Raw genomic sequence first — 144,179 nt, 5'->3', positions numbered from 1 at the left:
GTGGAGGGCTAGTATTTCAATGGGGAAAATAAAGTGGTTTGTTTGGACATTTTATGCATAATAATTTGCTACTTAATATAATTTTTATAGCCCCTCTTTCAGAATAATAATGTTCTCAAGCTCCCTTTTATAGGAATTAAAGAATTGTAAATAAAAATACAATAACTATTACTGAAAAACAAATAAAAGATCTTTCCAATAAGGATTTTGATGACAGTGCCCTCTCTGCTCAAGAAGAGTTGTTTTGGGTGATGTTTATTGATCCAAATTCCTTCTCTTTTTAGAGTTATTTTCTACAGGGAAAATGGTGGCAACAGTTCTGTAGGGTAGATGTTGGGGAGAAGGATCCAACTGAGAAAACCTTTATGATGGTTATTGCTCATCTTCATTCCTGAGTTTATGGCAATTGCTCTGGCAAGGAAGTAGAGAAAAAGCTTATCTGAGCTGTTTGAGGAATGCTTGTTACTTGTCCAAAGTACTTTGAAGTTCAAGTGTTGTCATTCAAATTGTTGTGATTTCCCCCCTTTTCTAGGCTAACTGATAAACACCCTTCTGCGATTGGAAGCAATTAGTTTTCTCCCCGCTGTTACCCTTGGAACATTTAACACATTCTAATTCAATAGGTTAGATCAAAGGAATTATCCACAGTGTCCCTACCTATTTGAAAACTTACTTGCTCATACACCTTGATAACTTTATTTTAATTAATGCTGTCAATTAACTCAGTTAATAAATGCAACTCCAACAGCTAATATAAAGATTAAAATGTGAAAATTTTTAACATCAGTTGCTGTTATTAAAAACATTCAAGTATGTTAGCAAAAATATCTGCTGTTTGATTGACCTTAGCACCAGAGTCAAATAATAATGATGGAGTGTTGCATACATTAATCAAAGGCAATAATGTGTTCCAGAATCATGCATGTATTCCTCAATAAGCCTATTAATTATACAAAAAGGCCTAATTAATAAACAAATCTACTCATCTAGGAAAATGTTATTAAAGTTTGCTAGCTTGCTATTCTCCCTTAAATGAAATTTTCATTAATTAAAGTTTGAGCAGTGTATTCATTTAATACTGAATTAATGCTACTATGTTTATGTTAAATTATTCTCAGTTGATGTACAGTTGCTGATATTTCAAATTGCCCACCCTTATATGGTCTTCTCTTTATTCTTAAACAATTGCATAAACTATGAGGTAAAATCTAGGATGTTCCTCTTTTGCAGCTAATTTTGCTGTATGTGTAGGGATATGAACCAGTTCAAAAACTATTCTTATTCTAAAGGCAAGTCCATTCTAAAGCAGTTGCTGTTGATTGTTTAATTTTCATACTGGCATATTTATGCCATAGAAGCAAATAGACCCCTCTCAGTTTTAGTTGCTGAAGAGTGCTGATATCCTGGTAAAATGAAAGGTACTCTAACTTCTCTAATTAAAGTAGGCTGCATCACTTGATGGAAATGTCTTCTGCATATGTTTCTCCATGTAAGCAACACCATCACCACCTCAACACTGGAATGTCATTTCACTTTGCAGAGCTGCATCAAATGGCCTTTTGACTGAAAGCTCAACTGCTTCCTAAGCAACCTAGTTGCAATTAACAAATCTGAAAGAACATAAACTGGTCTAATCAGCATATCTATTTGATATCAACACTTACTGATTATGTTTAGTTAAACTTATATCCATTTATCTTTCTCCATTGGGGTATAAAGCTGTTAGTCATAAAATTTCAGCACCGGCCTAACTTCATATGGTCATTGATTGAGGCAGTGGGTAAGTGAAGACTTAGTTTCATTTACCCTTTATTAGTGAGATTATACCCTCACTTATACTATTTGGACAGGGAGTCTCTTCTCACAGTCACTTATGGCCTCATCACCTTGAGGTTCAATTACTGCAATGCTCTCTACATGGGGCTACCTTTGAAGAATGTTCAGAGACTGCAGCCGCAAGAGCTGTCATGGGCCTTCCAAGATATGCCCATGCCTCATCATCACTCCGTGAGCTGCACTGGCTGCCGATTGGTCTCTGAAAGCAATTCAAAATGTTGGTTATGACCTATAAAGCCCTACAAGGCTTAGGACCATATTACTCACAGGACGCTTCTGTCTCATGTATCCCAGCAGCTGGTTAGTCCCACAGAGTTGGCCTTCTCCAGTTCCTGTCAGCTAGGCAATGCTGCTTGGCAGGTCCTAGCAGAAGAGCCTTCTCTGTGGTGGCTCTGGCCCTCTGGAATCAACTCTCTCTAGGGATTCGTACTGCCCCCACCCTCCTGGGCTTCCGCAAAGGTTTAAAAACTCCCGTTTGCCAGCAGGCTTAGGGTGTTGAGTGTTACACCTAACTTTAATCAGTGACTAGAATGTATATGGGATGATTGTGGATGATTGTTTTTAATGTATTGGGGTTTTAGATCTAATTTTAAATTTAGATTTCTTATATATTGTATTGTTATATTTATTTTGTTGTGAGCCGCCCTGAATCTGTGGAGAAGGGCAGCATAGTAATCTAACAAACAAACAAACGAACAAACAAACAAACAAACAAACAAACAAACAAACAATATACCGTTTGTAAGTATCTGCTTTTGACCAGATTTTTTTCTGTAGAATTTATGTAAACATTGACTGCGGTGTTATCAAATTGATTTCTGAGATCATAAGAACAGCAGCCTCCTCCTCTGTTGACTAGGGGAATAGCGATTAGACAGAGAAATCTAAAACTATTAAATATTATGGATTGTCCTCTTTTAAGTGTACAGTGTCAGAACAACTTAGAAAATCAGTTTATATCATATGTATTTCCATATATCAGGATCAAATTAAAGGCCTGCATCCTTCAGTTATTTGGTCAGGAGCCTAATATTCTAGGAAACTTTTTTGGTCAAAGAGGCACTTTAGAATAGAATATAATTCCTTCTGTGCGAAATCACATTTGGCCAATAAAGAATTCTATTCTATTCTATTCTATTCCATTAGAGATTGTGATTGCACACACAATTGTGATTGGACACACAAGGAATTTGTCTTTGGTGCATATGCTCTCAATGTACATAAAAGAAAAAGATACATTTGTCAAGAATCATGAGGTATAACACTTAATGATTGTCATAGGGGTCAAATAAGCAATGATGAAATAATCAATATTAATAAAAATCTTAAGGATACAAGCAACAAGTTACAGTCATACAGTCAGTAATGGGCAGCCAAATTTTTTACTGCCACACTGTGGGTGTGGCTTATTTCATGGGTTTAGCTTAATGGTCATATGACTGGGTAGGAGTGATTGCCGGCCATGTGATCTGGTGGGAATGACTTGAACGATCATTATCGTTCAAGTGAACTGTTAAGTCCTTGACTTACAACCTTACCAGTGTTGCTCGCTGAGGTGTCAATTTGCTTCACGTTTCCCATGCTCTCCTTCCTGGGTTGCCCACCCTCCTCAGGCTGAGTAGCTAGGGGAACGAGTGCTGCCAGGAGCATAAATGCTGCCAGCACCGCTTCCACCCACGCCTTCTGCTTGCACCTCAGGTGGAGGCGGCCACGTGAGGCTGGAGGGGAGCTGGGTAGGAGAGAGGGAAACTCATCCGAGGCTAGGAAGGAGGAAAGAGGAAAAAAGCAAGGAGCGCAGACGCAGCAGCAGGGGGAAAAAGGAGAGCTGAGCTGAGCCCAGTAATCCAGGAAGTGCACATGCACCTTCATTTCCGCCAGTGGAACTGCATTCCACCCCGCCTGCCTGCTGCCCACCCCTGCATACAGTCATAAGTTGGAAGAAATGGATGATAGGAATGATGAGAAATTAGTAGTAATAGTAGTGCAGACTTAGTAAATAGTTTGATGGTGTTGAGGGAATTATTTGTTTAGCAGAGTGATGACGTTCGGGAAAAAACTGTTTTGTGTCTAGTTGTTTTGGTGTGCAGTGCTCTGTAGCGATGCTTTGAAGGTAGGAGTTGTGATTTTGCCTAGCTTCACCTGTGACTCGTTCTTGTAAAGAAATTCTTAATAAATTATCCAAAAAGAAATCCTCTTAATGGATTTTGAATCTGGATTACTTCACAATTTATCTGACAATAATCTCCGTGAAACTACAGAAGCCCAGTTGTGAAAGTCTGTTCATGTTTATAATATGTTTTAAAACAAGGCCGTCATTTCAATTTTACTTTTATAATAACCTGAAGATACGTTTTCACAAATTATTATTGCAAAGATTGAGTGCAATCTAGAAATCTGTTAAAGTAAGAAGCATCAAAAGATTTGAAACCCAAATCCTCTTATATTATGATTAAGGTACAATGAACAGCCATAAGGAATCCAGTGTCTTTTATTTATTGGTGGATATGCACAATCAGAATAGATGTGGCAGGCAGGATGTGAAGAGCTAAACTTCTGGCATAGAATGAAGATCTTTCATTATGCTTTAATGAGGCAGCTTGGAATATAATACATGAAACTAATAATTATTGCACATTTTTTCAGGTAGTTAATAAGCATGGTAAAAGTTGCAATTCATTTTAACAGAATATTTAATGAGTACTGAAAAATCCTGACAAAGAATTCGTCAATTGCAAAAATTTTTAAAAAGACAAAATACCATAATCAGATATTATTCGCTCTCTTCCTGATCAATAGCAAAGCAGAGGGATATTCAAAGTGTTGGTTATCACCTATAAAGCCCTTCATGGCATCAGACCAGAATATCTCCGAGACCGCCTTCTGCCGCACGAATCCCAGCGACTGGTTAGGTCCCACAGAGTTGGCCTTCTCCGGGTCCCGTCAACTAAACAATGTCGTCTGGCATGACCCAGGGGAAGAGACTTCTCTGTGGCGGCCCCGACTCTCTGGAACTAGCTCCCCCTAGAGATTAGGATTGCCCCCTCCCTCCTTGTCTTTCGCAAACTTCTTAAAACCCACCTCTGCCGTCAGGCATGGGGGAATTGAAACATCTCCCCCAGGTCTATATAGTTTTATATATGTTTGTGTTGTATGTTTTTTATTGTGAGCCGCCCTGAATCTGCGTAGAGGGGCGGCATACAAATCTAATAAATAATAATCTAATAAATAATAATTTCTTTGCTGTTGCAAACTGAAACCTTCACCAAGGAAGGCCCCTGTCCAGATTTCTCTGGAAAGGAATTTGATGGGCATATACTGTAAATGTAGTAAATAGAAAATTAGACAAATATTTTATAAATGTAACTTGAAGTTAGACCTATCAAAAAGCAATGGGGATTACTACTGTGTAGCTCAGCCAAGTTGGGGACTTTGCAGTTGAAAGAGAAGAATCCAATGCATTGATGTTGACTTCAATGAGCCATCTCTTGAAGATAAGCCTTATGCCGTCATTACTTTGGACAAATATAACTGGTATGCTAAGAATAGCACAATCTCCCAGTTACTTTTTAAACAATTAAATCAAGTTAAATTTCATCAGCTGTCTTCACTTGCTAATCAGTTGTACTTTCTTTGAACTCTTTGCTTAAAGTATGTGAGATTAACACTATACACACCCTCCAGTTAGAAAAAAAAGATGCTAGTGTTGGTGACCAAGAAAATTTTCCATGCCAAGGAAATTTAGTGAGCCACAGTTCTTGATGATGAAGATAATTGTCCTTACTGGCAGGTATCCTCAATGTTTTGCAGCTAGGAGAATTTTATATTATAGGAAAAAAGGGGCAAGATTAACATCACAGTTTAAGGCTGGGATGGGATACAGCCAGTGTCTGGGATAGGGGATATTTTGAATATATTCAAATAAAACTGTCATTTGGATAAAAATGAGGTTTGCACAGTAGAAGATACACAAGTTGTAATTCCAGTTGTAAGTCACTGCTGTGTGGTAAACTTAATATTATTTGTATTTTGTATTTATTACATTTGTATGCCACCCCTCTCCAAAGACTCAGGGCGGCTAACAACAATAAAAAAGACAATGTGAACAAATCTAATATTAAAAATAATCTAAAAATCCCAGTTTAAAGAACCAATCATACATACAAACATACCATGTATAAATTCTATAAGCCTAGGGGGAAGGGAAAATTTCAATTCCCCCATGCCTGACGACAGAGGTGGGTTTTAAGGAGCTTGCGAAAGGCAATGAGGGTGGGGGCAACTCTGATATCTGGGGGGAGCTGGTTCCAGAGAGTCGGGGCCGCCACAGAGAAGGCTCTTCTCCTGGGTCCCGCCAAATGGCATTGTTTAGTTGATGGGACCCAGAGAAGGCCAACTCTGTGGGACCTAACTGGTCGCTGGGATTCATGCGGCAGAAGGCGGTCCCGGAGATATTCTGGTCCGATGCCATGAAGGGCTTTATAGGTCATAATCGACACTTTGAATTGTGCAATGGATATGTAAGAGGAACAATGACAAAAACTTGTCACTTCTAAAACTTCAGCACTCACACGAAAGAGAACCAGATGTACGGGGAATGGAGAACAGGTTTTTCCAAGCTTACTTGATACTTCTTATGCAGGGGAAAAATGAAGCAAAGTTAATGCACGCATGTATTGAACCATCCAAGAATAAATTATGAAGCTTGAAAACAGATGCTGGTGCTTTGCATATAAAGAAAGATACTTTGGATATAGCACTGTGTATAAGAAAGCACAACTTTACTAATATACCCAGAAGCATTGGAAATCTCCCTCTATGTGCATGGGTATGTGTGACCAACTAAGTAAAAGTGTAAAAATTAAATAAGCTATAAAAAAATGATGTTGAGCTAAATTTATTAAAAGGTGCTAGCACCAATACTGGAACTGTAGAGTCCTTGGAGAGGGGTGGCATACAGATCCAATTAATAAAATAAGTAAAATAAATTATCTAACAGACATGTCTCAGAATGAGGTAGAAATAGTAGGAATAGCCTACTGTAGGATCCAGTCTGATTCAGTCACTGGAACCAAAGATTTGTTCTTCCAAGCTTTCAGACTTGTGCTGGAGTCCATCCTCAGGGAATTTCTCCATTGCCATGATGTTCTGTTCTATATATAGTACATATGAGTTGTCTGGTTGTGTGTGATTCTCTGAATTGTTGATTGGAGCGTTGATAACTGGCTATTAAATTATAGATTGTTGATTTGCATTGGATGGGAAATGAACACTCGGACACCAAGCTGGGTAAAATGGGCCACTTTATTAAATATTAACAGAAAGACCTGCAGGGGGCGCTAAATGGGGTGGAGTTTCATGAACACAACATGCTTGGGCAACTAATGGGGGTAACTCCATGCTTGGTCAGGGTGAGGCATGCCCCACCTGCACCCAGCCCGGAAAGCCATGCCCAGCATGTGGGAGGGCTCACCCCCCCCCCATGACCCAGAACCGGAAATGATGTAGGTGAGCCCCAAGGGCACCCCCTTCACACCACTCTGTCCAGTTAGGCAGCATGAGTTGTGCAACGGGGGTGCCAATCATCTTACAAAAGATGCCTAAAGGAGAACACACTGATATCCTTTCCGCCACAGCAGGGGGTCAGATCTCTATCTTGGCCCCCTACTCCCCCCCTAAGCCTGCTCCAGCTAAAGCAGGCACCTCTGCAGGTCTATGAAAATAAATGTCACTCCCGACATCGGAACTACATCGACCCAGAGAAGGCCAGGGGAGTTTAAACAGATATCAGGATGTCTAATCCTTGTGCCACCCACTGCCAAGATAACGCATACCCTTGTCCTGTCCACTGCCATTGGTGTGATGGTGTCTCTTCACCCCCTCCACGGAAGGGTCTCAAACCACACAAATTGTGTACTGAGCCATAGGCTCCACAAGACCAGAAGGTCAACCATGACTAGACATCCCTGTGCCAAATCCATCAAACAAGCAGGTCATTGCTACCGCTGTGCATCACCAACATCTGATCCAGCCCGTCCATGGCTCCAAACTTTCCACAATGGTAGAGGCCTGTCTCGAAGCCCCTCAACTGAAGCCCAGTGACTCAACAACATCCACGTTCCCGAAGATAATGTTGCAGCTCAACATCCAGCCACCATGTCATGCTGTGGCCGCAGATCAATACTGTGGGCAAGCAGAAGGTCAACTGCTTTGTCCTTTGCACATAACAATGTGGAGCAGGGCCAGGACCTGGAGAAATGTTAAGAACAAAAACAGTGTTAGCCGCCCGGGACCAAAACAGCCTCTCCTCAGGAGTGCCAAATGCACTCACTGAAAGCCAAATGCTTCTCTCTGTCACTGTATTTTATTGCTTCGCTGAGAAACCTGCTGAAACCTGCATCCCATATTGTGTGTGCTATATAGTTTCTTTCTTTCTTTCTTTCTTTCTTTCTTTCTTTCCTTCCTTCCTTCTTTCTTTCCTTCCTTCCTTCCTTCCTTCCTCCCTCCCTCCCTCATTTCTTTCTTTCTTTCTTTCTTTCTTTCTTTCTTTCTTTCTTTCTTTCTTTCTTTCTTTCTTTCTTTCTGACTTGCAACAAGCTCCATTTTATCTTCTTATACTAAAGTGGTGAATGAGGAAAAGTAGTATCATAAGCTGTTCCTTGGTAGCTGAGACTAGCACATTTTGACTACTAATTCCATCATTTGTGGAGAGTATGGTTTGATGTGCTTGCTTGGGAAACTATAAACCCTTTCATGTTTAGAAGCCTTTAATAAATGATGACTGATTAAATGTCATTTCAAATTCTGTTAATATCGGTTTTAATAGATACATGTTCAGAATCCTATTGTATCTTAGCTGTCCTTCAATTCCTCCAGCTACTGATGAAAATTGGCTTAATGATCATTATAATTCAATACATCTGTTTGGAAATGGCTGTTTCACAGAATCACCAAGACCCTTGGTATGTGGTTTTTTATTTGTGGCAATTGGAAGTGCTTTGAAAATATGATAGAATGGATTTAATTTTAATTCATTCTTGGCTTTGGTTAGATAATTACTAGGCTATTAGTTTCTTGAGTAGGGATAAAACACAGTTACCTAGTACTTGACACCTGATGCCCATACTTTCTGAGACGAGGCTGTATTAAGAATTGTCTCTCATTGCTTTAAAAACTCCAATGAAAAGCTGTTTTTCAGAGAGCTTATGCCACCTGCTGCAGCTTTTATTTTAACACATTGGAACATTTTGCTAGGGGCAGCAAATGGAACATTAAGTATCATCCATGCATGATGTATTGGTTTAAAAGCCCCCATTAATGTGTCAAAAGTGCAGGAAATGATTTCACACATATGGCTGACACACTGTGTCTAGAAACCTTCTGCTTATTTAGTGTCTTGGAAGCCTCAATGTCTATGTGCTTGTGTTAGTTTTCTACATCTATGTAAATGGAAACCCTAGTCCAGTGATGGTGAACCTATGACATGGGTGTCACAAGTGGCACGCGGAGCCATATCTGCTGGCACATAAGCCATTGCCCTAGCTGAGCTCCAACATGCATGTCTGTGCTGGCCAGCTGATTTTTGGCTCACGCAGAGGCTCTGGGAAGACGTTTTTGGCTTTCTAACAGCCTCCGGGGGGAGTGTTTTTACCCTGCCCTGGCTCTGGGAAGCATTTGGAGCCTGGGGAGGGCAAAACATGAGCCCACTGGGCCCACCAGAAGTTTGGAAACAGGCCGTTTCTGGTCTCCAGAGGATCTCCAGGGGGCAAAGAAAGCTGTTTTCGCCCTCCCCAGGTATTGAATTATGGGTGTGGGCACTTACAGAAGCGCCCACGCTCTTTTGGCACCCGAGGAAAGAAAGGTTCTCCATCACTGCCCTAGTCTTTAGATTTTGAATAGAGAATTGGAAATGCCTACATTTACCAGGTGAGTTCTCAACTAAAATAAAGCAAATTGTTTATTAGCAAATATGTCCTCTGAATGTACTGAGTTTCTGAGCAAGCCATCCTTCCATGAAGTCAATTGTACGATATGTCTCAAGTACAGAACCACATTTTGGTAAAACATTTGAATTCCTCTATCCCTTCTGCCCATCTATTGAAATATATTATGTAATAATTTTTGAATTGTAGCCTGCCTGTTTATTTAGATGACCAGACACTCCAGCCTAGATCTGTTGGGACTACAGGTTTCCAAATTCCTAGTTATAGAAATTTGTGAAGATTGGCCTATACTAGGGTTGTCAAACTTATGGCCTGAGGGCCAGATCCAGCCCACGGGGGTGCTTAGATCTGGCCCTTGGGGCTGTCCTGGAGTGAAGAAACAGTGAAGAACCAGCTTGCAGTGCCTCTGCCAGCAAAAAGAGAGCTTGTGAGGGTTGTGTGTGGCCCTCCCGAGCTCCGTTTTACTGTAGAGGGTTGCAGGAGGCCATTGCAGCCAAAAATGAGCTTGGAAGGGCTGCAGGTGACACTCCCCACCTCCCTTTTCTCTGGCAGAGAGTTGCAGGAGTCTTTTCTTTTGCAGCCAAAAAGGATCTTGGGAGCCCGTTTTCGCTGGCATAACATTCAGGCCATCACAGGCACCCCCGACATGAGTGATGTCGAGCTGGCCAAGCTCACCCTGGTCCCGCCCATCACATCCTCCCAAGGGTCAAACACAACCTGATGCAGCCCTCAATGAAATTAAGTTTGACCTTGGCCTATACTATAAATGAATAGCTGGTCATCAGAATTGCATCTATCATTGGTGATAGGGTCCCTTACATAGGTATGGAGGGAACTATTTGTTCAGCTGCTGTCATCCTTTATTTCTCAAGATTGTCACATTGTATCAACATTGACTCCATATTTAAGATTCCTAAGACATATCTACCTTGTTTTCTGATAAAAATCCCCAATTGTTCTTATTCTTTGTTGGGGCTGCCTTTTGTTTATTACCACATATGTTCCATTTGGTGGATTTAGTTATTTATATAAAATTCACCTTGTTCTATGCAATGACTGTTTGTATGCTTTATAAGCTCTGGTTAGCAGTGTAATATTGCCAGAGAAGAAGCTATGTAAGATTAGATTAACAACTCTTAGTGCCTTTTTAGCAATGTTGTTACAATGGGCGCTAGCACTTAGGTCATGAGTACTCTAAGGTCTTTGACAGAGTGAGGGTCATCTACGAGTTCATTTCCTCCAAGTTTGCATTTTGTCTTCTGATTCTTTTTGCCAATGTGTAAGAGAGAGCATTGGTTGAGATTTGAAGTTGCTAGTTGTTTGACCATTCTGCTACATGATCAAGGTATTTTTGAAGGGTAGCAGCATTGTCGGTGGTGTTAAATAGTTTAACATCATCAGCAAAGAGAACACAGTTGCTTATAATATGATCACAAAGATTGTTTATGTAGATTATGAAAAGTGTTGGTCCTGGAACACCACTGTTGACAGGACCAGGATTTCATTAGTCACTTCCTATTTTGACCATTTGTTGTCTGTTAGACAGGAACAGGGTTATGCAATCATGTAGGGGTCCAGAGATGCCATGGGATTTTAATTTCAGAAGTAATTTGTCATGTACTACTGAATCAAAGACTTTACAAAAGTCTATGTAAATTGGGTCTATTGCATCTATCATTGGTGATAGAGTCCTTTACATAGGTATGGAGAGAACTATTTGTTCAGCTGCTGTCATCCTTTCTTTCTCAAGATTGTCACATTCTATCAACATTGACTCCATATTTAAGATTCCTAAGACATAACTACCTTGTTTTCTGATAAAAATCCCCAATTGTTCTTATTTTTTGTTGGCAGCTGCCTTTTGTTTATTACCACATATGTTCCATTTGGTGGATTTAGTTATTTATATAAAATTCACCTTGTTCTATGCAATGACTGTTTGTAGTCCTGAAAACATAGCCATCCTTTTATTGAAAACCTATGCCTTGCATATGTAAAAATTAATTCCTGCAATTATTCACAAACCTAGCCCGTAGTCCCCTAAATCCCATAGATGTTTGCAAAACTGGTTCAGTATCATTTGTGCCATGTCTATGCAGTATGTTATTCAGTGATGTTCCATATAAGGAATAATACTTTATCATTATCCATAATGGACAAGATTGCTTGCTTGCATAAGGAAACTGAGAACAATCTAAAAACTTGCTCTGGGCCCCAATTTTCTCTGGGCAAAATTGCTGTGACTTGACAATGCTCCAGTTTGTGATTGCAAAGATTGTTCATACACAGTGGAAACAGTATTCAGAGTCACTCCAGATTTTGCCTGAAGCATGTTACCGGAGTCATGACCCACATTTTAAGATTCACTAATCTATTTCATTAGGGGCCTTAGCAGAAAACTGGTGGAGAGATTGCTGTGCATGTTGAATAAAAAACTAATCATATAGATCTTTATTCAAGGAGTAACTTTGAATGAATAGTAAAAGGGAATATGAGAAAAACAATTCTTCACCAGAACTTTGTTTCTTGTTTTAACCTTTTTTATATATTACTAGTAAAAATAAATACATATGAATCAATTCCTCATTTGATAATCCTTAAACATTGGAATGTTTGAATGTTTGAAAAACAAGCCACCTTTGAAACAGAACTGGATGAATTTTTATTTATTTATTTATTGGATTTATATGCCGCCCCTCTCCGAAGACTCTATAAGATAGCTGTTTGAGTAAAATAACATTCTGATCTAAAACAAAGAAATACCCAATGTATCAGAACTTTTGTAATGGAGAATGTTGTAGATCACATCTGTTGTTGAACATAATGTTGTCGGTGAGTTCGGGTTTTATAGCTTCCAGTAATAGCAGATAATTGTGATAAATGATTCATATCAACTACGAGCGACACTTTTTAAAATTTCCATATCTGGCAACCATAAAGCATTTATGAATGCTTCAATAGACCTCCATGACCGAAAACAGCTTTATGATTAATTTCATCTCAGTGTGGTAATTAGCAGGGTTTGAAGCGATTCCTGGAAAACAGGCCGATAGAGGCAGAAGATTAACTTTTTTTTCAGAGCAAATGACAATGTATGTATACCCAATAATGCATGAGTTTCTTCTCGAAACTGCTAGGCTTTTTATTAACTCAGATGAAAGACAAGGGTCTTTAAAAAATGGCACATGAGTCTTAAAGAGCAGAAATCAGAGCAAGGGGTCCCAAAGAGACAAGTAAAAGGAAACAATTTAGTGGGGAAAACTGTACATATTTAAATGAAAGCTGGCCTTGAAAACTGCTAGAAGGTGTTTTGTCTGAAAAGCTGTCATTGCCTTTTATTCTAGTTTACCTCAGAAGGACAAAAATGTAAATACTTCAAAGTAAAGTTTTATCGAGAGTCGGTTTGGTCTAGTGGTTAAATCACTATTTATAAAAATGATAATGACAGGATAATGAATAAATTGTTTCATATCCCACTGTTGCATTCTGGCACTCAAATTAGAGCCTAACATTGAAACACCCATTGTTCAGAACATCCACAGAAGTTACGAATGCTCTAACACTGAAAGTTTAAAAAAATATATTGAATAATCATTTGTCTGAAGTGGTGTAGGGTTTCCTGCCCAAGCAGGGGGCTGTTGTTGTTGTTGTTGTTGTTGTTATTATTATTATTATTATTATTATTATTATTATTATATTTTATTTTATTTGTCAAACATGTATGGGATAGTAGCAGTTTGTATAAACATAAGTAAAATGTAACGATAAAAGAGGACAATAAGACAGTAGGACAGGGATGGTAGGCACAGTGGTATGCTTATGCACACCCCTACAGACCTCTTAGAAATAAGGGGAGGTCAACTGTAGAGAGTCTAAGGTTAAAGTTTTTGGGGTTTGGGGAAGAAACCACAGAGTCAAGTAGTGCACTCCAGGCATTGATCACTCTATTGCTGAAGTTGTATTTTCTGTAGTCGAGTTTGGAGCAGTTTACATTTAGTTTGAATCTATTATATGCTCATGTATTACTGCAGTAGAAGGTGAAATTAACAGGAAAGACATTTTGGTATATGATTTTATGAACTACATTTAGATCAGATTGGAGATGACATAGTTGTAAATTGTCTAATCCCAGTATTTCAAGTCTGGGGGAATAAGGTATTTTGTTGCGAGCAGAGAAGTGAAAGACTCTTGTGAAATATTTCTGGACTCTCTCGATTGTATTAATGTCTGATATGCAATACACGTTCCAGACAGGTGAGCTGTGTTCCAGAATTGATCTAACAAATGCTTTATAAGCTCTGGTTAGCAGTGTAATATTGCCAGAGAAGAAGCTATGTAAGATTAGATTAAGAACTCTTAGTGCCTTTTTAGCAATGTTGTTACAATGGGCACTAGCACTTAGGTCATGAGTACTCTAAGGTCTTTGACAGAGTGAGGGTCATCTACGAATTAATTTCCTCCAAGTTTGTATTTTGTATTCTGATTCTTTTTGCCAATGTGTAAGAGAGAGCATTGGTTGAGATTTGAAGTTGCTAGTTGTTTGACCATTCTGCTACATGATCAAGGTATTTTTGAAGGGTAGCAGCATTGTCGGTGGTGTTAAATAGTTTAACATCATCAGCAAAGAGAACGCAGTTGCTTATAATATGATCACAAAAATTGTTTATGTAGATTATGAAAAGTGTTGGTCCTGGAACACTGCCTTGAGGGACATCACTGTTGACAGGACCAGGATTTCATAAGTCACTTCCTATTTTGACCATTTGTTGTCTGTTAGACAGGAATAGGGTTATGCAATCATGTAGGGGTCCAGAGATGCCATGGGATTTTAATTTCAAAAGTAATTTGTCATGTACTACTGAATCAAAGACTTTACAAAAGTCTATGTAAATTGGGTCTATTGTTTTACCCTGGTCAAGTTGAGTGGTCCATATGTTTTTGCAGTGTAAGAGTTGCAAATTACAGGGTATTTTTTTCCTGAAACCAAATTGTTTATTGGAGAGTAAGTTATTAGGTTCTAAGTGGAGTGTAATGGATTGGTTTATGATTGATTCCATGACTTTGCAGGTGATGCAATCCAAAGAGATTGGTCTCCAATTTTCAATGTTACTTGGATCTCATTTTTTTGAAGATAGGGATGACTATTGCGAGTGACCATAGGTTCAGTAAGAAGCTAGGATTTTTAAAAAATGCTTAGAGGTTCAGCCAAGATTGTAGAGAGCATTTTTAGGAAGTATGCACATAGTCCATCAAGTCCAGAGATGGTTTTAGGTTGCATAATGCCTTTCTAACATTATCTTCTGTAAAAATCACCCACACCCACACCCTGATACATTCATGGTACTGCTGCTACAGTAATCAAAGCAATAGGGAACATGTGTTAGATTTGTATTAGATCGTTGAAATTGATTGCAGTAGAACGAGGAAATATTGGGCATGATCCATTGCTGTTCACAAAGACTGAGCTGAAGAATGTGTTCAAGAGGTTGGGTTTAACTGTTTCATCATTATAGTCTTTACCGTTCGGTCCTTTAAGGGGTAGGATAGATCTTGAGTCTTTGAGTTGATTGTTTACAAAGTTATAAAAGGGGCATGTAGACTTTGTGCATAGAAAGTTTATTTCTTGATTGATGTGATAATTGGTGCATTCAGTTTTTATTTGGTGACATAGATTTTTGTAGCTTTTAAAGTTTGCAACGTAGACTGTTTTATTTTTTCGCCAAAGAGAACTTTTTTGGGATTGGAGCTTCCTTATTTTTATGGGTAATTTATTTTTCTTGGTTTTGGTGATTATTAGTGGTACGGTACATATAATTTAATGACTCTTTGGATTTTGAGCAAAAAATATATTGTAGTAGTCTTCGGCAGTATTACAGCCAGAGAATAGTGTATGCCAATCAAGAAGTGCAAGGTCGGTGTCTATGATATCATAGTTGGCTTTTTTAAAGTTGTAATTGGTTATCCTATCATTGAAGTGGTTTCTGTAAGGACATATATTGAGACAAAAGTCAATCATGCTATAGTAACTGTTGGAAAAATGTTCTTTTATTTTTAGTGCATGGATTGAGTGTAAACTGTTGCAAAAGAGGAGATCAAGACAATTGCTGAGTCAAGTATTGTCTGTTACTAGTTGACCTAGCCCTAGATTGGTAATTGCATTGTAAAGGGTTGAATGTATGGATTCATTCGTTTAGGGTCCAGTTTATATGAGACAATTCTATTATTCTGTATTATATAAAGCTTAGAGTGCAGCTTCCTTGAAAAATACATTTTTTATCTTTTCTGATGATGAAATAAATGGTTGGCTTGTGGTGCATATGTGAGCACTTTTAGCAGTGCTAGCTGCTAATAAGTAACATTACACTTATTACCTTTTATAATATATTCTTACAGAGACAAAAGAAGCCATTTCCACCAAAGACCTAAAAAGTGAGTCTTATTTTTCTAATTGTGGTCTTACCCTTGTTTATTTCCCCCCCACTGTTTTTAGTGTTTGCTTTGATACAGCCAATTATGTGTAATGAAGTATATCATTTTATACATTCTTTTTGGGGTGAAAGTTGTCTTGTACTCAATAGGATTTACATCTGGGTAGATCCGCAGAGAATTGTGCTGTAAAATTGTATGAAAATGCAAATATGGAAAGAGTGACACCATTTATAATTTTAAAGAGACATGTTTAGACCTAGCAGTTTCTTCTATTCTGAAATAATTCACACTCCATTTTCAGTTCCCCATTCCCATTTGTGACTGACAGTTATTTCTTCCCTTCTCCATTTTCTTTTTCTTTTTTAAAAAAAATACGGGATTGAAATGTCAACTATGATCTCAGCTGAGTATTTCTTAGTGGCCATGAGCTGGATAGAAGACTTCACATATGTGGTTCCTATATAATAAGGTCTGAAGACTCTTAGTCCTTGAATAATGAATACAAATCCCTGGCATGAAAAATGAAACTCATCAAGCATTTGCTGCTTTTGTTTCTGGGAAAGTGATGCAGGAAACAAAGAATCCTGAATTCTTTAAATTCAGGATTTAAATAATAGGCAAAATGTGACCTAAAATTGTCCCATGCCACCTTATAAAATGAAAGTTGAAGAGCTTTCAGCTGTGCATAGGAAATCCTTCAACCTATGACTACCACTGAGTCATAATTTCCATTGAACTGTTGTTAAGTGAACTTCACCCCATTTGACAACTTCATTTTAGCCATAATTGTTAAGTGAATCAGTCATTAAACAAATCCAGCTTCCCTCATTGGCTTTGGTTATGGGAAGCCTGCTGGGAAGGTCACAAATAGTTTCCACGATTAGCATTGCCAGTGTTGTGGCCCGTAAAACAATTCCACGATTTATGTTGATAAATACATGCCAATTGTCAAGTGTCCAAATTGTTATCACATGGCTAATGGGATAATGCAATGAAAATGTGAGGACCAGTCTTAGGTAACTGGTTTTTTTTTCCAGTTAAAAAAAAGTCTCAGCCCTGTAATTTTGAACAATCCCTAAACAAATGGATGTAAATCAAGGATCCCCTGTATTATTCTGCTGAATATAAGCCAGTATCCTATAATAATGGTTACTAAGACATTCCGGTTCAACCAGCACACCTACCTATCTGTCTCATATTCTGGGTCGTTCCATGCACGGCACGTCTGGGGACGTGACTAGTTATTCATAATTACTCACGAATATCCTGTTCCAACTGGTGTCCCATGATGTAGTCCCTCCCGAGAAATCCTCTATTCTTCAGTGTAAAACATGCAGAAGGCATCCAGGTGCTTACAGTAGAAAGAAAAAGGACAAACGCATCTGAAATGTGGGCTACTTGTTTCAGATCTTTTCCAGCATATTGCAGTGATGTTATTCACACTGTGCTTCTATAGCACCGTTATTCTTCCGGGCTCTCTGGTAGGAGCCTCACGAAAGTTCATGGGTACAAATTGCAGACACACAGATGTTTGAAAATTCAAAACAATGTTCTTTATCACAAAATTCAAAATAAACTAAGCAATCTTTTTGTATTGCAAAGAGCACTCGTCCCAAAACAACCGGGTAGTCTGTACAATTTCCCTTAATCAGTCATTAAGTACTTAGCTAGCAGCTGTGAAGAAACTTCACACCCCTTCTTCTTCCAACAAAGTGAGACACACACACACAGACACACACACACACACACACACGTTGCTCTGCTGTGGTTTCAAAGGTGTGAAAAATCAACAAAGTCCAGAAAACAGCAACACAGGATTCCTGAAGAACTGCGATCAGATACTCTTTCACAATGGTCAAACCCACACGCTGCTATTTATAGCAGCAGCCCTAATTACTGGAGCCCCACCCAACCACAGGTGGCCTCATTTTCTCTTGTAATAATCCTTCAGTTGTTGTCTCGTATACATCACTCTATGCATGCGTGGATGTGTCATTAATTCTTGTTCAGAATCCAAAGATGATACAGATGATTGATCTCCTCCTGGGCTGTCTGCCAAACTCCCCTCTTCCCTGTCACTCATGCTTCCTTGGTCAGAGGAGGCTTCATCGGCAGATTCCATCGGGAGCAAAACAGGCCTGCGGCATGTGGATGTCTCCCCCACATCGACCTGCACATTCCTTGGGGCAGGAGCTGGGCCAGAGCTAACCACAACAACCGCTAAAATCTGCATGCAACTTAGTATCACAACAATTCTCATTTGGGGATCTAGAGGAATCATGCTTCTTCCACAATCCATAGGTCTAAGTATTGCATTTGTGGCATTAGGTTCCCTGGAAGTAGATGCATGAATAAAGGGAAAACTTTGGATCAGTGGTAACATCCGGGTTTTTTTTACTACCGGCTTGGTGGATGGTGTGGCTTGGTGGGCGTGGCAGGGGAAGGATACTGCAAAATCTCCAGCCTCTCCCCACTCCTGGGGGAATGATATTGCAAAATCTCCATTCCCACTCCATTCTAGGGGAAGGATACCTCAAAAGTATCCATCCTCTCCCAACTCCTGGGGGAATGATATTTATTTATTAGATTTGCATGCCACCCCTCTCCATAGACTTGGGGCAGCTCACAACAACAATAAAACAATATATAACAAATCTAATAATTTAAAAGTCACTAAAAAAAACCTTATTAAAAAGCAAAAACATATACACAAACATAACCATGCATATACTGTATAGGCCTGGGGGAGATGTCTCAATTCCCCCATGCCTGACGGCAGAGATGGATTTTAAGGAGCTTATGAAAGGCAAGGAGGGTGGGGGCAATTCTAATCTCTGGGCGGAACTGGTTCCAGAGGGTCGGGGCCGCCACAGAGAAGGCTCTTGCCCTGGGTCCCGCTGAACAACATTGTTTAGTCGATGGGACCCGGAGAAGGCCAAGTCTGTGGGACCTAACCGGTCGCTGAGATTCGTGCGTGGAGATTGCAAAATCTCCATTCCCACCCCACTCTAGGGGAAGGATACTGCAAAAGTATCCATCCTCTCCCAACTCCTGGGGGAATGATATTGCAAAATCTCCATTCCCACCCCACTCTGGGGCCAGACAGAGGTGGTATTTGCCAATTCTCCCAACTATTCAACATTTCTGCTACTGGTTGTCCAGAACCTGTCAGAATCTGCTTTTGATTTCACCCCTGCTTTGGATCATCAAAACCGGGGGGAAATATGAATAGTTGAGAACCCCCAGAACAAAAGATCATCACAGAAAAGATAAAATACAAATTTAATTGCTACTTTGTTGCTGTTGATTTCAATTGTTCAGTTTGGGGTTTAACAGGTGCTGAAATGTACAGCTTTGATGGACAGTTCTGATCCTTCGGTATAGCATCTTCCACTCTCTGGGAAAATGGATGCTGCAGTCAAACATGTTCCTGACATGAACGATCATAGTTCAATATTCTCTTCTGAGTAGCACTTATCTTTTGCATTACAGAAGGAGTGCCTGACTATTTTCTTGTCAAACAGGCATGTTTTGCACAGAGACAAGCTGTGAACTGACTCTAATCGCACCTAGCCCCGTTGACCTGAAGTGAGGATGGGTATACCCACTTATCATAAAAGATGGATCAAACACAAACCATATTGTTCATTGTTTGCACATGTACATGTATATCAAAGCTGAGCTGGTGTCACTGATCTGTGCTACAACTTGAGAATAACCTGTTTTGTTTTATTTTGGAGGGGGAGAACACAACCGTAGAGACTTTAGTTTCCTTCAGGGAGAATGTTATTCCAGCTGTGCCTTTTTTATGCAAATGATGTGTGTGGTTTGTGGAATGACCATTAAATTGTGATGCAGAGTTGTATTATACAAAAATCTACTTTTGTTAATATTAGTAATGATCACTTGATTTTAAATCAAGCTTTCTCCTCCTGTTTTTGACTACTATTCCAAGAAACAACAACTTTTAATTATCTTCTTTTTTTCCTTATGAAAAGGATACTAAGGACAATGTTTTTCCTTTGTTGTTTCCCCATCTTATTTATTTATTTTCTAATGGCATTCCTTGTTATGATTGCTTTAATTTGTTCTCATTTCAAGAGCCAGCAAAAAGCCCTGCATCCCCCCAGCCAGTTTCCGTAAAAGTGGCAACACCAGGTAAATAATTGAATTATTTTCTCTTGCTTTGTTTTCAGGATTATTTAATCGCCCTTTTGGCCAGCATGTATTTCTTTTTTTAATCATTATTATTATTTTATTTCATTGCACCATAGCGCCATCTATTGGTTCAGATGAGTAGCAACTCTTTTTGTTCTCTGAAAATAAACATAATGTAGTGGGTTCTGCCTTGCCAATTGACAAAAGCATACATAATCATTTACAAGCCACAATAATTGGATTCACTCATTGTGTTAAATCAAAGCTAAGCACAATACACTACACTGTAGCTTAGCCACGAGGAGCAAACTCTGCAAATCTTGGAAAGAAAGCTTTTCCTCACAGAATATGATCAGCATCTAATTGCTGAGGGTGGAATTTCTTGAAACAAGGGCCATGCACAAGTAAGGCTGCTTTTGGAAGGCAAGCTCTGTGGATAATTCTGTAAAATACTTGGCCACGTTTGCAAATATAGACAGAGATGTAAGCCTTCCTGCAAAGGAATACGTTATTTTTTGGGAGGGGGGGGGAGCAATTTTTTTTTTTACTGGTTTAGCTCAGGTTTGTTCCATTTTACAGAAGACCACCCCATATTTAATGAGTTGTTATATAGCTACCCTTTTCCTGTTTTTGTGGAAAACCCAATACATGGATTGCCTAGTTACAATTTTTTTACTATAATAAGACATTTGGTATTTCTACTACGAATACTTAACTATGATAAAAATATTTCCACAGCTGAATCTATAGGCACGAATTCGCTTCTGCAAATCAGCGTCCTTCTGAAACCACTTTTTTTTAGAAAAGAGGAGGGATATGACAGAAAGTAAAAAGAAAAATATTTTTCTTCAATAGTTTTTGGTTTGATTCTGTGCCCCATAACTGTGGGCCCCAAATAGATGACTCCAATTGAATGGAAAATCTTATCCTTTAAAAAAAAAATCTGTATAGAGCAAGTGAAAGGAGGAAACAGATGCTGAAGGTATATAATATAATTATCCTAAAGCAACAGATTATTCAAAGAGTCCCAAAAGGAAATAATTTTGCAAATTGTTCCTCTGATAACAGTGACTCAGGTCATTGCAGATGACTTCAAATATACTCTTCACAATGTATAAATCCTCATTTATCAATTTTGAATAGTATTATTCCTTTTTAAAGACTAGCAAGATTAAAGTGCATACATGATAGTGCATTCATTGCTCTGCAGAATAATGACCTACACTAACAAAAAGGACATTATAAAGTAACTGCTAGTTATTAAAAACAAACCCACTCCCCCCTCCAGATATTTTTAACATCCAGTCTGCCCAGCTCCCTCAAATATTCAAGTAATAACCAAGCCAAGTTTTGCTTGTTTCTCTGAGAAGTAAGCCACATGCCGCCCTCTGCTGAAACAAACTTGTAATATTCATCAGAAAAAATATTTTGATCCCCCCACCCCCACCCCCACACACAAATTGTTTATGTCAAGATTGCAACCATCACTGAAAATGTTTACCGGGATGAATTATTGTAAAAATAATTTATTGCCTGAAAAAATATTTTAATAAAACACAGAGCTTTTGTTGAAATAATATAACTGAACAGCTTCAAATGTGAAAGGATTAAATATTTAGGTGAATTCCAGCATTAATTCAAACAAAAGTCAGAGTGACCATAAAAAAAAATTTGCCAGTAGGATTTAAGTTTGACTGAAATCCATGGGGAATTAAAAATTCTGCACAATAAAATGTTTGCAGTTCAATTGCAGATATATTTATTCAGAAGCAATTCCTACAGAGTTAGCGAGGCTGACTTTTACTTATTTATATATTTTATCATTAAAATCCCATTTATTTATTTTCTTTGAATTTGGTTAAACATGCACCCCCCCTCAAAAATTGAGTTTCTCAGGATGACTTACAAAATATTAAAATCATAGTGTATATTTAAATTAAAATATTTAAAATGCACTATATAAACAATAAAAGTCTAGTTGCACATTGATTAAAACACTTCTGTAGTGTAGTGTATTGCATGTGTATTTGCTGAATTAGCAAGGTAAAAAGATAGGGCAAAAATATGTACAGTAAACATTTGTAGTATAGTAGTATATACTGTAATTTTTATTGAAAAAATGTTTAACAAAGTAAAAACCACAAAACATGATAAAGATAACAAGTAAGAGTGAAAAAAATAGAAAAGGGAGAAAAGAAAAATAAAGATTATAAAGAAGCAGTTTTATTTTATTATTTTATTTTATTTCTTAAATTTCTATGTTGCCCAACCCCCTAAGGACTCTAGACGGTTCATAGTGAAAATATAAAACATCAATAATAGTACTAAAACTTCTAAAAACAGTTTAAAAACAATTTACAATACAATTAAACCCTTGCATACTGTTCATGGCTAGATCTCGCTGGTTACCACCATAGGATCAACGGCCCCAGGCCTGTTGGAAAAGCCAGGTTTTTACCATTTTCTGAAAAGCCAATTGGGTGGGGGTAATCCAGATCTCAAGGGGTAACTGGTTCCAGAGACCCAGGGTAGCCACAGAGGAGGCCCTCTCCCATGGACCCCCCAGCCGACACTGTTTAACTGATGGGGCCCAGAGAAGATCAGTTCTGTAGGCTCTTATTCATCGCTGGGAGCTATGTGATAGAAGGTGGTCTCAAAGATAATCTTGGCCATAAAGGGCTTTAAAGGTAATGACCAACACCTTGAATTGCGTCTGGAGACCAATCGGGAGCCAGTGTAGTTTGCGGAGGATTGGTATAATGTGGGTGTGCCTAGGAGCACTCACAACAACTCACGCAGATGCATTCTGGACCAACTGTAGTCTCCGAACAATCTTCAAGTACTAGCCCCATAAAGACCGTGTTGTAGTAATCTAACTGTCAGGTGACAAAGGCATGAGTGACTGTGAGAAGAGCCTCCTGATCCAAGTAGGGTCGCAATTGGTGTACTAGGCGAATCTGTGCAAAGGTCCCCCTAGCTACAGCTGTCAAATATTGGTCTAATCTTAGAGTCAAAGAGGACACCCAAATTGCAAACCCATTCTGAGGGGGGCAATTTCTCTCCCCCCCCCCCAACCAAATATGGACAGTCAATATAGTCATTTGGAGGCAATACCCACAGCCATTCAGTCTTGTCAGGGTTAAGTCTGAGCCTGTTAACTCCCATCCAGACCCTCATAGCCTCCAGGCCCTGGCACATCAGCTTCCAATCTTCCTTACAGTAGCTATAAATAGACTTTAATTCTTTCCATTCACTAGATTGTGCACACATGCATCAAAAACAATTTTCTGAATGTGTTGACGCTTATAAATGGTCTGGATGATCCTGGAGCCTCTGGATGTCACTATTTATATGACAATATCTAAAGTCCATTAAATGTCTTTTTATAATACTGTACTTCTAATATAGTTGTTTCTAAAAAAGCAAAAGGTGCATCAATTCATGTTTGGATCATTAATGTACTTGAAAATTTGGGTGCAACTGCTCAGATATAATCTCAAACTTGCTTTCTCAATTCTTACCTCTAACTACTCTTCTCCAACTGTGGTTCTACTTATGAGAATTAGCCATTTGGGTAAACAAATGAACTGAAATCATCTATTGTGATTACAAGTTTCAAACTTTACAAGTCCAGTACTGAGTATAGTAAAATTGATCCACATATATTGAGACTTCCGCATGAATCAGGCAGGGGGAGCAAGAGAGCTACAGGAAGACATCTGCAGGCTGATGAGAAAACCTCTTAATATAGAAGCAATGATGAGATTTTGACTTTAAACAGTGTGTGATTTCATAGTCTTGACAACAATTTTTCTTTAAAGGAAACATTAAATATGTTTATTCTGTCAGTTTCCAGCAAAGCTACTTTAGAGACAATGTTGTGCTTTAGAAAACCTTTTCACAAGTTGCCTTGCTGTCATTTGATAGGAAGCCAAGGCCTTTTACAAGGAAGGCTTGATGCCTTCCTGATTGTATCACCATCTGTTTGTGATTTGGGAAGCTGATCTTCCTCCTGTGTTAGAATCTCCTCCATATTTGTAAAGACAGGTGGGGGTGAGGTTACAGAGAGCTGCTCCTTAAAGAAACACTCCTTAATGCTCAGCAGATGGTCTCGTGGGTATGAAATCTGTAGAGAATCACAGGGAATAGTAGAAAATAAAGAAACCATTTGAGAGCATTTCACTGAGGTAGCCTTCATCGGCGCCATCTTGGATCCAGCTTAGTGCCAAATTCACCACATCACGTTGCCATCATGTGACATTTTGTAACATGTTTTCCCATTTGTAGAGCTGGGGTGAGCGTGGTTTGCATGTGACGTATCCGGCCTGCGGGCCACCAGTTTAACACCACTGCCTTAGATAGTCGTTGCTGAGTAAATCATTGAGAAAATTTTAATTATTAATACAGCAGCAATCAAATATAATAAAATACTTAATGCATTCTATCACATGCAGCCATGTAATGATGTTAATGTATTATTTATAATGTTAATCCAAACACTTAAACATATGATTACTGTATTAATCTAATATTGAATTGAGTTTTGAGCTGTGTTGCAATCATAGCAAGGCTTCAATGTACATTAAGACATTATTTATATGGACAAATATTTTTCTGTCTATAGTCTGATGGAAGACTACAGGGATAGGGCAGTGGCTGTTCTGTCCTAGCAGCGAGCCCACGAAGAAATATGTACACACAAACTGATTTAAACACTAATCATTTACTCCTAATATTTTCTTAGCAATTGGGTCTTTTATAAAGTTTAGAAAATCATAAATAAGTCTTTTCGGTGAGCAGGCTGCTAATTAATGTCTTAACAAATGGCCAGAGTCCAAGCAGATATCCTTCCCTGAAACTTACAAAAAGTTGGCAGAAAGCACAGAGGTCATTAGCAGAAGTAGGAAAGCAGATTTTTAAATCACAAGCTGAACAAGAATGTCAGCGAGACAGAGCAGAACAAAATAAATCTGGAACAGAACAATGTTGATTTCTGCACTGAATCGTGAGGTGGCTAAGCCTTAAATAGTCTAAGGGCATGACCAATTAGCTTGCAGATCTATTCATGAGGAGACCTCCTCTTGCATAAGCAGGGGAAGTAATGTGTTGGTGTCTGGAGGCTGTTAGGGACTAGATGGTGTTAACAGGCTCAGACTCAACACCGAGAAGATGGAATGGCTGTGGGTTCTGCCTCCCAAGGACACTTTCATCTGTCCATGCATTACTTGGGGGGGAGGCTCTTGACCTCCTCAGAGAGGGTCTGCAACTTGGGCGTCCTCCTTGATCCACAGCTGACCTTGGAACATCATCTTTCGGCTGTGGCAACGTTTTGCCCAGGTTCGCCTGATGCATCCGTTGTGGCCCTATTTGGACAGGGAGTTTCTACTCACAGTCTTTCATGCCCTTATCACCTTGGTTTTCAACTACTGCAATGATCTCTAAATGGGGCTACCTTTGAAGAGTATTCAGAAACTGCAAATTGTGCAGAAGATAGCTGCGCAAGCAGTTATTGGCCTTCCAAGGTATGCACATGTCTCTCCAGCACTCCGTGAACTACATTGGCTGCCAATTGGTTTCCAGACATGATTCAAAGTGTTGGTTATGACCTATAAAGCCTTACATGGCTTTGGACCAGATTACTTGCGGGACTGCCTCCTGCTGCATGAGTCCCAGTGACTGGTCAGATCCCACAGAGTCGGTGTTCTCCAGGTCCCGTCAATTAGACAATGTTGCTTGGCAGGGCCTAGGGGAAGAGCTAGGGGAAGAGCCTTCTCTGTGGGGCCACTGGCCCTCTGGAATCAGCTCCCCCCAGAGTTTTATACTACTGCCACCCTCCTCGCCTTCCATAAGAACTTGAAAACTCATCTCTGTTGCCAGGCTTGGGGTCACAAGACCTTAGCCTTTGGCCGACAAGTGTGATGTATGCTTTTTATGTAGGATTTTTAATGTTCCAAGGTTTTTAGAATAGTTAGTTATATTAATTGGATTTTAAATGTTTATATTATACACTGTTCTTCGATATGTTGTGAGCCGCACCAAGTCCATGGAGAGGGGCAGCATACAAGTCCAATAAACAAAGAAACAAACAAACAAATAACCACTCCTGCCTCCTAACAGCCCTGCATGCTCTAACATCAAGAAGAGGCTCCTCCTCTTCTCCTGAGTCACTGATGTGCACCTTAGGAGGTGCAGAAGACCCAGGTTGGCTTTCAGCCTCTGATACCAAATTCTCTCCGATCTCCTCAACATTGGACTTGGGTGCCAGGTGCATGGGCCGATGCTACTGCACCACAACCCTATCTTAATCCTCGGGATCTGTGACCAGCTTCTTGGAACATAGATGGACCACAACACTGGCAATGCTAAATTGAATTGAGCAACCCATTGCTAGGGATTTAAATGCCAACATGCTCAATCCTGTTTCCCCAACTACTTACCAATCCCTGTTTCTGATCCTATTTCTAACACCAAGTTGTTGTGAAATAATAATTCTATGCTTAATGAATAAAGGAAACCAACAGGTAATAGAAAAGTTTATCCAGCAATGATTATTGGCTCTATATCAGATATCAATATTTATTTATTTATTTATTTATTTTATTATTTGGATTTGTATGCCGCCCCTCTCCGAAAACTCGGGGCGGCATACATATTGGGGTAGTTACAATACTTAGAAACATACATAGCTCCATATGTCCATGTCTCATTGATTCAATGCATGATTTTGCCATATATGGTTAAACTATAGAAAGTTTATAATGGTATTTTGCTCCCTACATGATCTTTTGTAATGCCGATTAGTCATTTCTCCCATTTTAGAATATTTTGACATGCATATTATTAATTGGCCATTGTGAGTTGCACAGAGTTGCCTATATGCATATTTTAAATAAGCAAATAAACACTAATTTATTAGCATGGGTTTCTTGCACATGACTTGTCTGTTTAGATCTACTGGAGAAGGATTTTTATATCTCTCTATAGATGATTTGCCTCTATAGCAATAAGTTTTTACTTTATTTTTATTTTATTTTTTTCCTGTGGGAGTTTCTTGTAAGAAAGTGAGTGGGTTGGACAAGACATTTCTTGTTTGCTGGCAGACAAACAATAGTTAGCTGTCATTGCTGCAAAACTAAGTTGTCTATGAGCACTGTAAATTTATAAAAAAGCAAAACATGCCCTTACTTCTTCTCTCTTGGAATAAAACAAATTAATTGCCCCAGCGAAGGCTTCGCGTTTTTGGTGCTACCGGTGCGCCATCTTTGGCCCTCGTGGGTAACTGCATGCATGTCGGCACAATATTTCACTTTTGCGCACTCTGTGGGACCTAACTGGTCGCTGGGATTCGTGCGGCAGAAGGCGGTCACTTGCATGACCTTCTTCATGCAATATTTCGCTTGCTGCGCATACACAGAAGCAAAAATCTCATGCAGGTGTGCATATGCACAGATCGGAAGCACGCAGCTGCGCACGCATCAAAAAAATTGCTACCAGAACATAGCACCTTACTGTTCCGGCAGCAGGCCATCACTAAATTGTCCCCCTTAAAGTCTTAATTGAGGAATGAGTAAGCTCATTGTCTTCAAGCTCACAGTCTATCGTTTCATCTTTTATTCAGTGTAGAAATACTACACTGCTTACCAAAAGCTCTGTAGGGAAGAAACAATATCCTTGTTTTCCTCTTACTTTCCAAGAAAGAAAAGCTGATAGAAGTAGGAAACTACACCCCATTTTCTCAACTCTGCCTTCCCAGAAACATATTGTTATAGAATGCCATTGAAAATTTATCATAATTATTTTATTCTTTTATTTTAGCAGACAGGCCCAAGAAGGCTGCACATGTGAAAGAATCTGGTAAGACCTAGGTGTTTTATTTTCCAAATTACATTTTCTATTTTGAATACTTTGTATTAATTCATACAAAGTTGTTGATGTGAGCATGCCGTAGAAAAATATATTGCACAATAAAATAGAATGACATAAATATAGACTACATCTTGTTTCTATGAGTTACTTAGGACTAAGCCCTACAGCCTCCTATTTTGTGCCTCAAAATCATCCATATTCTGGTTTTCTCTGAATAATTCTTGCTTCAATCCATTCACCGAGTCATGAACGAACCATGTCTGCATATGTAATTACATTTTTCTTATTGTAATTATCTCCAGTATGAAACACATTTAAAGGACAGACTAATAAGTCTATCTAATGGGTTTATTATTTTCCTTATAGAATCCCATACTTCTAACAAAGTTTGTTTGATAATATGCCCATTTAAATGTTTATTCTCCTTTGTGTCTCACAATTATCTGTGAAGTCTATTAGTAGTATTAACATTCTACTAATCAAGAATTGTATTCATTCTGTTACCCATGATAAGCAACTCGCTTTCTCATTTAATATAAATTTTGAAGAACAGAACCACAATTTACTTAGATACATCCTCATGGCACTGAGAATAAATTTTCCACGGAATTGGAAGAAAAAATAATTCTGTTGACATCCGATTAGCTACTTAAATTTGGAGAATATGTGGCAATAATAATAACAAAAACAAACAGCATATATACAACAGGAAGAAAATAAGAGCCATTTAATCCCTGCTTTATTTTAATAATGAAATCACAAGACTAATTAACTGTGGTCTTGGTTTCTCATTTCACTAATTATATGTAAGATATGGAATAAGCACACCCTTATAGACTATGAATCATGTCTTGTTCTTCTTCTTACTTCCCAGAAACACATAAAAAAGCAAAGCCAACAGAAATAGGTTAGTATGTTAATATTTTCTTTCTTTTACAACCGCAAAACATGATGTTGGACGTGGATATGGATTATATATGTTCAAATTGTAGAATAACCGAAATCCTTATATCTTCTTCTTTTAGCGAAAGTGCCAAAGAAACATGTACATGTAAAGAAATCTGGTAAGACTGGGGTAAAAAACATATCTCAGAAATGGTACTATTCCCTTTGAACACTTAGTGTAAATTAAGAGAAGATTATGGAAATGGATGTTCCACATTCTAAGTGATTACCTAGTGAAATAAAACCCAAAATTTGCATAATAAATTACTAGGCCTCATCCAGGCAGCCTTATAGTTTTCACTCCAACACGCTTGCCTTTTCTTGAGGATGTCCTCACATTGGATCTTAGTATTGAAGCCAGATTACTGGAAGAAGGGGTAGAGACGGCTTAATCTCAATTCAGAAGACATGGAAGCCTTAAGAAGAAAACCACAGAAACAAAAAAGATTAGATAACAGAGTGCATTCTGCCAACTGAATCCAGAATCTATTCAATCCCAGATTAGTTATGTTTATGGAATTAAAGTGTTCTTAATCTGTCATTTACTCGTTACTTTTTAAAGTACAGTGATACCTCTTCTTACAAACCCCTCGTCATATAAACTTTTCGAGATACAAACCCGGGGTTTAAGATTTTTTTGCCTTTTCTTCCAAACTATTTTTACCTTACAAACCCAAGCCGTCACCACTGGGATGCTCCGCCTCTGGACTTCTGTAGCCAGCAAAGCACCTGTTTTTGCGCTGCTGGGATTCCCCTGAGGCTCCCCTCCATGGGAAACATCACCTCTGGACTTCCATGTTTTTGCGATGCTGCAGGGGAATCCCAGCAGTGCAAAAATGGGCGCTTCGCTGGCAACGGAAGTCTGGAGGTGGAGTTTCCCAGCGAGGGGAGCCTCAGCAAAATTGCAGCATCACAAAAACACGGAAGTCCGGAGGTGGGGTTTCGAGGACTTCCATGTTTCTGCAATGCTGCAATTTCGCTGAGGCTCCCCTCGCTGGGAAACTCCACCTCCGGACTTCCGTTGCCAGCGAAGCACCCATTTTTGTGCTGCCGGGATTCCCCTGCTGGGATTCCCCTGCAGCATCACAAAAACATGGAAGTCCAGAGGTGGGGTTTCCCATGGAGGCCTCAGGGGAATCCCAGCAGCGCAAAAACGGGCGCTTCGGCTGGCAAAAGGGGTGAGTTTTGGGCTTGCATGCATTAATCGCTTTTCCATTGATTCCTATGGGAAACATTGTTTCGTCTTACAAACCTTTAACCTTACAAACCTCGTTCCGGAACCAATTAAGTTCGTAAGACAAGGTATCACTGTATTAAAGTATACACTGTTTATTTTGAACATTTACAGATAAATGCAAAAATCATTTTCTGGTCATATAAACCTTAAGTTATTTTTTTTTTTAAATCAACAAAAATGAATACATGTGAGTTCTCTAGTCAGAAGAGTCTCCTGAATTCTTCCTTAATTTTAGTTGAGTAATTAAAACATTACATGTCTAAGTGCCCTCAATTTATTACTTCCTTCTTTGTATGGAATATTCAGTTTATTTTGAATACCCGAATGCAGAAATCAAGTTCAAACCTTTTTCTTATTTTCTAGAACCAGACAAGAAAGAAAAGTCAATAGAAATAGGTAGGAGTGCTCTTATTTTCCTACATTTACTTACCTAAAAGTTGTTTTAAACCTAAACATTCGACATGTGTGATAATCAATACATTTAAATCTTTTCATTTCAGCCAAGCTGTCAAAGAAGGCTGTGTATGCAAACAAAACTGGTAAGGCTAAGGATAAAAAAATCTGGGACATTCAACTTTCTACCTTGAAAATTAATCAAAGACTACAGAAATGAGTGTATTGAACTAAAATATCAAACATTGATGGGAGATGATTTAATTTTTTGTCAACCATGCTAAATTGACTTAATGGGAAATCCAATATTAAAAATCTGGAGGGAAATGTTGATATGGAAAAATTGGATGGAAGTGGGAATATTGATTTTGGATCAATTGATAGATGATGGTGACATATTTTAACATATGATATGCTAAGCATGCTATGCATTTATTAGATGTAACCTCAGTGGCAATATTTACAGCTACAATAATTGTGAACAGCATTGTTTGTACCAGCAACGTTTTCACTTTTTGAGACACTGGAGATACGAGAACAACTAGTTAAGTCTTTTAAAACAAAAAAACCAACTATTCATTTCAACAGATATTATCAATAAATCAATTCAATATGCAAAAGATAAATGGTTAGTGGAATAAAGAATTAGAGGTTCCTATACTGTATTGCCCTACACAATGCGACTGTGTCAATGATACATCTATACCAAGAATATCAATAGATCTCAATTTACCACTTATAAAAGCAAAAATAATATTTAGAATTTATTGGGCTCCATTGTGTTTGTATAAAAAAGAATTGTGTAGGACAGCATTTTGTTGGGATGCAATAATGGCAATGCTTCTTTAAAAGCATTAAATTTTGAAACAAAATAATGGACTACATAAATGTTGGCTGTGTAACAAAAGCTGAGAATTTTTGAGGATAATATCTTAAATTACGTACCTAGTAGATGGGATTTGACAACTGAACATGGATTCTCCATACCTTTATTGTAGCTAAAAGACTGGTGCAACATTGAAAAGATAAATGTGTGGCTTTACTGGATTGAAGATCTGATTACAGTTGCTACCTATGAGTCGATTGCCTATAGAATATATATTTGGTGTGGATATAAATATAAGAAAATATGAGACTTATTTATATAAAGTACTGAAGGTTAAAAAAAGAATGAAAGTCAAATGAATGTACTAGAAATATATGTGTACCTGAATAATGTTTGTATTAGATATAGAATTGTATTTGTTTATTATTCTAACAACCTATTATACTCTGTATCCTATTTTTCTGTTGTACTTTTTCACTTATTTTTAAGCACTTCTTATACATTGTTTTGATAATGTATGTATCCTTTTGCTTTTTCCTGTTATTGTTTTAAAATCAATAAAATTATTTTTAAAATGTAGATAGGAGACTGCATTCTGTCCAGTATGATTAATCAGGGGATTAAAAAATTATATATTTAAGTGTCCTCACTCTATCACGTTTTCTTTTAAGCATGGAGTCATCCATTGTTTATTTTGTGCACTTAAATGCAGAAATCATGTTCAAATTTCCTCTTACTTTCTAGAACCAGACAAGAAAGAAAAGCCAATAGATATAGGTAGGTAATGGTCTAATTTCCCTACTTTTGCTCTTTGAAAGATGTGGTATGTATATTGATTATACGTGTTCAATATTTATAATAATCAATATTCTTCAATATTTTTCTTTTAGCCAAGCTGCTAAAAAAGGCTGTCCATGCAAACAAAACTGGTAAGATCTAAGTAAAAGTAATTCTAGAAAATTCCATTTTCCACTTTGAAAGGCTACAGAAATGAGAGTTCCAAGAGAAGCGACTGATTGCTAAAAATAACAACAGCAAATGTTTTGATTGCCTTCATTGTGCCCCATCCCTCTATGGGAAGCGACGGCCTGTTCTATTGGCTCTCTCTAGATGACTGAGGAACTATATGGAGTTCTGGGGAGCTTATGGTTTACTCTATGGATCTGGTGGATGGTTTAGGTGAGGTCTCTATTGTTGCCAGGCATGGTTTTTTGACCAACACCCCCACCCCCCTAGGTTGCCTGTCTCTGTGCACCAATTCCAAGCACACTTTAGATTATTGTGAAACCCTAGGAGATGGTGCAACAAAGAAATGCAAGTCTGGTTGAATATGGGGAATTGCCGATATTTCCTTGTAGTAATAAGGGCAGCAAAATGTAAGCTTTATAATTGTTGATAGCTGTCAAGTGGCCTTATGGTGACCCAGCCTCTCCTAGATTCTCTCAAGGATGGCCACAGGATCACGTGAACTGCTGTGATGGGGAATATTCTAGATATCTGGCAGATAATATTGCTCAGATTGACATTAAGTTGGATTCTGGCTGGGTGGGTCTGGTTTGATTTGGGTGCCGAGTGCCGAGTGTCCAGTCTTGTAGTACAATATGATGAGTCCTGAAAAATAGATAGGGTTCTCTATGCTGTTGCTTTGGCTACTTGTTTGTTGGACCCAGGTCTCTCCTGAATTGGGTGTTTGCCACTGTACTGAACTCTCTCAGGGAAGGGTAGTGCCTAGAGAAGAAGGTGGTGGTATTCCTTCTCTTCAAGACCCAATAATTTTATATAACTACTGACCTGTCTCTAATTTTCCCTTTTCACAGAAGGTAGCTGAGAAAGTGATCAGACTACAATTAACCCTGCTGTTCTGTTTAAGAAAAGTAACAAATCTTCTGTTCCCGGGTCACCCTGACCCGGACCGAAAACTCTTCATTTGCAGTGCTTATGTTTGGTCTTTTTGAAAGCTTTTTTCACTTGGAAAGTAGTCTGAACATTTCTGCACACAATGATATGAAAATTGAAATGAAAAAAGTAAATCTTATTGGTTTATTTTGCGGATATAATGCACGCCCCCCCCATTTTTGTGAAATTTTTTTCAATTTATGGATAGTTTTGCTTGCAAAATGCATTCTATTTTACTAAAGTTGGTATGGGATTGGTAGCTTGAACATTTCTGAACATAATGATATGAAAATTGAACTTGAAAAATTGATGCATATTGGTTTATTTTGTTGATGAAATGCATGCCCCCCCGTTTTTTTTAAATAGTCTTCACTTTATGGATAGTTTTGCTAGCAAAATACATTCTATTTTACTAAAGTTTGTGTGGGATTGGTAGCTTGAACATTTCTGAACATAATGATATGAAAATTGAACTGGAAAAATTGATGCATATTGGTTTATTTTGCACATAAATGTATGCCTCCCCCCGTGTTCAATTATTTCAATTTATATAAAAATTATGCTGTTAATTTCAAACTTACATACTTTTTTTTAGTAAAATGGATTTGTTTCATAAAATTAGTCCTCTGGCTACAATGTGGTTGATTTTCAAAAGGATATTCCAAATATTTCTAGACAAATATGTATAAACAGTGACAATAATGGCACATAGCAAGGCCGGGGGTGGGGGGTGGCCTTTTTGTGGCAAAAATAAACCAATAAGAACCATTTTTTTCAGTTCATTTATATTTTTCTTATATTCAGAAATGTTCAATTTAGTATATCAAACCTTTTGGGGGGAAATTCCTTAGGGATTTGTAGCCTTAAAAAAATAGAAATTGACACGAAATTAAAAAAGGATGGGGGGGGAGGGGCTTTTTGATCAAAATAAAAATATAAGTCTCAATTTTTCCAGTTCAATTTTCATATCATTATGTTCATAAATGTTCAAACTAGTTTTCCAGTTGAAAAAGTTTTCAAAAAGATCAAATTCAAGTACCTAAAAAAATTATTTTTGGTCCGGTCATATACGAACAGAAACAGACTCGAAGTTATGATTTTTTTTTGCCCAGAAAACAATTAGCCACCACCCCAAAAATATTTTTTGATGATCAGCATTGTTAAATTGAGTAAATGAATGCCTAAGATTTTAAAGAATATTTCGGATTTGGAGGATAAAAAAATAAAAAGTGAAAATGGTTGCAAGCAGCCGAGGGGGGGGGGGAGGCCTTATTTCTGATATTAAAAAACCAATAAGAATCATTTTTTTCAGTTCCTTTATATTTTTCTTATATTCAGAAATGTTCAAGCTACCAATCCCACACCAACTTTAGTAAAATAGAATGCATTTTGCAAGCAAAACTATCCATAAATTGAAAAAAAAAATCACAAAAACGGGGGGGCGTGCATTATATCCGCAAAATAAACCAATAAGATTTACTTTTTTCATTTCAATTTTCATATCATTGTGTGCAGAAATGTTCAGACTACTTTCCAAGTGAAAAAAGTTTTCAAATTGACCAAACATAAGCACTTCAAATGAAGAGTTTTCGGTCCGGGTCGTATGTGACCCGAACAGAAGATTTGTAACTTTTTTTGCCCAGCAAAAACTAAGCCCCCCACCCCCCAAAAAAAATTCTCATAGAGAGAACCCTTGAAGTGATGGATAGTCATGAAATTTCAAGTTTCAGATATGCAGGGAAAATTTTTTACAGGGACTCAAACTTGGCTTCGGGTCACATACGACCCGAACAGAACAGCAGAATAACAGATTGGTTGTAGGTTATCTTGTCCAATGCCCTGCCCAAACAGGAAACCCTACACCATTTCTGAGAGATGGCAGTCCAGTCTCTTCTGAGAACCCTATAGGACAGTCGTTCTCAACCTTTCTAATGCCGCAACCCCTTAATACAGGAAACCCTACACCATTTCTGAGAGATGGCAGTCCAGTCTCTTCTGAGAACCCTCTAGGACAGTCATTCTCAACCTTTCTAATGCCACAACCCCTTAATACAGTTTCTCATGTTGTGGTGACCCCCAGCCACAAGTCTAGCATCAATTCTCCCAACAGAGCTTTAAGCTGATTGGCAGGAAAGCTCAGAGGGATACCCCCACTGTAAACACCTGATTGGTCGGATTGTAAAAATACATTCTAAGGCATTAGAATAGAAGCTTTAGTTCCTAACACCATGGGAAATTTTGTCTTTTCCCTTGGTCTTAGGCGACCCCTGTGAAACGGTTGTTTGACCCCCAAAGGGGTCCCGACCCCCAGATTGAGAACCACTGCTCTAGGAACTAGATTATCTAGGCCAGGAGTGTCAAACTCAAAGCCTGCAAGCGGGATTCAGCGTAAATCTGGTCTGTGGGCCCCCCTTGGAAACAGTGAAGGAAAGAACTGTGGTGCCTCTACCAGTGAAAACAGACTCCTGAGCTCAATTTTTGGCTGCGACAGCCTGCTACAATCCTCTGCCTATGAAAATGTTTTCTCTGATAGAGGGTTGCAGGAGGCCATCACAGCTAAAAAGAGGGCTTGGTGGAGCGCTTAGTCAGTACAGACACCCTGACACGAGTCACGTGGAGTTGGCCACATACCCAGGCCTCGCCTCCCTCCAAGGTTAAACACAATCCTGATGCAACTTTCAATGAAATCGGGTTTGACACCCCTGATCTAGGCCTATTCCAGTTGGATTTCATGTCAGGATTTAATACAGACAGTCTCAGTAATCTGATGTCTGTAGATGACACAAAATGGCCAAGAAAATAAATCTAATGTGAATAAATCTTAAAGTCCATTCTGCCAGGTGTGAGATATCTAGTAAGAACAATCCCTTTAATCCCAACTTAGATTTACTAGTCAAACTAAAAGGCTGGCTTTAAATGATTAATATTATTTAATATCATTTAATATTAAAATTAATATCATTTAATTATGTAAGAGAGTACCAGACTGAGCATGAGAGAGGTGTCAAATGTGCCACCAGCCTCATGTCCCTTTGTAGCTACAAGAGATCTAAATACAGCCCACCTTGAATTCTGTTGACTCTAATCAACTGCCAATTTGCTTTAACAACTGCCAATTTGAATTAGTAGTTCAGATTTTTGCAGAGAATGTTAGCACGAAATAAATCCGTAGTCATTTGTATCACATTGCTTCCTGATTTCTTGCACATGACAATTCTGTATAAAGTAGAGAATCACCCAACATTTTTAGAAGTAGCCAAATACAGAAATAATGTTTTGGTCTTTTTCTTACTGCCTAGAATCTCACAAGAAAGAAAAGCCACTAAAAACAGGTAAACATGAATTATTGTTCCATCTTTGCTTATGTAAAACATATTAATATAGTACAGCTGCTCAACATTTATTGAAACTGAGTACTTTTAAATTTAATTAACTTTAATTCAATTAACTTCAATTGGTCATTTGTGTTCAATCTATGTCACAGTCAAAATGTTTGAAATTTTTAAAAATCAAAGTGACAAAGGAAGATATGCAAGAAAACAAAACTGATAAGTGCCATGTAAAAATAAATTGAGAAAAGAGCAGCTTTTTTTTGAAGAATTGTTATTAATTAACACAACTCTATGAAGACGAGAGAAATAATGTTCTGGTCTTTCTCTTATTGTCTAGAACCCCACAAGAAAGAAAAGCCATTAGAAACAGGTAAACACTAATTACTGTTTATACAAAATATATATAACATAATGCAATACAACTGTACAATATTTATTAAAACTCAGTATTTTTAACTTCTCATTTTAGCTGGGCTACCAATGAAGGATATTATTATTATTATTATTATTATTATTATTATTATTATTATTATTTATTCGATTTGTATGCCGCCCCTCTCCGAAGACTCGGGGCGGCTCACAACATGTAACAACAAATCATAAATAATCTAACAATTTTTAAAATGTTTAAAGATTTAAAAGACCCCATATACTAACAGACATACACACACGCATGCCATATATAAATTAAACATGCCCAGGGGGAGATGTTTCAATTCCCCCATGCCTGACGACAAAGGTGGGTTTTAAGGAGTTTACGGAAGGCAGGAAGAGTAGGGGCAATCCTAATCTCCGGGGGGAGTTGGTTCCAGAGGGCCGGTGCCGCCACAGAGAAGGCTCTTCCCCTGGGGCCCGCCAACCGACATTGTTTAGTTGACGGGACCCGGAGAAGGCCCACTCTGTGGGACCTAATCGGTCGCTGGGATTCGTGCGGCAGGAGGCGGTCTCGGAGATATTCTGGTCCAGTGCCATGAAGGGCTTTAAAGGTCATAACCAACACTTTGAATTGTGACCGGAAATTGATCAGCAGCCAATGCAGACTGCGGAGTGATGGAGAAACATGGGCATACCTGGGTAAGCCCATGACTGCTCTCGCAGCTGCATTCTGCACGATCTGAAGTTTCCGAACACTTTTCAAGGGTAGCCCCATGTAGAGAGCATTACAGTAGTCGAACCTCGAGGTGATGAGGGCATGAGTGACTGTGAGCAGTGAGTCCCGGTCCAGATAGGGCCGCAACTGGTGCACCAGGCGAACCTGGGCAAACGCCCCCCTCGCCACAGAATCTGCTAAAATCTGAATCAAAATAGATCCAACAATTTACACTTCCCATCAGTTAACACAAAAATATTATGATGAGTTGCTTGAAAAAGATATTGACAAGAAAAATCAAATAATGATGAATAACAGAATGCTTCTGTCAATACTTGGTTTGCTAGGGCTTTTCTCTTTCCCTATTTCCTAGATTATTTGCTTATCACTTGTTGAAGATATATCCTTGTATGGGATCCTCTTTCTCAGGGCTAGCTAGCTGCCAGAGGGAGGGGCCCTTTAGTATTAATGCTGGTATCATGTTCTGGTTTTCCTCTTACTTTCTAGAACCCCGCAAGAAAGAAAAGATAAGAGAAATGGGTAAGAGCTCTCTTCTTTTATAAGATCCTCTGCATTTATCTGGAACATATGTGCATACTGCATCCCATCAACCAGTTAAGTCCCACAGAGTCAGTCTTCTCCAGGTCCCGTCAACTAGACATTGCCGCTTGGCAGGGTCTAAGGGAACAGACTTCTCTGTGTAGGCCCCGGCCCTCTGGAATTAGCTCCCCCCAGAGATTTGCACTGCCCACATCCTCCTTGCCTTCCCCAAGAGGCTTAAGATTCATTTATGCCCCCAAGCTTGGGGCAATTAGACCTTAGCCCCGTGACCAATGAATGTTATGAATGGTTGTTGTCTGGATACAATTGATATTTAATATAATAATGATAATGATGACGATGATAATAATAATAATAATAATAATAATAATAAAAATAATAATAATAATAATAACAATATATAAAATTTGTATGCTGCCCCTCTCTGAAGACTCGGGGCAGCTCACAATATAACAGCAATACAATATAAATACAAATCTAAAGTTAAAATATTTTAAAAACTAATTTAAAAATACATTAAAAAACGTATCCGTTACACAATCATACACACTCAGTCCGACTGAACATAAACATAATAAAGGTCAATGAAAAAATGAGGGGGGGATTAATCCCCCCACGCCTGGTGACAAAGATGAGTCTTCAACATTTTACGGAAGGCAAGGAGGGTAGGGGAGTTGATTCCAGAGGGCTGGGGCCACCACAGAGAAGGCTCTTCCCTTGGGTCCTGCCAGATGGCATTGTTTTGTCGACGGGACCCAGAGAAGGCCAACTCTGTGGGACATAATCGGCCGCTGGGATTCATGCAGTAGAAGGCAGTCTTGTAGGTACTCTGGTCCGATGCCCTGTAGGGCTTTATAGGTCATTACCAACACTTTGAATTGTGACCGGAAATTGATCAGCAGCCAGTGCAAGCCGCGGAGTGTTGATGAAACATGGGCATATCTGGGAAAGCCCATGATAGCCCTCACAGCCGCATTCTGCACCACCTGAAGTTTCTGAACACTTTTCAGAGGTAGCCCCATGTAGAGAGTGTTGCATAGTCGAACTTTGAGGTGATGAGAGCATAAGCGACTGTGAGCAGAGACTCCCTGTCCAAATAGGGCTGCAACTGGTGCACCAGGCGAACCTGGGCAAATGCACTCCTCGCCACAGCTGAATGATGGTACTCTAATGTTAGCTGTGGATCGAGGAGGACGCCCAAGTTGCGGACCCTCTCTGCAGGAGTCAATAATTCACCACCACCACCAGGGTAATGGACGGACAGATGGAATTGCCCTTGGGAGGCAAAACCCACAGCCACTCCGTCTTGTCAGGGTTGAGTTTGAGATTTTGGACTAGTTTACTTAGTTTTAATTAATTGGATTTAGCCTACTGTATTCTATTGTTTCTTTTTGTATGTTATAAGCCACCCCGAGTCCTCGGAGAGGGGAGGCATATAAATCCATTAAATAAACAAGTAAATAAATTAAAGGGATGTTGATCATTTGGATTCAATCTATGTCATAGTTGAAATGTCTGATTTTTTTTTCCAGTCGAAGTGCCAAAGAAAGACATGCATGTAAACAAAACCAGTAAGTGCCATGTAAAAATCAATCAAGAAAATTTCATCTTTCCATTGAAAAATTGTTGTAAATTAACACAACTCTATGAAAACAAGAGAAATAATGTTCTGGCCTTTCTCTTATCGTCTAGAACCCCACAAGAAAGAAAAGTCATTGGAAAGAGGTAAGCATGAATTACTGCTCAATCTTTGCTTATGTGAAAGTTATTACAGTGGTACCTTGACATACGAGTTTAATTCGTTCCAGACCCGAGCTCGTAAGTCGATCAACTCGCATCTCGAACGAATGCCTTTAGACTTTGTTTTTTGCGCCGAGATAACCAGAAGCAAGGATTCTTGCGCCACCTAGTGGAAGCTCGGCTTGTATCCCGAATTTGAGTTCGGGTGTCGAACAGAAATTTCGCTTGCGTCGTGGCTCGTAACTTGGAATACTCGCATGTGGAGCAGCTCGTATCTAGAGGTACTACTGTAATGTGTTATAATTGTGCAACATTTATTAAAACTCCATTCTTTTAACTTTTCATTTTAGCCAGGCTACCAATGAAGGCTGAAGAATCTGGTAAGATCTGGATAAAATAGATCCAGCAATTTACACTTCCCATCAGTTAACACAAAATAATGCCTTGAAAAAGAGACAGAGAATTTGAAAAAAAAAAAGGGGGGGGAATAATAGACACGCTTCTGCCCATTCTTGGTTTCCTAGGACTTATCTCTTGTCCTGCTTCTTAGATCATTTGCTTATCATTTGTTGAAGATACATCCTTGTATGAGATCCTCCTTCTTAGAGCTAGCTTGCTGGCAGGATGCTTGAAGCTACTCTAGCTTATCGAACTAGAAAATGGTGTTTTCTATGAGAGAGCAGAGACACATTTCTTCCATGTCTGTTCTATGTTGCATGGAGAATGAATCTTTAACCAGCATTCTATGCTTGAAAACCTATAGCAGGACCATATCAATTGGTTATAAATGCCCCCATGGGCATTCATTTAATTTTGACAATCAGAGATATTAGAGCTTTCACACTGAACGTTTATCCCTTTCTTTTTAGGGAAAGTTGGTGAACCCAATACCAAAACCCAAAACTAAGTGTTAGAATAGAAAAATAGAATAAAGTTGGAAGGGATGTTGGAGGTCTTCTAGTTCAGCCCTCTGATCAAGCAAGAGACCTTATACCAGGGGTGTCAAACTGGCGGCCTGTAGGTCAGAGGTGTCACATGCAGGCCACTTTCACCCACCTCCACAAATGGGAAAAACATCACAAAACTTTCACGTGATGGCAATGTGAAGCAGCGTGTTTGACACCCATGCCCTCTACCAGTGATGTCAAACCTTTTTTCCCATTGAGTGCCAAAAGAGCATGCACACACGCTAACGTGCTTGCGCAAGTGTCCACATCCATAATTCAATGCCTGGGGAGAGTGAAAACAGCTTCCCCTACCCCCCGGAGGCCCTCTGGAGGCTGGAAACAGCCTGTTTCCCAACTTCTGGTGGGCTCAGTAGGCTCGTGTTTCACCCTACCCAGGCTGCAAAGACTTCCCTGGAGTTGGGGGAGAGTAAAAATGTCCTACCCCCCCAGAGACTCTCTAGATGCCAAAAATGCCCTCCCAGAGCCTCTGTGCAAACCAAAAATCAGCTGGCCGGCACACATATGCATGTTGAAACTGAACTAGGGCAATGGCTCACAAGCCAGCTTATCAAACTAGAAAATGGTATTTTGTTTGAGAAAACAGAAAGACAGACTTCCCCCACTTCTATTTCTATTCTGTGTTGCCTGGAGAATGAATATTTAGTGTTGCAAGCATTCTGGGCTCTAAACTTAGAGAAGGACCATATCAATTGGTTATAAATGCCCTACATGATTAGTTTAATTTTGACAATCAGAGATATTGGAACTTTCACACTTTAAAGTTTATCCTTTCCTTTTAGGGAGAGTTGGCCTACCCAATACTGAAAACCAAAACTGAGTGTTATAAGGGAAGAACAGAATATAGCTGAAAGGGTTCTTGGAGATGTTCTAGCCCAGCCCCCTAGTCAAGAAGGAGACCCTATAAAGTTACAGTGCTCCCATCAATAATCACTAGCCCTTAAATATTGTGAGATTGGAAATATTTCTCTCCTCCTCTTTCTAGTCTTTTAGAGGAAGGGTCCCTTTAGTATGAAGGCCCAAATGTTGACATCATCTTCTGTTTTTTCCCTTCCTTTTTAGAATCCCACAAGAAAGAAACGCCAAGAGAAATGGGTAAGAGCTCTCTTGTTTTGTCTTCTGCGCTTCTCTGGAACATATGGGAATTAAAGGGATGTTGATCATTGGGATTCAATCTATTTCATTTTCAAAATGTTTGAATCTTTTTCTTTTTAGGCAAAGTGCCAAAAAAAGATGTGCATGTAAACAAAGCTGGTAAGCGCCACGTAAAAATAAATCTAGAAAATTGCATCTTTCCATTTGAAAAATTGTTATAAGTTAAGACAACTTTATGAAGATTAGAGAAATTATGTTCTGGTCTTTCTCTTACTGTCTAGAACCCCACAAGAAAGAAAAGCAATTAGAAACAGGTAAGCATGAATTACTGCCCTATCTTTGCTTAAGCGAAAGTTATTAATATATTACAACTGTACAACTTTTATTAAAACTCAGTACTTTAACTTTTCATTTTAGCCAAGTTACCGATGAAGGATATCCATGTAAGAGAATCTGGTAAGATGTGAATCAAAATAGATCCAACAATTTACACTTCCCATCAGTTAACACATAATTATTATAAGTTGCCTTGAAAAAGAGACTGACAAGAAAAATGAAATAATGATGAATAATGCAGTACCTTTGCCCACTCTTGGTTTCCTAGGGATTTTCTCTTGCCCTGCTTCCTAGAATATTTGCTTATCAGTTGTTGAAGATATATCCTTTTACGGGATCCTCTTTCTCAGGGTTGGTTTGCTGCCAGAGGAAGGGGCCCTTTAGCATTAAGGCCCAAATGTTGATATGTTCTGGTTTTCCATTTATTTTCTAGAACCCCCCAAAAAAGAAAAGCCAAAAGAAATGGGTAAGAGCTCTTTTGCTTTATAATATCCTTTGTGCTTCTCTGGAACATATGGGCATTAAAGGGATGTTGATTGAAGTAAATGAGGCTTTGAGTTTGGTTGCTACTTTTCTTTATACACGGAAAGGCAGGAATAACATTGTCTCTCTAGCCGCTAGAGTAACCATAGGCGTGAATAGAGAATAGGGTGTTGGGTTACAGTTTTTATACCTTTCCCCCCCCTCCTTAGAGCAACTGACGGTAACTTAAATTTCCTGCTCAACAAAACAACCAATCAACTTCAGACATTCTTAATCCAACTATTTACATATAGTCAATGAGTATTCAACATTGATCATTTAGATTCAATCTATGCCTTAGCCCTGATGTTTGGATCTTTTTCTTTTAGCCAAAGTGCCAAAGAAAGATGTGCATGTAAACAAAACTGGTAAGTGCTGTGTAAAGATAAATGGAGAAAAATTGTTATAGGTTAAAACACAACTCTGTGAAGATGAGAGAAATAATGTCCTGGTCTTTCTCTTATTGTCTAGCATTCCACAAGAAAGCCAAGCCATTAGAAATAGCTAAACATGAATTGCTACTCCACCTTTGTTTATGCAAAACATATATAATATAGTACAACTGTGCAACGTTTATTAAAACTCAGTACTTTTAACTTTTCATTTTTGCCAAGTTATTGGATATCTATGTAAAAGAATCTGGTGAGATCTGGATCAAAAGAGATCTATTTCCCATCAGTTAACACAACATTATTATGATGAGTTGCCTTGAAAAAGAGACTGACAAAAATAAAATAAAATAATGATAAATAATGGAGTGCCTTCTGCCCATTCTTGGTTTCCTAGGACCAGATCATTTCCTTATCATTTGTTGAAGATATATTCTCATGTAGGATCCTCTTTCTCAGGGTTGGCTTGCTCTAGAGACCGGTTTAAGCTACTACAGCTTATCCAACTAGATAATTTTCTATGAGAGAGCATAAAAAGACCTCTTCCATGTGTGTAATGTTTTGCCTCTAGTGTTGTCAGCATTCTAAACCTAAACCTATAGTTCTAAACCTATAGAAGGAGCATATCAATTGGTTATGGATTCCCTCCATGGTTAATTTAATTTTGACAATCACAGATATTGGAACTTTCACAGTTAAAGTTTACTCTTTGTTTTTGGTGAGAGTTGGTCTACCCAATACAGTGGTACCTCGAGATACGAGTTTAATTCGTTCCGGACCTGGGCTCTTAAGTCGAGCAGCTCTTATCTCGAACGACTTTTCCCCATAGGAATTAATGTAAATAATTTTAATTGGTTCCAGCCCTCAAAAAACTCACAAAGTTAGTCTAAATTATGCAGAAAGACATGTTTTTAATGAAGAAATGTACATGTACATATAAATGAATAATGAAGTTTCTTTCACTTAACTTGTAAACTTTCTTAAACTTTTAAATTTACATATGTTCAACTTCTCTGCCACCCAATCCTGTAGGACAGAGGTCCCCAACCCTTTTTGCACCAGGGACCGGCTTTAAGCGATCAAGAGAGGAATGGGTGAATGAATGGACGGAGGGTGGGAAGGAAGGAAGGAAAGAGGGAAGGGACAGGAACAGAGGAAGGAAGCAAGGAAACTTATGAAAGGGGAGAGTAAGAGAGGAATGAGTGAAGGGAGGGAGGGAGGGAAGAAGGTGGGAAGGAGAAAGAAAAGAAGAAATAGAGGAAGGGAAGGTAAAAGAGAGAAAGAAAAAGAGCAAGAAAGAAAGAAAGAAAGAAAGAAAGGGGGAAGGGACAGGAACAGAGGAAGGAAGCAAGGAAACTTATGAAAGGGGAGAGTAAGAGAGGAATGAGTGAAGGGAGGGAGGGAGGGAAGAAGGTGGGAAGGAGAAAGAAAAGAAGAAATAGAGGAATGGAAGGTAAAAGAGAGAAAGAAAGAAAGAAAGAAAGAAAGAAAGAAAGAAAGGGGGAAGGGACAGAAACAGAGGAAGGAAGCAAGGAAACTTATGAAAGGGGAGAGTAAGAGAGGAATGAGTGAAGGGAGGGAGGGAGGGAAGAAGGTGGGAAGGAGAAAGAAAAGAAGAAATAGAGGAAGGGAAGGTAAAAGAGAGAAAGAAAAAGAGCAAGAAAGAAAGCTGCAAGCACCCCCCCGAGCCCCCCAGGCCGGCTGCAACCTTTTAAACCACGCGCGCCGCTTCGCAGCTGTCTCCTGAAGCCGAACACGGAAGTTAGCGTTTGGCTTCAGGAGACAGCTCCTTGGCGCTTGTATCTCGAATTTGGGCTTGTAAGTAGAACAAAAATATCTCTCCCCTCCCAGCTCTTATCTCGAGTTGCTCTTAAGTAGAGCAGCTCTTATGTCGGGGTTCCACTGTACTTGAAACCAAATCTGAGTATTCTCTAAGTACAGTATTCCTGTCTGTAAACCACCTCTATGTTGGTTGAGGCAGGCAGGATTCTCTTGAGTACCATTTGTTGGGGGTCAAGGGAAAGAGAGGGTTTTGCCTTCTCTTTCTGCTGAAGGTCCCCATGGACAATTGGTGGGCCACTGTGTGACACAGAATGCCCGACTCGATGGGCTTTGGCCCGATTCAGCATGGCTCTTCTTATGTTCTTATATTGTTATCATTAGTCTTTAAATAGAATATTGCAACACTGAAAATATTTCTATCCTTTTTAAAAAAATTCTTTAGATAGAGGAAGTGTCCCTTCTGAAATGCTAAAAAGAATCCCCCTCCCCCACTGGCACACTAAGCTACCTTTTATCAGACCAATGACAAGGTTGCTTCTGTCTCCTAAGGTCATTTCCACAAACCATCGCAGTACCTCACAGCTTTACCAAATATTGTTTAATCCAGGACATAGCTGCCTCTCCCCTCTGTTCTTGTTCATGTAGTGGTCTTCCTCTGCCTTCATCTACCTGTCTGATTCCATTCTCCATTAGAAGTCTCCAACCAAGGATGACTTCTTTCCTACATCATGTTCATCTTCCGTCTGCTACTCCTTCCTTTAACTTTGAACTTGGCAGAAAACATTGCTGTGACCCCTGACCCAAAGCAGCAGGAGAAGGAACAAATTACTGTCTTTGTGCTAGGAGAAGAATCTTTCCCTTTAATATGAACACCCAATGTTGACATCAAATTCTGATTTTCCTCTTATTTTCTAGAACCCCACAAGAAAGAACAGCCAAGAGAAAAGGGTAAGTGCTTTCTTATTTTGTCTTCTGTGCTCCTGTGGAATATATGAGCATTAAAGGAGTACTGATCATTTGGATTCAATCTATGCCATAGTCCAAATGTTTGAATCTTTTTCTTTTAGCTAAAGTGTCAAAGAAAGATGTAAACAAAGCTGATAAGTGCCATGTAAAAATAAATCTTTAAAAATTGCACCTTTCTTTTTGAAGAATTGCTATAAGTTAACACAACTCTAGAAAGATGAGTGTTCTGTAAACCAATGAATTAAAATGACCAACTTAGATGAAAGACTACATTGTGACCATTTCTGAATTTCCTATTCAGAAGAACCTGCTCAATTTGGCTTCCTTTTGAATATCAAATTAAAAGTTTCACTGACTTCACTGGACATTCCAATGCAGAAATGTTTTTGTCTCCCTCTTATTTATAGAGCTGCATAAGAAAGAAAAAACAGTAGAAATAGGTAAACATTTTAATTTGCCTCCCTGCAGCACTGCCATGGTGTACTGTTCAAAATTTATTGTAATCTAAAACAACAATTTTAGCCAACCTTTCAGAGAATGATAAATTTATCAAAGAATCTATTATGCAAAGTACACTTTCTGTAAAAGTGGTATGGTTATGTGAGCTTGAATTTGACCTAAGTTACTATTAGATGTACTGGTTTAATATCTGTAAAAGAAAGGATAATTGCTCATAGACAATACATTATAGAAATTGGTAAAGCTAGCTACGTCCTAGCAGGGGAAAAGTAAAAGAAAATACATTGCATGCATAGACTGTATTTCTGCAGAAGGAAGTGAATTCAGATTAGCAAGCCTATAAAACAAACAGCAGGCAGAATTAAAGAGATAAAAGAGGAAACCAAAACAAATCCTGAATTATCTATGTGTATCCAGCTTCCCCCTCGTGGTCAGTGAGTTGAGAGATGCTGAATAATCATTACCATGGATTCATATATCCCTTTCCACTAAGCAAATTTTACTTTTAGCACTTGATATAAATTAACAGGAGACAGTGGAAATAGATGTGCTATAGGAAAAATGTAGAGAGTAAGGAAAATGACCTTGATAGTGGTAGGCAAACTCCATTGACAAGATGACAAGGGATTAAACATTTTTTAAGTCCAGAATATCTAGATAATATTTGCAGGTGGCTCAAGCACATGCTTTCTTAATTTATTAAGGGGGAAGATGATGAGGTACAGCACAATCTGATTTGCAAGAATTTGATATTATAACTAAATTAGGTAAAAGTAATTTTAGCCTCCTTTTGAAATTGATTTTCTTCTTGGGTCTACTTGGAAGCGATGAGAAAAAAGTGGATAAGTTCTGAAGTAAAATAGTAAATGACAATCGAGTGGGTGTAGTGCTTAAGAGATTGAAGTGGCAACAGGGAGACCTAGGTTCAAGTCTATAATTAGCCACAGAGCCTGAGTAAATGACTTTGGGCCAGTCTGTCTGTCTGAGCCCAACCAACCCCACAAAGTAGTTGTGGGAAGAAATAATACTATTTATTGTAATTTAATGCAGAAATAATGTTCTGGTCTTCTTAATTTCTAGAAACACATAAGAAAGAAAAGCCAATAGACATAGGTAAGAATATTTATGCTATCTAACCTTGCCCTTAGTGAAGCATATTGAAATGCTATAACAGTGATGGCGAACCTTTTTTTCCTTGGGTTCTGAAAGAGCGTGGGTGAGCGCTATTTCAATGCCTGGGGAAGGCGAAAACAGCTTCCCCCTCCCCTCGGAGGCCGGAAATGGCCTTTCCCCCCACCTTCTGGTGGGCCCAATAGGCTAGTGTTTTGCTCTCCCCAGGATCCAAAAGCTTCCCTGGAGCCGAAGGAGGGTAAAATGCTCTCCCCCAGCCCTCTGGAGGCTCTCTGGAAGCCAAAAACGCCCTCCCAGAACCTCTGTGATCCAAAAATCAGCTGCCCAGTACACACATGCACATTGGATGCTGAGCTAGGGCTTGGGTGCCAGCAGACATGACCCGTGCCATAGGTTCACCATCACTGTGCTATAATGTTAAACATCATCATATCCCAATATTTACACTTTTTTATTTCAGCAAAGCTGCCAAAAAAGGAGGCACATGTGAAAGAAACTGGTAAGTACAATGGAAAAAAATGAATCTAAAAAATTAGAGGAGAGGGAGGGAGGGCTTTTTTCTTTTGTTTCTTTTTTCTTTTCAAATTTTATGTTACAAACAACAATAAACCATGACAAAGTGTCAGAACAATAATTACACAATTATAGAATAAATTATTTTTGGTTCCCGGGTCATTGGATTCATAAATTATACAGTTCCCTAAGTCCTTGTGAAGAATTCCTTTCATCAGAAATAAAGATTCATATATTTCTGCAAACATACAAAATATATCATATACTTGAACTATAGTCCTACCCTTTGAAACAAACATATTGTTTTTCCTTCCTTCATTATCCGCTCTATTTGGAGTATCCCTAAGGAACCTTTTAACCTTTCTTGTAAATACCATTCTGTCAGAGTGAATGGACGTATCACTACGTCCAACTCTGTTTGTGTAAAGTGTATACTCAGAAAGCACCTCAAGTTTCTAAAAAATGGGACTGTGAACTTGCTTTTGGATTTTTCTGTTTCTAAGCATTCTACATGAAAGAGTCGTTTCATTTGATCTATCACCATGCCCACCGTAGGGACTGCGGGTTTCAACCAGCATTTTAGTAAACATTTTTTGCTAACCAGCAATAGAATATGCATTGCAGCGGAAGCGGAGTAACAACACGGATACAGAGCTGGATTTAAACTGGGTCATTTTTATTAATTAAATAAACTTATTTAATTCAAAACTAAAATGGCACCCGCAGAGGTCAACTAACAACATTTGGGGCAGAAATGACGTAACAACAACTTTCTGGGCATCTCAGGGCGTAGATCCATGCTGATCCAGGTGAAGGGGACCATGCCCTCACCTGGATCCAAGCCATGCAACGCATGTGGGAGGTCTCGCCGTCCAATCCCTGAAAGGCAATTGAAATGGGTGAGACCCAGAGGCAACTACTCCCCAATTGATCAGGCCGGTTTAAAAGCCAACATGAGCCCTTGGAGAGAGTCTGCCAATCACCCCCAAAGATGCCCAACGGAGAACACACAATTGCTAGCACCTCCCAATTTCCGCCCCTAACCTGCCAACTCAAATGACCAAAGGTAAGCCAATTAGAACTAATCAACTAACGAAACACACCCCTAACCATCCATGCCACACTGCAGTGTGGAATAGGCGAAAAAACGGTCGCAGGTAAAATGTCTAGACCACCAAAAATTCCTATTCGGCCCCCTAAGGGCGACCCCTGTAGCACACTGAAAGATAGGGAGGGAGGGCGGTGTTCGCCTGCTCATCATCGGGGCGAAAAGGAAGCCCCAAGCCAGCACAGCCCTTTATAAAGGGCTGGCTGGCCATGCCCCGAACGATGTCATCGACCAGCGCCGATGACAGGTCTGGCCGGGATATCGCGAAATATCACTAGATCCCGGCCAACAAGATGGCAGCTATGCTGAGGACCGCGTTTCCCCAGCACCGCAGCAAATCCTGCCGGCGGTAAGTCACTGGCTTGGCATTAGTTTAAGTTTACTCAGGGAATTGTCATGTCCACAATGGAATAAACACAACTTAGAAGAAAGATTATTTTCTTTTGGCCAAATCTTTTCGAGGGAGGGTTGTTAACATTTAGTATAATTAGTAAAATTGAGCTTATTTTCTGTTATCATGTCTTGGCTTCCATGAAATATATTGATGGAGCAGTCCAGAACTTATGTAAACCCAATATGTTTGTTTTTCAGTACCCCAGCCCAAGAAGGATATCCATATTGAAGGATCTGGTAAGACCTGGATTAAAAATTAAGTTTAAACACTGTATAAATCAATAGAAGACGATGGATATGTATAAGATTTGACAAGTGATCAGTGAAATAAAATGGCAGATGTAAAGAATATAATGATTATGGTATTGGGCAGGCATCAGAGACATGCATATTTAGCCATAGAACCATAAGGGAATTTCAGGCAGTTTCTCTCAGTCCACTCAAGGAAACAGGACAGTCATTATGGCAGAAATGGGAGGAGTAGACACTTTGCATTCTACGGCAAGAAAAAGCGAAATATGAACTTAAGAAATAAAATAAAGTTATGCATCTGTAAGATAGCCTTCATCAGTTGGAATCTGCCCATTCTCCACTTGTGGAGAAAATTACTTTCAAAGTGCATTGTTGCTCTCCCTCCTTTAAAAGGGGCACGAGAAATGAGATTGTCCCCCTCCTTGCTGCAATTCTGGAAAGTTATTAAAAAGTGGCTATTCCGGAGAGCCTTTGTTTGGTGGATGTGGTTGGCCAAAAAGGTTGACCAAAAAGAAAGTTCAGCAATTGTGGATTATTTGTGGTTCTTTTGTGTATTATGTATATGGAAATGTAGTGCATTTCCTATTAATGGAAAGGGATAGCTTAGTCAGTATAAATTGGAGAGGGGGGGAGGGAAGGAAGGAAGGAAGGAAGGAAGGAAGGATGGAAGGAAGGAAGGAAGGAAGGATGGAAGGAAGGAAGGATGGAAGGAAGGAAGGATCATTCAATCCCAGTTTTATTTTGATTGGTAACTCATAGAATTGTTATATGTGTGTGATCTTGCTCTATCATTTCACTCTTTGTAATATATGAAATAAACACACTCTTTGCTATATAGACTCTGATGGAGAATCATGTTTTGTTCTTCTTCCTACTTCTTAGAATCACATAAAAAAGAAAAGCCAATAGAAATAGGTTAGTATGTTAATATTTTCTTTCATTTAAAAGCACAAAACATAATATTGGACATGAATATGGGTTATACATGTTCAAAACGTGGAATAACTGAAATATTTATATCTTTTTTTAGGCAAAATGCCAAAGATACGTGTGCATGTAAAGGAATCTGGTAAGTCTGGGATAAAAATATATTTCAGAAATCTCTGTTCCCTTTAAAGGCTTAGTATAAATTAACAGAAGACTATGAAAATGGATGTCTCTTTGTTTGTTTGTTTGTTTGTTTGTTTGTACAAGATAGTAGGTATTGGTATAAACATAATCATTAGCAAAGTAGGTACAGGTAAATTAGGCAATAGGATAGGGAAAGCAGGCACAATGGTGCGCTTATACATGCCCCTTACAGACCTCTTATGAATGGGATGAGGTCGACTGTAGATAGTCTAAGTTTAAACTTTCTGGAGTTTTGGAGGATGAAACCGCATAGTCATGTAGTGCATTCCAGGCATTGATCATTTTGCTGCAGTAAAATTTGGAGTGGTTTACATTAAGTTTGATTCGATTGTGTGCTCATGTATTGTTGCAGTTGAAGCTGAAGAAATCATTGATAGGTAGATGATACTTAGGATCAGTGGCGGCTACCATTCCCAGCCCTACCAGAACGGACCGGGAGCACTCCCACGCCTGCTGCATGTGCAGAAGCCGAATCTTGCGTGAAAACATGCATGCGATTTCCAGGTTTTTGCTTCCGTGCATGCATGGAAGTAAAAAGACCCGGAAAATGAAGAGAAGAGCTGCTGGTCGCTCTGTCGTGACCGGCAAAACAAGGTATGGATTGCTCATGGCGGCGCCAGGGAGGTGGCAGGGGCTCCCAGTGCGGTGGAGGGGCAAGCTGATGGAGCTTCCGCTCACAACAGAGCTGAAAGACTGCTAGTGGCAGTGGCAGGGCTCTGTCGGCTCACCCCTCCACTGCACCGTGAGCCCCCGCCATTGCCACTAGCGGCCCGTCAGCTCTGCTGGGAGCGGCAACTCTTGGCTCCCCCCTCCACCACCCTGCGAGCCCCTGCGAGCCCCCACCATGCCACCCCTGCTTTGCTGCCCCCACCGTGCCGCCCCTACCATGCCATCCCCATTGCCCCCTAGAGATACCGCGAGCGCATGCACACCCAGCAACAATGGAGCAAGCCTATGTGCTCCATTTTCGCCAACAGAACGGTGTTCCTGCTGTTCCGGATAGTAGCCCATCTCTGCTTAGGATGTTACACATCGCGAGTGACTACCTAGCAAAATAAAGCACAAAATATCAATAACATACTATATTCTTTAAACTGTGGGTTACCTAGGCCTCATCCACACAGTCCTGTTCCTTTGGCTCCAAGATGGTCTCTTTGACACTTTTAAGAAGATGTCCTCAGAATGGATCTTGGTATTGGCACCAGATTGTGGGTGATCTAGAAGAAATATTTCCTTTTTGCTGGCAGATAAACACTACCATGAAAACATGAATATTTTGCATTTCAGTCCTATTACTGGAAGAAAGGATGGCAACTGCTCAGTCTTATTCTCAATTTGGAAGACATGTAAGCCTTAAGAAGTAAAACCCAGAAACAAACAAAGATAATAGATAATAAAGTGCATTCTACCAACTGAATCCAGAACCTATTCAATCCTAGTTTAGTTTTGCTTGTGGAATTGAAGTGCTGTCGGTCTGTCACTTGATTCTTTGTTAAGTATTAAATTATAGACAGTTTATTTTGAAATTTGGAATGTAAAAATCAGGGTCTCCCTCTTACTTTCTAGAAGCAGACAAGAAAGGAAAACCAGGAGAAATGGGTAAGCTATTTTCTCACCTATGCTTACCTGAAAGTTGTGTTACAGGTACTGATTATCCAGATTCAACATTTATCATAATTGTTTCATTTTAACCAAGCTGCCAAAGAAGGCTGTGCATGCAAATAAAACTGGTAAGACCTAAGGGAAAAAAATTATAAAATATTCCATTTGATGACCTTAAAAATTAATAAAAACTACAGAAATTAGTGTTCCATAAGTAAAGTGAAATAAAATATCAAGCTTAGATAGGAGTCCATGTTCTGTCCAACGATATTATCTGGCTAGCAGTTCCTTTTCTACCTGTTGTTTTAAATGTGGACTTAAAAGACTTGCTGACGTAAAATGATCTCTCTCTATGGTTTTGTACCCTGAAATGCATAAATCACATTCTGATTTTCTTCCTATTTTCTAGAAATACATAAGAAAGATAAGCCAACAGAAACTGGTAAGCATGTTGTCATTGTAGCTTCTTTAGTTCCCTGGAACTAATGGTTTAAAACAAGTTGTTAATGTTTATAATAACTTAATACTTATATCCCTTTATAATAGCCAAGCTGCCAAAAAGTGATGTGCACTTAAAAGAAACTGGTAAGGGCTGAGTAAAACAATTCTAGCATATTTTACTTACAACCTTCAATTCCTTCTATAAATTAACCAAAGACTATCAACATGAGTTTGCCTTGAAAATGTGCTTAACTAAAAAAAAATTAAATAGTAAGTCTGGATAATAGAGTGCCTTCTGCCCATACTTGGCTTTCTAGCACTCATCCCTTAACCTGCTCCAATATTATTTGCTTACTATTGCTTGAAGATATCACCTCACAGGAGATGCTTTAGCTTAGGGTTTGTTTGCTGCTGGAATTTTTCAAGTGATTCACCCATAGAATGGAATGGAATAGAATAGAATAGAATAGAATAGAATTCTTTATTGGGCCAAGTGTGATTGGACACACAAGGAATTTGTCTTTGTCAAGAATCATGAGGTACAACAATTAATTATTATCATAGGGGTTAAATAAGCAATGAGGAAACAATCAATATTAATAAAAATCTTAAGGATACAAGCATCAAGTTACAGTCATAAGTGGAAGGAAAAAACTACTAGTAATAGTACTGCAGACCTAGTAAATAGTTTGACAGCGTTGAGGGAATTATTATTTGGCAGAGTGATCGCGTTTGGGAAAAAACTGTTGTTATGTCTAGTTGTCTTGATGTGCAGGGCTCTGTAGTGATGTTTTGAGGGTAGGAGTTGAAACAGTTTATGTCCAGGATGCGAAGGGTCAGTAAATATTTTTACAGCCCTATACGGTAATGTTTTCCAGACCGCCTGTATCACAGAGTTGTCCAAAGAAATAATCTTTAGAATTGATAAACTATTGGATTCCATTTATCCCACAAGAGGACAAACCATTCCTGGCCATGAATCAATGTCATGCTAACTGTGGCTACTAGAAAACTAGTATCTCCTGTTTGGAAGTAGTCCTTGCTTCTGTATGGCTTGGATTGTTTGCAATATTGAACTCATTAATAATCAACACTGGGTTTTCCCTAAGTTTATTATTCCTATCTAAAACCTCCAAAGCAACTGTAGCAAGACTGCATGACACCTTCCTCCTTTTGATCTGAGCTTCTCTTCCATAACCCACCTTTTACCTCTTCTTTGCCTGTATCCTTCTCATATCCCAGCCAGGAGTGGGTTCCAAATTACCTCACTGCCAGCGGCATGCCTCGTAATGAAAAATTTGGAAAAAATCCCCCTAAGCCTAAAAAAAAGATGGTGACCACACGCACAGTGCTGGAACTTGGCTTCTACGCATGCTCAGAAATGGTTTTTTTAAAAAAAATTTTTTTTAAAAAAAATAAAAAATATGATAGTGCCCATAGACGGGCACCGATTGATCTGGTTCAGTGACATCATCATGACATCACCACCAGGTTGTTACCAGTTCAGGCGAACTGGTCTGAACCGGGAAGAACCCACCTCAGCCAAGTATGGACCCTTCCTTATATTTAGTCCTCTTCCCTTAAATTCCATTTCTCTTACATCTCTGTTAATGGGAGAACTTTACTCTCACTTCTGAGAGTAGATCAGGAAGAGGAAGTAACTACTGTACTTATGCAAAATAGGGAACCTTTTCTTTTTATATCTCTGCTCCAGATGTTTGTAATATATGGAATAACCCCACACAATGCAATGAACACTAAAATACAGAAATCATGTTCTTGTCTTCCTTTTTCTTAGAATCACACAAGAAAGGAAAGTTGACCAAAACAGGTAAGTATGCACCTGTGTTTAATCTTTGCATCCCTGAAACATATGAATATGGATAACCTAGACACCAGATTTTATCATAATTAAAATGCATATTCTTTTTATTTTAGCCAAGCTGCCAAAGAAGGACATTCATGGTAAAGAATCTGGTAAGACCTGGGTAAAAATCTATGCATGAAATTACATTTCACTTTGAATATTTACTGTAAATTAAGATTTACAGTATTAAATTAAGTTTCTTATTAAGTGACTAAGAAAAGTGATTAAGGGATGAATAATAGGGAAATAATATAAAAGATAATTAATATACTGCATTCTGCCCAGTGGTGGGGTTTCAAACCCTTAACTACCGGTTCATGTGCGTGTTCATTCGTGGAGGCTCCCAATGTCGACACCACTACTGGTTCTAGCAAACAGGCTGAACCCGGAGCAACCCACACAGTCTAGTACAGAAATAATGTTCTGGTCTCTGATTTTCTAGAAGCAGTTAACTATGTCCTTATTCTTTCCCCTTTGCTTCTATGGAACATGTGGATGTAATATGCTGTTTGAACTTTATAATAAACCAATATTTAAAAGCATTTATTTTAGTCAAGCTGACAAAGAAGGATATGCATGTTAAAAAATCCAATAAGACATGAGTAAGATCAAATGTAAAAATTACTTTGAAAATTTGTTATAGCGTCACACAAGATTATGGGAATGAATGTGCAATAAAAAAACAAGTAAGAAGAAAAATAAAATAACTCCATTCCATCCTCCTGTTCCTCTTCTCTTTGCTACCATTTTCTTTAATTGGCAGAGGAGAAGAAACAAACCACTGTCTTTGTGCCAGGGTAGAACCTTTTCCTCCCAATCCCCAAATGTTGACATCATTGTCTGGTTTTCCTCTTACTTTCTAGAATCCCACCAGAAAGAAAAGCAAAGAGAAATGGGTAAGCATTCCTTTATTGTGTCTTCTCTGAAATATATTAAATGGATATTGATTATCTGTGTTCAATCTATGTCATAGTGGGGTTTTTTTTTAGCCAAAGTGCCAAAGAAAGATGTGCATGTAAATAAGTGCTACGTAAGAAAGACTATGTCTAGAAAATTCCATTTTCCACTCTGTACAATTACTATATAAACACATGCTGTGGAAATGAATGTGCCATAAAACCAGTGAATTATACTGAATTAAAGTTGCAAAATTGGATGATAGACTACATTCTGCCCCCCTTGGGTTTTCTAGTCAAAAGACCCTACTCAATTTAACTTCAAGGCATATCAGTATGATTTAATTCTATGTAGAGTGTCATTCACTGCTTGCTATAAACAACCAAGTGTAGAAGTAATTTTTTGGTCTTCTTACTTTCTAGAAGCACCTAAGAAAGGGAAACCAATAGGAACAGGTAAGCATGCTCCTATTTTCCCACCTATGCTTACTTGAAAGATTTTTCCAAAAACTCCTTATCCATACTCAACATTTATAATAATATATTTATACCTTTTCATTTTAGCCAAGCTGCCAAAGAAGGCTGTGTATGCAAACCAAACAGGTAAGACCTCAAAGGGAAAAACCTGTGAAATTCAACTTCCCATTTTGAAAATTAACAAAAGATTATCTGACCAGAAGGGTCTGGTCAACTCTGCTTTCTTTTAATTGTGGAATTAAGTCAGATCAATGACTTAAAATGATCTCACTCTATGATTTTAACATGGTTAATGTATGGTATTAATATTTATTTTGTAGTCTGATATGCAGAAATCATATTTTGATCTTTTCTATTTTCTAGTAACACATAAGAAAGAAAAGCCAATAGAAATAGGTATGTATATTGTCATTGTAACTTTTTTATTTTCTTGAAGCCAATGATGTAGTAGAGTTGTTCAATATTTATGGTAACTCAGTATGTATATACTTTTATTTTAGTCAAACTGCTAATGAAAGATATCTATGTCAAAGAATATGGTAAGATTAGGGTAAAAACAAATTTAGCAAGTTATAGTTCCCATCAATTAATTCAAAATTATGAAGATGTCTTTGCTGAAACAAAATGTGAAAAAGTATCTGACTGAAGAAATCAAATGATGAGAATGGATAATAGAGTGCCTTCACTCTTGGTTTCTTAACAGTCATTCCTTGCCCTACTCCAACATAATTTTAACACACGAGCACATAATAGATTCAAATAAAATTTATACCACTCCAAACTAGACTGTAGAAAATATGACTTCAGCAACAGAGTGATCAACGCCTGGAATTCACTACCTGACTGTTGTTTCTTCCTCCAATCCCAAAATCTTCAACCTTAGATTGTCTACAGTTGACATCTCCCCTTTTCTAAAAGGTCTGTAAGGGGCATGCATAAGTGCACCATTGTGCTTACCGTCCCTGTCCTCCTGTCCTATTGTCTTTTTTATCATTCCTTTCTATGTTATGTTTATATGTTTATATAAACTATTAGCCTATACTTGATTGACCGACCAACCAACCAAAAAACAAACCAGCCAGCCAGCCAGCCAGCCAGCCAACCAACCAACCAACCAACCAACCAACCAACCAACCAACCAACCAACCAACCAACCAACCAACCAACAAACAAACAAACAAACAAACAAATTTCTTGCTGTTGCTTGAATATATGTGTTCACATGAGCTACTTCATGTTAGGGCTTGCTTGCTGCTGAGGCAGGCTGGAAAAACCTTCCAGATGATCACAAAAAATCATACAGCAGATCTTATGTATGACTAAATTGATAAATTGTAAATTTCAGTTACCCCCGCAATAGGGCCAAACCATCCCATCTGGCCATGAATCCTTGTGAATCCAATATCATTATAACTGTGGCTAATGGAAAACTGGATCTTTCCTATTTGCAGGTTGTCTTTGCTTCTGTCTAACTGGTAGGCTTTGCTTGGAATAATGAACTCATAAATCACCCATACTGGTGAATAATCCATACGTTTATTATTTTTATCTATTACCTTCGTGTTAGCAAAACATGCACGACCCCTCCACTATTGATCTGAGTCTCTCTTCCATCACCCACCTTTTACTTCTTCTTTGATTGTATCCTTCCCACATCCTAGCCAAGTTTGGACCCTTCTTTATACTTCTTCTTCCCCCAGATGCCATTTCTCTTAATTCTCTCTTTGCTAGAGAACTTTACTTGCACATCTGACAGCAGCAAAAGTAGGAGGAGAGGCCACCACTGTGTTTGCACCAGAGAGGAAATCTGTGAATGAATAAATAATTACGTACAGTCTGCCAAAGCTGAGTTATCTAGTCAGGGCAGTTCCTTCAATCCTAATTAAGTTTCAATTTGGGAATTACAACTTTTTGCCTCTAAGTACCTTTACTCCATCATTCGCTTCTCTGTTATGCATTAAACTAAACACTGTTTATTTTAAATACCCAAATGCAGAATTCATATTTTAGTCCTTCCTCTTAGTTTTTAGAAGCAGAAAAGAAAGAAAAGCCAATTGAAATAGATAAGCACACTTTTATTTTAATGAAATAACCTTACCTGAAAGATGTGTTATACCTAGTGATAATCCATATTCAGTATTTACAATATTTGATCTATTTAAATCTTTTTATTTTAGCCAAGCTGTCCAAAAAGCCTGTGCAAGCAAGCAAAACTGGTAAGACTTGAGAAATAATAAATTTGGAAAATTCCACTTTCCTTCTTGAAAATTAAGAAAAGACTACAGGAATGTTTCATAAGAGCAGTGGCTAATTGAGGAAAATAAACCATGAAATATAGAAAGGATCATTCAATGAAAAATCATTTTTTTGACTCCTGTTTTCTAGAAACACACAAGAAGGAAAAGCCAGTAGAAATTGGTAAGTATGCTGTCCATGTTCCCTGTTTAAAATTTATAATATCCCTAAATTTGTATTATATAATTTTAGCCAAGCTACCAAAGACAGATATTCATGTAAAAGAATCTGGTAAGATCTTAGCAAAATATAAAAAAGTAAAAACAACCAAGTTATCTAGGATCATCATCTTCAGGTCTTTCTCTTACTTTCTAGAACCAGATAAGAAAGAAAAGTCAGTACAAATAGGTATGCACTCTTTTATTTACTAACCTTTGCTTCCTGAAATAGATATCTATGATATGAATATTGATTATCTAAGGCAGTGTTTCCCAACCTTGGCCACTTGAAGATATCTGGACTTCAACTCCCAGAATTCCCCAGCCAGCAAATGCTGGCTGGGGAATTCTGGGAGTTGAAGTCCAGATATCTTCAAGTGGCCAAGGTTGGGAAACACTGATCTAAGGTATGTATAAAATTTATTACAGTATAACCAAAATACTTATTTTTTTTTTTTAGCCAAGCTGCCTAAGAAGGATGTGCATATAAAGGAATCTGGTAGGATGTGGGCAAAAACTCACCTATGTATGAATTTGCATTTTCCATTTTTAAGCACTTAGTTTTAAGTGAAATAAAATTAAAGACCCATAAGTAGTACAGTGGTACCTCATCTTACGAACGCCTCTTCTAACGAACTTTTCAAGATACGAACCCGGTGTTTAAGATTTTTTTGCCTCTTCTTCCGGACTATTTTCACCTTACAAACCCAAGCAGCTGCTGCTGGGATGAAGGGGTTTCTATCCCCCCCCTTTTTTGAAGAAAGAAAAGGGAGGGGCAGCTTGGAGGAGTAAAGATTTTGCATGCTTGCAAAGGCACTGAAATGGTGTCTTTTTAAGAAAGAAAAGGGAAGGGCAGCTTGGAGGAGTAAAGATTTTGCATGCTTGCAAAGGCACTGAAACGGTGTCTTTTGAAGAAAGAAAAGGGAGGGGCGCCCCCCCTTGCCTTTCTTCCTTCCCACTCACCCTTTAGCCTAGCCTTGCTTCTTCCACCTGCCCCCTTTAGCTGCTCCTCCCTGCCCTCTGTTCGCCTCCCTTCTAAAGTTTGGGATTTTCCTGAAGGATTTGCACGCATTATTTGCTTTTACATTGATTCCTATGGGAAACATTGTTTCATCTTACGAACTTTTCACCTTACGAACCTCCTCCTGGAACCAATTAAGTTCGTATGATGAGGTACCACTGTATACATTTTGACCACTGTGGCCTCAATCACATAGCCCCATTGCTGTAGATTCAAGATAGTCTATTTACTGTTTGTAGAGTACATATTTTCACTTAAGGTTCCTCCATCTCAGGGCCAACTTGCTACTGAGAAACAGTGAATTTGTTACAGGCGACCTAGCCAGACCCTTTTCCAACAGAAAGCATAAGTAGACCTCCTCCATAATCATTCTGCGTTGCCTAGACATAGATTCTCTAAGGTTGGCAAGCCATTGGGTTTCATTATTCCACAAATGGACTGAACTATTCCATCCATCATGAATTGTGACTATCAAGGAAATTAAATCCCTCCAATTTGCAGCTTGCCTTTCTTTTTGGGGGGTGAGAGTGGGATCAGTTTAAGGAGATCTGGAATTTGTGGAGGACCACAACTGGTCCTTCCCAATTGGTGCTGTTCCCACCAATAAGCCCTACAAAACTTAATAGATACTGTGCAGCTGATGACATCTCTCATCATGTCATCTTAACTTCTCTGCCCTCTTTCACTTCATAATTCTCCTTCTTTACCCTTCCAGCCATGGGCAGATCCTTATGTTTCTTCCATGGCCACTTCTGTTACCTCTGCCTTAGCTATGGCAACTGATAGCAGTAGTAGGTAACCACAAGGGAACGAGAGGTAACTATAACCATTCAAATGGAGAAATAACACTCTGCTTTTCTTCTTTTAGAGCTGCATAAGAAAGAAAAGGCAATGGAAACAGGTGAAAATTCTTTTATTTTCTTACCCTTCCCTGAAACACATGGTTATGATAAAAGAGATTGATTATCCAGCTTCAAAATTTACAGTAACAAAAATATTTCACTATGAGTATTTTACTCGTATTTTAGTCAAAGAAGGATGTGTATGTAAATAAAACTGGCAAGTCCTTTGTAAAACTCAGAAAAAAACTCAGAAAATTGTACTTTTTACTTCTCCGGTAATATCACACTACTAACCAGAGTATACAAAACGTTCGGCAGACCAATCCTTGAATACAGTTCATATGTCTGGAACCCATAACACATTTCATAAATACATAAATACATTAGAAAGTTTCCAAAGATACTTTATGAGATGAACCCTCCACTCCTCTACTCGCAACAGAATATCTTACGCAACCAGACTTGAAATTCTAGGCTTAGAAAGTTTAGGACTATATCGCCTTTGACACGACCTAAGCACAGCTCATAAAATCATCTGCTACAATGTCCTTCCTGTCAACGACTACTTCAGCTTCAACCACAATAATACATGAGCACACAACAGATACAGACTCAAAGTAAACCACACAGAACATGACTATAGAAAATATGATTTCAGCAACCGAGTAGATAATGCCTGACTCTGTAGTTTCATCACCAAACCTCCAAAACTTTATCCTTAGATTATCCACTGTTGACCTCACCCAATTCCTAAGAGGTCAGTAAGAAGCATGCATAAGTGCGCCAGTGTACCTACTGTCCCTGTCCTAATGTTACCCTCTTATTAGTACCCATCTCATGTATATAAACAGCAGAACCTCATTGGTGCAGTAGTTAGAGAGCAGTACTGCAAGCTACTTCGACTGATCACCAGCTGCCAGCAATTTGGCAGATTGAATCTCAGTAGGCTCAAGGTTGACTCAGCCTTCCGTCCTTCCAAGGTCGGTAAAATGAGGACCCAGATTGTTGGGGGCAATATGCTTCTCTCTGTAAACTGTTTAGAGAGGGCTGTAAAGGCACTAGGAAGTGGTACATAAACCTAAATGCTATTGCTATTGTTATATATATTTATACTACCAATATACAGTGGTACCTCTATTAAAGAACTTAATTCATTCCATGACCAGGTTCTTAAGTAGAAAAGTAGAAGCAATTTTTCCCATAAAAATCAATGTAAAAGCAAATAATGCATACAAACCCATTAGGAAAGAAATAAAAGCTCAGAATTTGGGTGGGAGGAGGAGGAGAAAGAAGAGGAGGAGGACAGTTGCTGCCGAAGGAAGAAGGTGAGGTGAAGGTAATGAAAAAAATCCAAAACTTTAAGGCTTAAAAAAAAAGAGGGACTCTGAGATGGCGAGGAGGAGCACGCGTCTCCCATACACCCGGCGTGAGGCTGCCTCCATACACTGTGCCAGAGAGAGAAACCCAGGTAGGCGAGAGGGGCAGCGCCACCAAAAGGCTCCTTTGGAAGGCCAGAAAAGCCCAAGATGGCCGGGATAAAAGGAGAAATGGTAGGAAACTGGCGGGGCCTTCGTGCCGCTCTCAAATTTCCTGGGAAATTTTTCCTGGCTCGGGTTCTTAAGTAGAAAATGGTTCTTAAGAAGAAGCAAAAAATATCTTGAACACCCGGTTCTTATCTAGAAAAGTTCTTAAGTAGAGGTACCACTGTATACTTGACAAAATGAATGAATGAATGAATAAACAAACAAACAAACAAACAAACAAACAAATAAATAATTTGGATAACAGATTATACTCTGCTCCCTGCAAGGTATCTCTGAAATTACATTGCACATCTATGTAAAAAAACCTCACTATAGATTTTTTTAAATATATATCTGGCAATCTGGTATTCTTCAGTTAGGATAGATCTAGTAAATCAACTTTTATAAGACTTATTAATTATTTTTCATGCAAATTATCCAAATGCAATATGATATTTGATATCATATCGGAGAGTCTTCGGAGAGGGGCAGCATACAAATCGAATAAATAATAATAATAATAATAATAATAATAATAATAATAATAATACTGAATATCTTGACTCTCTCCAATTTTAATCAGCCATTTGAAATGAAATATTTACCTTTTGCTCAAGTGTGTGTGTGTGAGAGAGAGAGAAAGAGAGGGGGAGAGTGAGAGAGAGAGAGAGGGAGAGACAGAGACGCACAGAGAGAGAGACAGAGATAAAAAGAGACAGAGGAGACAAAGATACACCATTGACAGAAGAATTTTTTTTTTGATGCTACAAGTTATGATTGTCTGTTGGAGGGAGAGAGAACTTTGCTCATGAATACTACTATAGACCTGATAACATCCAATGAAGTACAGCTGTCTTATTGAAGCAAACATTTCTCAAACTCAGATAAGCAGATGGAAATGCATAACACAACATACTATTTTATTAGTAATTCTGTTCCTGTATATGAAATGTGTAAACTGCTCAGGGGATGTAATTCCTTTATCACTAAAATAAATACCAGGTGTTCTTCAAACATTTTTCCAAAGTGCTGCTATATTTTTAAAGCATTATCAATTAGAATGCTCATTATGTATTTCCTTGTGCTTCAGATACCCACTAAAAAGTCTTCAAGTAATTAGATCATGTTCTGTTGGGTAAATCCACTTTTGTTAAATTAAGTTCTTTCTGGAAAATCTTAAAAACATTTTTTCAACCTTCTGTAGGAAAGAAAAAGGTGTTTGGAAGTAACAAAAATATACTTTTGTTTTTGTTTTACACCATGGGGATCATTGATTCAAAAACATCTTTCTCCTGTCCTACCAGATTCATCCCTAGTTGCTTTTTTAATAAGAGTTGAAAATATTGCTTCGTTCTACATCACTAAATATTGGATTTCTCATGAGGATTTTATTATTTCTTAGGCTTTTAAAAGCTTTTATGGTGCTTTTAGATTGGATAGCTACCACTTGGGATATCAGTGGTAATGTATACAAATAATTGTGTGTTTTAAGAATTTTAAGGTTTTATATAGTGTTCAGAATATTTTCTTATTGTATTTGCAGCTGTTGGAGGAACCCATAAACCAAAAGGTCAGGAACGTTATTTGCTTTTTAAAATTTATACACTTATATCGAGAATGCTGTGCAGTCTGATCCCTAGCCAATTTTCAGAGAAGGGTTGTAGAGCCCTTTATTCAGTTCAATAATTCTGAGAACTGGATTTGTAGCAGCTGTGGATTGCTACCGGTATGGTCTGGTTCTATGAACTGGTAGTGACGATGGCAGGAGCAGTGATGGGTTTCAAAAAAATTTACTGCAAGTTCTGTGGGCATGGCTTGGTGGGCATGGTGTGGTTTGGTGGGCATGGTGTGGTTTGGTGGGCATGGCTTGGTGGATGTGGCAGGGGAAGGATACTGTAAAATCTCCATTCCCACCGCATTCCAGGGGAAGGATCCTGCAAAATCCCCATTTCCTCCTGATCAGCTGGAACTCGGAAGGCAGAGAATAGATGGGGACAGGGCCAGTCAAAGGTGGTATTTACTGGTTCTCTGAACTAGTAAAAATTTCCACTACCGGTTCTCCCATCTACTCAAAATTTCTGCACTGGTTCTTTAGAACTGGTCAGAACCTGCTGAAACCCACCTCTGGGCAGGAGGCTTCACCCACCTGCCCTGGATGCTTCTGTACATGCGCAGAAGCAACACACACAAATGTGCGCACGGACCAGTAGCAATGGGATTCAGAACTCATCACAAGTTTGTAGTGTCTTATAAGATCATACACTTCTCTTTTGCATCATAACAGTTAGTCGGTACTGCCTCACTCTCTTATTTTCCCCTTAGCAACAACCCTGCGAGGGGTTTTGAGCTTAGAGTGACTGATCATCCAACTGGCTTTCATGACTAGAATTCAGAGTCTACTGGTTTCCAGCCTGTGGTGCCTTCCAGTCTGTGCTTCATTAGCTTATACAGCAGTACCTTGATATCCGTCAACAATTCATTTCAGAAGACATACCCAATACCAAAACTGATAAGTACTAAGAAAACCACGTGACTTACCACGTGGCCCACTATTTTGGCCAAAAGAAATAGTGAGTCACAAAGCAGTCTTCAACTACTGGCAGAAAGGCGATTCTTGGGACATGATTTCTGCTTCAAAACGTGTTGAATACCAAATTTGATGAGTTTTGAAGTAGTCGAGTGCCGAGGTAGACTGTATCTTAAATTTGTCGAAGCTTTCCTCAGAAATTGCACACTCTTCTCCTTTGCCTTGGTGCAGGGGGAATTTAAAAAAAAAACCATGTGGTTATCTTTAAGATAAACTTCAGCTTACAAATCAGATGCACAGTGATTACAATCGATAGGTAAAACAGTGGGTAACTTAGGAGTCAGGTAACAAGCCAAATGCAATTAAGAACAGCAACAGATGTTTCTAGTTTATTTCTCGCAGCCATTTCAAGGAAGATAACCTCTCAATTTATGTGTCATGTCTACTGATGCACAATGCTCTTCTCCCACTAACTCTACGGATGATATCCAGGTTAATGCACTCAGATTTATTTATTTATTTATTTATTTATTTATTTGTTTGTTTGTTTGTTTGTTTGTTTGTTTGTATGCCGCCCCTTTCCGTAGACTGTAGAATTTTATATTATTTTAATTATAGGCTACTTGCAACACAGATTGTAAGCTCTGGCAGCCGCACCCTCCCCATGTCATGTGATCACATTTTGAGTGCTCTCCAACCAGTCCATATTTATGGCTATTTGCAGCATTTGACAGACACATGGTTATGATTTACAATCTTTTATTGGTCTGGAAAGTGGCGTTTACTTCAGGTTTCCAGCAAAAAAAAAAAAAAGTCACTGCAGACAATAAATTCTCTTAAGGACTGCCAGGGGGGGGGAAAGATTGTAAAATTGATCATGGCCCACTTAACCATCAGCATGATTTATGAACATAACTCTGAACTCAATTCTGGTGGTCATAAATTGAGGACTACCTCTATCGTGTTCTTTATCTCTCTGTAATTCTGCAAGATTTAGATTTCTTCGAAGTTGTAAATGTAATGTTATTGCATACTTTTTAAAATTATCTGTTACGATCTAATCGATATGCAAAAATGTTACTTCAAATAAGCGGTAGAGATGTAATGCTTTTTCAAAAGGCCTTTGTTTGCATAAGCCATTCTCTTTGAGTCTAGCTGTGTCACACTGTCCCTTATCTTTGTTTTGCAGCTTTACAAGAAAAGAAAGAAGAAAAACCTCGCAAGGCAACAGAACAAGGTAAAAAAAAAAGAAACTCAGTGAAACAGATATTATCTGAAGCAAGTGTCAGAGCTGTTTTGTAAAAAAGCACGTTTCATATTTCAAGAAACGGACAACCTTGAATTTGTCTCTTTTAACTATCTCGATGAGTAGTCTCTTCAATCTGTCTGGGAAGCATCATTCTGACAGAACTCAGTTTCTATGTTCCCAAGTGCAGAGACAAAATGTAAACATTTATCTAGACATGTCATCTTTTGTGGCCTAAATTCTTTTAACCGACCTGATTTGTGGCAGAAAGACTTTAAGGAGAGAGGAACACTTTATGGCATAGGCACTATTCTTTTATGTTTTAACAATATCTGACTGTCTACGTGTATCTTTAAAGGAACTGCATTGTTTACAGGTGGTCTTTGACTTCCAACCATTCATTTAATGGTCATTTGAAGTTGCAGGTTTTCCAGATGTCTTCCAACAAGCCAGGCCATTGAGGGAAATGCCAGAATTGCATAATAAACACATGGTTTGCTTGACAGCCTTGGCAAAAAAGATCATAAAATTGAGCCCAACTCACTTAATAATCACTTTGCTTAACAATGGAATTCTGTTTCCAATTGTGGTCATAAGTTGAGGACGATCTGTAAGGTTAAAGGTAAAGATAAAGGTTCTACTCATACATATGTGCTAGTCATTCCCAACTCTAGGGAGTGGTGCCAACTCATGTGACCGGCATGACTAAACACCAAAGGCACACGGAATGCTGTTACCTTCCCATCAAAGATGGTCCCTATTTTTCTACTTGTGCTTTTGAATTGTATCGTCTTTCCATTTGTTGTGATTCAGCCTGAGGCTGCTCAGGGACCAGCTGTGTCTCTGCTGGCTCCATGCCCGGAGGAGGATGACAGCGCAGAGGAGGGGGCTGAACAGTCGGACGGGGGAGAGGAAAATCAGGAATGGGATGAAGGAGAACAGCATGAGAGCCCCGGGGGGGGGGGGGCTCTCCCCAGCCAGTAGCTTGGAGTCATTAGGTGATGACACACAAGCTGTCATTGACATGAGACAGCGACGTTCAGAGCAATGAAAGGAGCAGTTAAAGAGATATTATCACCATTGAAGTAGAAACAGCTGGGTTTGGGTGTGGTACTCATCAGCAAGGTTTAAAAGGCAGGCAAGCCCTTTAAGCCATGTGGAGTGTTATCAGCTTGGCGTGGCGTTATCCTGTCTTGTTTCTCGGCTTGTGTTCCTGGCTTGTGGCCCAGCAGCTTTGGAAGATCCGTGGGAGGTATAGGTCTGCTATCTACAGCCTTGGCTTGGCAGCAAGAATTCTGTATTGCTGCATGGACTTTTGGCCTTCGTGAATATATCTGAAGATACAGCATTTTCCTGTTTGTAAGGACATTTTCTGTTACCTGTGTTTTTCTTGAATTTTATAAAACTGCCTTTGCCTTTTACCAGTGTGTCTGGCTTCTCTTTTTGGGTTGGTATTGGCTTCTGGAGTGACCCAGACAGAACACCATTTAAATGGTCAAATCAGAATACGGTTAAATACAGAATACACATAGTTTATGTAGGGTATGATTGTGTTGTATGGTTTTAATTAAGAGTTTTTAGATGTCTTTTTATTATTGGATTTGTTATATTGCTGTATTTGTTGTGAGCCACTCCAAATCTCCGGAGAGGGGCGGCATACAAATCTAATAAATTATTAGATACAGAATTAAATACAGAAAAAGTTATATAATTGATATAAAGGAAAATGCTACATAAATTGAAGTTTAAAATAATTTAAATAAATTTCAACATCCGGCAATCCGAAATCCTTTTTAGACTGTCCATGGTCTCCATGGTAGAGTCAATGAAAAGGCATGAAACTGGGCATTGATCATGCATAGATGTCCTCCTCATAAACGCAAGAAGAAATCCATCTGTAAACATTTTTAATTTACACCTTTAGGGCAGTAGGTAAACCTAATGCAATTGTCCTTCCTTTCTTCCATTCCTGCAAATTTGGTTACCACGAGGGATCCTAGGTGCTCTCTGAACTTGGTTGTTTTCATTACCCAAACTAGGGCAATCAGGGCTAGTAAGAAATGGAGTTTGCTCTCAGTTTATATTCTAGTGGCTACATATACAGTACATATATTTTGTGATCATTTGCTAATTCAGAACATTGTAAAGAGATGCAGGTACATGAGTAAAGTACTTGTAAGATGTGAATATTAGAGAAAAATATTGACTAGAATATATGCATTGGGGAAAAGCAAATAATATGCATACGGAAATTCATTCTGACCTTTTAAAATGTAAATAATTGCAAAAGGGTATTTAAATTGCAATTTCATCTCTCCCTGGTCTTCTTCCCTCTACATTTTATCTACAAGCATCCTTGGGAGACAGGAGTAGCATCCTCAAACCTGAACTCATAGTTTCAAACACATCTTGTAATCGGCTCTTCTTTAATTAAAATCTCAGTGATGATCTTTTCATTTTAAAGTTGGTTTTCTAAAGGAAAGCACTAATAACAGAAACAAAATAATAGGACAACAGATATTTTGGCTGCTTTCCATTTCAAGGGTTGAGTCCTTGGGTAATGTTAAGAATTGATCAGGCACCATATAGACTCTTAATCTGATGAAGTTTGTTTCTTGATTTCAATAAATTTATTTCTTCATACGGTTTCCTATTAATCATATAGTCTCAGCTACTATATGAGGAAATAAGGGATTTATTATTTTTTAAATTTCTTCTTCTACAGATAAATCAGACTCCAAAGAATCGAGCAAAGTGTGTCACAGTATGTATATATTTTGTGGATATGATAAATTATCTGACAATTTATCCATGAATAATATTTCTCTTTGTTTTCATTATTTTAAAATATTACAAGACCATTTCAAGTCTTCATTAAGAGTAAAAGTAATTCATTTGTTTAAAAATATAGTCCACTATGCTTCCCAAGTGGACACTTTAAAAAAAACCCATACAAGATAGATGTGGGCATAATTAATCATACTTTAGTTTGCACAATGTCAATATTATTGTATTTTACTGTTCTATTATTTTGAGCTCAGTTATCCTTTCCATAGCATAGCAGTGACCACACAATTTTATGCATGGCAGAAATTATTAGTCCTTGTCACAGTTTTATTTATATGTCAATATATTCATTATTTGTAGGCATATGTTTTATATAAGTGGTACTGTACTTTTAGTTTTTTGGATTAAAAAGTAATTTTTCCATTCCAGTCATAAAAACATGATCACAAGTATGCTTAAAATCTGGAAATTTAAAACTTTAAATTTTAAATACTACAAAAGATTATTATTATTATTATTATTATTATTATTATTATTATTATTATTATTACTTACAATTATTGTATAGCATTCAGCATACAAAAACCCAGATAACATTGGAGCTTTTGGAAAATGTAAATTTTATAAAGGAGTTTTCTATTTGGCTTATTAATTCACACATGGATGAGCTGCAAATAATGTAACAATAATTTTCTGTATTGTAAACACCTGCATTCTATTACCCTTCTCCTTTCTATCATGCAATATTCATCTCAGGCAATTAACTCTTAGATTATTATGATGTAAACCCAGAATTTAAAATATTTGTATGTTTCTTTTAAGGGATATATCTTATCAAGATGGTTCCATAACTTAATATCATTGTATATTTGCAAAATAAAATTGCCAGGCTACAATATAATGTATGCTTACCCAAATTTTAAACCATCTATAATTTGTATGTGCATGAAAATTAACACAGCTCTGGTTTGTATTTTGTAGAACACATGAAGGAAAAAGAAACAAATTATGTTTCTTTTAAATTCTTTTAAAAATGAACATTGTAAATAGGTAGCTGAAAGCAAACATGAAATTAAAATATAAGTATGATAAAACTGCCAAGTTCTTCCTGCTTTTGATTATATACAAACAATTAAGATGGAATAAATATGTGTCTGGACATGGAATGTTTAACTGCAAGGCTAATATTGAATATTACATGAATGCAGACGGCAGGGGGGGAAAGCATATGTGAAATGAGACTGAAATGCCTTCAGGGGTTCATAAAGACAAAGGATAAAATCATTTACACATACCTATTAAATACCCAATCTTCTCGTTTTCTTTCTCATTTAAATATAAAGTCCATAGAGAACAATCTAACATGAAAATGTGGCATCTGGCTGGGTATTGTCAAAGGCTTTCCTTTGCATTTGTACCTATCTTGTTTTCCTATGCATTGTAAATGTGTAAGATCCATTAAGTAGGATAAAGCTTACTTGGAAATCAGTGTTATCAGAATTTCAGCCTTAACTGGAAATCAGCATCTAAGAATAAAACGGGGCTCTTAATGGGGGTAAATATGAATAGGATTTGGCTGGTGGAACTCTACATACTATTGCCAGGATGATTGATGGTGGCATAAAAAGGAAACTACAGACATAATATATTTACTGCAGTGATTCACTTAACAAATGTGGCAAGAAATGTGATTGTGATCCTGCTTTATAGAGAGCTGGTGACACCGCATTTGGAATACTGTGTTCAGTTCTGGAGACCTCACCTATAAAAAGATATTGATAAAATTGAACGGGTCCAAAGACGGGCTACAAAAATGGTGGAAGGTCTTAAGCATAAAACGTATCAGGAAAGACTTCATGAACATGATCTGTATAGTCTGGAGGACAGAAGGAAAAGGGGGGACATAATCGAAACATTTAAATATGTTAAAAGGTCCAGGAGGGAAGTGTTTTTTTAGGAAAGTGAACCCAAGAACAAGGGGGCACAATCAAAGGTTAGTTGGGGGAAAGATCAGAAGCAACATGAGAAAATATTATTTTACTGAAAAAGTAGTAGATGCTTGGACCAAACTTCCAGCACACGTGGTTGGTAAATCCACAGTAACTGAATTTAAACATGCCTGGGATAAACATATATCCATCCTAAGATAAAATACAGGACAAAGTAGAAGGGCCGAATAGATTTATTATTTAGATTTGTATTTTATTTATTATTTAGATTTGTATGCCGCCCCTCTCCGCGGACTCGGGGACCATGGGGTCTTTTTCTGCCATCAATCTTCTATGTTTTTATGTTTTTTCTAAGAAAAATCATAAAATGGGAAAAACCTCAACAAATGTCTTGCTTAGCCACAGAGGCTTTGGGCTCAGTTGTGGGCGTAAGTTCAGGACTATAGTAAAATGCAAGCAAGAAATTTTGGGATTTGTATGCAATGTGGGCACAAATGAAAGAGAAGCTTCACTGAAGAAAGCAAAGCAAAAAAATGATTTTAACTGCAGACTGTGGCATATATGAGACACATTTATAAGCGAGACAATGAAAGAAGATTCTGCAACATACAATACAGGGAGTTCTTGAATTAATGACTGTTCAAGTCAGACCTCTCTAGAACTCTTTATAACCTGATTTGAAGTTACAATGGCTGCTATACGCACCTCCTCCTCCCTAGTCACATGATTTAATTTGGGGCACTTGACAATTCACTTCTCCCTACAGCCATTTGCAGGGTCTTGTGGTCATCTAACCATGGTTTGTTATGTTTTTTTCTTGGTTTTTGGCATTTATTTCCAGTTTCTGGCAAAAAGTGCCCGTTGGGGAAAAATGGATTTTCTTAATGACTGATGCCTCAACTTACAGTCTCAATGACTTATAACCATAATTCTGGACTGAACTAGAGTCATAAGTCAAGGACTACCTGTAGAGGTGAACAGAATTGCATATCCCTGTGGCATCTGAAAGCCCTTTATCCTTCATAAAAGTTATCATGGTCCCAGCTAGTTATAGCAGCTTTCCCGAACAGGCCTATAATAAAGCTCCCCTCAAGGTAGCTTATATCTAGCTACCTTATACATCTTGCAGTTATTCATACTTCTAATAAATCACATTAGCTACTTATCATTTCTTGCCTAAAAGTTATCAATACCACCTCACTTATCACATTCTCACTGCTAGGTGGATGGCCTTAGCAAAGTAGTTTTGAAATAAAAATGTAACACTCTTTAGCTTAATTGCATGAGGATTGTGAGGAGCAAACTGGTGGAGAAAGTGAAAGGAAGAGACTTGCTTTTCAAAATCTAAGTTCTTACTTTGCTCTGCCATGCAGAGGAATTACAAAAGAGAAGCTATTTTAAACAAGAAAGAAAGAGAGCACAAATCCTCCTTGGTATTACAACAAATTTTTTTTGCAACTGCAATACATCTATATTGTTGTTTTGTGGTTTGAGATTGTTTCTTATATTTTAATCTCATTTGTATTTTATTTATTTATTCAATTTGCATTTATTTATTTATTCAATTTGTATGCCGCCTAACTCCCTAGAGACTCTGTGCTATTAGCCACTCAGAATTCTTTTAGAGTAGGAGTAGTATAATGGCTGCTAAATAAATGAAATCTTAAATACAGCAGCTGAAAGTTAGGTATGAAAGCTGTCTGGTTAAGCAAAAGAATTTATGATCTGGCAAAGAATAACTATCCTTGCATATTCATATATCTAGACATTGTCAGCATAGTTCCCTCTAAGCTGAGCAGTGAGCAATCGCTCACTTAAAAATCATCATCAACTCAGAGTTTTCCAAACCTGCCCAGAAGCCGAGAGGGAAAGAGTGAGAGGGAAGGAGAGGGAGGGGAAGAGAGGAAAAGAGAGAAACAGATAGAAAAAAGAGAGGAAGGAAAAGAGAAAGAAAAAGAATGGGAGTAAGGAAGAGAGAAAGAAAATCAAAATCTAGCTCAACTATTTAAGTGGCATTTTGATATTGATAGAGTTGCCCTATTATGAGCTCACTGTTATAGACACACAGTACAGTATTTTATTTTGAAATTCTCTGAGGCAAAACAGGGTGGGTTTTTTGTTTGTTTGTTTGTTTATTTATTTATTTATTTATTTATTTTTTCTGTGCCGCCCAGTCCCGAAGGGACTGCCGCTCAGACACTATACTTTTCCGCCCCCCCCCCAAAAAAAAATTAGAGGGAACACTGATTGTCAGGCAAGTAGGAAATTATTTGAGTATCTAGTAACCGCAAAGACTTGTCTTAGCAAATAGGTTCCACAACTCATTGCTGGTGTTGCACTTTTCCATGGCTTTTAAAAGTCTTGCATTTAAAATGCCACATTGAGTCAGGCAAATTATAATTGAATGCAATTAGGATTGCTGCAAGCTACAGTCTTTTTTTCATTCCAGTTGAGTGAGATTCAAGAAGATCTAAAATGACTGAGAGTGGGGGGAGGGAGATGGGGGGAGGGCTTTCAAGACATTATTCCCCATTTATTTCTGGGGACATGGAAAGAGTTGCATAAGTGCAGTTCTTTTTCTGTGAACCCAAACTAAGGCCAATCCCTGCTTGAAAAAAGTTAGATTCTATTAGTACTAGTTGGGTTTGGCAATATATAGAATAAACTAACAGTGCATGTTACCTGTATTAGAACACTATTGCTTTAAGAGCTAGTGTTGTGGATTGCCATAAGAGGGAGCCAGAAGCATGATTCACTCTCTTGACTATTCTCTGCTATTCATTTGTGGTTTTGTCTTTGTGACTATGCTGTACGTATTTAGAACTGTGTGTTCAAAAGATGGTTTATGTATTTGTAAGCTGGAAAAGTAAATGTATAGTATTGTATATTTATTGAGATGTATTGACTGATTTAACTGTATTTGACTAGGATTGTTCTTGACTAAGATATTTCCCAAAGTAAATAGTATTTTATATACTTAATGTATCTGGATTGTATTACTGAATTATTACTACTATCTCTGAGCTATCAGCTGGATATTTGCAAAACCTCCACGTTTCCTCTGTGTATAAGTATCTCTGACCACTCAGGGATTATTCTGCACACTCCTTAACACTTAACAGATTCCATTCACGATTTTAACTATTGATACTTAACCCTGCTGTTCTGTTTAAGAAAAATAACAAATCTTATGTTCCCGGGTCACCCTGACCCGGACCGAAAACTCTTCATTTGCAGTGCTTATGTTTGGTCTTTTTGAAAGCTTTTTTCACTTGGAAAGTAGTCTGAACATTTCTGCACACAATGATATGAAAATTGAAATGAAAAAAGTAAATCTTATTGGTTTATTTTGCGGATATAATGCACGCCCCCCCCCTGTTTTTGTGAAATTTTTTTCAATTTATGGATAGTTTTGCTTGCAAAATGCATTCTATTTTACTAAAGTTGCTATGGGATTGGTAGCTTGAACATTTCTGAACATAATGATATGAAAATTGAACTGGAAAAATTGATGCATATTGGTTTATTTTGTTGATGAAATGCACGCCCCCCCCCCCGTTTTTTAAAAATAGTCTTCACTTTATGGATAGTTTTGCTAGCAAAATACATTCTATTTTACTAAAGTTGGTGTGGGATTGGTAGCTTGAACATTTCTGAACATAATGATATGAAAATTGAACTGGAAAAATTGATGCATATTGGTTTATTTTGCACATAAAGTATGCCTCAATTATTTCAATTTATATAAAAATTATGCTGTTAATTTCAAACTTACATACTTTTTTTTAGTAAAATGGATTTGTTTCATAAAATTAGTTCTCTGGCTACAATGTGGTTGATTTTCAAAAGGATATTCCAAATATTTCTAGACAAATATGTATAAACAGTGACAATAATGGCACACGGCAAGGCCGAGGGGGGGGGGTGGCCCTTTTGTGGCAAAAATAAACCAATAAGAACCATTTTTTTCAGTTCATTTATATTTTTCTTATATTCAGAAATGTTCAATTTAGTATATCAAACCTTTTGGGGGAAAATTCCTTAGGGATTTGTAGCCTTAAAAAATAGAAATTGACACGAAATTAAAAAAGGATGGGGGGAGGGGCTTTTTGATCAAAATAAAAATATAAGTCTCAATTTTTCCAGTTCAATTTTCATATCATTATGTTCATAAATGTTCAAACTAGTTTTCCAGTTGAAAAAGTTTTCAAAAAGATCAAATTCAAGTACCTAAAAAAATTATTTTTGGTCCGGTCACATACGAACAGAAACAGATTCAAAGTTATGATTTTTTTTTGCCCAGAAAACAATTAGCCACCACCCCAAAAATATTTTTTGATGATCAGCATTGTTAAATTGAGTAAATGAATGCCTAAGATTTTAAAGAATATTTCGGATTTGGAGCATAAAAAAATAAAAAGTGAAAATGGTTGCAAGCAGCCAAGGGGGGGGGGAGGCCTTATTTCTGATGTTAAAAAACCAATAAGAATCATTTTTTTCAGTTCCTTTATATTTTTCTTATATTCAGAAATGTTCAAGCTACCAATCTCACACCAACTTTAGTAAAATAGAATGCATTTTGCAAGCAAAACTATCCATAAATTGAAAAACATTTCACAAAAACGGGGGGGGGGGCGTGCATTATATCCGCAAAATAAACCAATAAGATTTACTTTTTTCATTTCAATTTTCATATCATTGTGTGCAGAAATGTTCAGACTACTTTCCAAGTGAAAAAAGCTTTCAAAAAGACCAAACATAAGCACTGCAAATGAAGAGTTTTCGGTCCGGGTCAGGGTGACCCGGGAACATAAGATTTGTAACTTTTTTTGCCCAGCAAAAACTAAGCCCCCCACCCCCCAAAAAAAATTCTCATAGAGAGAACCCCTGAAATGATAAATAGTCATGAAATTTCAAGTTTCAGATATGCAGGGAAAATTTTTTACAGGGACTCAAACTTGGCTTCGGGTCACATACGATCCGAACAGAACAGCAGGGTTTTAATACTGCTATCATGAAAATAATTTGCAATATATACAACTCAAAATTCAGTTACAAAATTCCATATCATTTTGATGCAGCTTCGGTTTGGAATTATTAATTGCTACACGTGACTAATGTTTCCTCACTGTGCTTTTACACAGAGCTTGAGAAAGAAAAAATAATGAAGACCACAGAAACCCAGAAGAAAAAGGGTAAAGAAATATATTTTTAAAGTTTCAAGTTTATTTTCAGATTGCAAAAATAATGAAGAAATTCTTTTCAAGCCCATAGAGTTAATAATGGGAATGGAAAAACTTGTGGAAGAAAATAATAGTAATTGGTTTTGTTTAGTTGATCTACCTCTATATAATCTTCTTATATTAAATAGAGGTTTAAAAGCACCTAGAAATGGAAGGGGGGTTGTTTAAAGAAAAAATGCAAAACAAAACGAATGAATTAATGAATATTTTCATAGATATCTCAAAAGAAAAAGTGAAGCTTCCTATTGCTGTCGAAGCAAAAGGTAAATATCATTTCTAAGATCTTATTCTTTTTTTTAAACTAGAGTCAGGAGTGGGATCCTCCCAGTTCGGAACAGTTCGCCCAAACTGGTAGCAACTTGCTGGTGATGTCACAATGACATCACCAAACCGGATCGGTCAGTGCTGGTCCATGAGTGCCACAAACTTTTTAAAAAAATCCCCTTCCTGAGCATGCACAGAAGCCGAGTTCTGGCACTGTGCATGCAGTCGCCATCTTGTTTATTTTATTTTTATAAAATTTATTTTTTCTTCTGGGCATGGGCAGAAACCAAATTTCCAGCACTGTGTATGGGATCGCCATCTTTTTTTGGCTTTATTTGTTTGTTTTATTTTTCATTACTGTGCAGTGTGGAAAGGAGCAAACCCACCCCTGACTAGGTCTATTTTAGGATTTCAGAAATGTTTTGTTATTGTTGCTAAACTAATTTAATATACTTATATGAGGAACACTACATATACAGTGGTACCTCGTCTTATGAACCTTCTTCATACAAACTTTTCGAGATACGAACCCAGTGTTTAAGATTTTTTTGCCTCTTCTTCCGAACTATTTTCACCTTACAAACCCGAGACATCGCCACTGGGATGCCCTGCCTCTGGACTTCCGTTGCCAGCCGAAGCGCTGGGATTCCCCTGAGCCTCCCCTCGCTGGGAATCCCCGCCTCCAAACTTCCTTTGCCAGCTGAAGCACCTGTTCTTGCGTTGCTGGGATTTCCCTGAGGCTCCCATTGCTGGGATTGCCTTCATTTTTGCCGGCGCTGCTTTGAATCCCAGTGAAGGGAGGCTCAGGGAAATTCCAGCAACGCAAGAACAGGCGCTTCGGCTGGCAAAGGAAGTTCGGAGGCGGGGATTCCCAGTGAGGGGAGGCTCAGGGAAATCTCAGCAATGCAAGAACGGGTGCTTTGGCTGGCAATGGAAGTCCAGAGGCAGGGATTCCCAGTGGCGCAAGGCAAAAGGGGTGACTTTTGGGATGGGGTTACACACATTATTTGCTTTTACATTGATTCCTATGGGGAAAATTGCTTTTTCTTACTAACTTTTCTACTTACGAACCTGGTCACAGAACGAATTAAGTTCGTAAGACAAGGTACCACTGTCATATTATAGACTTGAGCTCAGTATTGCCAGTAAGTAAATGAAGGTCCTTAATTTATCATTGTCCTCTTTTTTGGTGTTAACTTTAAATCACTTTCATCTAATGGCTCTTCCACATATTGGTTTTGCACCAGGGATGGGTTGCTACCAGTGTGGTAGGCGACTGTGTACAGTAGAGGCTGCATGCAATTTGCATACGACCACTCTGATGCCACTCTTTCGGGTGCCACTATCTTTTTTCTCTAATTTTTGGTGGTTTTTTATTTTGTTTCCTGCGTGTGTGCAGAAGCAAAATCTCGCAAGGGGAAGCTCACACGCTTGAGATTTTGGTGATTTTGGCAACCAGTGTTCCACTGAGCAACAAACAATTGCTGAAATATCTCTCACGCATGTGTCCCATCATGAGATTTTGGCGTGTTTTTGCATGCACGGAAGCAAAATCACACTGGGGACATGTGCCTGCCTAGCACGCACATGCACGCAAGATGACTCAAGTTGCACATGCAGCACACCAGTAGCAGCAGTTAAGAGAAATCCGCTCCTGGTTTGCACCACTCCCAGTTGTTTCTGAACCCCTCCAAAACCATCTTCTTATGATTTCTATTGGTGGCTTGGTTGATTTAATTCCAACCCTGCATAAGTAATACTAGGTCTGAAGCAGGTTTTCAGCTGGAAAAATGAGGGTACTTGGTGAGAACCTTTGCATTATTCTCTAATTGCTTTCTGATCAATAGCTACTTAGCAAGTCCTATATGTTAAATGCTAGGTTAGGAGTTTCACACTTTGATAAATTGATTAATCAATTTATATGGCCACCCACTTTGCAAATTAAGACTCTGCTTGGCTAACTTAGGGTTAAAACAGAAAGACAAAAAGAAACCAAGCAAAAATTTAAAAAGGATATAACATTGAAGTGTATCCAAGCCTAATCACAACCATAATCCCAACCATCACAAAACAAAACTCTTGTAATATCCAGGAGAACTGGGAATTTTCTCTTCATTGGCTCAAGTGAGGTGAGAGAATTTGAAATTTCCTTCCTTCCTTCCTTCCTTCCTTCCTTCCTTCCTTCTTTCCTTCTTTCTTTCTTTCCTTCTTTCTTTCCTTCCTTCCTTTTTCTTTGTTCTCATTTTCCCTAAAACTACTGTAACAGGTTTTCTTCTAACCACCACCACCTCCTCCTCCTCCTCCTCCTCCTCCTCCTTTCTTGTTCTTATGGTTGTAAGGTCAATAACACTGAAGACAATTGTGGTTGATTTCAAATTCCTTTTGAAAAATAGCGGGATAGGAACCATGATGGAATAAGTTAGATTTTGCCTACCCATATGAACCGTTGATTTTCAATCCCAGCCACCTAACACACACACACACACACACACACACACCTGGAGTGGGATAAACTGATCCGGAGAGCAGCAGCAGCAGGAGAAGGAAGAAAGCGGGACATCCATGGGACCCGAGGCAGATGCAGACAACAGTTACCCAAAAGCTCGGGATCTGTGGGATCTCCTTGGGATCTGTGACCAGCTGTGTGGGATGCGGATGGGCCACAATAGTGATGAATGCAGAGATGGATTCTAAGCAGGGGTGGGGGTTCAAATTTACCTTGCCAGTTTGTTCCCTCCCACCTGAAAGCTGAAAAAAAGATGGTGACCGCATGCACAGTGTTGGAACTCGGCTTCTGCGCATGCTCAGAAGGGAAAAAAATATCAAATTTCAAAATAATATTCTTTTTAAAAAAAGATGTTGGCACCCAAGGGCTGGTACCAACTGAACCGGGTTGGTGACATCATCCTGACATTATCAGTGGGTCAATAACAACTTGGGAGAATCTGTCTAAAGTATGTATATGTGTATGCGTTTGTGTATATGTATATGTATAGGTAAATGGGACCGCCTTCTGCCGCACGAATCCCAGCAACCAGTTAGTTCCCACAGATTTGGCCTTCTCCGGGTTCCGTCGACTAAACAATGTCGTTTGGTGGGACCCAGGGGAAGAGCCTTCTCTGTGGCGGCCCCGACCCTCTAGAACCAACTCCCCCCAGAGATCAGAAGTGCCCCCACCCTCTTCGCCTTTTGTAAGCTTCTTAAAACCCACCTCTGTCGTTAGGCATGGGGGAATTGAGATATTCCCTTCCTCCTAGGCCTATACAATTTATGCATGGTATGTTTGTGTGTATGTTTGGTTTTTTAAATAAGGGTCTTTTAATTATTTTAAATATTAGATTTGTTATATGTTGTTTCATTATTGTTGTTAGCTGCCCCGAGTCTATGGAGAGGGGCAGCATACAAATCTAATAAATAAATAAATAAATAAATAAATAAATAAATAAATAAATATGTATATGTATATGTATAAGTATGAGTATATGTATATGTATATGTATATATGGGTCATTGTTCCAGAGATTATTTTTTACGTAAACTAAAAGCGGTGGGAGCAGGAACAAATTTCAACTTCCTGCCAGCTTCTCCATTGAGTTTCCTTATGAGATACTGGCAGGGAGCATTAGAAATCTTCCTTCCTTCCTTCCTTTCAGGAAGTGAGGGATTGTATGCGTAGCACCAGCCTGGCAGTTGAAGCACTCATAACGTTTCCAAATTTTATTCTTTGGGGAGTCATGGGTCCTGGATTTGGGACATATTTTGTATGTTTGCTCATTTCAGGTACCTTTGTTCAAAAACTATTGACCTATGATGTACTGTTTTGCCAATTAACAATTATATAAAGAAGAGTTTTAGTAGCACATAGATACTGGATTTCATTTTCACAGTTCAAAAGCATAGCAGTAGAATCATAGAATCGTTTTAAATGGGCTAAATTATACTTCTAACAGTTGTAATGAACTGTGATTTTATGATAAAGAGAACATCCAGCCTTTTTAATGCTAAATATCTGCAAAGCTATGCACTTTGATAATAATAATAATCTTCCAGTAGATCTATATTGAAAAAGGGACAGACATTCATAATATGATACTGCTTTATTCGTCTATACTTTCTGGTTTGCCTAATTCCTGATTGAGCACACATGCTAACCCTTGTGTTACTATTGTGATTATAGCTTTTAAAATGGTGACTGACACATTTGTACTTAAGGCAAGGAAAGACATGCTTAACATTGCACTTTGCAAGCTAAGAAAATTGTATTTTTCAGAGACAGCTAAATCAAATTATACAAAGCTTCCCATTGCAGAGAAAAAGAAAGGTAAGTATATTATTATATTAATCAAAATATCAAATCCTTGCATTTGCTTCCTTCTCTTCAAATGAAAGGAGACTTTCCCCCTCAGAAAATGTTTAAATAACTGGTGAAGAAATGCAAAATTTTGTTCACAGTTTATGATTATAATGCCACTTAAATTTACCTAACCCAATCTCAGGAGAGTGTATCAGAGACTGGCTAAAGATCATGTCAAAGTAAACTCATGTTTTGCACTCTCTGAAGTTCTACTGAAAATTGGATCTGGGAAAAATAATAATTACCGTAGCTTCTTCTATGCAGCGTTTGTATAAGTTTGGGGCAGAGAAGGGCAGAGAAAATTTTTACTACCACACTGTGGGCGTGGCTTATGCAGGACGCCCTGCATTTTCTTTCAACATCTTTCAGTGCAAATTGGGTGCTCTGGGGTGGAGCTCCATTTTCGCTATCCCACTACGTCCTCCCCCCATTCCGGGCAGCAGCTCATCCCTGGTTTGGGGCACCATGGCTAATGAAAATTCCTCTAGTCAGCTGAGAAAGGGAATTAGTGAATTAATGAATGAAGTATAGATGAATAAAATTAACCTGTATCTGTATCTGTATATAAGGTCATTTGTATCTATTGTTCCAAATATCAGAGAAACAAGCTCTGATGCCTATGATTATATGTTCAATGTTTGTACTGTCTGTGATTTGGGGGCAGGAAAGAGATGGCTGAACCACAAATGTAAAGCAAATCAGTCGTGTAATATCTGTCCAATTTTATGTTATTGTTTAGTGCTGCAAGTAACGTTGGATCAGAGATTCAATTTAGCTGTCTATTATTTTATGTGCTGCACTTTCTATAATACAAATTGATCACTCTTTGGAGCAAACATGCCCTTGATTCTTAGTGTCAGGACATTGATGTTTTGTCAAAAGAAATATAACTGTTATGTGTAAATTGGTTGCAAGTGTTTCTACAGCTTCAGGCTTTGCTAGTCTTTCCATTCTTTTTTTTTTCATAATAGTAAGTGGCGTGACATATAGCTCCATGACAGAAAATTTGAGAAAAGTCACAACAAAATCATCCAACAACCACAGTCCAGTAAATCACATTATCTTTGATATTTACTCTATTGAATAATAGCAACATTTCATTTTGTCATATTGAGAATTAAGGTTTTTCATAACTTGAGCAGTATGTCTCTTTTGCATTCAGGATCCTCAATATGATGCATAGAACATCGCAGCATGCAATCCTTAAAAATGTTAAATTCACATAATAAATAAAAAAGAAGGAAAAAAACATATATTAGTTTAATAAAAATTATTAACAAGCAAAATCAGTGGGGAAGCCAGCAGGAAGTCTGATTCCCATTACTTTTTTGATCCACCCATGGCAATTCCATTTATTGGTTTTAGGCAGTGATGGGCTCCTACGGATACGGTCAGGAACGCAGTACCGGTAGCAAAATTTGGAGCTCCACCCAAGAGCACCCAATTTGCACTGAAAGATGTTGAAACAAAATGCATAAGCCACGCCCACAGTGTGGTAGTAAAATTTTTGGTAGCCCATCACTGGTTTTAGGTATGGAAATATCTCTGAAATTATGACCCAATGGGTGATGGGTTGTCTGTTTTTTGTTTGTAGTTATTACAATATAAGAGGAGAGGAAGAAGATGTGGGTTTTTCCCCTACATCTCTTGCTGGGTCTGGATGTGGAAACTATCTAGGCTAGTGATGGCGAACCTATGGCGCAGGTGCCCCAGGTGGCACACAGAGCCATATCTGCTGGCATGTGAGCTATTGCCCTAGCTCAGCTCCAAATACATGTGTGTGCTGGCCGGTTGATTTTTGGCTTGCACAAAGGCTCTGGGAGGGCATTTTTGGCTTCCAGAGAGCCTCCGAGGAGAAGGGGGAGGGTGTTTTTACCCTCCCCCAGCTCCAGGGAAGGCTTTGGAGCTTGGAGAGGGCGAAACACGAGCCTACTGGGCCCACCAGAAGTTGGGAAACAGGCCAGTTCCAGCCTTCAGAGGGCCTCTGGGGTAGCTGTTTTTGCGCTCCCCAGGCATTGAATTATGAGTGTGGGCACTCGTGCTTGCACAATAATGCGTGCACACGCTTCTTTCGGCACCCAAGGAAAAAAAGGTTCGCCATCACTGATCTAGGCCAAAGACATGAAAGTCTACTCTATTATTGCATGCAATAACACTCTCTTGCCAATGATTTTACCTCCGACACTCTACTTCTACTTTTACTTCCTGCCTCAGAAGAATACCATAAGAATCCCTCTCTTGTCACTCCTGGTTTTATTGCTTTCAGCAAGAAATATGTGTTAAATATTGGGAGGATTCTTTGTCAATGTAAAGTAGGCCAAAATTATTATATTTCATTTTTAATGTATTTCAGTGTGCTCACAGTAAAAAATGACAATAAAGGTTCTCTCCTCTCTTCTCCATCCCCTCTCCCTCTTCCTCCCATCTTATTATCATCTTGCAAGATAACTATCTCTAGAAAATTAGCATAAACATTTCAAGCATCTAGAGTTCAAAATAAGTTATAGTCAATATATAACCAAGCTTCCCAAATCCCTCAGTCCTAAATCTTTATTTTTATTTTTCTTTCACTGCCTCACCAAGAACATCTCTGGGGTAGTGTTGCTTACTTGAGTGTTGTCCACTTGAGCCTGCTATGGATTATTTTTTTCATTATCCTTCTCTATCCCTTTTCGGATACTGAGTATTGGTCCATGATAGAAATAAGTGGTGCTCTGCAATGTTTCAGTTCAACTGTTGCCATTTCCCAGTAATGTACTTAGGAACACATACTTGACTGATCTCTCTTCAGAATAATAAGCCATTTCTGGTTGGAAGTGAAAAGGCACAGATAGTCTACCCAATTGTATGGCAGCATTCCTTTTTGTTTATTTGTTTCTCCCATTTCTGGACTTTTCATAAAAGCTGTGGGACCAATTTCCTTATGTTTGTTTTTTACCTCTGTTGTCTGCAAAAAGTAGGCAAGTGTGCATTTAAAAAAACTCATGTTTTTCAATCCAAATTTATCTGTTTTATAGAAATAATAGAAATGTCCAGGAGGTTGAGGTCATTCACAAAACATTGTATTGCTGTTTAAGCCTTTTAGATGTTCTTTCTTGCACAGCTATGAATCCTAATGGCATCTTTGCAATTGATAGTATGGTAGATAAAACATATCATGCTTCCTGAATTTCCATATTTTAAATAGCACTGTTTGATATTCTCATTCATGCGGACTTGCATGCTGCAGCTGCCAATCATACCAGGCAACCTTTTGCAATTATGGTTCCTTATTTGAATACCCACTTGACCTGAAGCAAAACCCAATACAGTAATGGGAATGAAATAAGAAATAAAGATTAAGAGGAACTGAGATCTTTTTTTTAAAAAAAAACCACCCAAAGACTGTAATTCATACTAATAGTGCAATATATACATGCCTGCTCTATGTTATGAATGAGTCTATGAGTCTGTGGTCCATGCGAGCTTGATCTTTGACAGTGTAGCTTTATAGCTTGTGTATGAATGGTCATAAGTAGAGCCTAGTCTCCCCATAATAGACAGCTAAACTGTTGCATGGAGATGTTCTCTTTGCTGTCTGTATTAAGGCAAGAAATGGGTTGTGTATTGGATTATATAAATGCCTGGGTGTCAGTTTAAACTTGTAGACTAGACTGGCCAGATGAGCTAATTTTTCTTATAAAGTTACATTAACAAATATGCAAGTCTGAAAGTACAAATCTGTCATGGCTCTCTTTTTACAATCTGATAAGTTGGGGAGACACCTTTCTGAGTTTATTTCTCTGACCATTATGCATCTGAGAGATCTACCATTTCTTACCTGATCTTTCCCTAGGCAGTACTTCATAGTTTCCCCAAGGTCATTCCCACATATCATTACATTAAGCAAAGCTAGCAACTCTTTATATTGTTTATTCTATTGAAACTTAATATGATGTTATCAAATAGTGATGTCAAAAAAAAAACTGATCAGGAATGGGAAGAAAATATGGACATATGAGTTCATTCTTTTAATCTTTTTTCAATGGGCTATTAGTTCAATTTTAAATCTGATTTATAGTGTTAAATAATGTTCAAGGTATTAGAAATAATGTAAAAGTGTTTATTTTTCTCTTGAGACTGCTCTACAGTAAAGATAACAAAGATAAGAAATATATTCAGTTTACATGGACTGACAATCTTGACTTTAAAAAGAAACTTTTTAAAGTTTCGTGTTTTTCCCCTTTTTCTTTAGAAACTGATATTAAAAAGGAGGAAAGCCCATCTAAAACAGGTAACTAACTGATTTTAAATAACTTGGATTAGAAGTATCTGCTACAGATTTTCTTAATTCTTTGAACAGAGCTATAGTCTCAACATGAGAAACATAATTTCAGCTGCCAAAGTCTCTAATTTTAAATTATTATTTCATTTTATTACTAACAACCATGTGTTATGTTCTCTTAGCATTAATAGATCTTTAAAGTTCTCATTAATAGCTGATTAAAAGTACAATTGTCTAAAATCCTTTTTCATTTCATTATTCTATAATTGTCTTATATAATAATTCTATAATACAAACTGCTAAACCGGTAAAAAATGTTTATTGGTCACTTGGCTATTACACTTAATTTGTAATTTGTTAATTTGTTACACTTAACTAAATTTGTTATATATGTAACAAATTATTACATCTTAAATTGACTGACAGGTAGGTAGATAGATTTCAAAGAAAGCAATTGTTATTTCTTATATCTGATTAAAAAAACTTTTTTTTAGCCTCCAGCATGATAAAACAAACCAAGAACATTTCTCATCCTGCCATTACAGGTATGTATAATTTTGTTTATTGTGGTTTCTTGTTAAATATTGATTTGCTATTTTTCATTTTAATTCATTATTAGTGATTTAGAGTTGCAGTAGCAAGATAGCTAGCCATATAAATAAGATAGATATGGGGGGGGGGGGAGATGATAGATAGATAGATAGATAGATAGATAGATAGATAGATAGATAGATAGATAGATAGATAGATAGTTGTTTCCGTAGATTTTCACGGGTACAGGTATGACGGTCTTGGTATATTCAGGTTTCTTCCCGTGTAGGATTTAGAAATTTCTGGCGACATTTCAACGAGGTCCCACTCGTCATCTTCAGGCTGGTGCTTCTGTCCTTGTTCTAGGGCGAACACTAGAACAAGGACAGAAGCACCAGCCTGGAGATGACGAGTGGGACCTCGTCTAAATGTCGCCAGAAATTTATAAATCCTACACGGGAAGAAACCCAAATATACCAAGACCGTCATAGATAGATAGATAGATAGATAGATAGATAGATAGATAGATAGATAGATAGATAGATAGATAGATAGAGTACTGACCCAGCCTTAGCAGAAGCAAGGAACAGATTCCTTGTCACAAAACCCTCCTCTTTATTTACCTCTGGTCAATTAGTTACATTCACCCATGGAAAAGTCAAGGCAATAGTTCTTCAAGGAGTTAACTGCAATACAGAATTTATTAGTTCCTTGTGGTAATTGCAAAGCCCTGAGCTCCCAGACAAAAGGATGCAAATTAAGTTCTGCCAAACAATTTTTGTGGCATGATACACAATGAGCAAAATCTTCAGAAATACAAACTGTTGTTTCCTATGACAACCATTCTCCTTTCCTTCTATTTATTCTCCAGCCAGGGAGGGGCCATTCAGCATCCCTGTGTGCTTTGTTTCCTGAGTTATCTCCTTGTCCTCTGTTGCTCCCCTTTTCTAACTGCTCTGCACATACATGCATCTGGAATAGGTACCAGCTGTTCTTCTTCACTCATATCAGCTTCCAAAGGCATCTGTCTCTCTGGTGGTTGGGAAATGTCGGACAGCCATGGCTCTATCTCTGCGTCCGATGCGGAGCATCCACCAGAGCCTTCCCCAGACTCCAGCACTTGCCCAATTTCCTCCCCAACCTCATCATCCTAGCCTGACTCCAGCTCTGCTGGCAGCTGCTGGGCCACAACAGATAAATAATAAATAGCTAAATAGCTAGACAGATAGACAGGCAGGCAGGCAGGCAGACAGACAGACAGACAGACAGACAGACAGACTGGCTTTTTCATTTATACATAGTTGCTATCTTAGCAGAATAGATGCCATAAAGATGATAAGAATTGTAATTGCATATGGAAAATCCCCCAGGGCTTTCTAGAATAGTTTGTGTACAAACTATCTATTTCTCCTATTGACTACTATAGAGGCATCCACAGGATTCAGTATTTTCATCAAAAAGAAAAAAAGACATTGTACCATACAATGCAAGATCTGCTTCTTTCATACATACAGTATATTTCATATCACAACCATAGCATATAAAAGCCTAAAACTTCTTGTTATGTCAAAACAGAGCTCTAGATATATTATGGTGAGAGGAATGAAAGGAAGTGCTTGGTTGGGGGGAGACCCTCCAAGACTCAATCAAAGATATGGGATTGCTACCATTTCATCACTGTGTGAGGATATCCTATACTCACAAGCATCCTAATTTCAAGGGTTCTTGCAAAGGGCACTTCTCTGCCTCTCTTAATGCAGGGCTCCACAAATATAACACATTAAACTGAATGTAGCACATTGGTTGTGTATGATAGTCCAATAAAGCCTAAATTAAATCCCATGATTTTGCCCTATGTAGAGAGAATGGAGATGCTCGGAACTTGATGATATTAGAGTTTATATCAGGGGTGAAATGCTCCCAGTTCACTTGTGCTGGTCAGTCACCAGACAGCCAGTTGCGAAGGGAGCGCGGGCTCCGCCCACCTTCCCAGATGCTGCCATTTGGGTTCTTTCACCCTCGGCGGATGCACAGAATACTTTGCACGTGCACAGAGGGTAAAAGGACACAGATGGCGGCATCCAGGCAGGTAGGCAGAGTCTCTCCGATGACTGACAGGCACAAGCAAACTGGGAACATTTCGCCCCTGGATTATATTGTAGAGAGCAAAACCAGCGGATAACCAAAGTGCCACGGTTTCTCTCAGGTTAGAAATAAAGTGGATGGAAACTACGGTAACATCTTGAAAATGTTGCATTAATCCATGTTAATGATATATTTAAGATACTTTTCTTTACAATTTAGGCAAATTACTGAACATTAAGTGCTAGTTTTGAAATTAACCAATACAGTACAAGATAATTTATTCTCTTTGATCTTGCCCAATTTCACTTGTAATTTCTAGCTCGGAAATTACTGGAGATCCTTTTCTTAATACATAAATGTCTCTTCTGAAAGAGTGTGCCATGTTTCATTGTTTAAAGGATGTAATTATTAGTCCTCTACTTAAGGATTCCTTTTTGTCTTCTGCAGAAATTTCATATAGCACATGCATTTAGCATCACATTGACCCTTGGAAAAAGTGTACTATGCTTGTGTTAAAAGCATTAAAAGGCTGCCAATTTAATTTTAGTTTTGATACAAAATGTTAGATATTACCTTTAAAACCTCACAGGGCCTACAAGCTACCTAATTCATTGAAAGATGATCTCATAATTCTCGGGAATCTACAGATGCTGAAGGCTCATCTTGAGGTGACTTGGAGTTGAGCTTTTTCTATCATTATCTGGAAGGTGTTCCCTAATGAGCTGAGAGGATAGATTCTTCGGGGTGTGTGTGTTTTTAAACCCTTTAAAATAAGATAGTTTTTAACAGGCTTTTTTATTATTTAAATTCTGGACTTCATTTTTAAACTTTGGGTGTCCTTATTGAAGAGTATCAAAGGACTTCAAGAGCCAATAGTATCAAAAGTATATAAAGTAAGTAATACATCAAAGAAATAAAACCAGTGCCAAGTCTTCAGAAAAAATAAAGCTACTAATAGCCCCTAATCATTTGTCTATAGATCATGTCCAATATCAGAGGCAGGATGCTTCTGAAAATGCAGGTCCTGGATAATAAAGCTGGTTAGATACTGTGGAAACAAAATGCTGAGCTAGATGTTCATCCACTCCCAATTATCTGTTCTGACAACAGGCATTTTAATATTCTTTTCTCTGTCAATTTTTGGGCTTTTAGCTCAGCATAGTTAATGATTCTAAACTGATTGTTTTCTTCTTGACATTATATACATATACTGGTATTACTTCATTTTTTTTCTTATCCTCTCTTTTGTGCATGTGTATATGCATAGACATACATTCTCATTCATATTCCATTAAATGACTATATTTTTTTAGAGTAGGCATGCTCCTGTAAATCAGGAAATATTTTCTGGCACTATGGTTCACTTGCTTGAAGAATTTTCATTCGGAAACATTGTCTGTGGCTCATTTGCACACACATAAAAAGAGTATATAATTAATACCCTCTTGGCATTCAAGAAAGATGAGACAACTTATTAAAACTTAAAAATGATTATAAAGAATGGTGACAGGTGGTACCAAGAGAGGAACCAAAATAAATACTGTCTAAAATTAATGAGCCCAGAAGAATGGGTTATTTTGAGATAGGAGCATGTTTCTTAAATATGTATCTAGGAATTTTGACTTTTACAAATCTTTCTGATGTTATCAGAATAAATGCTTATATTGTAGACACCAAAAGTAAAAAAATTCCTGAACTCTCTCTGTTCTTTGTCAAATAATGACACTGAATCACTACCGTTAATTTGCTCTCTATGAAACAATACCTTTGAGGCAGATGCCACTAATTACCTTATTTCAGCTTTTGTACATTATATTTTATTTATTTTATTATGTATTTATTTATTTGTCAAAACATGTACAAGATAAGATTCCCTGAAGATTCTGCAGTGTGAAAAATAGTAGAACGGACAAACTGGAAGTCTGTTTTTCCAGTTGGAAAAACAGACTTCCAGTTTGTCCGTTTTACTATTTTTTCGCCCTCCAGGGTTTCAGGGAAGTTTCCCTGAAGCCTCTGGAGGGCAAAACGGTCTTCCCCGAGGCGAAAAACCAGCTGCCCAGCACCCCATGCGTGCTGGTGCTGACATAAGACAATGCCTCACATGCCCTCCGATATGGCTCCGTGTGCTACCTGTGGCATGCATACCATAGGTTTGCCATCACTGCTTTAGAATCATTGTGTTCCCACAAGTGCTCCATGTCCAATCCCTCTTGAATTTTGTTGACCTTTATCTGGCACAATTTAGTGTTGAACTTTATTTGACCAGATTCTTGTGTATAGGCTTGAATAAATCTTCTATTCTGCAACTTCTATTCTGCAGCCGCCCCGAGTCTTCGGAGAGGGGTGGCATACAAATCTAAGTAATAAATAATAAATAAACTTTATGAATTGCTTGATTCTTCGTGCCTGATAGGAGATGAGCTATGTTTTATTTTGAGATAGTGATAAGCTACTAAAATTGTTTTTACCCACTGGGATGAAGGTGAAAGTCATTTCTTTTTTCTTTTGCCTTTATTTTTTTCCTTTTATACACTCCCTGGTTTTTCTTTTTCATATATTTTTCTGTTTTTATTTTTGCAGTACTCTATCTATTGATTTTTATTCTTTTCATTTATAATTTTTAATAACATTATTTTTTAAAAAACCAGAGAATGGAAGTTGCCTACTGTGTGCTGACACTGTTATGATTCTGGTGGTATATAAACATAAATGCATAATTTGGAACACTATTACCATACATTGACTTTTATTGCCTGGAAAACCATTGCATAGAAAATTACATTATTGTGACTTTCGGCCATAAAAATGTTTCATTTTCCAATCTTTGTTTTCCGAAGAGTAGAGGGATATAGGAACTAAAATTAATTGTTTTGTTTTGTTTTTCTTTATTTCCCTTTTTTTAGGCAAGCAGGTAGAACACAAACCAACGAGTAAGTTTCTAAACTTTATAGCTATTAAAAATACAGGAACAGTGATCATGGTTAGAATTTGATGATATTCAGCAGTTGAGTTTTTACTGACAGTGGCAAACATTTATCCTTTGCCTATCTACTAAACCAGCTGTGGGATTTTGAAATTTTCCAGAGCCTATCTGGAGGTTCCACAAGGAGGTACATTGAGTTCCATTCCCATACAGATGGATGTTGTATTTTCTCATTGAAATGTAGTTATAATCATACCTTAGATGTATGGAGTAATCATAATAGTTTTACTCCAGTAATATATGTGACTGTCACATGATTTCCCAGACTACATAACAATGTCTTAGAGTATGGTATGATTTTACTGAGCAATAGAGACAAAGGTTTTACCCCCCAGCATAGTCTGTCCTGATGATCTATGAATAAATTATTGTGAAGTATAATATTAATCCTCTTTCTTACAAATATAATCTAGAAATATTTCTGAAGAAGCAGCCACAAAGAGAGGGCACTGACCAGGATTGTAATGCAAAAAGACTACTCAACGGAAACCCGAAGAGTAGTCTATTTCATTTCATGGAGCTCCTCAGAATGGAGAGAGACCTAACAAAAGTGCCTTCAGGTCATTGCGGACCTTGCTAGGTCCAACCATCTTAAAAGGTTTCTCCTCTCTGCAGTGGTTGATGGCCCTAGTTACTTAGGACTTTAGTTCTTTTATATGAAGGAGATATTATGAAGTTACCAAGACTTATCATATGCATGTTCTCAACAGATTGCTAGTATACCCATTTCAGAATTATATTGTATGTAGGATTATCTTCTCAGAGAAAACCTATGCATGATCACACATCAATTCATTATCTACTGTATGCTAGTTTGAGAACATCAGAAGACGGGACTAATACTCTAGCTCTTCTCCCAGTAATTCTGGAATGACTCCTTTTGTGTGAAACCCATTTGAAAAAAAATGTTAAAAGTTAAGAGCAGAGACTATACTATGCAACAACAGAGCAATGTTGTATTTATTTTGTATTGCTTCTACTTTTTAGAACAAGAAGTTCTTGGGCATGAAAAAGAAGTTCATCCAGCAAAATCAGGTATGTATTCTAATATTCACATTTCACACAACCGCTTGGCAAAGTAAAAGAAGGAACTGACAAATTGAGCAGAATAATAAGTCCTTGAGCATCTGACATTACTGCTACTCCACAATGTATACTTCTTAGGCTTGCTCTTGGCTTAGATAATAGGGATGCACTATTCTGTCCTTATTCATAAATATTGGTAAGCATGATTTTTTTCTTTGTTGAGTGTGGGGCATGCAATATGTGTAAAATCTAAGCCAAGAGCAAGCTTAAGAACTGCAATCCAACATTACCCTTTTCTCCTTTTCCTCCATTGAAGTAAGGCTCTTTAATTTCTCTCCAAGTCTAAAGAAATCACAAAATGTGTCATGTTATATTTATACTTGCTGCCCTGCTTTGCATGTGAATGCTTTTCCTAAACCTGCAATTTAAATAGCCTTGTTAACTTGGTTGCTAATAATGTTTTCACTGCTATTCCATCTTTTTTTCTGAAAAAAAGGTGGTTATGCACTTTAACATATTGAATTAATAGAATTTCCTAGCTATTGTTAACCAAATAGCTTAAATAATGCATTTGACAATTAACTGTGATTAATATTTTACTTTCTTATCTTTATGTCATTTTTAAAAAATAGTAAATATTTAAATAGGTCACACGTAAAGAGCTAGAGCACTGAAATACCATTGTTTCTTTCAGGGAGGCCTGCAAGGAGGCCAAAAGTCAAAAGTCAAAATTGAGTCTATATCAGTGATGGCAAACCTTTTTTCCCTCAGGTGCTGAAACACATGTGGGTTTGCTATCGCGCACGCACAAATACCCACACCCATAATTCAATGCCTGGGGACGGTGAAAATGGCCTGCTCCGTCCCCCCTGGACACCCTCTCAAGGCCTGAAACAGCCCATTTCCCAAACTCTGGTGGGCCCGGTAGACCCATTTTTCACCCTCCCAAGGCTCCAGAGGCATCCACCTGGAGACTCTCCGGAAGCCAAAAATGCTCTGCCTGAGCCTCTGGGTGAGCCAAAAATCAGCAGGCCTGCACATACATGCACATTGGAGCTGAACTAGGGTAACAGCTCGCGTGCCAGCAAATATGGCTCCGCGTGTCACCTGTGGCATCCATGCCATCGGTTCACCATCACTGGTCTATTTTCATGTGATCAAAACCTGTCTCTTTAACATACATCAAGATGCATGAAAAAAGGGGTGGAGCTTTGATTGCATATTGACTTTTTTGATCCCTTTCCCTGCAGACATCCCTGGTTCCATCAACAACTTTCAGGACTGCCTCATGAATGAGCCCAATGTGAATTTCCTGCACAGAAGAAAAGTTTAAATATAATAATAACTCAATCTATAGCAGATTGACACATTTGAAACTCTTTCCTTCAGTGCTGGTGATGAACATCTTTGTGCTACATATCATGTTTTATTGTCGTGAAGAGCATAATATTAAGTAATATTAGTTAGAATTTGTTATATTGCAAAGTAAATGTAATTAAAAGAGGCTTTGCATAGATGATATCAGAAAATGTAAGCTGTAGCTGTTCTCAGGAGCCATCTCTTTTTATGATTAGTGGAAACTGTCCTTGTGCAAAGAAGCATTGTGTTCCCTGAAGTGAATTGCAAGTTGCAGTTTGCTACAAAATAAATGTTTAAATGTAGAGAATAATTGGTAAAAATTATTGTGACTCTCATATACTTGCTAGTATTTCTGTGCTATTACAATATAGCCAGTAGAAGATAGCAGATTTCTATGTAGTTTTAGAGTATGTTTATCCAGAGTGGTCAATATCAACCCCCAAGGGTCTTACTATCTGTATGTCGTCTATTATTATTATTATTATTATTATTATTATTATTATTATTATTATTATCACTGAACATGAAACTCAGTAAACTGAACATTCAAAAATGCATCACAAATACCATTGCCTAGGCTTATACCTAGGCCAGTATCCTAGGTATCAGCCAGGTACCTTCTTAAGATGTACGATTACTACTACCACCACCACCACCACCGCCACCACCACTACTACTACTACTTAAATTAGTATTTTTAAATATTTTTTAATGTTTGGGGGTTGATGAACAATTTGAAACTTTATGACGGGTTAATGAGCTGAAGAATCTTTTATTCACCTCTGTTCAGAGGCATTAATAGTTGCATAGCATTCTTTAAATCCCACAATCCCTCCATTTGTCTACTTTAGGTCTTCCATGATTATTTATTCATTCATTCATTCATTCATTCATTCATTCATTCATTCATTCATTCATTCATTTATTTGACTTCTATGCCACCCAATCCCAAAGAACTCAGGGCGGCTTACAACAACGATATAAGTACAATAAAAATAAATACAGAACAGTAAAAGAAGTTGAACAGTTAGCTAAAGTTAAAACATAACAAACTAAACAAAAAACCATTAAAATGTTATTATAAAAAGAAAATCACACTGATGTGCATACACACCATTCTTACAGTTGGCCATCAAGCTGTGAATTTATGGCCTCCAGGCCTGTTGGCAAAGCCAGGTCTTCGTAGCTTTGTGAAAGGCCAGCAGGGTGGGAGCAGTACGTCTATCGGGGGGAAGTTGGTTCCATAGAACTGGGGCAGCCACAGAGAAGGTCCTCCCCCGTGATCCCACCAACCTGCATTGCTTAGTCGACGGGACCTGGAGGAGGCCAACTCTTATTAGTCCCTGGGAGATATGCAGCAGGAGACAGTCCCGTAAATAGTCTAGCCCAGAGCCATGTAGGGCTTTAAAGGACTACAAAATGAACTCCCTCTGATGACCTCTGATCACATTGTCTCTGAACTTGAATGCAAATTTAGCAACACATTTTGATCAGGGGTGAAATGCTACCGGTTTGGCCTAGTTTGGGTAATCTGGTAGCAGCGGCTACTGGTGATTTGGGGAACCAGTAGCAACGGCAGCATGAGGCTCTGCCCACATGCCCAGATGTTGCAATTTTCTTGTTTTTAACCCTCTGCATATGTACAGGGAGTGAAAAAGTGTGCACGCCGCAAGGTGGGTACTGCAAAGCAGACACACAAAATACAAAGCGTAAACTTTTGAACCAGTAGGGAAAGTAAATAGATTTCAACCCTGTTTATGATGACATGGCTTTCTTCGAGCCAAATTTAGTCTTGGTGTCAAAAAAGATTTAGCACCAAATTTCATACTTTATTCTTACTAGTTTTGTCAAAACATTCTAAGCATTTACACCGCTGTGATTATCAATATATAATTAATGTAATATTATGCTGCAAATAGCTCTTTTTGCTGTTCTGTTCGGGTCGTATGTGACCCGAAGCCAAGTTTGAGTCCCTGTAAAAAATTTTCCCTGCATATCTGAAACTTGAAATTTCATGTAGTTTCATCATTTCAGGGGTTCTCTCTATGAGAATTTTTTTGGGGGGGTGGGGGGCTTAGTTTTTGCTGGGCAAAAAAAGTTACAAATCTTATGTTCCTGGGTCACCCTGACCCGGACCGAAAACTCTTCATTTGCAGTGCTTATGTTTGGTCTTTTTGAAAGCTTTTTTCACTTGGAAAGTAGTCTGAACATTTCTGCACACAATGATATGAAAATTGAAATGAAAAAAGTAAATCTTATTGGTTTATTTTGTGGATATAATGCACGCCCCCCCCGTTTTTGTGAAAATTTTTTCAATTTATGGATAGTTTTGCTTGCAAAATGCATTCTATTTTACTAAAGTTGGTGTGGGATTGGTAGCTTGAACATTTCTGAATATAAGAAAAATATAAAGGAACTGAAAAAAATGATTCTTATTGGTTTTTTAACATCAGAAATAAGGCCTCCCCCCCCCCCCCTTGGCTGCTTGCAACCATTTTCACTTTTTATTTTTTTATGCTCCAAATCCGAAATATTCTTTAAAATCTTAGGCATTCATTTACTCAATTTAACAATGCTGATCATCAAAAAATATTTTTGGGGTGGTGGCTAATTGTTTTCTGGGCAAAAAAAAATCATAACTTTGAATCTGTTTCTGTTCGTATGTGACCGGACCAAAAATATTTTTTTTAGGTACTTGAATTTGATCTTTTTGAAAACTTTTTCAACTGGAAAACTAGTTTGAACATTTATGAAAATAATGATATGAAAATTGAACTGGAAAAATTGAGACTTATATTTTTATTTTGATCAAAAAGCCCCTCCCCCATCCTTTTTTAATTTCGTGTCAATTTCTATTTTTTAAGGCTACAAATCCCTAAGGAATTTTCCCCCAAAAGGTTTGATATACTAAATTGAACATTTCTGAATATAAGAAAAATATAAATGAACTGAAAAAAATGGTTCTTATTGGTTTATTTTTGCCACAAAAGGGCCACCCCCCCTCGGCCTTGCTGTGTGCCATTATTGTCACTGTTTATACATATTTGTCTAGAAATATTTGGAATATCCTTTTGAAAATCAACCACATTGTAGCCAGAGAACTAATTTTATGAAACAAATCCATTTTACTAAAAAAAAGTATGTAAGTTTGAAATTAACAGCATAATTTTTATATAAATTGAAATAATTGAGGCATACTTTATGTGCAAAATAAACCAATATGCATCAATTTTTCCAGTTCAATTTTCATATCATTATGTTCAGAAATGTTCAAGCTACCAATCCCACACCAACTTTAGTAAAATAGAATGTATTTTGCTAGCAAAACTATCCATAAAGTGAAGACTATTTAAAAAAAATGGGGGGGGCGTGCATTTCATCAACAAAATAAACCAATATGCATCAATTTTTCCAGTTCAATTTTCATATCATTATGTTCAGAAATGTTCAAGCTACCAATCCCATACCAACTTTAGTAAAATAGAATGCATTTTGCAAGCAAAACTATCCATAAATTGAAAAAAAATTCACAAAAACAGGGGGGGCGTGCATTATATCCGCAAAATAAACCAATAAGATTTACTTTTTTCATTTCAATTTTCATATCATTGTGTGCAGAAATGTTCAGACTACTTTCCAAGTGAAAAAAGCTTTCAAAAAGACCAAACATAAGCACTGCAAATGAAGAGTTTTCGGTCCGGGTCAGGGTGACCCGGGAACATAAGATTTGTTACTTTTCTTAAACAGAACAGCAGGGTTAAATATTTGTGCCTCTACTTCAAATACAGATAAAGGACAGCTAGACAAATATATAGATTGCTGTTCTTGAGAAAATTACTTACTACACTGATTATTGTGTTGTGTTATCAGTTATCCTATCTGATGGGTAATTGAAGAACATCTATGAATACCAATGTATTAACTTAGCTAAATTTGAATAATCTTTGCATTATTTTAAAGTGAATAAGGTAACGATAGTAACATGAAGGAAAACCTAAATTATCTATTTCTATATCAATCATGAACAGAAGTAATTGGAATTACATTTTAAAAGTCATTATCTATTTATATCTTTCTTTCACTACTTATCTATTTTGTTAGATCTCTAATTAATTGCTTGTGGAAGATCTTTAGTATTTTGGAACATCAGGAACTTTATTTGCATTAAAAAGGCAGTGCACTCTATTTTTACATTATTTACATATAAAAAAATATTTTCATATAACATAACTGCACGAAAAGAGAAGTCTCTGCCTTCTATATTTACATCTACCTTTTTATTTATTTCTTATATTTCTACCCAATAAATGTTAAATTGTTTGACGTGCCCCTCATTTGCAGCTATAATCAATATTTCAAATAATTTTAGATGCATGCCATGTTGCAAGATGTAAAATGGGTACCAACTAGAGATAATCTGCAGAAGGGATCACATTAAAACAATAATATCAAGTCCCAAGGCAAAATCCAATATATTCAGTTTTGGCATTAAAACAGACCAGACTTTCCTAATGGGCACCCTCCAGCGATCACTTTTATCCTGAACCAGTGTCCATTGATCTGACTGATGGATTGTCGGAAACATAATCCAACATATCTGAAAGACATTTATTCAAGAAGACTAGTCTATATCTGGAATAATAAGTCTAGACTAGCCCTTTTATCTTGCTAAAAAATAAAATGACAAAAATCTAATGCATAATTTATTTATTATTTATTTACTTATTAATTGGATTTGTATGCTGCCCCTCTGTGGGGACTCGGGTCAGCTCATAACATATAAAAAAAACATAATAAGACATCTAGATCCAATTATATCATTAAAAAGCTAAAAATTCTAATATAATTAAAAACATTCATTACCATTTACTCCGAGGAAACACACTAAATATCTATAATCTGCCAAAAATTTATGTCAACTTCTTTATATCTTAAAAGTTTCCATTTTCACTGCCCTTATATTTTCTCAGGTATCTTGGGGCTAGAGTAGGGTAATTCAACAGGTACGGTTTAATGTCTGTGGAGATTCTCAGTCATCCAGGCCAGGGTTGCTTTTTCCAAAGGCAACTGGACTTTTTCCTTGAATGCGTTTTGCTTCTCATCCAAGAAATTTCTTTGGCCAGAACTTAAGAAGCATCCTGGATAAGAAATGAAACATCTTCAAGGAAAAACAAAGTCCAGTTGCCTTTAGAAAAAGTACCTTTAGGATAACATGTACAGCTTGTTTTACAAGTGAAATATTTCTACATTAATTTAACAAAGGTATTGTTGTATGCACAGTGTATGCAACACACATTATACAGGTAGTGTTTGATTTACAATGTATCACTTTGTGCCTATTCAAAGTTACAACACACCTACTTTGGGAGTACTTACAACCCAGATTCAAAGTTCCAGTGGTCAGGTCCCCTCCAAGGTCATGTCATCGCTTGGCAATACAGATGGCCATTTGCAGCATCCTGGGGTCACATGACTGTTTTATGAATGTTTGCCTGAAAACTGGCACTTATTTCCGGTTTTCTGCAAAACTACGCCCATAGAGAACCATGGGTTTGCTTAATAACCACCACTTAATGACAGCCACTAAAAAAGTCATAATAGCAGGTTGATCATGTTTTATAAACTATACAATGCACAATGGGAATTTCATTCATTCATTCATTCGTTCATTCATTCATTTATTCTGCCCTTCTCCTTAGACTCAGGGTGGCTTACAATATGTTAGCAATACTACTTTTTAACAGAGCCCGCATATTGCCCCCACAATCTGGGTCCTCATTTTACCCACCTCGGAAGGATGGAAGGCTGAGTCAACCTTGAGCCGGTGATGAGATTTGAACTGCTGACCTACAGATCTACAGTCAGCTTTAATGGCCTGCAGTACTGCACTCTACCTGCTGCGCCACCTCGGCTCCTTTATTCTATAATTATATAGAATATATAGATTCTATAATAGTCACAAATAAATAATTACCTGTGTCAAAAGCAGCCCCAAATTCTCAAAAGTATGAAGATTTATATAGATTTACTTTTCCCCCCTTCTCTTTGTATCTGCATGCTACTTAATAGTAAGACCAGAAAAAGCAACAGCTGAACTCAAAGTTGCAAGTAAACAAATACATAGCATAGGGTACATACATACCTATAGTATATGTAATAACAAGCCACGAGAATCATGTACCTGATGGAGCTTAATGTACCCAGAACCTCACCTGATATATCTATTGAGCATCATAAAACTAATTATATTTATCCCATTAAAAGATCTGCCTCAAAGTGTCAAATATTCTACGAGAGTGAGTCAAAAAGTAATGCCATCTTATTTAGGACAGGTATAATTACCAACACAGGAACATGTCACATACATCAAAATGAAGCTGTTCCTCTGTGGATCACATCCTTCCTTCTCAACATAGTTGACACTTCTCTCAATAACAATGTTTCACCTTCGAATGAGAGCATGTATCCCTGCCTCGTAAAATTTTGTTGACTGTTCTTTGAGCCACTTCTTCACTGCAGTTTTCAATTCCGCGTCACGGGAATAAAGTTTGCCTCTCAAACCCACCTGCATACATTGCTACAATCTAAAGTATTGTTCTCAAACACCTTTTCTTATCATCTCTGAATGTTCACAGAAGCTACCCCCCCCCCCAGCAACAAGGAATTCAGTCATTGCTCTTTGTTTTTGACGCAACTCTAAGGGGGCAGCCATTTTGAATTTTCCTTGAGAGTCTACAAATCTGGAAAGTAAGAAACAAAATATTTTGGAATGTAAATGATATAATCATTTATAACTGGGAAAATTTTCAGATATTTTTATCACTGTTCCTAAATAAAATGGTATTACTTTTTGACAAACCCTCACCCTACTTTTATCACTCACTTCATCCTCAAGGTAGCTGCAAACTTTAATCACTTACTTGGAATTATCTGGCTGTTAGCATCTGGGAGGGTAATGTAGCATGTGGAGAGATTATGCCAGGTTGCTCGCAGTTGAGCAAATAGAGACTGAAGTTGCATTAAAGTGAGCTGGATGGGGGGGGGGAGAGATAGAATGAACAGCTTTATGGCAAACTGCCAACTACCTGCTGTTGTTCTCAGCAGCAAGTATCAGAGTGGCAGCCGTGCTCCGGTTCTGCACCTTAGTTAATTTCAGTCTGTCTCCTTGTATGAAGTCACAGTTGATTGACTGTATTCAGGGATGCCTGGAAAAAAAAGGATGCTGAAGAAAAACATCTGTGCGTTATATCAAATCACTTGAGATGCGATTCAATCCAAGTCCATAGAAGAGCCTATAAATGTGTAGATATAAGATCTGTTCTGTTTCCAACCACATTTAACTTCCCTGCTGCTGACAGACGGAAATCACAAGCTTGTTTTCTCCAAGGGTTTGTGAAAGAATATGCAAATATCTAAGCCCCCTAAAGTTTAACCCCTATGATTTGGACGTTCTTTGCAGACGAGAAAAAAGCAGAAAAATCCTTGAGACAAAAGAAGGAAAAACATGGTAAGGCTGGGTTTTTTTTTCTCCTTCTAAAAGACTGTATGAAAAGTAATTGGTCTCTGGATTTGCCAGTTTTATTTATTTATTTATTTATTTATTTTTATTCTTTGTCCAATATACAATACATATGGAAGAGAATAGACATTAAGTAATATATATAAAGATAGAAAGTAAAAAAGAAGAGAAGTAGATGGGAGGGAGAGAATATATATGATATAAGAGATAAGGAGAGAATATATAAGTATATACGATATATATATATATATATATATATATATATATATATATATATACGAGATATATATATATATATATATATATATATATATATATATATAGAGAGAGAGAGAGAGAGAGAGAGAGAGAGAGAGAGAGAGAGAGAGAGAGATAAGGAGAGAATATATATGATATATGAGATAAGGAAAGACAATTGGACAAGGGACGATAGGCATATCAGAGCACTTATATATGCCCCTTACTGGCCTCTTAGGAACCTGGAGAGGTCAATCATGGAGAGTCTAAGGGAGAAATGTTGGGGGTTTGGAGTTGACACTATTGAGTCCGATAATGAGTTCCAATATCTTTCCTTCCTCACTTACCTTAATATTAACAAAGTGAATTGTATGACCTTCAGTTTAAAAATTGTATTTGTTTTTTTTTCTTTTACTTATATACAGGGAAAACAATTGAAAAGACACATTTGAAAGTAAAACATGACAAAGGTATGTATGTACTTTGTGTGTGCGTGCATGCATGTGTGTGTGTATATATGCATGCATGTGGTTTTTACCCAGCCATTCAATCTGCAAGGACTTGGGCGGCTTATAAATTTAATCAATTAAATTAAATTCAAGACTTCAAGGCAATTTACTCAAACCTCTTCCTGTGAAGAAAGTTGGGATGATGCAGAATGAGTCCAGAACAGTGTCAGGCCAAAGTCTTCATGTGGAGTTAGAGAGTTCAGCCTGACACAACACAAGGGGGGATGGGAGGGATAGTGAGTAGTCAGAGGGGAAAGTTACTAGACACAACCAAAGATTCCTTTCTCAAAGCCAAGGCCACTGTTTGTTCTGCCTCAACTGAAGAGAAGAGGAAGTTGATAAGCCCTTGCACACACACTGGTTCTCGTGATGAACTTGTGGGTGGTGGGATGTAAGATGAAGCTTAATCTAGGTGCGATTCTGGGAAGTACTCAGAATTGGAATGACAATGGCATAGCTAACATGGTGCTGTTAATAAATCAAGCTCTGATTGAGAGAATTGGACTGGGACTTGTTTTATTTCTCAGATGCTATTTAGAATGCTGACACAGGGGTTCCCAACCTTTTTTTTGCCCATGTCCCACCTAAGCATCTCTAAAATCCTGACATATAATTCTTACTATTCAAAAAGTGAATTCCTACTCATCTGGAGGAAGCCTAAAAGGCCATTAACTTGGTTTAACCCTATTAAAAATCAAATTCCCTTCCCCTGTGGGGCGTAGGCCCCATGTTTGGGAACCAAGGGTCTACAATCACTCAGTAGGATTCAATGGCTGAGATAGAGTAGAGTCTTTGCTCCCTCTTCTTATTGCAGCAACATACAATTGTCCTTACAAACCATAAATCTAGAGAGTTACTTTTAAGAGAAGAACAACAAGCTCCTAGACTTTTGTTTGAAGCTGGACTATTGTGGTATTTAGCTTTTCTGCAAATCAATTGGTCCTCTGTAACTATCGTATTATTGGGAATGGGGAATGGCATTGGCCCTGAAAAGTTTAGGAGAAAGATGGGGAAAGAGAAAAACATGGTCGCCTCCATGGACCTTTGATTCCATGATTTTGTGACCCAAGGAAGTTTTCCTTCTAACCTTGATAAAGTCTCATGGACTTTGATTAAAGGCTAAAACATATACAGTTCTTTGAAGAGAGTAGCTGTGCATCTAATGTGTGTGTTTATGCGTCTATATTTTTAATGCCTATAATGCTTGTATTTAGAATCCAAAACAATTAAATATTTTTGTTTTGTTTAACAGTTCCTGCAGAAAAAGCAGCTCATTTTTATTACAATATGACTACAGGTAATAGGTGGTTGGTTTCTTCTTCTTCTTCCTCCTCCTCCTCCTCCTTTACTCTTTAAATCCAATGTCTCTTAAGATTTAATATTAATTGTTCACTTGTAAGATCCATTAATCTTAATGAAAAATCACATTTTACTTGATGTTTGAACTCATACCTTGTTATTTTCCAAGCCATAACTGTCTACTGTTTGATGTACAATGGCTTGGGGAGGGGCATTTTCCAAACTTGAGCAGGTGCTCCAGTTGCAGCCCTACCTGGAACCTTCTCATAGTGATCCATGCCTTCATTAACACTTGGTTAGATTTTCTGCAGCTAATCTACAAGACAATTAAGAAGCTGTAGGCAGACCAAAATGGGGCTGATGTAGAATCTGGCACTCACACATGGGCCCTATGTTGGCTTCCTTAGGTTTTCAAATATAATTTAAAATTTGTAAATTAATTTTAGGGTTGCTTTTACCAATGAGAATGTTGACCAATTCAACACTTGGCAGAATAGTGAGCTTTCTTCCCCACTTTCTCATGACATGGGAGGCTAAATCATGCTGCATTTCTGTAGCAGTACCAGCTTTTTGGAATGGCCTCCTAGAATGTAGGCTAGATCTGAACTTGACTGCCTTTTGGAAGCAGCTGAAAACATATCTCTTTTGGAAGGTCTTGGAAGAGGTTTCCATGCATCTGAAAAGAATATTTAAAAATGGACAAATAAGGAAGCCTTATGGTAGTGATGGAGAATCTATGGCATGTGTGCCGGAATTTCACACATTTGTCTGGATATTTCAGCCGTTGCCCATTGCTCTTCCGATTCTGATGTGCATATGCCAGCTGGTCTTTGTATGCGAGGGAGCATCAGAAAGTGGAAGACCAGCTCGCTGGCATGCATACACATGCCGGAAAGCTGCGCTTCTGGTTTCTGGTGAGCACATGTGCACTGGGCAGCTTGTCTTCACGTAAACATGTGTGCCAGAAACTGGAAGACAAGATGACTGGCACACATGTGCATACCGGAAACCAGAAGTTCATCCTCTCAGTGTGAACATACACACTGGGGACCTACTGAAGTTTCCAGCATTATCACATGTGCATGCCAGGGAGCTTCTCTTCTGGTATCTGGTGGTCCCCCACTCCCGTTTCAGCACAGTTATACAACTGTGCAAAAAAAGAAAGCCTTTCATCCCATTATCAAAGACATTCATAGTCATAGCTTTTTTTGCATTTCAACATGATGTGACTTCAAAAATGCTGCTGGATTAACTTAATTAAGTAGGAAAGAAAGCCATTGAAGGAAAGCAAATTAGCAAAGAAAGCAAATAATTAATTGATTAGCAAAGAAAACAAAGAATTAGCAAAGAAACATGCTCTACAGATTCTCTCCCTCTTTCTGAAATTTTCTTTCTTTCTTTTCAGAAAAAATGTCAAAAACTGCAAAACCAGGAAGTAAGTTAAAAGGCCTTGCAAAGATCTTTGATTTTCAAGTGATTTTAATTCCTTGTCAGGATATGTAACTTGGTACCCACAGTATTGTTTTACCTCATCTTGTCAGATTAAGAAAGAATGAACAATTTGTCTTTGAAAGCTAGTTAATGAGGGAAAGCCCATTTTACATATTTTGTAAGATTAAACTAATCTTGAAAGCAGTCGCATTGTGAAGGAGAAAAGATAAATTAGTACTAAAAATGTGAACAAGACATCCATTTTTATACATTTGTGTGCTATCTGCACAAGTACAAGAGGGGATAGTTCAAAAATGATTTCCATATAAATCAACTACTTTTTCCAGACTTTTTCCAACAGCTGTGTAAATGTTGTAATAATCTCCTAATATCTAAAAATATCTTAATATCTAATAATCCTGCTCTTCTGGTTGTAAGAAAAATGTAACTCCATAAAACACACCTATTCACTCCTTCCCTTTCCAGTAATTGCATATAGATTATTGCCATTGTATAAATCTTCAGATATCCATCTTCTACAATTTGTTTTTGAAGTTTAGGATGGGAAGGATTTACACTATTATAGTTGTAGTGTAATGACTCTTTAATACCAAGAATAAGACTCAAGCCAGTCAAATTAATTTGTAATTCAGTAATTCACATTCAGTACAGGTTAAAAATTCAACTTCTACTAATATTTAGCAGGTGAAAATTGTGCTCATGAGAGGCCCAAAGCCCACATGAACCCATTTTTAAAATTCTAAACTGTAATTCTACTAAATGGAAGACTTGCTTTACATTCTTAGAATAATTATTAGCCTCGACTTTATCATCTTCCTTCAAGAAAGAGGGGTTCTTCTTTGGGGGGAGTTCAATTCTTAAAAATGGGCCAGTATAAACCTAAGAAAAATTCAGATTAGCTGAACAGAATCTGTGTACTGGTCATGCTAATGACTCTCCATGTTGATGTGCTATTTTTGTAATATTGAAATCCTTATTATCAATGAATGTGAATCAAATGACATGTTCCCTCTTAATAGGAAGAGTAAGATGGGTTGTTTGTAAAAATAATAATGACAGAATATTAAGTAATTGGAATGGACAAACCATCTATAAGGGTTATCCGTAAAGTAAGGTTACAAGGCACATAGCTCTTGTGGGGAATGTCCACGGGGGAAGTTGGAAGCCAGCGGAAAAGAACGAGCAGTGCCAATGGTCAGTAGGTCATTGATGGACGTTGTGTTGAAGGTTAGAAATGAGCATCCTCATCTTGGGTGGGTAAAACAATTTCCATCTGTGTCATAGCCAGATCTGGTATTTGATTTGTGAAAACCCTTACAGTTGTTTGCTTTCATCCAGTAGCTTTCTTTAACTACATTTTGATTTACCTCAGATTGAGAGGGCTGTTCTGTAGCATTAATGTTTCACCCATGAAGTAGAGCTAAGCAAAATATTCCGCAGCATAATATCCTAGGATGTTTGGGCTTCAACTACAACCTATTGGTTTCTATAAGAGATGTCAGGATAAGAGCATATCTCTGATGGATATGTGGACTTTATGTTGCATTGAATGAAGAAAAACTGGACTTTAACCAATACAGAAATCTAGGGAGAAAGCAATAATGAATGTATTGACAATCTTAAATCAGATTTAGTTAACATAGGAACTGTTGGTCATGTTCAATTATTTTTAGCTAAATGTTTATATTTAACACTTTTTACTCCATTTTGTTGCCTCTTAATGATAATTTGATTAATTAACACTTAAATATACTAATTACCTAATAATGGTTAAAACAGCATGTGCATCCCAGACAAGACTGTGAACTATACTGTTGGCTATGTACAGAGCCACCCATTGATAGGTAGGTCATAAATGATGAATTAGATTAAAGACAATCTGTTGGAGAGGAAAATAGCAACCTACTTCAGCAGTTTGCCAGGATAGAATATTCACAATCAGATTTGTGTCAACATGATGTTAGAAGATTTAAAAGCAAGTCACAGACATGAGTATTGGTAGTGATCATGATAAGGCTGGAGTAGAGCTAAAAGCATATTAAGTCCCTAGAGGCAAAAAGGAAATTTAGTTCTGCAAAAATATGTATACTATTTGTATCTGGATTGCCAGAGCAAAACATACTTGATGCTGTCAAAATAGAAATGTCGAGAAGCAATTACTGCCTGACAATCCTGGCAAAATAATGTCTATTGGGTCATGAAGAATTGGAAGTGACTGAATGATTGAATAACAATACTAATTAGGAGCCATGTCCTTTCTCTTATCCGATAATTGTTGTAAACCAAAATAATGTATACAAGGTACGTTTTACTGGTGACATTGATAGCACTGGCAAGTATTCAAACAATATGTCTTGAGAAACTCTTGCCAACCAATGCAAAGCAACAGAAGAAGAGTAAGAAGTCCCATTTTATCTATGAGATAATGGTATAAATAGTAACTTGGTTAAGACACACATGCAGGTTTATACCTCCATATAATATGGAGTACCACTCATGGAGAAATTCATTGCCACAATATTATTTCTTTCAATGACGAATCTATTGTGGACAAACCATCTAATATTTATTTATTTATTGTTTATTTCTTAATTGGATTTATATCTATATACTATGCAATAGTATATACTACTAATATATTATGCAAACTTCATACCAGCATGCCCAATATACAGTGAACCCTCAAGTTTCGCGTCCTCGAGCATCGCGAAAGGGCTATTTCGCGAGTTTTCAACCCGGAAGTAAACTCCACCATCGGCGCATGCGTGCCTTTTTTTCTATGGCCACGCATGCGTAGATGGTGGAGTTCCCCAGCTGGGAAGCTGGGCGGCTTCCCTGGGTCTTCCCCCTCTTGCCCCGGTAAGACCCCAGCGGCAGCGCGAGCAACGGCGTGGGAGGGCGGGCGGCACGCGCAGGGACACCCCAGCTCCGCTCCCCAGCTGGGAAGCGGCCCCAGCAACAGCGTGGGCGGGCGGGCGGTGCGCGCGCGCTTGGGGAAACCCCAGCTCCGCTCCCCAGCTGGGAAGCGGCCCCAGCAACGCGCGCGCGCTTGGGGAAACCCCAGCTCCGCTCCCCAGCTGGGAAGCGGCCCCAGCAACAGCGTGGGTGGGCGGGCGGTGCGCGCGCGGTTGGGGAAACCCCAGCTCCGCTCCCCAGCTGGGAAGCGGCCCCAGCAATGCGCGCGCGCTTGGGGAAACCCCAGCTCCGCTCCCCAGCTGGGAAGCGGCCCCAGCAACAGCGTGGGCGGGCGGGGCGGTGCGCGCACGCTTGGGGACACCCCAGCTCCGCTCCCCAGCTGGGAAGCGGCCCCAGCGACAGCGTGGGCGGGCGGCACGCACGCGGGGAAACCCCAGGCGCGAGCAACGGGGTGGGCGGGCGAAGGGCGGGCGGCGGTGGAAGTAAAAACACCATCTGCGCATGCGCAGATGGTGTTTTTACTTCCGCACCGCTACTTCGCGAAAAATCGATCATCGCTTGGGGTCCTGGAACGGAACCCTCGCGATGATCGAGGGACCACTGTATATTCAAAAAGCTTAACTGCTGCCAATACAATCTTTGGTTGTAGGTAGGGGTGAAATGGTCCCAGTTCGCTTGTGCCTGTCAGTCATCTGAGAGCCGGTCGCGAAGGGAGTGTGAGGCTCCACCCTCCTGCCCGGACACCGCTATTTGGGTCCTTTTAACTTCTGTGCATGCGAGAGACATTTTGCGCATTGTTGTAGGGTTTTAGAGAGTATCTTCTTTGGGATTTTTAAAGGAATGTCTGGCATGGATTTGAATGGATGAAAATGATTTCAGCATTATTAGGGACTAAAAATGTAGCATGTCATACTTCTGTCTGTTATTTTGGATACTTGTACCCTTCGCCCAGTGAAGGGCTACCAAAAGTTTTACTACAACACTGTGGGCGTGGCTTATGCAGGATGCCCTGCATTTTCTTTCAATATCTTTCAGTGCAAATGGGGTGCTCTGGGGTGGAGCTCCATTTTTCACTATCCCACTTCATGGTTCCCCCCATCGAGGCAGTAGCCCACCTTTGCCTTGGCCTGTCCATCTCAGGACAGGCCTCCTTCTTCCTCTCTAGCTGCCCATGACACAAATGAAACATTTCCTCCTTCTCTTCTTCACTGCCAATCCCTTTAGACATCACTTTTTGAGAAACCACTTCTTTCTTTTAAGTGACATGCAAAGGTTCAACACGTCCCTTTGGTCCAGCTAGATAACTTCATCACAGCTTGGGCATAGGATGTAAATTGAGAGTGGTTTTTTGGGGGTTGTAGTTTTGTTTTTTTGTTTTTGCTTTCCTCCACTGTTTTCCTAGTGCAAACACTTTGCGGGAACAATTTGAGAAAAAGTAGTTTCTAAAGGGCTAGCTATTTATTCTCTTGTAGCTCAAATGAACATTAAGATAGTGGTACCTATGACATCATAAGTTGCCAAAGGCTTATAACAAACCTATAACATCAGATATATTTGCTGGTCTTTTACAGTGACAAAGAGTGCCTGGTTATTTCAGATTTTTTAAAAAGAAATAAATAAAAGGATCCGGTTCTCAGTGGACCAGTTAATCAAAGTGAACTATGATGTTGTTTCGTGACTCAGTGTGTTAATGAAGTCTCCATCTGCTTTGCCTTTGCTGCCAAAGTACTTTGCTTTAATGAAAGATGTCTGCTGAGTGACCTGCTCCTGACCCACAAGCATAACTCATTACGTATTTGGCTCAAAATGGAATTGCACCGAGATATCTCTAATTAGCAACATTTTTATATTCAGGTCAAGATTCAGGACTTCATATTTAACAGTCTTTCCTAGGCAGCTGCAAGCTATTTGACACATCAAATATGATGACCAGCATCAAAAAAATGTGCACCAAGAAAAAAAGAGTCCCCTTTAGAGCACAAGCATTTAATTGCTAAAGACTCAGAGCTGCATTAATAAGAGTTGCGTTTGAGCAAATCTTACCGCAACTTTTCTCTAATTTCATTCATGGAAAACTGAACAAAAATATATCTTCATATTACTCCCCATAACTGAAGCTCTGTTGGGGGGGGGGGGTTTGCATGCCCGCAGGTGTACACAGACACAGGGCCACCATCAGGAATTTTGGGGCCCCATACAGACTAAGTGTCTGGGGCCCCCGCCCGCCATTTTAAAACTATTGCCCCCAAATCCCGTGCCATGCCCACCATGGCCGCACACCCTGGGCAATCCGTCCCCCGGCCCTCTGAGGTCAAACACAGCCCTGATGTGGCCCTCAATGAAATTGAGTTTGACACCCCTGGCCTAGAGGCTAAATCCTATGACCAAGGGCTAAGAGAACGAGTATGTTTAGCTCAACAAATAGAAAACTGAGGGGGAATATAATAATAGTTCCCCAATCCTTAAAGGGCTGCCACAGAGCAGATGGCATCTATTTATTCTCCATGCCACCTGAAGGTAGTACAAGAAGCAATGGGCGGAACCTCACCAAGAAGAAATGCAACCTGGAAATAAGGAAAAACTTGGGACTGGGCGGCATAGAAATAAATAAATAAATAAATAAATAAATAAATAAATAAATAAATAGGTTTCTCCCTTGTGGGGTGCCTCAGGGGTCAGTCCTCTCCCCCCTGCTATTCAACATCTACATGAAACCGCTGGGCGAGATCATCCAAGGACATGGGGTGAGGTATCATCAATATGCGGATGATACCCAGCTTTACATCTCCACCCCATGCCCAGTCAACGAAGCGGTAGAAGTGATGTGCCGGTGCCTGGGGGCTGTTGGGGCCTGGATGGGTGTCAACAGACTCAAGCTCAACCCGGATAAGACGGAGTGGCTGTGGGTTTTGCCTCCCAAGGACAATTCCATCTGTCCGTCCATTACCCTGGGGGGGGAATTATTGACCCCCTCAGAGAGGGCCCGCAACTTGGGCGTCCTCCTCGATCCACAGCTCACATTAGAAAACCATCTCTCAGCTGTGGCGAGGGGGGCGTTTGCCCAGGTTCGCCTGGTGCACCAGTTGCGGCCCTATCTGGACCGGGACTCATTGCTCACAGTCACTCATGCCCTCATCACCTCGAGGTTCGACTACTGTAATGCTCTCTACATGGGGCTACCTTTGAAAAGTGTTCGGAAACTTCAGATCGTGCAGAATGCAGCTGCGAGAGCAGTCATGGGCTTACCCAGGTATGCCCATGTTTCACCATCACTCCACAGTCTGCATTGGCTGCCGATCAGTTTCCGGTCACAATTCAAAGTGTTGGTTATGACCTTTAAAGCCCTTCATGGCATCGGACCAGAATATCTCCGAGACCGCATTCTGCCGCAATAATCCCAGCGACCGATTAGGTCCCACAGAGTGGGCCTCCTCCGGGTCCCGTCAACTAAACAATGTCAGTTGGCGGGCCCCAGGGGGAGAGCCTTCTCTGTGGCGGCACCGACTCTCTGGAACCAACTCCCCCCGGAGATCAGAACTGCCCCTACTCTTCCTGCCTTCCGTAAACTTCTCAAAACCCACCTTTGCCGTCAGGCATGGGGAAACTAAACATCTCCCCCTGGGCCCACTGAATTTATACATGGTATGCTTGTGTGTGTGTATGTTAGTATAGGTTTTTTTAAAAACACTTTTAATATTTTAATTAATTGGATTATGTATTGGATTGTTTTTTCACTTGTTGTGAGCCGCCCCGAGTCTTCGGAGAGGGGCGGCATACAAATACAAATAATAAATAAATAAATAAATAAATAAATAAATAAATAAGAATATAAGAATATAAGAATATAAGAATATAAGAATATAAGAATATAAGAATATAAGAATATAAGAATATAAGAATATAAGAATATAAGAATATAAGAATATAAGAATATAAAAATATAAAAATATAAAAATAAATAAATCCCTTCTTTTTTATTAAAAGAAATTAATAATTAAAAAAAGCCAAAATCCATTACTATTAAAACTAAAACAACCAGCAAAACTATTAATAAAAATAGGTGAGGGCTGGGGGGTTTTTCTGTTATTATTTAAGTGCTTTTACCATATGCTTTAAATCAGGGGTCTCCAACCGCCGGTCCGCGGACCGGCACCGGGCCGCTGGGGGTTTTCAGCCGGTCCGCGGCGCCAGGGCCCCCTCGGCCTTTCCGCGCTGCCCACCGCCCGCCCGATTTGCCCCCTCTGCTCCTCTGCCACCTCCTGCCTTTCACCGCAGCTCCTCCCGCACCCGGAACGCACGCCCTGCCCGCCTCACATTTGCCGAGAGGACTTTCGCCCCGGGCTCTCAGCAAGGGGGCTGCATGAGAGGCGGGGCCGGCGGAAGGTGATATTCAATGTCGGGGGCGCACGGGCGGTCTTGCGCGCGCTCCCTATCTCCCTGCTAGCCCACTCGGAATACTGTATTCAAAATAAGAAAAGCCTTCGCCGGCAAAGGCTTTTCTTATTTTGAATACGTATTCCGAGTGGGCTAGCAGGGAGATAGGGAGCGCGCGCAAGACCGCCCGTGCGCCCCCGACATTGAATATCACCTTCCGCCGGCCCCGCCTCTCATGCAAACCCCCTTGCTGAGAGCCCGGGGCGAAAGTCCTCTCGGCAAATGTGAGGCGGGCAGGGCGTGCGCGCGTCACCGCTGAGAAGAATGGAGAGAGAACGAGAGTGAGTGAAAGCAACAGACAGCAAGATAGAGAGAAAGTGAGAAAGAGAGAGTGAGAGAAAGGGGGGGAGAGAAAGAGATAGCAAGAGAGAGAGAACAAGAGAGAGAAAGAGCGTGAGAAACAAAACAAGAGAGAAAGAGAGAGAGAGAGAAAGCAAAAGAGACAGAAAGAAAACAAGAGAGAGAAAGTGAGAAGAAGAGAGAGAAAGAGGGGGAGAGAGAGAGAAAGAGAGAGGGGGGAGAGAGAGAAAGAGAGGGAGAAAGAGAGGGAAAGGGGGGAGAGATAGCAAGAGAGGGAGAGAGAAAGAGAGAGGGAAAGGGGGAGAGAGGGGGGAGAGAAAGAGGAGATAAAGGAAGAGGAGAGAGAGAAAGGAAGAGAAAGAAAGAAAGAGGGATAGAAAGAGAGAGAGAGTGAGAGATGCTCAGTGAGCCTTTCTTTGAAGTTGCCTTTCTTTCTTTCTTTCTTTCTTGCTCTTTTTCTTTCTCTCTTTTACCTTTCCTTCCTCTATTTCTTTTCTTTCTCCTTCCTACCTTCTTCCCTCCCTCCCTCCAGTCCTTCCTCTCTTACTCTCCCCTTTCATAAGTTTCCTTGCTTCCTTCCTCTGTTCCTGTCCCTTCCCTCTTTCCTTCTTTCTTCCTTCCTTCCTTCCTTTCCTCCCTTCCTTTCCTCCCTCCATTTCTTGCTTTCCTTTTCCTTCCTCCCTTCTTTCCTCCCTCATTCCCTTCTTTCACTCCTTCCTCTCTTACTCTCCCCTTTCACACCTTTCTTTGCTTCTTTGCACCCTTCTTCTGTTCCTGTACCTTCCCTCTTTCCTTCCTTCCTTCCCACCCTCCGTCCATTCATTCACCCATTCCTCTCTTGATCGCCCCTTTTACGGCGCCGCTGACAGCTAGCTCCCCCCCCCCCACCGGGCCATGGAAAACTGGTCTAGTTGAAAGCCGGTCCCTGGTGCAAAAAAGGTTGGGGACCTCTGCTTTAAATCAAGAGTCATCTCTCTCTTTCCTGTCATTCTCTGCCTCAATCATTTTCTCATTTCTCTTTTCTCTCCCCTTTATTCTATCATTTCTCTCTCTCTCTTCCTTCCACTCTTCTCTCTCTCTCTTTCTTCCTCTCTCTCTCTCTTCATTCCTCTCATCTCTCTCTTTCTTTCTCTTTCTCTATCATGCTATCTTCCTCTCTTTCACTCTCTTCCTTCCTCTCATCTCTTTCTTTCTTTCTCTCTTTCTCGTTCTCTATCTTGCTTTCTTCCTCTTTTACTCTCTTCCTTCCTCTCTCATCTCTCTCTTTCTTTCTTTCTTTCTTTCTTTCTCTCTTTCTCGTTCTCTATCTTGCTTTCTTCCTCTCTTTCACTATCTTCCTTCCTCTCTCATCTCTTTCTTTCTTTCTCTCTCTCTCTTTCTCTCTCTTGCTTTCTTCCTCTCTCTCACTCTTACTTCCTCTCTCATCTCTTTCTTTCTTTCTTTCTTTCTCTCTCTTTCTCTATCTTGCTTTCTTCCTCTCTCTCACTCTCTTCCTTCCTCTCTCATCTCTTTCTTTCTCTATCTTGCTTTCTTCCTCTCTCTCACTCTCTTCCTTCATCTCTCATCTCTTTCTTTCTTTCTCTATCTTGCTTTCTTCCTCTCTCTCACTCTCTTCCTTCCTCTCTCATCACTCTCTCTTTTTCTTTCTTTCTTTCTTTCTCTTTCTCTCCCCCCCTCTTTCTTTATCTCTCCCCCTCTTGCTCTCTCTCTTTTTCTCACTTTCTCTCTCTTGTTTTCTTTCTCTCACTCTTTCTCTCTCTCGTTCTCTCTCTCTTGCTATCTCTTTCTCTCCCCCCTCTTTCTCTCTCTCTCTTTCTCACTTTCTGTCTATCTTGCTCTGTCGCTGTCACTCTCTCTCATTCTCTGGATGCTGGCGAAAGTGCTTTTCAATGTCCCTGCCAGCCCGCCCGGAACATTCAAATTAAGGGGGGGAAAAGCCGGCAAAGGTTTTCTTTCTTTTTCGGCAAGAAAAACCTTGGCCGGCGGAGGAGAAAGAGAGGTGGGTGGGTGGGCGGACGGACAGGCGGGGGCAGCGGAGAGTAGCCAGGGGTGTGAGGGGGCTAGAGGCGCGGGGGGGCTGGGGGCGGCCGTGGCGTGCGCGCCCTTGGAAAAGGGTGTGCGGGCTGGGGGGCGTTTTGGGGGGCGCTGGCTAAGGCATGCGCAGCCTACAGCTACAGGGAACGCTCCGGCCGCCCAAGCCTCGTTCCCCAATGCCGCCACCCCGAAGGGGCTCCTACCTTTGCCACATGGCATGCGGGAGCGGGAGGGGACCGCCGCGCTGCCAAAGGCTCCGGGGCTTTGAGTTCTGCCTCGCGACGACGAGGACCAGAGAGCAGAGGGCGCGCCTTTTACTTTGCTGAGGTGAGGCAGGCGGCCGGCAAAAGAGGGCGGGTACAGTCTGCGCAAGTGCAAGGAGCTGCTGACTGGGTGCCAGGAGGCCAGCCGGCGGGCCCCCCTAATTGTTCAATTTGGCCGGGCCCGTGACGCCACTCCCAGTAGTCCCGGTCTATCGGCGGCCCTGCACAGACATGCAATTTGCACATATCCTTGTTCGAATTGTATAAGAAATATGGACATGGCACACAGGAAACAAGTAATTTGGTTAATGAAAAGTCTGATGCTAGATCAGGGTTGTCAAACTCAAGGCCCAGGGACCGGATTTGGGCCATGGAGTGCTTAGATCTGGCCAATGGGGTTGCCCTGGAGAACCAGCCCCATGGTGCCTCACCCAAGCTCCATTTTTGCTGGCAGAAGGTTGCAGGCATAGTCACAACCAGAAACAGAGCTCGGTAGTCTGTTTTCACTGGGAGAGCATTCGGCCTACTACAAGCACCCCTGATAAGAGGGATGTTGAGCTGATCACGCCCACCCTGGCCCTCCGAGGTCAAACACAACCTTGATGCAGCCCTCAATGAAATTGAGTTTGACACCCCTGTGCTAGAGCCTTGAGCCATTCTTCCATTTCTTTTTTGAATGATTTCCCACCCACTGATATCCATGGGAGATAAGGCAAAGATTCCAGATCCAGGATTAGCATTGCCTTCCCGCTGCTTGGGATCCTGGAAAAGAATCATGGGAGAGGTCTTTTCCTTCTCCTAAATCACAGGCTTTGACAGCCTGAAGACCTGGCTCTGCCAGTTGATCTTGGGATCCAATGCAGGAGTACCATACTGGATTAATTAGCTGATCTCACTTCCACCCTGTGGCTATCTTTCCACCCATTCATATTGTTTTACTTTCATCATTTATTTTTATTGTTTCATTGCTTTACTACTGTTACGTTTACATTTTTTAAAAACCATTTCCCTCATTTTTACTATAGTAAGCCTCCTAGAGCAATCCCAGAATGAGATGGGCAGCAAATAAATATAACAAATAGAAAAACTTAATAAATCAGAGAAAGCAGCTCCCCCCTGAGATTAGGATTGCCCCCACCCTCCCTGCCTTTCGTAAACTCCTTAAGACCCACCTTTGCCGTCAGGCATGGGGGAACTAAAACACCTCCCCCTTGCCCATGTTGTTTTGTTGATTGATTGACTGTGCCTGTTTTTTATATATACTGTTTTTTATGAGATTATTAATTTAAATTGGAACTGGATGGGTGGGCATTGGATTTGGTATTGTGTACTGTACTGTTTTTTATTATTGTTGTGAGCCGCCCCGAGTTTGCGGAGAGGGGCGGCATATAAATCCAATAAACCTAAACCTAAACCTAAAGCAGGGCAGAGGGAATTTCCATAGTGGCTGACAGTGTGGATCATCACCATATGCAGAGAACAAATGGACCTAGGCAGCAATCATTGAACACTTTACCCTTAGATTATTCACAGTTGACCTATCCAGATTCCTAAGAGGTCAGTAAGGGGCGAGTACAAGTGCACTAGAGTGCCTTCCGTCCCCTGTCCTATTGCTCTCCTATATCTCCTATACCTTTCTTCTATTCCTATATCTCTTCTTCTATTCTTTCATTGATATGTTTTATTACTATATCTTCTTTTCTATTATTTCTTAGATATGTTTTACTATGAATATCTCCTCTATAACCTTCATCATGTATTTTACTATGTGTATATAGATAGATACCCACTAAAACCCTCATTGTGTATTGGACAAAATAAATAAATAAATAAATAAACATTCTATTTTGTATCATTGCAACACATTCCATACTGCACTATGGTGGCGCAGTGGTTAGAATGTCGTATGCATGCTAACTCACTGCTCACTCCAGAAGTTCAATACTGACCAACTCAAGGTTGACTCGGCTTCTATCCTTCCAAGATTGGCAAAATGAGGACCCATGTTGTTGGGGGCAATATGCTAACTCTGTACACTGCTTAGAAAGGGCTGTCAAGCACTATATAGCAGTATATAAGTGTTAATGCCATATTGAGCAAAAGCTAATCATTTCTCTCAGTCTGACAAACCATTATTGTTATTTGTTGTTGATGTTGTTTCATGAGGCATGAGCACAGTGATAGCTGGTGACCACATTAGATGGCTTGATTGAATTTGGGCTTTTTTCTTTTCCTTTTCGTCATTCCATTTTTTGGAAAAAAAAAATCAAAATAGAAATCTTATATCTCAAAGAAGCATTACCTTCTCTCTCCCTCACCCCCCCCCCCCTCTCTTTTGCTTTTGGTGTTGTGAATAAAAACTAGTATTTCCAATTATGCCATCATCAAATTTCATCTATGGGATCGTGGGATCCTTTAATGTCTGCAATGTATGCTCAGATTCTTTAGAAGTGACAACCAGGGAATCAGGGTCTACATGGAGCCCACAGGCCATAGATTGCTCAGCCTTGTTTGAGAAAGAAAACATATTTGAAGCTCCAAAGCTCCATCCAATTATTTCAGACAGCTTGTATATGAAAGTCATATGATAATGAATACAAATGGGCATAAACTGTATCTTGGGTCCATATACATTAGCATTTTCATTGTGTTTTTGACTTCTAATTTTCTATTCACTAATACCAATTCTAATATTCTTCTCCTGCCGGAAGGATATATTCTGAAATAAATGCAATGAAGAAAAAGAAATGTCACTTCATAATTGACATTTCTGCTCGCAATATTTTGTGTCAGTCAATAACATAGGAATAATGTGTGCCATTCAATCTCAGATTTGGTTGGCAAGGTTAAAAAAGGTGTTTTTTGATTTGTGAAAAAACAAATGTGGGAGAAAATATTGCTTGCCATTTTTTAAACTATTAAAACTCTTGATGCCATCCATGCCTGACTGGGGGAGAAAGTAGTTTTGAACATTGATAATCTACACCAGTCTCTTGATGTGTTTGGCTTCAATTCCTGGAATTTCTATCAAGGGGTTGGCTTGATGGCCACATATTTTGACAACAGGCTAGGAAAGTTGATGCATGCTTTGCTAGATTAGATGTTTCCTAAGTTTACAGTTAAATACTCTGATAATTCTTTTTATTCCCCTCTTTTTAGCTGCTGTTCGCTACTATCAATGTGTCTTTGTAAATGGAGTTAATAGTTACACACCTCGATATTCTGTTACTCAAGAAAAACCTGCTGATCCCAAGTTGAAGGCACGGAAACAATAATGTCCTGCAACCTGTGACATTGCAACAATTTTGCACTTTGCACCCACTTCAGGGGGTCATTTGGAGGTCCACTTGGCACCTGTGACAATAGAAGTATGATCTGACTGATCATATGCACCTGTAAAGGTTGTCTCTTGGATGTTAAAGCACCAGAGACAACTTGATGGCATTATGTGATTAAGGATATCTATACTACTTCCCTGAATGAAAGCATGGTGCTAAAAGAATACTTGACAGTAAGTTCTGTGTGAGGTGTAGGTGTATGTATATTTATTTCTTCTGTCAAAGTCTGTTTCTAGTTTCTGTTTTACACCTAGCTAGTATGGAAAATATTTTCCATGGTATCAGTTTTGGAAAATGTTGTAACGGAATTAGTCATTTGCAATACAGTTTGCAATCTACAATAGTGCTAAATGAATTCACGAGTCAGTCCATGCTAAATCTTTAAGTAATCAGACTCTAAGAATAAAACTAATGTTCCACATATGATTTATTTTTGTAAAAGCAAGCAATAAAATGTTTGCTATTTACATATTAGAGAGAATATCAATTTCTTTTTACTTCCTATTTGAAATAGCAGACTGATGTCTTACCATCAAAGAAAAAAAATATAATGTTCTAAATGAAAATGTCTAAAGATATTATTTTTAATATGCCTATTAAAATAGGTTTGGCTTTGTAAATAATACTGTATCTTTGTAAGTAGTTGTTCCTAATTTCTATTAAATGTATTTTGTGTATATAATTTTATACTTGTTTGCAATGTCAAACTTAACAAATTATGTATTGTATTTATACATATTGTGTAAAGACAACTCTTTACACAAAAATTACATCTGAAGTCTTTAACTGAATCAATTTCATAAGTTTCTAAATGGAGACTATTGTTGAGATGCTGATATTTATTTTGAAGGGATGGTACAGGGTTTAGCTAACTATGGCTAAAGAGGTCGAAGCAATGTTAGTTTCCCCTCCTGTCTCTCTCTTTACACGTTTCATTTTTTCATGTCTTGTTTGTACTAAAATAGGACTGGAATTTAATTCTACCTAGACAATTCCCATTACTGTATTTTCAACCCAATTTAATATAGTTCTCCCATTGTGAAAGTAATTTCTTGGGAGAAAAACAAATACAGATAAATGAAATACTTGATTACTACCAGCTGTGGAAATAGTAAGGTTTGTTCTTTATTAGACTGAAGGCTAAATCACAGACAAGTGATTTAGGATCATTTTGATAAAATAAAAGATTGTACTGCTTAAAAGAATGTACTTTGGAAGTACAGGCTTATCCTGCTGCTGGATGAGCAAAATGAGGAAGTGCATCAACAAAGCAGAGAATTAAAGACTAGACTGTAGTCTTTATTAAATATGTTTTTGATATGTCACAAAGTATATGGCACTGATTCAAAGATGATTGGTGCTGTTAGTATCATGATTGATAGAAGCACACAAACTTTTTATAAATGATGATACTTCACGAGTGACATGAAAACGTTTAACTGTGCTTGATTATATGGTAGAGTTGTAGAGTTGGCATAGCATTAATGTCACCAACTCAACCATATTAAGAATTATGATCCACTATGAGTGCAGAAGTGTAGAAGTTTTGAATGCAACTTTGAGATCTGCCTCTTTTAGATGGTTCATATCTACCTCTGATCTTCCCAGAACCTTAGGGTTCTGTTCACTTTTCTTATAATCCATTTATTTTGCTATTTGAAACATAGTTTTAGTGGCTTTCCAAAGACCTGCTGATTTCAATGGGTGTTTTTAGTCAAACCGCACAAGGTTTTTCTAGAGTTTTATTGAAGCATTGCTAATTGTAGGTAACCTTGTTTAGATTATTAAATGCTGTTTAACTGAGATTTATTGAAGCATATCCCAATTTCCTATAACTGGTTCAAGTGCAATAGCATATTTGAGAAGACATTTCCCTTTGGATATCCAGTTGACTCAGAAAAATACAAAATATAAAATCTCACATAATGGTCAATGATTCCAGAAGAATTAATCATTTGCTTAAAACACAAGTTTCTTATTGCATCCATTCAGACATCAGATTTGAATTACATGTTTTTATCCATGTTTTAACTGTTGCTTTGCAAAACAAAATGGTCAAAGGGTATCATGGTAGGTACAGCTCAGTTTAACTATTTGACAGGGCAATGATTCATGATATCGTTATTTATATTGATATTTTAATTAATACCAAGCATTACTGTGGTCTTTCTATGTGGCATAGGTTCATTGAATGGTTTGCCACAAATTCACTGAAAATCCTAAACTAAAATTATTTTTCATGTTCTAGTCCTTGATGATGTTTTCAGTGAGTTTTCTCAAGACTGAGAAAGTTTGTTTACTTGTCATCCACATAGATGTTAATAGACAAAGTCTTCATCACAAAAGCAGATGCCCCATTGTACTGTTGTACATGTATTTCTAGCAGCAGATAGGATTGAGAAATACGTTTCATGATGTAGCAGAAAAATAATCCTATAGAAGCACAGTATAAAGAACAGATAGTAGGGACACTTCCTATATCTTATTGATAAGGGCAATGAAAAAGAAAGAGGGACTTATATTTTTATCTGTCTTTATTGATTCTGTTTTTCACTCCTTTAATTTAGCTTGCCTTTTTAAATTGGGAATGGAAATTATGCATCCCCCGAGCTAGCATATTTCCTTTCTTTTTTGTGGATATATTCACAGAACTGGGAGTTTGAACTGATAGCAGTAGATGTGGCCATGACATCTCCTTTTTTAGCTGAGCTTTCCTTTTTCATTAGTTAGACAGCCAGAAAGGCAGAAGCGTATACTGTAACAAAATGAGTTCCTCAGTGAAATCCTCCTTGGACCTCTTTCTCTAATGAGGACTGTCTATTTTTCCATCCACAGAGAGGAAGGTCTGCAATATTTTATTACTTGTAGGATACCACACCAGAAACTTTAGGAGTGTTCATTATAAGTACAGTGCCAGCTAAGCTAAACAATGGTTGCTACAGTCACTTTCCTACATCCATGCTACTAAGTTCTTTATGATAGCTATAGGATTTCTATATATTTAATCTCAAAGGCAGGCCTTTTTTCACAGTAGAAATCAGGGAGTGAATATGTGATATACATAATTTCTGGTCCCATTTCATTTATCATGAATAGAATAGGGGTGAAAAAAGCATACTGGCTAAAACAATTGTATTTCTTTGTTTTGAAAATAACAAGAATAATATCTCTAAGAGCAGTGTGCTAAGCCATCCACTGCAGCAGATGTCTCCCAATTGTCAAAACAGTATACCAAGTTATAAGCACTGAAAATAAGGCTACCTCAAAGCAAAGAAAGAAGTAATGCTTTGTATACATTTGTTTTCTTTTAAAGACATCCAGATAGATTCATATGTATGCAAAGTCAGTAGGGGTGTATTATGAAGGTAAGATCAAAAAGGGCTGGGAATGATTAGAAATAACACAGGCAGGGTCTTGTTTTAAACAAGAAGGGAATGGATAACAATTTTATCTTAATGGATGCAAAAAGAAAAGGTAAACATAAGAACGGCAAAATGAAGAGATATCACACTATTGTAAATGGAAGTAGTAGAAGGAATGCTGAGGAAATTTTAAAAAAGGTGTTGCAAAGCAATGAATGCAACACAGATGTGAAGAAGAAACATGATAAATAAAAAAGTTTGATGTTCCATTTTGAGAGATAAAGTCAAGAAAACAGAAAAGCTGACGCAGGTTATTTTCTATAAAATAGAGAACTAGGGGACTTAGCTGTAAAATAGTCAGTGGTGTTTTGCAATTACCAAAAATAGATTTATGTTTAAGAACACAGTGTAGCATTGTGCATAAATGTGGCAATAGTTGCATGCACATAAATAGAGCACCCATCAGACATAGCACCTTTTCCTTCTTACAGTTGTGAGACATATATAATAATGTATTTGGTCAATAAGAAGATTGAAAGGACTGCATATTTTCTACACATTTATGATCAATGTTCTCCACTATCCTCAGTAGACAGTCATGAGTTCCAAACACTCATTCCTTAATCACACCAAGGAAGAGTAAGGCTATGACTCAGTTGTCAATAGAAAATATCCATTTCTTTCATACCCTCTAATTTTGGTATATTGTCTTGATATAAGATTATCTATAAATACCAAGAAAGAAGAGAACAAACTTTGTTATAATCTATAGCACAGTAAACAATATTGTGCTCATGGACTCTTCCTTGGTACCTTCTGGATTCTAGGCTGCAGATGACTTTTTAAATAGGAATTTTAAATTAATTTTTTAAAAAGGATAATGAAGAAAATATTGTTACAGGCACCAGATACTAACATATGGATCCTGTAGATCACGGGTGTCAAACTCATGACATCATGCTGCCGTCATGTGACGTATCATGCCATTTCCCCCCTTCATGGAGCTGGGATGGGCGTGGCCTATACATGACTCATCCAGCTTGCAGGCCGCCAGTTTCACTCTGTTGTAGATAGTCTTAGAAAATAAAAATGCTAGGTGGCTTAGCACCTGGTTTGGAAATACATTCACCTTTCCAGAAAAAAATGGAACTCATGACTGTCTACTGAGGATAGGGGAGAACATTGATCATAAATGTGTAGAAAATATGCAGTCCTTTCAGTCTTCTTATTGAGAATGAAAGAGGTTATAGGGGAGATAAAAAGGTAGAGGCAAATTAGAGGTAATCACAAATGAGATGTATTTTATGACTGGCTGTACTGACCATGACAGGTATTTGTCAAATAGCAGCCATTTATAACAATGTTCAATATGCCAAAATGATAGCTTACTTCTGAGCCACTCCATGAGTGTAGGTAGTCTTGATTTATACAGAAATATGCATCACACCATACTGACAACTTTATAAAATGGAAAAGAGAAGAGCAAAAAGTTGTGTAGACTGAGAATGTGGTGATTAGTTGTGAATTTCTCAAAATTTATACAACTGCACAAAAAAGGTTTTATGATATCCTGTAGGGAGAGCATTGATCTGAAACATATATTGCTTATAATACATTTTAGGCTTCAGTCCTATAGAGTTTTAATCTGTAGGGTTATTGAAATTAAGAAGTAGTTGGAGCTCTGTCCAGTGATGTCTTGCCCTGACTTTGCTTATACAATAGACAGTTATTTAGACTATCAAGAAATATTCTTTTATTTCACAATTATATTTAATGACTGCTACCAGTATAGGTTAAAATATTGGCACATTGAAAATTAAATAAAGGTTTTAAAATAAGCAACAAAACAGAATGCCAAGGACAATAATAGTTTGATTTTATATTTCTGTCTTTGTCTTCATTTGCATTTTAACCTTGCACATATTTTATTAGCACTCTAAATGTTTTCCTTTCAAATATTATTTCATTTTTTGGTTTCCAAGTGACATCCTATCTAGACAATGTTTTATCATGAAGACACTGCAATGACTACAGATTGTAATTATTTATATAATACTTCTAAACATGGAAATAATAATTGTTGAATAGCTGAATTTAGATGCAAATTTGAAGCCCTCTAGCAAGATATTTCCAAATACCTTGAAAAAAACCCATGTTTGGTTTCTGTCAAATTACTTACTGTTGCAAACCTCGCTGATAGTCTGTAAGTGAGAAAGTATCAAGTCTTTTCAATAAAGGGGAAATGTTTTCAACATGTTTCTTTATTTTTAAATTGAATATTATTCCTCCACTGCATTTTAAAATGTTTTCATTATCAAAATTTAAATATTTTGTAATGTATTGTTTCAAATTCCTAAATTGAATATTCACAAGTAAAACTTTTTTTGCACTATTTTTATATGTACATCTGTGAAATCACAGCTTCCAGTTTTTTAGCTTCTGTTAGCTTTCATATTCATCAAGTTCTTCCCAAGAACTTAGAATGTCATAATGTATCAGTGTAGTATACTGTCCTTGAAGGTTCCAGTAATATGACCATTTGTAATTGATAGATGGAAATATTTGTCAATGCAGATTTTCTAAGTGCTATCCAAGATTTTTGGTATGGCACTCAGGGAGCAAATAATCATTGGGACCACTATAGTTGGCTTATGCCATTATCTTTCAACTTCAGTTTTCAGTCTGTGATACTTTGTGATCTTGTCCGATTCTTTGTCTGCTGTTATCCCATGGAATTTTTCGTATAAATTATCCACACTTTCTTTTCAAGCACCATTGAATTTGGTGTGTTATGAGCCAAATTCTTATTGTATCTGTCAATAGCTAGATTTCAATTTCTGATTTTCCATAAAAGCTCAGGTCATTTATATATAAAGCAAATGTGAGAATTTATTAGTATTTAAGAGACAAGATGTGTTTCCTTCAATATTACTGAAAGCTGCACCATAATAATGACAAATAATAAGAGTGTTGATGAGTCACCCTGGAAGATGCCTCTTCTAATGTTAAGAAGCCAATATTTTTAATTTCCAACCACCAATTCTGTCTTTTAATTTTTTCTATAAGCATTCTGATGGGGCTTTTTGCCCCCATTTGTTTTCAAATATTTCAAGGTCCATGCGGTAATGAATCAAACACCTTTTTATAATCAAACTGTTCTGCTGGGCTCTCTGGTAGGAGTCTCCCGAAAATTCAAGGGTACAAATTTCAGACACACACACGTTTGAAAATTCAAAACAATGTTCTTTATCCCCAAATTCAAAATAAACTAAGCATTCTTTTTGTATTGCAAAGAGCACTTGTCCCAAAACAACCGGGTAGTCTGTACAATTAACCTTAAGCAGTCATTAAGTACTTAGCTAGCAGCTGTGAAAAAACTTCACACCCCTTCTTCTTCCAACGAAGTGACACACACACACACACACACACACGTTGCTCTGCTTTGTTTTCAAAGGCGTGAAAAATCAACAAGCAAAGTCCGGAAACCAGCAACCCAGGATTCCTGATTAACTGCGATCAGATACTCTTCCACAACGGCCAAACCCACATGCTGCTATTTATAGCAGCAACCCTAATTGCTGGAGCCCCACCCAAACACAGGTGGTCGCTCTTATCTCCTGTAACATGTCCTTACTTGGTCTCTTCTACGCATAATTCTGCGCTTGCATGGATCCAAAACGTCTTCATCCGAATCAATGGAAGATAAGGGAGATTGACTGCCTGGGCTGTGTGCCAAGCCCCCCTCTGCCGAGTCTCTCCCACCTTCTTCTTCGTCCGAGGAAACTAAACTCTGAACTGACTCTGTCGGCTATAACACAGGCCTGTGACATGTTGAAATTTCCCCTGCATCCACCTCCACATTCCCTGGGGCAGGAGCTGGGCCAGAGCTAACCACAACACAAACTTGACCATATGTAAATCATTTTATTAGCTTCTGTAATCTTCAGAATCCTATTTTTATCTATCAACATTGGTTCTTTTTTACATCTGCTTTTTCTTTTCTATTCTGTTGGTAGATTGTTATTTTCTTCTAAACAATCACGGATCCATTTGCAATACTTTTGCCCAAGTGATTTTTTTCTATTCTACTATATTCCCACATTATTTTGGTCCTAACAACTGATGTGAAGATAGAACTTTTCTACATGTAAACAGAACTCTGTCCCTTTTACTACTTACCAGTACTGGGTTCCTTACTGGTATGCACCACACTACACACTGGTAGTAAAAATTGTGATGCGCTTGCAGCCAGTGTTCACTCTAATTTTTTTTTGGGGGGGGCCCGGAAAAGTATAGTGTCTGAGCGGCAGTTCCTTCGGGACTGGGCGGCACAGAAATAATAAATAAATAAATAAATAAATAAATACTGTGTGTCTATAACAGTGAGCTCATAATAGGGCAACTCTATCAATATCAAAATGCCACTTAAATAGTTGAGCTAGTTTCAAACTAGATTTTGATTTTCTTTCTCTCTTCCTTACTCCCATTCTTTTTCTTTCTCTTTTCCTTCCTCTCTTTTTTCTATCTGTTTCTCTCTCTTCCTCTCTCTCTCCTTCCCTCTCACTCTTTCAATCTCGGCTTCTGGGCAGGTTTGGAAAACTCTGAGTTGATGATGATTTTTAAGTGAGCAATTGCTCACTGCTCAGCTTAGAGGGAACTATGCTTGCAGCTCTGGGTGACCAGTGGGTGCATGCATGCATCCTGGTGAGATTTTGCTTCTACACATGCGTAAGAAGCAACATCTCATGAGAGGACATGTTCACAAGAGAGATTTCGGCGATCGCTGAAATGTCTCTCTCGCATGTGTCCTCTCACAACATTTTGGTTCCTGCGCATGTGCAGAAGCAAAATCTCATCGGGACATCTGTACCTACCCACCAGTCACTTGGAGCTGCATGCAAATCACACTGGTAGCAGCGGTAAGTACGAACCCTTGTCTACTACTTACCAATATTGATCTTTTCTCTAAATTATAAGATAACTTTTCAAGTTTGTCTTACTCCTTTATAGGGTATTTTGGTGGTTAAAAGTATGGCCAATATCATTGATATTAATTATAAATGGGGTATGGGGAAACAGATCTCCAGTAATAATTTGAATAAAATTTCTTAAATGAACAATGCAGGTTCCTTCATTTTTCTTGGGATAGAAATGTTGATAGGATCCCTTAATGGAAACGAACACATGAACATGCATTAAAAAATAAGATATAGTTAATTTTGTGCCTTGAATAAGATAACTAGCAAAAAATCCTCATAATTTTCCTCATTGATACCTACTTTATATGGTTTAAATAACTTTAATTACTTCTTTATGTTCTCCAAGTAAAGTACACTTTGTTGCCATCAAGATTAAATCAGAGACACAAAATACATGGAACTTCAAGACTGGTTATGGAGCCATTCCATCATGGGCAAGTGACTGAAATATGTTCTACCACCGATTGAAATAACAAGGAGATCGACTTCTCTTTTGCAGATCCTGACCCTTTCTTTAAGGGGAATAAATAAATCTTGTTTGGTTTATTGACCTGCAGTATCGGTTTCCTTCTGAATTTGAATTGCAGTGCCACCAGTTTTAAGAATTAGGAAGATAAAGAGGCAGGGCTCATAGCTTTCCACTTTTGTTTTTGGGGATTTTATTCCTCTAACAGAGATAGAAGCCAATCCAGTCATACTTCATCAAATAAATCAACCAATTTGGCTTCCCTGATGTTGTGGATTCTTTTGCAAATAATTCTCTCACTCCCAGTATAGCAGTGTGTCATAAAAGGGTAGGAGAATTCTACAGCATCTTCCTTAAGAATAAAGCAACTGTGACTGAGCCCCTGCACTGCCTTTTGGCATAGTAGACTTCCTCGGTCTGGGGGGTATGTCAAGGCAGCTGCCATCATGGCCATCAAGGAATTCCTGTAGAGGACACTTTCCTTATTCAATTTAACGAAAGCTTGCTGATGGTCCTCACATGTGAGGCTTCTCCTTTTGGTATCAGGTCCGTTCTCAGACACTGGCTACCCAATGGGAGAGAGGCTCCAGTCGCCTATTTTTCATGGAAGCATCAGTTGTGATAGTCGGGTGAAATGTTTTCATGAGTATCTGTTTGGTAGGAACTTTGAGCTAGTCACGGACTACAATGGGGCAAGTACAAGTGCACTAGAGTGCCTTCCGTCCCCTGTCCTATTGCTCTCCTATATCTCCTATACCTTTCTTCTATTCCTATATCTCTTCTTCTATTCTTTCATTGATATGTTCTATTACTATATCTTCTTTTCTATTATTTCTTAGATATATTTTACTATGAGTATCTCCTCTATAACCTTCATCATGTATTTTACTATGTGTATATAGATATATACCCACTAAAACTCTCATTGTGTATTGGACTAAATAAATAAATAAATAAATAAATAAATAAATAAATAAATAAACCCTTGTTAGGGCTGATTGCAGGGGACCACCCTACACTCGTTTCCTTGTCACCCTGGCTCACCAGATGGACCATCTTCCTCTCAGCCTAGTCCTACTGGCTCCTTTCTATCCTTCAAGCAATGGTCAAGTTGAAAAAATGGTGAGCTTGGCCAAGAAGGCACTAGGCTGACTAGGCCCCAGGGACTGGCAGACCAGGGTAGATACATTCCTGCTAGCATAACATATCAACCCAAGCTCAGTGACGGGAAGAAGCCCAGCAGAGCTATTAATGGGCCCACAGCTTGGGTCAAAATTAGATAGGCTACACCATTGCAGCAAAAAGAGCCAAAAACAAACAAACCAGGTCCTTCCACAATGGAGACTTGGTATATGCAAGAAACTTGCTGAGGGGTCCCTATAGCTACTTGGGGAAGTAAAAGAAATCACCAGACTAAGACCTATTAACCGATGAGAGAAAATGGTGGTGGCACATAGACCAACTGTGCAGCCTCCAAACACCAAATGCAGTTTACCAAAAACTCCAAAACCCAACCTCTCTGAGTGATGCTGACTCTCCAACTGAGCTACACAGGTCCAATAGGGTTCCCAAATGCCCCGCCTACTTGCAGGATTATGTATGTAAATAAGACTGTGTCGTGATTAGAATCAATTAGGTACAGCCCGCGTGAGCTGAGCTGAGACTAACCACGGAGGTCGAGGACCAAGCTGCGAGGAAAGCTTTTAAACGAAGTTACTTTTATTAATAAAAACGTATAAAAACAATAATGCCTGACAACAGGCTATGAGGTACGTCTACATCCTTAGACTTCTCAAAGAGTAATGGAGAATCTTCCTTCTCTTCCGACACAGAGAGGAAGTGACTAGACAGGGTTTACATCATAAATGGGGGGAGCTAAATTCACATACAAGAGTTAACTATTTAACTACTGAATGTCTCTAGATGTCTCTGGAGGCTGTCAATACACAGCGTGACAGACTGTTCCATCTAAGAGGGGAGGAATGTTAGATATCCAGACTGCCTGGTTACAATCAGGTCCTCCATTCAAGTGGGAAAATGAAGACTGCTGACTGGTTGAGCCATCTGATAGCTCCTTATTAAAAGGGCTAGCTGTCAAACTGGCTCTCTGCTGGATCTTGCATATAATTACAATAAGGAGCTATTGTCTTGAAGCCTGTCTCAACCTTCTTCAATCCCAGAATCTAACAATAACTATATTGTAGACCTTACAATTTATCTAACATTGTTTTTAAAGGTAAGGTCACCCTAACACCCTGGAAAGAAACAGAAAACCCTGTCCTGATTCCTGAGCATCATATTACTTTGTCTATTTTGATCATTTCCACTGCAGCTTCTGGCTATCAAAAGATTTCCCACCTGGTCACAAACCACTTCTCCAAAATTTCAGGTTAGATCTAGTGCTAAGACCAGAGGTGGGCTGCTAAGATGGAACGGTGGTATGTGCTCATCCCCATGGTTCTGAGTGCTAGCGGAATCCAGTGCAATTCTGCTACCTGCCCAGGTGCAGTAGCAGAATTGCGCTGGACTCCACTAGCACTCAGAGCCACGGGGGCGAGCACACATCACTGTTCCACTTTAGCAGCCCACCTCTGGCTAAGACATATCATTTATGGATTAAGGATCCTACTTTTAGCAAACTAGATATCTCTCCTTTACACCAGGAGCTCAAGGAGGCTTTTAATATATTTCTTTGGGGTTTTTAATTTCCCCCACAACAACAAGCCTGTGAAATAGTGTGGGCTAAGAAATAATAAGTAACCCAAAGTTGAGCGAGTTTTTGTGGTGGAGAATATACTGAAAACCTGGGTTTCCCTACTCAGTTCCGCATTTTAGACATTGTATGACACTGAGTTACCTCATGATGTGGTGACATTGAGCCCAGTATATTTTGCACAAGAAATCCAGTACAATCTTCCTTCACTCTGTTAAGTTGCTAGGTAACACTCCTACAGCACTCCAATTAGCTATGCACTCTGCACAACACAAACCCACTATTGTATCATTTTTGTCTTCAAGAAGTAATTAACCCAAAGCTTTTTCTTTCATGGTGTTTTTCTTTGCCATCCCTATTTCTATAACGGCAATCCTCGAAGGAGCTTCCCCCCTCCCATTCCTTTGAAGTAGCCAGCCTATTTTCTCCATATGTGTACATTTATTTTGCAATAAGTTAAGAATGAAAGAGAACGGAGGTCTATTTCATCCCTGTTTCATCCGTTATTGAACATTTTTCTTTTGTATAGCATCTGTTTACTCTGCTGAATGGTAAAAGTCACAATATTTATTCATTTATTATTTATTATTTGGATTTATATCCCACCCCACTCCCAAAGGACTAATGGGATGGCAAGTCCAAAGCCTAAGGCAAGACCACACAGTACAGTGGAAAATGCAGCATTATTGCATCATAATGAAAAGCTCCAATGACAGATCTCCAAAAGAACCCATTTGTTACCTCTGGCATTTGGCCTTCCTTAATTCATTTCGCACTGAGGTCACAATACCTCTCAAACTTCAGCCAGGCATTCCTCTCCTTTGTTCTGTTAACTACCCTATGTTAAACGACAATGCAAATAAACCATTTTCTTTGCTTATGCTGTAAAATGGTAGATATTGGTAGTTGTACTAATGAGACAAGGTTATTGCTTTAGTGAGATATGCAAAACCATCTGTCATAGTTAGTCATGGTCTACCACCTTCCTAAAGATAACTTGCTCACTATAACATTTTTCAGCCAGGCAGTAGAAGTCATTTTGTTACTCTATAATGAGCAGTATTGGTCATCTTAGAGTGATTGATGAAGGAGACAGTCTGTCTCTCCCCCACCTTTCTCTTTCTTCTAGAAACTTATTTAGACCAAATAGACCAATAATGCTGAACTGCTCAAAAAGAGTAAAGAAAAGGGGGGAAATGGTAGAGAAACTTGATGGCAAATCTTTTTTTTCTTTGGGTGCCAAAAGACTGTGGGCGTGTGCTATCATGCATGCACAAGTGCCCACACTCATAATTCAATGCCTGGAGAGGACGAAAACAGCTTTCCCCCCTGAAGGTCCTCTGAAGGCCAGAAACGGCCTGTTTCCCAACTTCTGGTGGGCCCAGTAGGCTTGTGTTTTGCCCTCCACAGGCTCCAAAGGCTTTCCTGGAGCCAGGGGAGGGAAAAACACCCTTCCCCTTCCCCTTGGAGGCTCTCTGGAAGCCAAAAATGCCCTCCCAGAGCCTCTGTGCAAGCCAAAATATCAGCTGGGTAGCACACACATGCATGCTGGAGTTGATCTAGGGCAACGGTTTGTATTCCAGCAGATATGGCTCTGCATGTCACCTGTGGCATCCGTGCCATAGGTTTGCCATCACTGGTATATAATGAAAATCAGCTTTTTTTTGGTAACAAAAGAATAACACAGTTGGAAGGGACCTTGGAGGTCTTCTAGTCCAACCTCCTGCTGAAACAGGAGACCCAACTGTATACCATTCTGGACAAATGATTGTCCAATCTCTTTTTAAAAATCTCCAGCAATGGTGCATTCACAACTTCTGGAGACAAGCCATTCCATTGATTAATTATTCCCCTTGATTTTAGATTGGACCTCTCTTTGTTAAGCTTCTAGCAGTTACTTCTTATCTTGCCCTCAGGTAATTTGGAGAATGGGCTTTCATCCTTTATGACACTGCTCAATACTGGAAGACTGCTATCATATCAACTCTAGTTCTTCTCTTTATTTGGCTGGACGTGGTTCCTGCAACTGTTCATCATATATTTTAGTTCTCAAAGATTATTATCTTTGTTGCTTTTCTCTCACTCTTTCTAATGTCTCAATATTTTTTTCCTTTTTAGTATCGTGATGACCAAAACTGGATTCAAAATTGGAAAATGATGTCTGTTGTATCCTTGTAAATAGTTTGGTTCCGTGTGGAAATGCTGTCTGAGCGAGAATCAGGAAGTCGCTCCTGATTGGCTCAGACGCGGCTGCTCTCTCTCTGGCGGGAACCGCAAATGTATAAAAGAAGCGGTTTCTCCCAGGCAGAGCAGACGGTATCCGCTGAATGTCACTTACCTTTCTGAGCTGAATAAAGTAACCGTCTTTTCACCTAACCTTGTCTCTGGGTCCACTTCACTGGCGACGACGGACGGAAGAACCACGCGTGCAGAATGAACAACCTACAGATCGGCCGGGCTCCTGAGTTCTTCGATCCGGAGAAATCTTCCTGGGACGCCTACATAGCCAAGTTCGAGATCTTCCTCGAGGCAGCGGGAATAAGGGACGCCGACGCCAAACGAAAACGGGCCATCTTCCTGAACTACTGCGGTCCAGAAATCTTCGACCTCGGCCAGACTCTCACTGATCCGCTGCCAGCCAAATCCGTCGCTTGGGACGTCCTGCAAGCCAAGCTCGTGAGCCATTTCAAGCCAACGAAACCAGCCGTTGTTTTCCGGCACCAGTTTTCCAGAATGGCTCAGCTCGAATCGGAATCCATCAATCAATTCGCAACGTGACTTTGAACGGTGCTTGCAAAATGCAAGTTTGATAACCCGGAAGCTCGCCTCACCGATGCCATAATCTTCGGCATGAGAAATGCCACAGTCAGGAACAAACTCCTCACCGAAGACGAGACGACCCTACAGGCAGTAATCAAGCTGGCTCAAACCGCGGAGGTCGCCGACGCTGCTGCCAAAGAACTGAAGGAGCACGACAAGCGAGAGGTCATCGTCAAGATCGACTCCACGTTTTCCCGCACCGAGGCCCCAGACGACCTCAGCCCACCAGCTCTCAACGAGGACAGCTGTTTCCTGCTGCAACAGGACCAGCCGAGACAACCCAGGTACCCTCGCCCCGTCGCCCCCTGCGCCGGCTGCCGAGGAAACCATCCGCGCCAACGATGCCCCTTCCGGGACGCCATTTGCTGCCGCTGCAACCGACGCGGCCATATCGCCGAAGCCTGCAGAGCATCTGTGCCTGAAGAAGCCTTCTCCACTCCTCGTCCTCAGCGCTTCCAGAACCAAATACCTCAACTGCGCGAAAACCGGTCCTTCCGGTTTTCCGGCCGCAAGAACTACTCAACCGCTAACCGCGACTACTCAAGAGGTAACAATCAATTTTCCGTGAATAACACGGAAACAAAAAATGGGGGCAAGATTGTAATTTCACTGCTTTTGAACAACAAGCCATGTTCTATGGAATTTGATACGGGGTCTACATACACCATTATGCCGTGGGAAAAGCTTAAAATGTACATGCCTAGCCTCTCTAAATCTGAGCTATTACAAACCTCATTGGTAATTAGAGATTTTCAAGGGGGAATAATTTCTGTTTTAGGCCAAGTGAATGTACCTATTGTGTTTAAGAATGTTAAATGTACCCTGCCTATGATTGTTGTTACAGGGGCTAAACACTCTCTTCTGGGGTTGGCTTGGATGGAACCTTTGGGAATTGAAATTTCTGGTATTTGTACTGTTAACTCTGATAGCATGCCTAACTTTTTACAAGAATTCCCAGAAGTGTTTAGCCCCACCTTGGGATTGTATAAAGGGCCCCCTATCTCGTTTTCTATTGACCCCAAGGTCCCGCCTGTACGGCTCAAACCTCGCAGGGTACCCCTTCCGCTCCTCCCCAAACTTGACCTACAGCTGGATAAGCTCATAAGCCAAGGCATTTTAGTTCCTGTAGAACAGGGGCCATGGGAAACACCCATAGTCACGCCTCTGAAACCAGATGGCTCCTTAAGGGTTTGTGCTGACTATAAATCTACGCTCAACAAAGCCCTCCAACATCACCCTTACCCCATTCCTGTGGTACAACAGCTCCTTCACTCCCTGGGGGAAGGGAAAAGGTTCGCAAAAATCGATTTAGCGCAAGCTTACCAGCAACTCCCTGTCGATGAACCGACAGCACGCGCACAGACAATTGTAACCCACAGGGGTGCCTTTAAATGTACCAGATTACAGTTTGGAGTAAGCATAGCCCCAGGGATATTTCAAAGCATAATGGAACGGTTGTTATCAGAGATTAAAGGGGCCATTCCCTATTTTGATGACATCTTAATTGCAGGGGAAAACCAAGAGCAGCTCAACAAAAGAATAAGGGAAGTACTTCAGAGACTGCAGGACAAAGGGCTAAGAATCAAACCTGACAAATGTGTGTGGGGAACCAACAGTGTAGAATTTCTAGGATATAAAATCGATGGGGAAGGTATCCACCCCACTACTGAAAAATTGAGAGCCATTAGGGAAGCCCCAGAACCACAAAATAAGACAGAATTGCAAGCCTTTTTAGGCCTTCTTAACTTTTACTCCGTCTTTTTAAAACAGAAGGCAACAGCAGCAGAGCCTCTACACCGTTTGCTCCAGAGAGAAACCCCTTGGACATGGGGGAGAACTGAACACGAAGCCTTTGTACAAATAAAACAGTTGCTAACGTCTAAAAGTGTGGTAGTCCAGTATAGTACTTCGCTACCCATCAGGCTTACGTGCGATGCTTCCCCATATGGCGTGGGAGGGGTCTTGGCACACGTTTTGCCTAACAAAACAGAGGCCCCAATTGCTTTCTTTTCCAGGACAATGACCAATACTGAGAGAAATTACAGCCAACTAGATAAGGAGGCTCTAGCTTTAGTGGCTGGGGTGAAGAAGTTTCATAATTACCTTTTTGGCAGGAGTTTCGAATTGATTACCGACCACAAGCCTTTACTAGGCCTCTTAGCCCCCAACAAACCTACTCCCCCATTTATGTCCCCAAGGTTAATCAGATGGGCCCTTTTCCTCTCAGGATACCAGTACGAGCTCACTCATAAAGGGGGTAAAACCATCAACCACGCAGATGGTCTCAGTAGGTGCCCCATGGCAGAGTTAGTAGAGGACCCTGCCCCGTCTGCTGATGTCCTAATGATAGAACTCGAAGACAACCCACTAACCACTGCAAGGGAGGTGGCTGCACACACGCAGCAAGACCCAATCCTAAAAAAGGTGATAAACTGTGTACTTAAGGGGTGGCAGAACGACTCTGTGGAACCTGAATTGTGTGATTTCAAAACCAAAGGACTAGAATTGTCTTATGTGAAAGGTTGCCTGTTGTGGGGTGATAGAGTAATCATTCCTGAAAGTCTAAAGACCAAAGTACTCGAAATGTTGCATGTGGGCCATCCTGGGATTGTCAGGATGAAGGGCCTAGCTAGGGGGCACTTATGGTGGCCAGGTTTGGATACTGATATTGAAAACTGGGTAGCCAAATGTGATCCATGCCAAGAGTCACGGCCTAACCCCCCCCCCCAAACATCTCCAGCAGAGTGGGAACAACCTGCAGGACCGTGGTCCAGGGTCCATATTGATTTTGCAGGGCCAGTGGGGTCACAATACTTTTTAATAGTAGTTGATGCATTTTCCAAGTGGGTGGAAATCATAGCAATGAACAATATAACTACAAGTGCCACCATTAAGGTTCTGCGCCGTTTGTTTGCCACCCATGGTTGCCCTGATATCTTAGTGTCTGACAATGGGCCCCAATTGACAGCCAGGCAATTTGAATTGTTCTTAGATAATTTAGGAATTAGACATGTGCTCATCTCACCTTACTCGCCCTGGGCTAATGGTTTGGTAGAACGTTACGTTCGGGTGGCAAAGGAGGCATTGCACAGATCAGGCCCTGGAGATGTACAACAGAATTTGGACCAGTTTTTGTTAACCCAGCATATTACCCCAAACTCTCACACGCACATAAGCCCTGCTGAGATACTGATGGGAAGGAAACTGAGGTCCCCCCTGGATAGGTTACACCCAAGGTTTTGTACCCAAAATCCTATGTATGTGAACCCTGAGAGACAAATGTATTTGGGCCAAAGTGTTTTTGTAAAGAATTTTGATAGGGGTGTAAATTGGATGAAAGGGACAATTGTACAACAGACCGCTCCAAAAACATACATTGTTAAGTTAGAGGATGGTCGAATGTGGAAGCGGCACATTGACCATGTACGAAAGCGCATGGGAAACTCATCGGAACAAACCGCTGAAACAGACTCTCCCACTTTAACAGAATGTAACGTGCAACCCGATTTAATAGACTTGCAAATGGACTTATCGGGTCAGGAAGGATCCTCCAGCGACGCCGAACCATCTTCATCCTCCGAGGTCGGTGTAGGGCCGGCCAGATCAACCCAGCAGGCCGGAGCCCAAACCAGGCCCCAGCCGCACCGGGAAAGCGCAAACGAACTGACCTCCACCGTCGGCAGCGAGGACTCAATTGAACTGCGCAGGTCGGAGCGAGCCTCGCGAAGACCCAGCAGATTGGAGGACTTTGTCACGTGGCTTTCGTGATTGATGTATCCTGACTAAGGAGGGAGGGGTGTTGTATCCTTGTAAATAGTTTGGTTCCGTGTGGAAACGCTGTCTGAGCGAGAATCAGGAAGTCGCTCCTGATTGGCTCAGACGCGGCTGCTCTCTCTCTGGCGGGAACCGCAAATGTATAAAAGAAGCGGTTTCTCCCAGGCAGAGCAGACGGTATCCGCTGAATGTCACTTACCTTTCTGAGCTGAATAAAGGAACCGTCTTTTCACCTAACCCTGTCTCTGGGTCCACTTCAATGTCTTTTGTAGAATCATAGGTGATTGGACATAATTTATGAAAGACATGAATAATTAGTTGAGGTAAATGAGATAGTTCTTTAAAAAGATGTTTATATTATTCAATTATGGTGGGATGCAAGTATTTAGCTTATTAAGCAGCTTATCTATCCCACAAATACTTTCACAATCAGATTTGCAGATTTAGAAAAAATAATGCAAGAACACCGGGGGCTGAAACCATTAAGGATTTCAGGACATTTCATGGTTTCATGAGTGAAAGCAGAAAAATGGACAGCCCTAACTGCACTTAACTTATAAAGTTATCTGAACATTGTACATTTAGTGAAAAGCTAAATAATGCATTGAGAGACCAGCTAGCTTGGTCTAGGAAAGCATTAATAAATCATTCTGAAAAGAGACAAATTTAAGAGAATGGCTACAATGGCCATTTCTATGGAAACTGGTGTTAAAGAGATATAGAGTTATAGTTGGGAGTAATGCAAGATTAACCAGTCAAGGTGAACTGTACTATTGTTGTGGTAGAGATTTGTCAAACTCAAGCCTATTTAGTCCATGAAATATCTTCATACTTATATACCTTTTCAGCCTAAACCCCTTAGCAGAATTAGCATCTAAGAATGAAAAACAATTTGGGGAACTTAACAAAATCTTAATTTTATTGAGGTTCTATCCAAGAATTTCTAAGATTTTAAGTCATACAATGTTGACTTCATCATTGCTAAGTAACATTTATTTTTGATGGAGATTTAAGATTTAAGTACAGACATTTCAGGTAGACATAGAAAAAACTATTGTTTAAAATCATGGAAAGCACTTCATTACTCCTACTCCTACCCTCAAAACGTCGCTACAGAGCACTGCACACCAAGACAACTAGACACAAGAACAGTTTTTTTCCAAACGCCATCACTCTACTAAACAAATAATTCCTTCAACACTGTCAGACTTTCTACTAAATCTGCACTTCTATTCTACTAGTTTTTCTCATCATTCCTATCACTCATTTCCTCCCATGTTGACTGTATGACTGTAACTTGTTGCTTATATCCTAAGATTTTTATTAATATTGCTTCTTCATTGCTTATTTGACCCCTATGACAATCATTAAGTGCCGTACCACATGATTCTTGACAAATGTATATTTTATTTTATGTACGCTGAGAGCATATGCACCAAGACAAATTCCTTGTGTGTCCAATCACACTTGGCCAATAAAATTCTATTCTATTCTATTACGGGGATCATGACTATCTACTGTAATTCTTAGCTATAGGCAAGGATATCTCTCTAATATCAAACTATACTATAAAGTTCAGTTTTATTTATTTGTTTGTTTGTTTGTTTGTTTGTTTGTTTGTTTATTTATTTATTTATTTATTTATTTATTTATTTATTTATTTATTTATTTATTTATTTATTTATTTATTTATTTATTTATTTATTTATTTATTTATTTATTTATTTATTTATTTATTTATTTATTTATTTATTTATTTATTTATTTATTTATTTATTTATTTATTTATTTATTTATTTATTTATTTATTTGCTGCCCTTCTCTGAGGATTCGGGGCGGCTTACAACATATAAAAACAATACAAAGTGTCCTGAATCCAATTAAATTTAACAACTAGTTAATCTAAAACCCCAAATTTCATTAAAAATCAATCATTCCCATTCCAAATGAACAAACATATATTTCATTCATCGGCCGGGGGGGCTAGAGTCTAATGGCCCCAAGCCTGGTGGCACAAGTGAGTCTTCAGATTCTTGCGAAAAGCAAGGAGAGTAGGGACAGCTCTGGGAGGAGCTGATTCCAGAGGGATGGGCCTCCACAGAGAAGGCTCTTCCCCTAGGCCCCACCAAATGACATTGTCTAATTGATGGGACCTGGAGAAAAAGTGTACTATACTAAACTTACTATAAAGTAATACTATATATATGAATGCATTCATAGAGGCAGATAATTTGTTACTTCTAATATTCCATTTGGGGAAACTGGTAGTTTTCTTTTTTTCCAGGTAAACGTGTTAAAATTCATCTATTTAAGCCCTCCTTCAAATAATTTTGAAACTGAATCAAGGATGTAGCACCAGACCTTGCCTTGACGAGAACAGAGATTATCAAGGTGCCATCCTTTTAATAGTTGTATTTTATGGACTTATTTTATTGACAAGTTAGTTTTACAGTGATCCCTCGATTTTCGCGGGGGTTACGTTACAAGACCTCCCACGAAAATCGATTTTCCGCGATGTAGCGGTGCGGAAGTAAAAACACCATTTTTGGCTATGGACAGCCAAAAACTACCCCTCTCACCGGCTTTCCTCGCCCGCCGCTCGCTCGCCGCTCGCCCGTTTGCCCAGCCGCTCGCTCGCCGCTTGCCCGTTCTCCCGCCACTCGCTCACCGCTCGCCCATTGTTCACCCGGCCACCTGCCATTCGCCTGGCTGCTCGCTCGCCGCTCGCCCGTTCGCCCGGCCGCTCGCTCGCCGCTCGCCCGTTCGCCCGGCCGCTCGCTCGCCACTCGCCCGTTCGCCTGGCCGCTCGCTCACCGCTCGCCCGTTCGCCCGCCGCTCGCTCGCCGCTCACCCGTCGTTCACCCGGCCACCCGCCGTTCGCCCGGCCGCTCGCTCGCCGCTCACCCGTTCGCCCGCCGCTCGCTCGCCGCTCGCACGTTCGCCCAGCCGCTAGCTCGCCGCTCACCCGTTCGCCCGCCGCTCGCTCGCTGCTTGCCCGTTCGCCCGCCGCTCGCTCACCGCTCGCCCGTTCGCCCATTCACCCGCCGCTCGCTCGCCGCTCACCCGTCGTTCGCCCGGCCACCCGCCGTTCGCCCACCGCTCGCTCGCCGCTCGCCCGTTCGCCCGCCGTGATACGCTTAGCTAGTTAGGGTGTGTCATGGGCCCTAAGAGGCAGAAGGCCTCGGCCACACCGGCACGGCCGGCGGTTAGGCCTAGGAGGGCACTGAGGCCCTTGGCACGGGCCAGGGAGAATATGGAGGGGGCCCCTGGGGGGGTCCCACTGGTGGGGATGGGGTTGGTGCCACCAGTCCCTCAGCCAGATTTGTCTTCTCTTTCCTGGGCCAGGGTCCTCGAGCGCCTGGATGAGCTCGAGCGCTGGCGGTCCAGTCCCGGAACGGGGGATGCCTCCGCGTCGGCGGCGCTAGGAAGAAATCCTGACGAGGCTGCGGTCCAGTCGGGGCAGAGGGCCCAGACCGGGCAGATGGCATCGGCATCGGGCCCCAGGACCCCGGGGCTGCCTTGGATGTCTTCCTCCTCTTACGGGGCAGGTGAGGTTGCACCACACACAACATCTCCCTCCCTTCCCCTGCCGCCCGGCCAGGCCTTTGCCACGCCGGGTTTTGCTAGTGGGGTCCCTCCTTTTGGGCCTCCGGCGGGCACCTGTACTCAGGTGTGGTCCCCGCCGGTTTCCGCCCCGGGGGCGCCTCCCCCAGGGATGGCTTTTCCATTAGGGCCTGGGTCGCCAGGGGCGGGGGCATGGGTGCCGCCAACACCGGCGGTCATGCCTCCACCCCCTTTGTTGCCGTACCCGTCGGGTTTACTGGGGATGGGGACTTCCACTGTGTGGGACCCTTTTGCCAGCCTTAAGGCAGGGGCAATCCCGACGGGATTGCCGGCCACTCCTCTGGGGTTTCACTTGCACCCTTCGGTTAAGGAGGCAATTTGGAGGGGAGAGTACGTTGACTTGTTTTCCCTCTTAAATCGGGAGGTTCCCAAGCAAGAAAAAGACTTAGTGCCAGGGGAAAAGCCCAAAAAGACGAAGGTAAGTAAGTGTTTCAGCTCATGGCTGTACGCTTACTTGACCTATGCCTCAGTGGTAATTCAAAGGCAGCCGGCTAGGGCCGCTGCCATGCTCAAATATATTGACCTCATAGCGAGGGTACATTTTGAGTATAAGGGGACCATATGGCGGCACTATGATAAGGGGTTTAGGATGCGGGTGGCCTTCGACCCCACGCTGCCCTGGGACATGGTGGTGCCTGACCTCTGGTTTCAGGCGACCTACATGTTCGGTAAAGAAGGTTGTGATAGGACGGATAGTGGGCACTACATGGTGGAGGAGCCCACGGCTTCTGCCCCGGCCAAGGCGGCCGCGGGGGGTGCAGGGAAGGGAGCCTCCCCTGCATATCATGAGTTTGCTGCAAAGGGGGCATGTTTTTGTCCCTTTTGCAAGTATAAACATGCCTGTGGGAACTGTGGAGGCCCCCATGCCACGTCAGTATGCCCTCGCCCAAAAAAAGGGGGGGACAAAAAGGGGGGGTCCACCTAAGCCACCCCCAGCAGCTGGGGGTAAAGGGGCCCAGCCCAATTAATCTTCAGGCTTTAGAGGGTTGGTTGGAGGACTACCACCCTCGCTCGAGAGCGGATGCTCTCTTGCTAGGTTTTTCTGAGGGATTTAGGATCCCTTACGTGGGGGTTAGGAAAGCCTTCATGTCCGACAACCTTAGATCGGTGGTGGGACATGAAGACATTGTTGGGGAAAAGATCCGGAAGGAGGTGGCCGAGGGCAGGGTCCTCGGGTCCTTCCCGGAGCTGCCCTTCCCGAATCTTAGGGTGTCCCCATTGGGTGTGGTCCCCAAAAAAGGCGAGTGGTGAATTTAGGTTGATTCACCATTTGTCTTTTCCAAAAGGGGAGTCAGTGAATGACTTCATTCCTGACTAACTTTGTTCAGTCCAGTACGCGTCCTTTGATGCGGCCATGGCCATGGTTAGGAAGTGTGGGGTCGGAGCCCTTATGGGTAAATGCGACATTAAGTCGGCATTCCGGCTCCTCCCCATACACCCCGACGACTTTGAGCTCTTGGGCTTCCACTTTGAGGGTGGTTTTTATGTGGACAGGGCTTTACCTATGGGTTGCTCTGTTTCATGCTCTCTGTTTGAGAGTTTTAGCACCTTCTTGGAGTGGGCGCTCAGGAGGCGCAGCGGTTGGGGTTGGGTCGTTCACTACCTTGATGATTTCTTGATGGCCGGGCCTATGCATTCGGAGCAATGTTTGGCTCTGATGCAGGACTTCGAAGCCCTTTGTGCTCAGCTGGGGGTGCCCTTGGCCCCCGAGAAGACCGAGGGCCCCGCCACCAAGATTACCTTTCTGGGTATTGAATTGGACTCAGAGGAGCAATCTTCCAGATTGCCCCTGGAGAAGTTGGGTAAGATTCGGGGTAAGCTCGATATGGTTTGGGGCTGCAGGAAGGTCACTCTTCGGCAGCTCCAGGAATTAGCCGGGATCCTCAATTTTGCCTGTAGGGTTGTTGTGCCTGGTCGGACTTTTTCTAGGAGGTTGTACAGTGCGATGAAGGGGCTACGGCTGCCCCATCATCGTACCCGCTTATGCGCAGGGGTCAGGGCTGACCTGTGCGTATGGCGGGAGTTCTTGGACCGTTTTAATGGGTTGTCTTTTTGGAGGCAAGAGCTTCTTTTGGAAGCTGAATTGCAGTTGTGCTCTGATGCTGCGGGGACTTGTGGCAATGGTGTTGTGTTAGGTGACCAGTGGTGCTGGTCCGCGTGGCCTCCGGAATGGAGGGCCTCCCCTCTGGTTAAGGATTTGACCTTTTTAGAGCTCTTTCCCTTGGTAGTGGCCCTAGAACTCTGGGGGGAGCAGTTCAGGGACAAGTCTGTGCACTTTTGGTGTGACAACCTAGCGGTTGTCCATGTTGTAAACTCCCTGTCCTCTAAGAGTGACAGGGTCATGCGGCTTGTCCACCATTTTGTGCACAGGTCTCTGTCCTTGAACGCTTTGTTTTTGGCTAGGCATGTCCCCAGGTTAGATAACGGGATTGCTGACGCCTTGTCCCATGGTCAGTTGTCCAGGTTTCGGACCCTGGCCCCGTGGGCACGTGCGTCGCCAGAGGCTTTTCCCGACCACCTTTGGACCCTGGGGGGGCTCCTGGGCAGTGGAGAGTAGAGGCCTGCTGGGCTACGGCCCTCTCAGGGGTGCCTGCACTCTGGGGGGCTTAGCAGCCGGCAGGTGAACAGTTTGGGGATTTCAGGCAGGATAAGGGTTACCCCTATCGTTGGCCTGCCCCAGTGTTGTACCTGGCCATATTTGTGTCCAGCTTAGGCAGCGTGGCCTTTCAGTTAGGACTATTAGGTCCAGGTTAGCCGGCCTCGCCTTTTTGTCTAAGGCGGGGGTGGGTTTATTGATTTATGGTAACTTCCGCATTCGGAAGATGTGGGAAGGCTGGGCATGAGAGCGATTGGGGACCCCTTCTGATGCTCGTCAGGCCCTGGCGGTGCAGCAGCTGTTACTGATTAGTCAGTTCAGACAGCCTGTGTGCCTCTATGTACGAGGCCCGTCTTTTTAGGGCAGCGACTTGTGTCACGTTCTGGGGGTCCCCTCTGGGTTAGCAAGGCCAGGGCCTTATCGCAGGCTGCCAAGTCACTCCTTGCCTTACATTTCGTCGTCTTAGTTAGGTGGGTTCTAGTGTACAGGGTTTGGCCAGGCCAAGTATGGATCCCGCCGATTACGGACTGCTCGTTCCGTAGCGGCGGCACCTCTAGTGCGGTAATGGCGTTTCTCGATATGGAGGTTTCGGGGAAGTCTCCCCCTGGGCATGTTTAATTTATATATGGTATGCTTGTGTGTATGTCTGTTAGTATATGGGGTCTGTTTTAAATATTTAAATATTTTAAATTTGTCAGATTATTTATGATTTGTTTCCACGTGTTGTGAGCCGCCCCGAGTCTTCGGAGAGGGGCGGCATACAAATCTAAGTAATAAATAAATAAAATAAATAAGTCGACCGCTGGCAGTCAGCGGCCTGTTTTAGGGTACGAACGGCCGGCTGAGGGTCCGGGGTAAGATCTTAGGCCAGGTTCCCCTTTGGCCCTCTTCTATGCAACCCCGCCAGGACACGACCGACGGTGTTGCTTTGGGTCATAGAGCGATTTGGTCTGACCACTCAGCAACAAAATACCGCCGGGGGGAACCTACCGTCGTAGGCGGCTGGGTCATTGTTGTCTGGCTGGGGGGGGAAGGGGTGTGCGGTGGGACGGGTGTTTCTACTGCTATGGCTGGGAGGGCGGCATCCCATTGCTGCGCCCAGGTGGTCCTGGGAGGGCGGCATCCCATTGCTGCGCCCAGGTGGTACTGGGAGGGCGGCATCCCATTGCTGCGCCCAGGTGGTGCTGGGAGGGCGGCATCCCATTGCTGCGCCCAGTTTGTACTGGGAGGGCGGCATCCCATTGCTGCGCCCAGGTGGCTGGTCTTGCTCCTCGGTGGCAATGACCGGTACCCGCTTGGAGGTCTGTTGTCGACCTGCCAGGCTTGCGGAGGCTTGCGGTGGCTTCACGCTGTGTGGCCCACCATGCATGTGGTGTGGTCTTCGATCTTCCCGGGGATCATTTGTGGGTTGCCATTTCCCTTAGGGCCATTCACCGGGTTAGGCGGAGAGTAAATAAGGCCCTGGGCAGGATAATTAGGGAATTAGGTGGGGTTGTAGTGGCCCATCCCCTCATCACTGTAGATCGGCCATGGCTTTACCGGGCCGATGGCGTTCACCTGTCAGAACAGGTGAACGCCATTTTCTTACAGGACCTGCAGTGGTCTCTGCGTGAGCTGGCGCAGCTAGAGGGGGGAGTTGGGGGGCCAAGATAGAGATCTGACCCCCGCTCCGTGGCAGGTTAGGGGCGGAAAACTGGGTGGTGGTTTAGCAACTGCGTGTTCTCCGTTGGGCATCTTTGGGGATGATTGACAGGTTCTCTCCAAGCTTGTGGTGGAAGCGACCTGAGCAGTTGGGGGGAACCTGTCTTTGGGTCCCGCACCTTTAAGTCCCCTGTTAGGGGTTAGCCGGCGGGACCCCCCTCATGCAAGTGCATGGCAGGGTCTCAGGTGAGGGAGGGGTCCCTCACCTGGACTAGCATGGAGCTACGCCCATAAGTTGCCCAGGAAGTTTATCTGACATCATTTTCCGCCCCGGAAGCAATTGTTTGACCCTGCAGGTCCATTGTTTGGGTCATAGTTGGGTATGTTAAGTTATGCTAATTTAGTTGAATAAATTATGCTAATTTATTATTAATAAAAATGACCCAGTTTAAATCCAGCTCTTGTGTCCGTGTCGTTACTCCGTCTCTCCTGCAATAGCGCCGGCGGACTTACCCGCTGGCGCAGTTTGCAGGAGGGTCGGGCCGACACCGGACTCCTGGCCGCCGCCATTTTGGGTCTTGGCTGAAGTCTCGCGAGGCGAGACTTCGGCCGAGAATCAGGCCAATGTGGCCTGACTGCTGACGTGTCCGGGCGGGGCTTGCCGGCCCTATTTAAGGGCGCGCAGGCCCGGGCTCGGCCTTTTCGCCCGGACCTCGGCAGTGAGCAGACACCCACCCGCCCTCCCTATTTTGCAGTGTGCTATGGTGGGTCGCCCTAGGGGGCCGAATGGGAATTTTTTGCGGCTTTGCCTCTTAGCCGGGCTGTTTTTTCGCCCATTCGACACTGGGGAGATGGATGTGCGGTTATGGGGT

General features: G+C 39.7%; 1 protein-coding gene across 1 annotated transcript; it reads left to right on the top strand.

Annotated features, from left to right (window-relative positions):
- Nucleotides 1–40,173: 40,173 nt before the first annotated feature.
- LOC139174950 (triadin-like) lies at nucleotides 40,174–117,855 on the top strand. The gene is made up of 40 exons (XM_070765701.1): nucleotides 40,174–40,234; nucleotides 40,600–40,629; nucleotides 42,277–42,309; nucleotides 42,430–42,468; nucleotides 42,591–42,623; nucleotides 42,727–42,765; nucleotides 43,079–43,111; nucleotides 43,497–43,535; nucleotides 46,254–46,286; nucleotides 46,712–46,744; nucleotides 47,844–47,876; nucleotides 48,355–48,393; nucleotides 50,107–50,145; nucleotides 51,043–51,075; nucleotides 51,191–51,229; nucleotides 52,858–52,890; nucleotides 53,303–53,335; nucleotides 55,133–55,165; nucleotides 55,273–55,311; nucleotides 56,065–56,097; nucleotides 56,521–56,553; nucleotides 56,662–56,700; nucleotides 59,062–59,100; nucleotides 59,488–59,526; nucleotides 60,917–60,949; nucleotides 63,957–63,983; nucleotides 66,130–66,177; nucleotides 68,912–68,950; nucleotides 76,067–76,117; nucleotides 76,381–76,428; nucleotides 80,700–80,750; nucleotides 85,018–85,056; nucleotides 85,542–85,592; nucleotides 90,567–90,593; nucleotides 91,634–91,681; nucleotides 100,491–100,538; nucleotides 101,213–101,257; nucleotides 102,549–102,593; nucleotides 104,001–104,030; nucleotides 117,154–117,855. The coding sequence occupies exons 1-40, from the start codon at nucleotides 40,174–40,176 to the stop codon at nucleotides 117,267–117,269; spliced, it is 1,623 nt and encodes a 540-aa protein (XP_070621802.1). The 3' UTR covers nucleotides 117,270–117,855.
- The last annotated feature ends 26,324 nt before the right edge of the window (nucleotides 117,856–144,179 follow it).

Source organism: Erythrolamprus reginae, chromosome 1 (assembly GCF_031021105.1).
Source record: "Erythrolamprus reginae isolate rEryReg1 chromosome 1, rEryReg1.hap1, whole genome shotgun sequence".
Classification (NCBI taxonomy): domain Eukaryota; kingdom Metazoa; phylum Chordata; class Lepidosauria; order Squamata; family Dipsadidae; genus Erythrolamprus; species Erythrolamprus reginae.
The sequence above is the reverse complement of the archived record's forward strand: the minus strand, read 5'-3'. Positions and strand labels throughout refer to the sequence as shown.

Bases quoted from the DNA above. Each gene is read 5' to 3' on its own strand.
- LOC139174950 (XM_070765701.1), top strand. From the start codon at position 40,174: ATGTTCTGGCCTTTCTCTTATCGTCTAGAACCCCACAAGAAAGAAAAG. The intron at 50,146-51,042 runs GTAAGACCTGGA...CCTACTTCTTAG, and splicing joins TATCCATATTGAAGGATCTG to AATCACATAAAAAAGAAAAG. The intron at 90,594-91,633 runs GTAAGTTTCTAA...TCTACTTTTTAG, and splicing joins GGTAGAACACAAACCAACGA to AACAAGAAGTTCTTGGGCAT.